Raw genomic sequence first — 144,179 nt, forward strand, 5'->3', positions numbered from 1 at the left:
CTGGGTGGGAGCACTTGTACCGCTACGAAAGGCTTAGGCCCGATGCCTCTCACATGTCCCCTTCGAGCACCTAACACCTTCTCAAATAAGGCTATTCAATTAATGGAGTTCGAATCACCACCGGAGTCGGCTACATGCTGAGTTTGTAAAGCAACCTCAGCAACTAAAGCATTCTGCATTTCATGAAGATTGTTAATCTACTTCAAAACAAACAAAAAAAACATTCTACTTCATTTTAAGTAATAATAACTTACATATTGTTCTTCAACTAACAGGTCAACGAATTCCTCTTGTTTATTGACATGTACACAGTGAAATACTTCAAGTTTATTCAAATTCTGTTTAACATTAAAAATATGTTATACATAAATAACCATTACAAAATATGTTATAATTGAATAAACATTAATGTAACTTACACTTTTGAAAAAATCACTACCGTGACTGGATGTCCCTCCACGATTCTTAACTACTTGCTTATTCTGGCATTCTTTGGTTACACTGGATCGTTTACAATGCGTATCATTTAAGAAGTGGTCAATAGTAGCACTCCAACGCGCTGAATCCATACCCGCAGGGGGTCGAGCATATCTATAAATTTACCTTTTGCAATATTTTTGCGGCCTCTATACCGCTGACATATTCGATGGTTCAGTGATGCCCATAAACTTCTAGCATCGGGATCATTTGAAATGGCTTGAAAATCAAAATATGTCTACAAAAAATATAGAAGTTAAAAATAAATCAAAATTAAACATGTTAAATATGACTTTATAAATAATAAATAATTTACCAAAAGATATGTAAACATGCCATTCTGATCGGCTTTAGGAACTTCTTTCCAAGTGTTCTTATCCAAAGCTATGTCACGCCATATATAACTTTCAACCTCCCGAATGAAACATTCATATATATCCCCAAGTGGCACAAAAGTATTTATGTCAAATATTAGTTTTAGAGGTTGTCTGCCGTTTGCTTCATATAGCCAATGCATTTTCTTGTTTACTGTCATACATCTTCGTCTAGGAGGTATTGCTGCAAAAGAAAAAAATAGTAGTAAAAGATAGTTTTTTATATACATACAATATGAAATACAATGAATTAGAATAAATCTTAATTACCATCAATCTGGTGAACACCAAAATCTCCATCGAACGGATGTGGTGGTTCATCACCACCATCACCTCCATGGCTCATCACAACAGCCATGAAATGAACCAATGCAACCCAAAAAAATTACATCCTGAAAAATTATAACACTATATATATATATATATATATATATATATATATATATATTGTATATATATATAACATAATAAGAAAAATTATAACACAAGTGGGAGTAGTTTTTCATGTGTTTTCCATATCTTCATTTTTAATATAAACTTATTTTTATTTTTAGTTTTAGTTTTCTATTACGACATTGTACAATTTCATATTTTTCTATTTTTTTTCAATTATACAATCATATACATTTCACATTATAACATCAAATACACATAAACATTTTTACATACATATACAAACATATACATACATTTTCACATACATATACAAACATATAAATACATTTTTACATACATATCCACACATATACATTTTTACATACATATACAAGGATATACATACATTTTTTCATACATATCCACACATATACATACATATTTATATAAATATACACATATACATATACATTTCACATACAAATACATACATTAACATAGATTTTTTCATATATTTACACCCATATATATAGATTTTTCACATATACATACATTTCACATACAAATAGTCTTATACACATATTTTTTCATACATACACATGAATTTCATATATAAATACAAATATACATTTATATTTCACGTGCAAATACTCTTATACACACATTTTTTCATACATAGTCATGCATTTCATATACAAATATACATATACATATACATTTCACAAACAAATACCAACATTTCTTATACCTATATTAAAAACCGAAATAAATAACCTGGAAATCGTTTAGGTGGTGGTGCTATGGTCGAAGTCGCCGGAGTAAATGTGGTATCACCAAAAAAGAGATTGTGTCACCGGAGATGTTGCTGTGAAACCACCAAAATCACTCCAAAATCCACAATTAACACACAAATTCATTCTAGAAAAGAAACTGAAAGAGAAATGAGGGAAGGGAGCACCTACCGTTGTTACAGATGCCGGAAAATTGGAGTTTGTCTCTGGAAAACGTATCATAGTGTCGGCCAAATGTAGGGAAGAGGAGGAGTGAAGAGGAAAGGAGAAATTAGAGGCTTTGTGGTGGTGGTCGCCGATCAAATCAAGAGGATCGGGGTTTTTTTGGCCGAAAAATTGTCGGAAATCGTGTAAGAGAATTTGGAGTGAAGCTGTAACCTCTTTCGAGAGACGATGGGGAGGTAAAGCGGACGAACCCTTTAGCGGCGACCCTATTTGCGGCAACAGGGAACTAATTAGGGTGACAAGTTGGAGGGAAGATATCCCGCGTCTTTTTTGGTGACTAATAGCGACGACGTCAAAACGCGTCTTGTCACCTGTCGTCCCTAATACTACCTGTCGTCTCTAATGGCGTCGCCCCTAATACCTATATTTCTTGTTGTGGTTGTCAACATAAAATACTAAATATAATTCAATATTTATGATATTTTATATATTCATCTTCTCCCCAATTTAAACACAATGTTATAGGGAAAAATAAAAGGAAACAATCCAATAACAGAAAGAAAAAAACTACACTACAATAAATCAAGGCTTTAGCGGCGCCATTTTCTTTTAGCGGTGACACAAGACTTTGTCGCCGCTAAGGTCTTGTTGCCCGAATCTGCGTTATCCCCTTCTGGTAGACGTCAGTCGTCCCATCCAACGATTGGGGCCTCTTTTCGCACAAAACCTATACCGGCGACAATTTGTCGCGCGCTAAAGGTCGAAATCATCACTACTAATTGTGGATAATAAAAGACGCATTACCCTTCCCTGCAGATAATCGTCGTTGTTGTTGGTTGTCGCCAGTAAAGCCTTAAGTGTCGCCACTAAAGGCCTGCGTGCAGATAAAAAGAAAAAAACAACGCAGACTTCAATTTTCCTCTCTGTTTTCGATTCATGTCGTTGTGTCGTTTGTTCTTCCCCCATTTTCTGTGAGTTATCATCGATTCTGACAAAGAGTCTCTGAACATTGTAAGATTACGGATCAAAGGGGTTTAGGGCTTCAATTAAATGGGTTCAACTCATGAAAACAGTGCATCTCGGGTAAAAGGTAACTTCAACTTCTAATTTTTGTTTGTCTTTCTCTTATAACATCGATTTTTAGCTCCATTTGATGATTAATTGCAAAATACTTTTCAATTTTAGTTTTTTTGGTTATTTTGTCTTTGTCACCATCGTGGGTTTACTGTACCGGCAGGTGAGAGTATTTTCCAGTGAGGATCAATTTTTCCGGCGACATTGAGTAATTTCCGCCACCACAAGTTCTATTTACTTCTATTTATTGTGAAATTTGAATTTAATTCCAAACTATGTGTAATTGTATAAATTATGTGAAAATTGGCATATATTTGATATATTTATGTGAATTTATGTAAATTTGGTGTATATATGCCAATGTATGTATGTTTGGTGTATATGTGGTATATGAATGTGAAATATGTGTATTTGGTATAAGTAGGATGTTATTATGTATGTATGTGTATTATGTGTGTTTGGTGTATATGTGATATATGAATGTGAAATTTGTGTATTTGGTATAAGTAGGATGTTATTATATATATATATATATATATATATATATATATATATATATATATATATATATAAGTATATGTGTATTTTGTGTAAGTAGGATGGTATTATGTATGTATGTGTATTTGGTGTATATGTGGGATATGTATGTGAAAGTATATGTATTTGATGCTCAAAGGCATCGGCCGAAAACTTTCTGCTATCTTGCCGATTTCACAACCATCACAACCACCACCACAGTCATCATAACCGTCACAGGTAAAACAAGATTATTTAATATCAATAAATGCATGTTGATTTGGTAATTTTTGTTTGTGGTGATTATTTTCTAAAAGCTTTGGTAATTGGTATCATAAATGCATGTTGATTTGCTAATTGTGCTTTTGTCCCAAGTGCAAGAAATAGCAATGTACTTTGGTTTTCTGTCTCTAATTTAAAAATAGCAATGTACTTTGGAATCATAAAATGCATGTTGATTTGGTAATTTTGGTTTGTGGTGATTATTTGCTAAAAGCTTTGTTAATTGTGCTTTTGTCCCAAATGCAAGAAATAACAATGTACTTTGGTTTGTTTTCTTTAGTTTAAAAATAGCAATATACTTCGACATCATAAAATGCATGTGGATTTGGTAATTTTGGTTTGTGGTGATTATTTGCTAAAAGCTTTGTTAATTTGGTTTTTGTCTTAAGTGCAAGAAAAGGCAATGTACTTTGGTTTTTTATCTCTAGTTTAAAAATACCAATGTACTTTGGCATCATAAAATTCATGTTGATTAGGTAATTTTGGTTTGTGGTGATTATTTGCTAAAGGCTTTGTTAATTGTGCTTTTGTCCCAAATGCAAGAAATAACAATGTACTTTGGTTTCTTGTCTCTAGTTTAAAAATAGCAATGTACTTTAGCATCAAAAAATGCATGTTGATTTGGTAATTTTGGTTTGTGGTGATTATTTTTTAAAAGCTTTGTTAATTGGGTTTTCGTCTCAAGTGCAAGAACTAGCAATGTACTTTAGTTTTTTGTCTCTAGTTTAAAAATAGCAATGTACTTTGGCATCATAATATGCATGTTGATTAGGTAATTTTGTTTTGTGGTGATTATTTGCTAAAAGCTTTGTTAATTGTGCTTTTGTCCCAAATGCAAGAAATAACAATGTACTTTGGTTTTTTGTCTCTAGTTTTAAAATAGTAATGTACTTCGGCATCATAAAATGCATGTTGATTTGGTAATTTTGGTTTGTGGTGATTATTTGCTAAAAGATTTGTTAATTGGGTTTTTGTCTCAAGTGCAAGAAATAGCAATGTACTTTGGTTTTTTGGTCTCTAGTTTAAAAATAGCAATATACTTTGGCATTATAAAATGCATGTTGATTTGGTAATTGTGTTTTTGTCCCAAGTGCAGGAAATAGCAATTTACTTTTGATATATCTTGTATTTAAGTGCAAGAAGTAGAAATATACTTTGTAAGTTTTTGTTTAGGTTTGATACTACAACTTATAAAATTATATATGTTATTATTTATTATGTAGTTGGAAAATCTTTGATCAATGCTCAACGACCTGACATGTGGGGAGAAGATTTATTCGGTTTTTCAGTCACAGAATAATCAAGGAGGAAACGATAGGAACAGAGATAATGGTATGTAGGGAGCAGCTTTATTTGTATGTTATACTTGTTGTTGTTGGATATAGTGTCTAAGCCCATAACTATATTTGGTATGTACTTGACCCGACCCGGCATGGTCCATTTGGGTTGCACTTCACCCGAAAAATTTATGGATAATATTTGAGAATAGTACAAGTTATGATTTATTAATATATTATAAGTTCTAATATATTAATATAAGATCATATTATTTAATTAGTAGTGATCTATAATTAATATAGGATAAATTTAGTGATCAAAGATATTACTAATTAAATATGGGCTTCTATATTTATATAGTGTGGGCTTATGCTCATTTGGAATGGTCTAGGCTTGCATGGGGAGGTCCATGGATACTCCATGGAGCTTTAACCCATGGATCTCATGGAAATGAAGAGACATGGGTATTAGGGTTTACATGGATGTAACCCTAATCAACCACACTATATAAAGGAGGTCTTGGTTCTTGAAATCATACTAGTTGACACTTGTTGAGGTGAGGGCAATTTCAAGATAGTAGTGACTATTCTCTCAAAGTTCCAAGTTTGTGGTGATTTGTGACTTTCATTTGAGGCATCCACACTATTGGTGCTAGGCTCTAAAACTCCAATCAATCAACATCAACTACAAGGTAAGTATGTCTTCTAGCTTTATTTGATTCATGTTCCCCATGCCATGCTAGTTAGGATATAAACCTTGGAAAATTAATTATTTGCATGTATCTTAGACAAACATAGATCCAAGGTTTATTAGGGTTGCATGTACACTTAGGAAGTGTTAGAATGCTCAAAACCCATCAGTGGTATTAGAGACTGGTTTTTTTGTTTGATACTTGTTGCAATATGCTTGAAAATGTCGGAAAACTTGTTGTCTGACTGCTGGACTCGCCGAGTTCACTTGTATCTTCAACCTACTCGCCGAGTAGGTTCATGCACTCGGCGAGTAGGGTCGACAGAGTGTAGATTTTCGACTTTAGTTGCTGGAAATGGATTAGAAACATTACCCTAAACTGTTTTGGTACTTGAAAACTTGTTTTAGATGGTGTAATGTCTTTTCTAACTCATTTACAACAACTAGTTATCAAAATTACAAAGATTAAGTGTGATTTTGATATATGAAAGTGTTCATGTTCATGATCTTGTTCTTATGATGTTTAGATGATCATAGGAATTATTTGTAACCTATGTGGTAGATTAATTCTTGATCATAATGTGATTTAATGGAGTCCATAACTTGTCCTCAAGTTATGGAAAACCAAAAGTCTCTTGGATTGAAAACCATTAAAAGAACACAAGAGTTACAAAAATGAAGAGTCTTCATTTTATTACTCTATTAAACTCATAAGTTACAAGAAATGAAAAGTTTTTGAAAGTTTACAAAACTTGCCCTCAAGTTTTGGAACAAGTAAAGTCAAGTTAAAACTTTAGTTCCAACCCTTAGAACTTTAAAAGTTAAAATTCAACCCTTATACTTATATTATTATGATTTAATAATTATATATATATATATATATATATATATATATATATATATATATATATATATGTATAAGAACAAAGTTGTCTTACCGCTAGTACGCCTCATTCACGAAGCCGGTCTATAAAGTGGGTATAAGGTTGTTGCCTATAAAATGGCAACTTAATGGGTGTCCACTCTCACCCACCGCTTGCTTGACTGGTGGAGGGTCGTTAGCCGAACAGGTAAGACAAGGACTTACAAATTCTCATTAAAACTATGATGAATATTATAAAGTAACTAAATGTTTTATTAAATTCCCAATCTTAGTTACTTTAGGAAAAATGTGAATAAGGGGCTAATCCATGAAATTACACTTTACACTTTGTTTAAGTCGTTGGTGGAGCGTGTGTGGTTAACCGGCACACTAACTTGGACTTAACAAGGTAGGTAAAGGGTGACTTAAGGTTTATTATAGTATCGATGGAGCGTGTGTGGTTTACCGGCACATCGATTGAGTGATAAACTTTAAGGGTACCAAGTGATTTGCATAGTTACTTCACACCTCGTTTTGTGATCCTCGGCATCCCAGTCACAAAATTTGGAGGGCACACTAGAGATTGAAACATGCCTTTGAAAATTCATTGAATCTCAAAGAATCTAGGAATTTCTAAGAACCAATCAAAAACCTAATATTTAAAATATTTCGGTTTTCGTGGTGGAAATTGGTGAATCATCATTCACCTACCTTTCAAATATGGTATAGCTTAGATTACGGCATACCTTTTCTAAGTTATATTATATTGTGATTGGATCCTAGCCTTAATATTACATTTGGGTGTTTTATTAAGGACTCTCTTATATCTAAACTAATCTTGTTCTCTTCTTTTCAGATGTCTTCAAGCAATGCTGCTTCTAGCTCGAATCCTCATGGGTCCTTTACTCTTATGAGCTTGTGTGGGAAAGTTACCTTTGATGGATCCAACTTCAATGAGTGGATCAGAAACATCAGGATGATTACCCGCTACGAGGACAAAGAATATGTCCTTGACAAGGATCTTAAGGAGATTGATGAGACCACTGCAACTCCTCAGGAGATCGCTGACTTTCGGGCACATGAAAGGGATGCTACGAAAGTGGCTTGCATCATGATGGCCACGATGACAGCGGAACTCCAAAAGTCTTATGAGGATTTCTACCCTTATGAAATGCACCAAGATTTGATGGAAAGATACCATCAAAGTGCACGACAAGAGAGGTATGAAATCATCTGCTCCATGATAACAGCCATGATGAAGGACGGGGAATCCGTCACGAGCCACATGCAGAAAATGCAAAGGTATGTGGATCGTTTGTTGAAGCTTAATGTGAACTTCCCTGAGGATCTTTCAATAGATATCATTTTGCACTCCTTACCATCGTGCTATGATCAATTCCGCATGACATATCACATGAATAAGGAAGAGGTCACACTCAGCAAACTTCAGGGACTTCTCAAGACCGCAGAAACAGGTCTTAAGGGGAATTCGGTTGCTATCACTCCTACTCCAAACTCAACTCCGGTTTTGGCAATTGGGAAAAGTCGAGGGAGGAAGAGAAAGAGATCCTCGAAGGGTACCAAGGCTCGGACCCTTGATGGCTCTTCTTCAAGTGGAACCAAGAAAGGTTTCATCACTCCTTCTTCTGACCCAAAAGAGGCTGAATGCTTCTATTGCCATGAAAAGGCACATTGGAAGCGGAACTGCCCAAAGTACCAACAAGATGTGAAGGATGGAAAAGTCAAACCCAACCATGCAGGTATTTACACTATAATTTCTAATAACTCACCCCATTCTAAATCTTGGGTCCTTGATACCGGGTGTGGTATTCATATTTGTTGTGACTTGCAGGGACTAAGAAGAAGTGAGGATGTGGAGCAAGGAAGAATAAACTTGATCATGGGGAATAGGAAAGCTTCACCTGTCACCAAGATTGGAGTTTATACTTTATCGCTAAGCGGTGGGTTTAGCTTAGATTTGAATAAATGTTGTTACTCGCCAGGAATGGCAAGAAATATTATTTCCTTTCATGCTTTGTACAAACAAGGGTTTACCTTTTCGTTTAATAATGAAGTTGGTTCTATTGATGCTTTCTTTAATAATGTTCAGTATTTCAAAGCATTACCTTGTGATGGTGTGTATGAAGCTGTATCTGTTGTAGATAAATTAGGAGATAATGTTTTGTGTATTGATTCTATTAATAATAATAACTTGGATAAAGCATCATTATGGCATTGTCGCCTTGGACATATAAGCAAGAAACGCATAGGCCAACTCCAAAAAGATGGAGTCTTGGAGTCATTTGACCTAAAGTCAGATGATAGTTGCGAATCATGCTTACTTGGAAAAATGACAAAGTCACCCTTCACAGGCTCGTGTGAGAGGGGTGAAGGTTTGTTGGATCTTGTACACACGGATGTGTGTGGACCATTCAAACATGCCACAAGGGATGCTAATCGTTATTATTTGACTTTTACTGATGATTACAGTAGATATGGATATGTCTACTTAATCAAGCATAAGTCAGAGACTTTCGAGAGGTTTAAGGAATTTAAACAGGAAGTCGAGAATCAATTGGGCAGGAACATTAAGATGCTTCGATCCGATCGAGGAGGTGAGTATCTTAGTTCAGAGTTCCTCGACTATCTTAGGGAATGTGGGATTGTCTCACAATTGACACCTCCCAGGACACCACAATTGAATGGTGTGGCTGAGAGGCGTAATCGAACCTTGTTAGATATGGTTCGTTCCATGATCAGTCGAGCTACGCTACCAATCTCATTCTGGGGGTATGCCTTAGAGACTGCCGCCCATATTCTTAATCTGGTCCCTACAAAGAAAGTTGCCAAAACTCCTCACGAGATGTGGACTGGTAAAGTACCTAAGCTAGACCACATCAAGATTTGGGGTTGTGAGGCTTTCGTGAGACACGAGACTCATGATAAGCTCGAACCTCGAAGCGAGAGGTGTATTTTCATCGGCTACCCACAACAATCCTTTGGTTATCTCTTCTACAGACCTAGTGATAATGTGGTCTTTGTAGCAAGAAGAGGAGTCTTTCGAGAGAGAGAATTTATAAGCCAAAGAGACAGTGGGAGGCAAATTGATCTTGAAGAAATTCAGGAGTCAAGTGGTGAAGGAACTTCGAACCCTAGCCCTCAACTTGAGGAGGAAACTCCTGTTGAGCCAGATGATGTGCCTGTACCTCTGAGGCGTTCCACGAGAGTTAGGAATGCACCTGAGCATTATTATGGCTTCCATATTACTGCGGAAGGTGAGACACTTATTAGTGATGAGACACTAGTAGGTCTGCATGAACCTAACAGCTACACGGAAGCCATGGCAGGCCCTAAGGCTGCTAAATGGAAAGAGGCTATGGATAGCGAGATACAATCCATGTATGACAATCAAGTTTGGAACTTGGTTGAGAATGTACCTGGTTGTAAGACTGTAGGGTGCAAATGGATCTTCAAGAAGAAGACCGACATGGATGGTAATGTACACACTTATAAGGCACGACTGGTTGCAAAAGGTTATTCTCAAACTCCGGGAGTTGATTATGATGAAACCTTTTCACCAGTGGCCAAGATAAAGTCTATTAGGGTTCTGTTATCCATTGCTGCATTTCATGACTATGAAATATGGCAAATGGATGTCAAAACCGCTTTTCTTAATGGAAAGTTGGCTGAGGATGTTTACATGGTTCAGCCAGAGGGTTTTGTCAGTACCGAGTACCCCAATAGAGTGTGTAAACTCGAGAAATCCATTTATGGATTGAAACAGGCACCTCGCAGGTGGAATCTTTGCTTTGATGAGAAAGTCAAGGAATTTGGCTTTTCAAGGAGTGAAGATGAATCTTGTGTCTATATCAAGGCTAGTGGGAGCATAGTTAGTTTCTTGGTACTGTATGTGGACGACATACTACTCATAGGAAATGACATCCCAACCCTACAGGAAGTAAAGTCCTGGCTTGGGAAGTGTTTCACTATGAAGGACCTTGGTGAAGCTGCCTGTACCCTAGGGATAAAGATTTTGAGAAACAGGAGTAAAAGGCTAATTGGACTTAGTCAGAGTACCTACTTGGACAAAGTGTTGAAAAGATTCAACATGCATAACTCCAAGAAAGGTGAGTTACCCATTCAGAGTAACGCCAGATTGAGTAAGACACAAAGCCCTAGTACTGAGGCTGAGATAGCAGAAATGAGTCGACTTCCTTATGCTTCAGCCGTAGGATCGATCATGTATGCTATGACGTGTACTCGACCTGATGTAGCCTTTGCTTTGAGCATGGTTAGCAGGTATCAGGGGAACCCTGGCAAGGAACACTGGACTGTGTTAAAGAATATCCTCAAGTACCTGCGAAGGACTAAGGACTGGGTACTTACCTTCGGTGGGAGTGATGACTTGAGAGTTGTAGGGATAATTTCTGCTCTCAGTCAGGCTGGGTCTTTACCTTAAACGGAGGAGCAATCACTTGGAAGAGTTCCAAGCAGGAGACAGTGGCTGATTCCACTTGTGAATCAGAGTATATAGCAGCAAGTGAGGCAGCAAAGGAGGCTATATGGCTGAAGAACTTCATCGAAGACCTTGGAGTTGTACCAGCTATAAAAGAACCAATGGAGATTTTCTGTGACAGCAATAGTGCGGTTGCCTTAGCCAAGGAACCAAGAGATCATGGGAGATCCAGACACATTGACAGAAAATATCACTTCATCAGACATCGAATAGAAGAAGGAATCCTCGTGGCTAAGAGGGTATCATCGGATGAGAACCCAGCAGATCCCCTCACGAAGGGACTGAGTAGGGTTAAGCATCTCCAACATGCTTGGAGCATAGGACTGAAGGATGATATAAGTTTTAGTAGTTAGATAAATTATGAAATTTGTAAAGTGTAATTGACATTTGATGATGAATAAAAGGTGTTTTATTTATGAGTAAAGTGTTGCTATCTCTTGTCGATCTTTTACTATATTTCTTTTGCATGTTTTGACTTCCAGAATAATTTTGTTTGGTATAACACATTATTCAAACCTCCACAGTCGGTCATATGTCGGAAGTAGATATGAATCAAGACTGTCATGATGGGTTGTAGAGGTCTAAGGTGTTGGACAAGGCTACAACAATCATGAGTGCTCATAAGTTCTGAGTATTGGACTCAACCCACGCTCACTGGAATCACTTCATGGAATTTTATCTCGAGTGATCGTGAGACGGTAATATCATATAAGTCTTCAAACCTAGAGATATGATTTGTTACTTACGAGTTGGTTGTGCATTGATTGTACGAAAACGCATTGGTAACTCGATGTTATAAAACGTGCTTTTGTGTGTAATTTAATGAGTAGTAGAACAAACATATGAGTCGAAGTTTATCTGTTCCTTCTTGGATTAGAAGCTGATATCTGGGCCCCTCGATGATTTTGTTTTGACCTATGTACCGGGCCCGGTCAGAACTAAATTGATGTGTTCGGTTGAGTTCTATGTCAAACAAATCGGAAATCGGGAAACAAATGTTGGACAATAAGCAAGACCATGTTCCATGTATTTGTCTGGCTGATATCTAGAACAGAGGATTATATGATCACTTATCTTAAATGGCACATTCTAGTTCAACAGTGTTTAAAGAGCTACGATTGCTGATCGGTTCCTGAAGTCATACTTGCAACTATAGTTATTAGACTTATCCAAGTGGGAGACTGTTGGATATAGTGTCTAAGCCCATAACTATATTTGGTATGTACTTGACCCGACCCGGCATGGTCCATTTGGGTTGCACTTCACCCGAACAATTTATGGATAATATTTGAGAATAGTACAAGTTATGATTTATTAATATATTATAAGTTCTAATATATTAATATAAGATCATATTATATAATTAGTAGTGATCTATAATTAATCTAGGATTAATTTAGTGATCAAAGATATTACTAATTAAATATGGGCTTCTATATTTATATAGTGTGGGCTTATGCTCATTTGGAATGGGCTAGGCTTGCATGGGGAGGTCCATGGATACTCCATGGAGCTTTAACCCATGGATCTCATGGAAATAAAGAGACATGGGTATTAGGGTTTACATGGATGTAACCCTAATCCACCACACTATATAAAGGAGGTCTTGGTTCTTGAAATCATACTAGTTGACACTTGTTGAGGTGAGGGCAATTTCAAGATAGTAGTGACTATTCTCTCTAAGTTCCAAGTTTGTGGTGATTTGTGACTTTCATTTGAGGCATCCACACTATTGGTGCTAGGCTCTAAAACTCCAATCAATCAACATCAACTACAAGGTAAGTATGTCTTCTAGCTTTATTTGATTCATGTTCCCCATGCCATGCTAGTTAGGATATAAACCTTGGAAAATTAATTATTTGCATGTATCTTAGACAAACATAGATCCAAGGTTTATTAGGGTTGCATGTACACTTAGGAAGTGTTAGAATGCTCAAAACCCATCAGTTGTCACGCTTTGCTACTTGTTAGAATTGTAAAACTTTCATACACCCGAACTAGACGGCGGAAACGTCCGAGGGCTCGCGTGACTTAAATTAAATATCATCACAATGAATATACATAAATCATAACATAAACATCACCATGCATCAATATATTACAACTGGAATTGTTCACATGAAGTACACTGTTTTAACATTACAAATCCATACATAAATTGTTTGATAGATTTCATAGGCAAAACACCCTAACATACTTAGTACTTATTCCTCGGCTTACCTATTACCTGAGAATACAAGTTATTTTGAAAAACGGTCAACATATGGAACGTTGGTGTGTTCATAAGTATGTTGTGATAAAAATGATTTGTGTAGTTTGTAAAACCCAGAAAATCCGATATTTTCTGAAAAGGCCATTGTTTATAAAAAGGTGTGAAGATCCGTACAATATGCATGATGATTCAAAACATGTACAATTGAAGAACTTAGTATTAAACGTCCAAGTGAAAATGTTGAACTTCCCCGGAAAACCCGATGTTTTCCAAAAACATAAAATACAGTGATTTCTCAAATTGTTATACCTCCACAATAAATGATTTTGTTTACTCTTCCTTGATTACTCGGGTGGTGTTGGATTAATTAAGGTTTATGAGTTGTTATAATCATGCATTAGTAATGACTAGTTTATAACTACAATTTACGAACGATCCTTAGAGGCGGCGCCCGTTATAACTCACTTAATCCAACCACCTTGATTACTCTCGATTATCGCCCTGAATCTGTTTACGTTGATTACTCATAAGCCTAGCAAACGAGGAAAAGAGGAGTACAAATACTGCTACTTCTGTGAGTTTACTTTAGGTCGTCGGGGATGCGAAAGACTCGTTGGCCCATCTCGCATTTGATTACTTTGACCTTACTGGAAATACTATTGGATCACTAGGGCCCAATAGCACATAAAAGCTATTGAAAGTCCTTTTATATGGAATTGGGTCATAGGAGGCCCAGTAACATATAAGCGTTATCCCTTTAGGCCCAAATGATCATGTTAATGGACTTGCAAGGTCCAACAAGCATGATTTGAAACATCTAAGCCCAAGTTTGAATAATTACTCATCTTAGGTTTCACATATCTATTGGAGGGTTCGATTTTACGGTTGTTGTAATACTATTGATTCGAGACCGATCGATTCGTTTGTAACGATATTTGGAGTTAAACGTGTATTCGTCTTTTGATTTTTCGGCAGTCGTTATTTTTGTATTTTGACTCAATGAAACAATTTGTTTAAAAGTAGAAGTTTGACCCTTTTCACACCTTTCTTTTTATAAAAATAACAAATTTAGTCCTTTATATAAAAGAAAAGACATTTTTAGCCCTTAAAACATTTTCTTGACACCTTTGTATCATCAATTTGTTGAAATGATGGTTTTAACTCAAAATTTATTTTGTTAACTGTTTTAGTCCTTTTAGAATAGTAATTTTCGGTTAAAACCCAACTTTTCACAATTTTTACAGTTTTGGCCCGAAATCCAAAAACTTTACATTTTTTATCCTTTTTGGAAATAAAAAGCATTTTTACCCTTGAAATAGTTTTATTACCCTTTTTATCCCCTGTTTTGAAGAAAGTTTCATTTCAGCCCCTTTAGTTGTCACTTTTTGCAATTTTGGGCTTATTGGGCTAAAAGGCCCAAAATTAGCCCATTAAGCTAAAAATTTACATTTCAAGTCCTTTGAAAATATTAATATTCAGAAAAATAATTATGGAAACTGTTTTGACTCTTTTGGCCCTTAAGAAACCGTGACTTGTCAATTTTTAACCCAAGTATTGTATTTTTGACAATTTAAGCCCAAAAATGGGTTTTATGTTGGAAATATGTTCATCATAATCTTATAAGTTATTATTCTTGACTAGTTTAGTGTAAAATAAATTAGATCATCTTTATGTCCTTTCTCATGCCATAGATCTCGAGTATTACCCCTTTTTGGTTACATTTTCATCATAAAAACACACATACATGCATAAAATCACACATGGCATACACATACACATAGATCTACACATTTTCTTGTATTCTCCCCCATAAAACACATAAAATCCGAAAAGAAAGGGGTATGAAGCTCACCTTGAGTTGTGGTTTCGGTTTTGAAGAGAGAAATGAAGAAAGTTTCGATCCTAGCAAGTCTTCTTAGAAGATCTCGAATTTAAAGGCTTCTAAGATGCAAGATCACAAGTTTGAATAGATTTAGAAGAGATTTTTGATGAAATGAAGTAGCTAGATCATGGATCCAAGTAAGATCTTACCTTAGATGATGTATTTGTGGAATAATCTCCTTTAAAGCTTCCTAAATCTCGAAAATTTGGTGGAGAGTGGAGAGATTTTCCTTGAGAGAATTTAAGTGAATTGTGTGTGTGTTTGTGTTGTGTTCGTGTAACGCCGTAGATCCGGGCTAGTCAATTTAGAGATGATAAGCATCAAAAATGACTTTTTATGGAAGATTATTTAGAAGGATTAATATTAACCAAGTTGTAGTATATGTCACAAGGTTTCCGTGCATATAAAGAATGCCAAAATCCGATTCATAACGAAGAAGTTATGACATGTCGAAGTTTCGCGACAGAACCGGCATGACCCAGCGCGACCCAGCGCGACGTAAATAGTTAATTTAAGGTAGATAGATATCTATCCTTAGTGATCTAAATGAGAGTCGAATATTTCTTCGATAGTAGTCCAACGATAAAAAGACAGACGAAAACGGAGTTCAGATGAAGGAGTTATGAATTTCGAACGGAGTTTTCCTGTCGCGGCCTACTAAAGATAATATATAAGTAATATACTTATAATATATTAAAAATAAAGTCAAAATTATCCAATGGAGTCTAAACAAAAGTTGTAGAGCATAATCTCACTACGCGTCGATATAAAGAACGTCGAAAACGGAGTTCTTATGCGAAAGTTATGAATTTCTGAAGTTCGGGATGCGAAACCCTAAAACTGTCAGATACCACGACGTGGCAAGTCTTCTGACACCTCCGGGAGTCCCCCAGATGCAACTTGCAATGACGCATGCAGCGACGACCAAGCCTACGACGTGGAAAAAGGTGTTACGACGTGGCAAGGGCAGATTTTGCCCTATAAATAGATTTGAAGGGCCAGCCAAGTTTGGTTGCTCATTCTCTGATCTCTTACCCATATTACATCATTTTATGTGCAATTTTAACCCCACCGAAGCCCCGGTATCAACCCTGAGACCCGAAGCAAGTCCCGAAGCCCGAAGATCCCGAGAAGAAAAGAGTTTCCAAACCGAAGCTCTGCCCGCGAGAAGTCAGGTGTGTGAAGAGATCACAGTTTCACTAAAGGATACTACTTCTACAAGCCATAGTGCTGCCCGATCATCTTCTGATCAAGTGAGTGTGTGGTCACTTTCTTCTAATACATAAATATTAAGTATTTGCTATGAAATACGTGCTATGTGTATAATATATTGTTGTTTATTTGAGATGATTGTGGAATGGATGAATTATATAAGTTTTAATGAGTTAAACTATATATGTATTTTGTATCTAAAAATATGTTGGGTAGAACATGAGTAGATGAGGTTGTTGGTAGGTGATAAAAGGTGGGTTGGACAATGAGATAAAAGGATAAAGAGATAAACTTGTTTTAGATCCGAGAGTATGGATCAGAGCAGGAGGTTAGTTTTAGATCCAAGGGTATGGATCAGATCAAGAGGTTAGTTTTAGGTCCGAGAATATGGATTAGGTAATGAGGAAAATTTAAGATCCGGGAGTACGGATTATGTATTTTAGAACTACGTATTCATTCGATAAGGTATCATGTGTATAGTTCCTTTTAGGAACGTGATTTTAAATACGAGTATTGATTATAATATGAAATACACATATGTATGTGAAGTATTTGTCATTGTCCGAAATACGTGTTAGATATATTTGATATTATTACTTAAAACCTTGTGTTAAGTATACTGTCACACCCCAAAACCAAGATGTGTATATATGATACTATTACTTAAAACCTTGTGTTAAGTATACTGTCACACCCCAAAACCAAGAACGGCGGAAACGTTCTGGGGCGCAGGACGTCATGTAAAGTATCACAACACAGTATAACAGTAAATAAGCAAACAAGATCATCCATTGCATTAAATATATAATTTTAATACAAGTGTGTTCCGTACAATTATAGACACCAAAAAGTAAATCAAAATAATAAGATGAGTCGTGAATGCGCTCCATCTTCTCAAAAGCTGGCCTCGGTACCTGTCTACTGACGACCTGAGAATACAAGTTATTTTGAAAGAGTTTATCAGCATTAAGCTGGTGAGTTCATAAGTAATTTAGTGTCGGTGTTTGTATCAAAACGTTTGAACATGGTTTTAAACATGCGTTTGTAAACATTGGTGATAAAAGTATGTGAACGTTTGTAAGTGTTTGTAAAAGTTTGAATCTCTCAGAAAAACCTATATTTTCTATTGAAAGTAGCCTTCTACCAAGGCGTAACTGTTTTGTATGTTCGTTTTGATGGGGTTTGAGCATTCTAACACTTCCTAAGTGTTCATGCAACCCTAATAACCTTGAATCTATGTTTTCTCTATATACATGCAAATTTCTTTTTCAAGGTTATTTCCTAACTAGCATGGCATGGGGATTACACAAAACATAAAAACTAGTAGAAATACATACCTTGTTGTTGCTTGGATTCCTTCAAGACTTTGTGAGCCTAGAACCCCAAATGTTGTGCCTCAAATGCTTCACACAACACCACAAAACTTGGAATAACTTGAGAGAATACTTCTAGCACTCAAAATCGGTTATGCCCTCTCTAGAAACACTAGGTCACGATTTTGCTAGCCAAAGGGTCTCTTTTATAGTGGTGTCATAATTAGGATTTCATCATGAAGACCCATAATTGCCATGACTCTTCATTTCTCATGATCTATGGGTTTGTAACTCCTACGGACTATCCATGGAGCTCCAAATGGTTACATCCATAACCCATAAACCATGGATCATTAATCCACCATAAAAGAATTGATGATTGTCATAATCAACCCTTATATATTTAATTAGTCTCACTTTGATCACCAAATTAATACTAGATTAATACTTGATCAATACTAATTAAATAATACTATTATTAATATATTAGAACTTATAATATATTAATAATCATAAGTTCCTTATTCTCTCATTTAGTCTATCCAAGTATTGCAATTCCATGCAACCCAAATGGACCATGTCGGGTCGGGTCAAGTACATACCAAATAAAGTTATGGACTTACACACTATATCCAACAGTCTCCCACTTGGATAAGTCTAATAACTATATTTGCAAATATGAGTTCAAAATCCGACTAGCAATCGTAGCTCTTTCAAAGTCTCTCGGAACTGAGATGGTGATGATACGCCATTTAAGATAAGTGATCATATAATCCTCTGTTCTCATGATATCAGCCGGACAAACACATGGAACACGATCTTACTTATTGTTCAACATTTGTTTCTCGATCTTCGATTTGTTTTGACATAGAACTAAATTGAACACATCAATTAGGTTCTGACCGGGCCTGGTACATGGGTCAAAACCAAATCATCGAGGGGCCCAAATATCGCTTCTATTTCTAGAAGGAACAGATAAACTTCAACTGATATGCTTGTACTAACTACTTGCTGAATTACTCACAAAGGCACGTTTTATAACATCGAGTTACCAACGCATTTTCATACAATCAATGAATAACCAACTCATAGTCAACAACTCATATCTCTAGGTTTGAAGATTTATATGATATTACCGTCTCACGATCACTCGAGATATATTCCATGAAGTGATGCAAGTGAGCATGGGTTGAATCCAATACTCAGCCCTTATGAGTACTCATGAATGTTGTAGCAACCATTGCATTGTCTAAAGCACTTTAGACAAATCATACAAGCCAAATTCATGCAAGTCTTAAATCAATACTTACTTCCAAAGTTTGACTGACTGTGGATGGTTTGAATAATAACTTAATTATTCTAGAAGTAAAAACATGCAAAATTGAAACATAGTAAACAATCAACACAAGATAGTAACACCTTACTCATAAATAAATAAAAACTTTTATTTATCATCAAATGTCAATTACATTTTAGAAGTTTCATGAATCTAATTATTGAAACTAATATCATCCTTCAGCCCAATGCGCCTCACATGCTGTAAATGCTTAACCCTGCTCAATCCCTTCGTGAGGGGATCTGCCAGGTTCTCATCTGATGATACTCTCTTTGCCACGAGGAGTCCTTCTTCTATTCTATGTCTAATGAAATGGTATTTTCTGTCAATGTGCCTAGATCTCCCGTGATCTCTTGGCTCTTTAGCCAAAGCAACCGCACTTTCACTGTCACAGAAAATTTCCATTGGATCCTTTATAGATGGTACAACCCCAAGGTCTCCGATGAAGTTCTTTATCCATATCGCCTCTTTTGCTGCCTCGCTTGCTGCTATGTATTCTGATTCACAAGTTGAATCAGCTACTGTTTCCTGCTTGGAACTTTTCCAAGTAATCGCTCCTCCATTTAGGATAAAGACCCAGCCTGACTGAGAGCGGAAATTATCCCTATCAGTTTGAAAGCTAGCATCACTATATCTTTCCACTCTTAAGTCCTCACTGCCTCCGAGGGTAAGGACCCAGTCCTTAGTCCTCTGCAAATACTTGAGAATGTTCTTTACTGTTGTCCAGTGTGCCTTGCCAGGGTTCCCTTGGTATCTACTGACCATGCTCAAAGCAAAGGTCACATCAGGGCGAGTACAAGTCATAGCATACATGATCGAGCCCACAGCGGAAGCATATGGTATCTGACTCATCTCAGCTATCTCAGCCTTTGTACTCGGACTCTGAGTTTTACTTAGCTTGGCATTACTCTGGATTGGTAATTCTCCTTTCTTGGAATCTTGCATACTGAACCTCTTCAGTACCTTATCCACATAAGTACTTTGAGTAAGTCCAATTAGTCTCTTACTCCTATCTCTTAATATCCTTATCCCTCGGATATAGGCGGCTTCCCCAAGGTCCTTCATAGCAAAACACTTCCCAAGCCATGCCTTAACCTCCTGCAAGGTTGGGACGTCGTTTCCTATGAGAAGTATGTCATCCACATACAACACCAAGAAGCTAACTATGTTCCCACTAGCCCTGACATACACACAAGACTCATCCTCACTCCTAGAAAAGCAAAACTCTTTGACTTTCTCATCAAAGCAAAGATTCCACCTGCGAGATGCTTGTTTCAATCCATAAATGGACTTTTCAAGCTTACACACTCTATTAGGGTATTTTGGATCGACAAAACCCTCTGGCTGAGCCATGTAAACATCCTCAGCCAACTTCCCATTAAGGAAAGCGGTTTTGACATCCATTTGCCATATTTCATAATCATGAAATGAAGCTATGGCTAACAACACTCTAATAGACTTAATCTTAGCTACTGGTGAGAAGGTCTCAACAAAGTCAACTCCCGGAGTTTGAGTAAACCCCTTCGCAACCAGTTGCGCTTTATAAGTGTGTACTTTCCCATCCATGTCGTTCTTCTTCTTGAAGATCCATATGCACCCAACTGTCTTACGACCTGGTACATTGTCAACCAAGTTCCAAACTTGATTGTCATACATGGACTGAATCTCGTTGTCGATAGCCTCCTTCCATTTCGCAGACTCAGGGCCTGCCATGGCTTCCTTATAATTATTAGGTTCATCCAAATCTATCAGTGTACTATCACTGATAAATGTATCACCTTCAGTGGTGATGTGATAACCATAATAAAAATCAGGTGTGTTCCTCATCCTAGTGGAACGTCTTGGAGGTACAGACTCATCTATCGGCTCAACAGGAGTTTCCTCCTCAGGTTGGCTGACAGCATTTGAGGTTCCTTCACCACTTGATTCTTGAAGCTCTTCAAGGTCAATTTGCCTCCCACTGTCCTGTTGGCTTATGAATTCTCTCTCACGAAAGACTCCTCTTCTTGCTACAAAGACCACATTATCACTGGGTCTGTAGAAGAGGTAACCAAAGTACTCTGTGGGTAGCCGATGAAAATACACCACTCGCTTCGGGGTTCAAGCTTGGCATGATTCTCACGCCTCACAAAAGCTTCACAACCCAAACCTTGATGTGGTCCAAATTAGGCACTTTCCCAGTCCACATCTCATGAGGTGTTTTGGCAACCTTTTTATTAGGGACTAGATTAAGGATATGGGCGGCAGTCTCTATGGCGTACCCCCAGAAGGAGATTGGTAACGAAGCTCGACTCATCATGGAACGAACCATATCCAACAAGGTTCGATTGTGCCTCTCGGCCACACCATTCAACTGTGGTGTCCTGGGAGGTGTCAATTGTGAGACAATCCCACATTCCTTAAGATAGTCAAGGAACTCAATGCTAAGATACTCTCCTCCCCGATCGGATCGGAGCATCTTGATGTTCCTGCCCAATTGATTCTCAACTTCCTGCTTAAACTCTTTGAACTTTTCAAAGGTTTCTGACTTATGCTTGATTAAATAAATATATCCATATCTACTGTAATCATCAGTAAAAGTCACATAATAACGATTAACATCCCTTGTAGCAACTCTGAAGGGCCCACACACATCCATGTGTACAAGGTTCAACAAACCTTCACCCCTATCACAAGTACCTGTGAAGGGTGACTTTGTCATTTTTCCAAGTAAACAAGATTTGCAACTATCATCTGACTTGAGGTCAAATGATTCCAAGACTCCAGCCTTTTGGAGTTGGCCTATGCGCTTCTTGTTAACATGTCCAAGACGACAATGACACAAGGACGCTTTATCCAAGTTATCTGAAGAATCAATATACAACACATTATTTCCTAAATTGTCTACAACATTCACAGCTTCATATACACCATCACAAGGTATTGCTTTAAAGTAAAATACATCATTGTAATAAACATTAATAGCACCATTTTTATTATCAAATGAAAATGAAAAACCTTGTTTGTACAAGCCATGAAAAGAAATAATATTTCTCGCCATTTCGGGCGAGTAACAACACTTATTCAAATCTAACATTAACCCATTATTTAGCAATAAAGAATAAACTCCTATCTTGGTAACAGGTGATGCTTTCCTGTTGCCCATGACTAAGTTTATCTTCCCGTGCTCCACTTGCTCACTTCTTCTTGGTGCCTGCAAATCAGTACAAATGTGAATACAACACCCTGTATCAAGCACCCAAGAATTAGCATTCGATGAGTTGTTAGACAATATTGTGTAAATACCTGCATGGGTGGGTTTAACCATCCCATCCTTTAGATCTTGCAGATATTTGGCGCAGCTTCGCTTGAAGTGTCCCTTATCCTGGCAATAGAAGCACTGTGTTTCCTTTGGGTTTGAAGAAGGAGTAATGGGACCTTTCTTTGTCCCACTTGAAGAGGAACCATCAAGAGTCTTACCCTTGGTACCCTTTGAAGGGCTTTTCCTCTTCTTACCCTTTCCCTGCCCAATGGCCAGAACAGGGGTTGTTGTAGGAGTAGAAGTAGCAACCACTTTACCCTTAAGGCCACTTTCAGCTGTCCTTAAGAGTCCTTGAAGTTTGCTAAGTGTGACTTCCTCCTTATTCATATGATAAGTCTTACGAAACTGATCATAAATTGGAGGTAAGGAATGGAGAATGATGTCAATCGCCAAATCATCAGGGAAGTCAACATTGAGCTTTAGCAACCGGTCAACGAACCTCTGCATCTTTTGCAAGTGACCGGTGATGGGTTCACCATCCTTCATCCTTGCGGTTATCATGGAGAAACGATTTCATACCTCTCTTGACGTGCGCTCTGATGGTACCTTTCCATCAGATCTAGGTGCATCTCATAGGGGTAGAAATCTTCATAAGATTTTTGGAGTTCCGGAGTCATTGTGGCCATCATGATGCAGGACACCTTGGTGGCATCCTTCTCATGTGCAATGAACTCCGCAAGCTCTTCTAGAGTAGCAGTGGCTGCATTAACAACCTTAAGCTCCCTATCAAGGACATATTCTTTGTCCTCATAGCAGGTAATCATCCTGATGTTTATGATCCACTCATTGAAGTTGGATCCATCAAAGATGACCTTACCACACAAGTTCATTAGGGAAAAGGAGACTGTAGGGTTTGAGCCAGCAGCGTTATTGGAAGACATCTGGAATAAAAGGAAGATAAGTTTCATTAGATTAAGAATCCTTAATAAGTCACCCAAATGAAATATTAAGGCTAGGATCCAACAAACTATTTATAGGTGGAAGAGGGATGCCGTAATCCACACTATAAAATATTTGAAGGTAGGTAAATGACGATTTACCAATTTCCACCATAAGAACGAAATATTTAATTATTAGGTTTTATTGGTTTCGAAACTCCTAGATCTTTTGAGATACATTGAACTTTTCAATGACATGTTTGAATCTCGATTGTACCCTCTCAAGTTTGTGACTGGGATGTCGAGGATCACAAACAAGGTGTGAATAACCATACAAATTAACATGGTACCCTTAACAATATTACCTAATCGATGTGTCGGTTAACCACACACGCTACACCGATCTATAATAAGGTTAAGTTACCCTTTGCCACTCTTACTAGTCCATGTTAGTGTGCCGGTTAACCACATACACTCCACTAACGACTTGGTAAGGTACAAAGTGTAATTTCATGGGCTAGCACCAATTTCACATTTTCCTAAAGTAACTAAGATTGGGAATTTATAATGTATAACTACTTTATAATTCATTATACTTTTAATGAGAATTTAAAGTCGTATCCTACCCGTTCGGCTAACGACCCTCCACCGATCAAGGTAGCGGTGGGTGAGAGTGGACACCCATTAAGTCACCATTTTATAGGCAACAACCTTATACCCCCCCTTATAGACCGGCTACGTGAATGAGGCCTACTAACGGTAAGAATGACATATTCTTATACATAACTATATAATAAAATTATAATAATAGTATAAGTGTTGATTTTTAAACTTTTCAAAAAACTAAGGTTTAATTTGGAATTAAAGTATTAGAGTGTAAGGCTTTTCAAATTCCAAAACTTGAGGGCAAGAATTGAAACTATTCCAAGTCTCTTCAATTTGTAACTTATGAGTTTTAATGGTTCATAAAAATGAAGACTCTTCATTTTATGAAACCTCTTTAGTTCTTTAATCACAATTTAAAGAAGTGACTTTTGGTTATCCATAACTTGAGGACAAGTTATGGACACCATCATTGCAATTAAGATCATAAATTAAACACACATGGAGGTTACACATAATTCCTATGATCTTCTAAAAACTCATAAGAACACAAATTCATGTCAAGCAATTTCAAGAAATCATATAACTATATACAATACTTGAAAATTGATAAAGGTCATGTAAAAATGGGTTAACATAATCATTATCATTTTGAAAAACAGATTTTACAAGTCCGAAACAGATTGGGATAATGATTTTAATCCATTTCTAGCAACAAAACACGAAAAATCTGCCCAGCACGCTCCTACTCGTCGAGTGCATTATCCTACTCGGTGAGTAGGATGAATTTATTCATGGACTCGGCGAGTCCTCCCCATGAACTCGGCGAGTCTAGTCGACAGTGAGCAGAATTTTCGACTTTCAAGTAGTTTTGCATCTAGTATACAGAAAACAATCCTAGGATCTGATACCACTGATGGGTTTTGAGCATTCTAACACTTCCTAAGTGTACATGCAACCCTAATAACCTTGAATCTATGTTTTCTCTATATACATGAATTTTTTTTTTCAAGGTTATTTCCTAACTAGCATGGAATGGGGATTACACAAAAAATAAAAACTAGTAGAAATACATACCTTGTTGTTGCTTGGATTCCTTCAAGACTTTGTGAGCCTAACACCCCAAATGTTGTGCCTCAAATGCTTCACACAACACCACAAAACTTGGAATAACTTGAGAGAATACTTTTAGCACTCAAAATCGGTTATGCCTTCTCTAGAAACACTAGGTCACGATTTTGCTAGCCAAAGGGTCCCTTTTATAGTGGTGTCACAATTTGGGTTTCATCATGAAGACCCATAATTGCCATGACTCTTCATTTCTCATGACCCATGGGTTTGTAACTCCCATGGACTATCCATGGAGCTCCAAATGGTTACACCCATTGTGACAACCCAAGTTGTCCCGTTACATTTCCCCGTTACCGTTAACGGAATATTCCACTTTATAAAAGTTTCGTTAATTAGAGGGCATCAATTTAATAAACATTCCATTTGATTACCTTTAACATGCCGTTAAGTCATGATAAAAGGAAATAAAAACACAGGACACACATTTTCATTCATTTGGAAAATGTCAAGTTTTATTATTACGACCACTAAATCGGGTGAGACCAAAAGCCCCGTTTAACGGCAGTATCGGGTAAAATTTCACTGAGCCCCGACTGTGAAACCTATATATGGGTGAGTGGAGTCCATTGGAGACTTTTTACACTCTCTCTCTATACTCTCTCTCTAGACCCGTTTTCGCCCCGAATTTGCAACCAAATGCTTCCAAATTGTAAGTCCGCCAACCCTAGCTTATCCTAAACATAGTGATTCATGTTTATAGCCCAAAAATCATCCAAGAAGGTATGGTATAAGGAGTTTACGGCCCAAGAACATTCTAGGGCCGTAAACCCCAAAAATGGTGCCAAACATGCCTCTAAACTTGTCCATAAGCTTGGAAATAAATAGGGGATATAACCTAGGGGTGTTTAAACATTAAAATGCATGATTTTAGGACTCAAACAAGAGTTTACGGCCCAAGCACAAGCTTAGGCTGTAAACTCCTCAAAATCGTGTCAAAAGTGCCCCAAAACACTCCCAAACGCATCCTAGGGCTTATTACATAATTTAGGGACTTATCCTCTTGAGTTTAGACCCTTGAAACACTCCAAAATGAATTAAAGAAAGGAGTTTACGGCCCAGACATGGTCAAGGCCGTAAACACCCTAAATCATGCCCAAAATTGTAGTTTTTGCCCCCCAAATGACCATAGGCTATTTCTATAAAATGCTAGAATGGAATTAAGGGCTTAAACACAAGAAAAATGAGGGATTTCTTGGAGTTTACGGCCCAAGCATTATCTAGGCCGTAAACTCCCCAAAACCCCCCTCAAATGTTGGTTTTAATCACCCAAAATGGCATCACACTTCATTAGAAATCACTAGAAAGGCATTAGGGGCTTAAAACTTCACTAAACTCAAAGATTGAGAGTTTACGGCCGTAAACTCCCTTGGGAGAGTTCCTAGGCCGTAAAATCCTATAAAGTACCCTTAGAAGCCTCAAATCCAATCATGCCTTTGAGGAAAAGTGCTTAGAATAATTCTATGAACAAGCTAGAAGCATCAAACACCCAAGAAATTGACCTTGGGAGTTTACGGCCGTAAACTCCCTTAGGTTGGGCCATAAACTCCTTGTTTGGTCCATATTGATGCTTTAAACCCCTTTACACACTAGATATGTGAGTATAGCAAAGTCCCACAGCTGATAGGAGACCCTTAGCACCCTTAAACGCTACCTGGGACCCCAAACACTCAACCGGGAGTGTTTTCCACTCCTTTGAGTGTGTATAATTGTTTAATTAGTATATTATATGCTAATTGTATGTGAACATATGTTATCATATGTTAAAATAGGTCCTTGTGTGTGTTCAAGTCCTTGCGTGACCCCGAACGCCTAAACGGCACTACCGTCGGACCTACTTACACCAGGTGAGTTCATACCCCTGAATGAACCTTTTAAATGCTTTTAAATGTTTTATAGGGGGGGGATTACAAGTTAAACATGCCAGATATCATATCCATCACATGTGTTTGATAACCCGCATGCACAAGATTTTACCACCATACACTGTTTTACCGAGTAGGACACTGTAAATGGCTTTCAAAAAGGGTTTTTAAATTGTTCAAGTTCTTACTTTCATAGCTTACCAAAGATTCATTTTCAAACTGATTTATAAAAGATTTCTAAAGGTTTTCACACCTATTTTGTCAAAGAATACAAATGCGATGTTTCCTGAGTAATAAAGTCTTCAAGGGTTTTCATGAATACTTTTAATTATTAGATACCGCTGCTTCGCTTATACTTATTCTATACTCCTACTCTGTAATGCTTTCGCTTATACCTGAAGTCACTTATACCTGATAACGCTTATACTTATTCATCCTCTTACTTAGTGATACGATCCTTCTTCGCTTATACTTGATAACAACTCTATTTCACTTATACTTGATACGCTTTCGCTTCACTTATTGTCGCCTCTACTTCATGATACGCTTATACTTGTGCGACACTTCTACTTCACTTGCGAACGCTTTTACTTCACTTATTAGGCGCTACTACTTCACAAGGATCACTTCTACTTAAAACGCACTTAGTCATAATTAGATGTATGTCCGTGCTTATATAGGTATATATAAGTAATGATTGAAAGACTTAGGAAGGCTCGTCGGCCCTATTTCCTTTTCTTCGTTGAGATATGGTCTGGTGGGATCGGGTAGCCGTCCGAAGGTCGTTTGGTTCATTAGTTAAATACTATGTATATGAGTATGGACATACCGGAAAAATTTCTAGTCAAGTCAGTTAAGAATCTCTACCTCCATTCTACACTTACTATAGAAACACACTACCCACTGTTTGAAAGTCTTTACCTCTAGAATATCACTTACATTAGAAACCCACTCCCCTCTAGAAAAACACTATCCTCTATTTGGGATGCATCTTCGGGACGCGGCCTTCTCCGTCGTCTAGTTGGTAACCAGAGTCTCCTGTAGGGAGAGCGGACATTATGTGTATAGGCCTATACGGGATTGACACCCCCGCACCCTGACTGCTAGCTACAGTCCACGGCTCACCAAGCCAAGGGGTGACAAATGTCACATTATATAGATGCTTGTAGGGCGTCTGGAACTCTAGTCAGTATGGTTACGAGTATCCTGGGTTACCTTATAATTCATGGCTTTAAGGTAACGGTATGTTCGTCAGCAATTTACACTGTATGCTGATGTCACTTTTCAGGGTCACACTGTTTCGACCTTGCTAGCTGTATCTTTCATTTGATACTGTCTGGGGTCTATAGTCTCTGTTTCGACCTTGCTAGCTGTATCTTTCATTTGATACTGTCTGGGGTCTATGGTCTCTGTTTCGACCTTGCTAGCTGTATCTTTCATTTGATATTGTCTGGGGTCTATAGTCTCTGTTTCGACCTTGCTAGCTGTATCTTTCATTTGATACTGTCTGGGGTCTATAGTCTCTGTTTCGACCTTGCTAGCTGTATCTTTCATTTGATACTGTCTGGGGGCTGTAGTCTTTGTTCTGACCTTGTGAGAGATACCTTTCATTTGGTATCGTCTTCGGTCTATATTTACTGTTTTAGACCTTACCAGCTGTACCTTTCATTTGGTACCTTCTGGGGTCTATGTCTCCCCTTTGTTAGACTGAACCAGGCGTGTCGTCAGTTCGATACCCTCCTGGAGTCTATGATTCTTTGCCTTAGTCAGCAGTCCTCACTGCTGAGGCATATGTTATTCCCTGATGTCTCCTGCTTTCTTTAATAATCAAATTCAGTATTTTGATAACAATAGCAATTAAGGGAAAACTACCACTTACCACAATGCACTGAAACAGTCTTGGTAGAAGGCTGCTTTATTTAAAGAAAATATAGGATTTTCTGGAAAGGACACTGAAGCACTGAAAACACTTAAACTACTACTTATTAAAGTTATTTGACTAAATGACACTAAATACTTATGAACTCACCTGCATTTGTAAAAATGCTGATACTCGCTTTTCAAATAACTTGTAATCTCAAGTAAGCAATTAGACAGGTACATCCCCGGAGCTGCTGATGAAGATGGCCTAAGTACCTTGCTGCAATTTATATATGTTGCTTGTATTACTTTGATACTATGTAATGTAACCATGTAAAATTATTACTATTAATGCAATGTTTTGTTGTACTTTGATTACTATATGCATGTGTTGTGATACTTGACATGACGTCATCCACCCCAGAACGTTTCCGCCGTTCCGGTTTTGGGGTGTGACAGATTGGTATCAGAGCATTGTTTATAGTGAGCTAAGTATATCAATTCATAGAAGATATACAGCCTATAAATATAATGGGATAAAACACTCTGACCAAGAATTATACTTAAAAATATAACCATATTTTACCAAAGTATAATAACATCCAGAATCTAAACACTTGAACAAAAGTATCACAAGAAAAACAAGAATAAAAGTCTTCGGATGTTGAGCACTACAGTCAAACCTGGGCAGTTATGTAATCGTAAGCTGGGATAAATGTAACCTGATCAACTACATTTATCCGAGATGCGATGAACGTGTGCTCGGGAGTGATAGTGGTGTGCAGCAGATCTGAAACTTACCAAATAGGAATTCTAGAGCCAAACATAAAGTTAAAATACTATAGGAGTATTTTAGAACGCTAAAAGATCCACACTAATCCCAGAATCATAATAAGAAGATAAGACTCAAACAAGAATTAAAATACCATAGGGGTATTTTAGAATACATAAGCAACCTTGCGTGAATAACTAAAAAGATCCTTATTGATATACCTACAACTACAGAGGGTGTACTCCCAAGGTTATATATAATAAGGACCCCATAGGCTGAGAATGTGTGGTTTCGCTCTATTTCCTTTTCCTCGTTGGGATGTGGTTCTGGAGTAGTATCACATATTCGAAGGCCTATCGGATCTAAGCTATATATGATTTGTATACCCTGTGTGATCGTAGCAGGACTTGATATGGATCATACAGTGAAATGTTAATAATCCCTTAGGATTCTTTAGACATTTCCATTCTCGCGCGAACCCTGTAGAAAACCCTACCCACTTCAGTGCTTGACAGAAGAGTTGATTCCGACCCCGAGGAGATTCATTGAGAAGATTTCTTGTTCGGAAATGAATGAACTGGGTCAAGACTATTGAATGCACCCAGTGCCCATATTCTCTTAGGGACAGTGGTGGGAGATTCGCCTAAACTTCGGAGATTCCCAGTCATCCATCATGTAGTGATGACACCCACAGTTGGAATCAGAAGGAAGGCGGAGTAGAAATTCGATATGTCCATACAAGAAGAGAACCCTAGGAAACTACCCGAAGGAAGCCAACGCCGATTCCAGTCAAAGATACGAGGCAGACCGGGGGAGCTAGTACATGGAACCCGGGAATTGTCTCTTCCTCGTATTCGTCATGATAATTCACCCTTAAAATAATGCAATTTAGTGAGTTAGTGGTTACACTACTCACGCTATGTGTTAGGTAAATCGTCGTTTCCCGTTGCCAGATACACGATTAGGGCGGATCCCCGCATCTCTAATTGATAAAATTTTAGCTATCTGCCCTTGTGAGCCTCTCTTTCCACGATTTCGTTCCGAACCGTTCTCAAATCTCTCCAGGTCGGAGAGTGAAACCTTTCCCAGTATAAAGGTAACTTAGTAGGAACGACTCGCATCTTATGACCTTTTTCGATACTTATACACCTACCTTGATTACCAGGACTGCATCATAGGGATGTAGGTCGACACTCAGACAACCAGTACCAGTGGCACGGGAAAAATCTACGCCTAATGCGTTCAGGATAGAAATGTCCAGGGTTATTCGTCGTCTCTCATTTCTTTGAATTCCTTTCCGTGTAGGAAAACCATGCCACCGAAGAAGCGTAACCAATCCGCAAGCAAGAAACCTACTCTCTTATTCGATGAAGCTACGTTCCAAGCTGCAGTCTCAGCAGCCGTAGCAGCTGTCATGGCTCACCTGAATGCTAACAACGCCAATGTTAGCAAGGGCCCTGTCGGGATTTCCAATCCTGGCAATGGACAGCAACAACCAACACTTCCACTCTTAGCCACCCGAGAACCCCCACTGAACCCACTAAAGAGAAAACTCAAGATAGAGGAGGGAAGTACCTCGGCTCCAAGACCTTCCGAAGGGCAACAAGCTGAGGCAGTCGATACCCCTGTCAATCCTTCCCTCCCGACCTCAAGAAGACCATACCTAGGAGACCTTCCCCACTGCAGCAAGTGCAGTTACCATCATCATGGTGCCTGCCGGGAACTCTATTGTGCTAGGTGCCACATGCTGGGGCATACTGCTCGCGTCTGCAGAACCCCGGTTGAGCTCATTACATCAACCACCAATGTGGCGACCCGTACAGTTTGCCACCTATGTGGTAAAATGGGACACTTTAAGAGGGACTGCCCAACCGAAGAGAAAGATAAAGACACAGAAGGAGCCTGACACTACTGCTTAGGGAGAAGAAGCAAGGAAACTCGTTAGATTTTGGTACGTCTCTCGATCTCGGATAACTAAGCTAAGAACAATAAAAGACTAATTCAAATATAAATTCTTTCCAGTAAGGCGAAAGTCGCAACACTGTTGTAAAATTTAAAATTCATTAGGTAAAACTATAGTGGCTAAACATATACGTTACGGCCATGTATATCTAAGATGGACAGACCTAGAGTGAGCGAATGCCGCCTCATTTCCTGTTCCTCGTTTGGTTGTGGATTTAGGGCGGGGTCGCTCAGTCAACAGTCCTCCCCACCTTAAATATACATGACTTGTATATGTGAGGCGATTATAGAAATGCCTCGTGAGAATCCATTCAAGAAAAGATACTCTATTCGGAAGCACTTAGAACTCTCTATAGTTCCGCGTCGACTCTAATCGGTCCAAGTATCCGCGTTAGCAATACAGAGGACGAAACTTGAGACGCCTAGAACTTGTGTGCCTATTCGGCAGATGACTCTATCGATCTTCACTTTATATCCTGTCGAAGTGTGCCAACTTCGACGACTCTATTGAGCACGGTTTGACTTCGTGCAACCATGTGTACATTCTTAGTGTTGTGAGCTTTATCCATAGCCATATTGGCAACTAAAGGTTCTTCCGAACCCGAACCTAACACAAATAATCACACCTAATGCGATCCGTCAACCGTCTCTCTTATTTCAAACCTCCCGAAGTACCCAAGTGAGGGTACCCCGCGCCGTCGACCGACCCCTCGTAGTCAAATGAGCACCGAAGTGAAAGGCACTGCAGATACCTCAGAAAACGGCAACCATCCGAGGCATACTCCGTAGAGTCCCCTGGGAGACCCTTCTCACCTCGCACATCAGGTTCGTGAACCCAGAGAATAGAACTCATGAGGCTGGCCACTATGACCAGGTATACTGTTGGCATCCATCAAGTATTGACGGTTAAGCCAAGCATGAGTTCTACCATGAACCTCTTCGCAAAACACTTTCACCCTATTTCATAACATAGGAGCCGAAGTCAAGAGAACCACTGCGGGATGAACTAGTAAAGTTCCGAGTGAAGAGACCTTATACCCACTAGATTTGGCTTAGACCGAGAAAACTCAGAACCTTCGGGAGAGTAGTTGCAGTGGATGCTCGCATTACTCAGGCACCTTGCCCACCCAGTTATAGGCAGGTAGTGCCTATCATCCTCCACCCTCTCGCAAGGAGAAAATCGTCGTCACCCCGTAGACGATAGACTTCATTCTCTGAAGTGAATACTAGGATATCGAGAACCATAGGGTAACCTTCGCAGCCAAGAATACTTGGTCAAGTGCGAAGGTAGTTGCGTTAAATCTCATGACCCGGATCCCGATGAGATTATAGACTCGACACCAGCTTTGGTGTTAGTCGAAGGATTATGCAGGAACACGCACTTTCCACGCTAGAATAAACCACCTCCTTAGAGATTCCTTGGACTAATAGGTGTTTCTCGAATACTATCTCAAGCAGAGATAGTAGAACCACCTCGCGAGATAGTCCAACACTCGTCTGGTGAAACCCTATCTCCCCGATTCTCAGGGTTTCTGTATCTCAAGCGTCGTTAGTGCAGGTCCATTTTGCACAAGCTTGAGATAGACACTCTATAGCAAACCAATGACCATAGTCACGCAACCCACTTGACGATCTAGAAAGCCTCTATCAGCCAGATGGCAGGAAACACGAAACCAAAGACCCCTTGAGATTCCTAAGAACCCGCCCGAAGGACTACACTACCAGTACGAGAGAGAACGTTAGGAACTTCGGAACGGCGATCACGCCAGTGATGATCTTGCCATAGAAGTGCACTATGTTCTAAGTACTGAAAGGCTCTACCCTTCCGAGAGCGTAGGACCATCCGAGAATACTCATGGAGGATTGGTCCAACCCTTTCCAGGCTGCCACTACCTTCAGATATGCCACCAGATTCACACCCGATCGATCCACTTCTTAGACTTGATACGTGATTTCCCGACAACACTTTTCGTACCTCACTCATCTTGATAGAATCCATCGAGAACCCTGACTTCATAGATACACCAGTCGGAAACCGCTAGCTACACTAGACGGAATGCGCACCCCGTATGTGAAGATCTGTGAGAATGACAAACACAGACTAGAAATCACTTGGGAATGCGAGGGCAACCGTATAGGAAGTACTCCCTCATCTCTACTTGGCCCTTCATACCTACTTCCTTGTCTAGACTTGAATTTCGGGACGAAATTCCCTCTAACGGGGGGATGATGTGACAACCCAAGTTGTCCCGTTACATTTCCCCGTTACCGTTAACGGAATATTCCATTGTATAAAAGTTCCATTAATTAGAGGGCATCAATTTAATAAACATTCCATTTGATTACCTTTAACATGCCGTTAAGTTGTGATAAAAGGAAATAAAAACACAGGACACACATTTTCATTCATTTGGAAAATGTCAAGTTTTATTATTACGACCACTAAATCGGGTGAGACCAAAAGCCCCGTTTAACGGCAGTATCGGGTAAAATTTCACTGAGCCCCGACTGTGAAACCTATATATGGGTGAGTGGAGTCCATTGGAGACTTTTTACACTCTCTCTCTATACTTTCTCTCTAGACCCGTTTTCGCCCCGAATTCGCGACCAAACGCTTCCAAATTGTAAGTCCTCCTACCCTAGCTTATCCTAAACATAGTGATTCATGTTTATAGCCCAAAAATCATCCAATAAGGCATGGTATAAGGATTTTACGGCCCAAGAACATTCTAGGGCCGTAAACCCCTAAAATGGTGCCAAACATGCCTCTAAACTTGTCCATAAGCTTGGAAATAATTAGGGGATATAACCTAGGGGTGTTTAAACATTAAAATGCATGATTTTAGGACTCAAACAAGAGTTTACGGCCCAAGCACAAGCTTAGGCCGTAAACTCCTCAAAATCGTGTCAAAAGTGCCCCAAAACACTCCCAAACTCATCCTAGGTCTTATTACATAATTTAGGGACTTATCCTCTTGAGTTTAGACCCTTGAAACACTCCAAAATGAATTAAAGAAAGGAGTTTACGGCCCAGACATGGTCAAGGCCGTAAACACCCTAATTCATGCCCAAAATTGTAGTTTTTGCCCCCCAAATGACCATAGGCTATTTCTATAAAATGCTAGAATGGAATTAAGGGCTTAAACACAAGAAAAATGAGGGATTTCTTGGAGTTTACGGCCCAAGCATTATCTAGGCCGTAAACTCCCCAAAACCCCCCTCAAATGTTGGTTTTAATCACCCAAAATGGCATCACACTTCATTAGAAATCACTAGAAAGGCATTAGGGGCTTAAAACTTCACTAAACCCAAAGATTGAGAGTTTACGGCCGTAAACTCCCTTGGGAGAGTTCCTAGGCCGTAAACTCCTATAAAGTACCCTTAGAAGCCTCAAATCCGATCATTCCTTTGAGGAAAAGTGCTTAGAATAATTCTATGAACAAGCTAGAAGCATCAAACACCCAAGAAATTGACCTTGGGAGTTTACGGCCGTAAACTCCCTTAGGTTGGGCTGTAAGCTCCTTTTTTGTTCCATATTGATGCTTTAAACCCCTTTACACACTAGATATGTGAGTATAGCAAAGTCCCACAGCTGATAGGAGACCCTTAGCACCCTTAAACGCTACCCGGGACCCCAAACACTCAACCGGGAGTGTTTTCCACTCCTTTGAGTGTGTATAATTGTTTAATTAGTATATTATATGCTAATTATATGTGAACATATGTTATCATATGTTAAAATAGGTCCTTGTGTGTGTTCAAGTCCTTGCGTGACCCCGAACGCCTAAACGACACTACCGTCGGACCTACTTACACCAGGTGAGTTCATACCCCTGAATGAACCTTTTAAATGCTTTTAAACGTTTTATAGGGGGGGATTACAAGTTAAACATGCCAGTTATCATATCCATCACATGTGTTTAATAACCCGCATGCACAAGATTTTACCACCATACACTGTTTTACCGAGTAGGACACTGTAAATGGCTTTCAAAAAGGGTTTTTAAATTATTCAAGTTCTTACTTTCATAGCTTACCAAAGATTCATTTTCAAACTGATTTATAAAAGATTTCTAAAGGTTTTCACACCTATTTTGTCAAAGAATACAAATGAGATGTTTCCTGAGTAATAAAGTCTTCAAGGGTTTTCATGAATACTTTTAATTATTAGATACCGCTGCTTCACTTATACTTATTCTATACTCCTACTCTGTAATGCTTTCGCTTATACCTGAAGTCACTTATACCTGATAACGCTTATACTTATTCATCCTCTTACTTAGTGATACGATCCTTCTTCGCTTATACTTGATAACAACTCTATTTCACTTATACTTGATACGCTTTCGCTTCACTTATTGTCGCCTCTACTTCATGATACGCTTATACTTGTGCGACACTTCTACTTCACTTGCGAACGCTTTTACTTCACTTATTAGGCGCTACTACTTCACAAGGATCACTTCTACGTAAAACGCACTTAGTCATAATTAGATGTATGTCCGTGCTTATATAGGTATATATAAGTAATGATTGAAAGACTTAGGAAGGCTCGTCGGCCCTATTTCCTTTTCTTCGTTGAGATGTGGTCTGGTGGGATCGGGTAGCCGTCCGAAGGTCGTTTGGTTCATTAGTTAAATACTATGTATATGAGTATGGACATACCGGAAAATTTTCTAGTCAAGTCAGTTAAGAATCTCTACCTCCATTCTACACTTACTATAGAAACACACTACCCACTGTTTGAAAGTCTTTACCTCTAGAATATCACTTACATTAGAAACCCACTCCCCTCTAGAAAAACACTATCCTCTATTTGGGATGCATCTTTGGGACGCGGCCTTCTCCGTCGTCTAGTTGGTAACCAGAGTCTCCTGTAGGGAGAGCGGACATTATGTGTATAGGCCTATACGGGATTGACACCCCCGCACCCCGACTGCTAGCTACAGTCACGGCTCACCAACCCAAGGGGTGACAAATGTCACATTATATAGATGCTTGTAGGGCGTCTGGAACTCTAGTCAGTATGGTTACGAGTATCCTGGGTTACCTTATAATTCATGGCTTTAAGGTAACGGTATGTTCGTCAGCAATTTACACTGTATGCTGATGTCACTTTTCAGGGTCACACTGTTTCGACCTTGCTAGCTGTATCTTTCATTTGATACTGTCTGGGGTCTATAGTCTCTGTTTCGACCTTGCTAGCTGTATCTTTCATTTGATACTGTCTGGGGTCTATGGTCTCTGTTTCGACCTTGCTAGCTGTATCTTTCATTTGATACTGTCTGGGGTCTATAGTCTCTGTTTCGACCTTGCTAGCTGTATCTTTCATTTGATACTGTCTGGGGTCTATAGTCTCTGTTTCGACCTTGCTAGCTGTATCTTTCATTTGATACTGTCTGGGGGCTATAGTCTTTGTTCTGACCTTGTGAGAGATACCTTTCATTTGGTATCGTCTTCGGTCTATATTTACTGTTTTAGACCTTACCAGCTGTACCTTTCATTTGGTACCTTCTGGGGTCTATGTCTCCCCTTTGTTAGACTGAACCAGGCGTGTCGTCAGTTCGATACCCTCCTGGAGTCAATGATTCTTTGCCTTAGTCAGCAGTCCTCACTGCTGAGGCATATGTTATTCCCTGATGTCTCCTGCTTTCTTTAATAATCAAATTCAGTATTTTGATAACAATAGCAATTAAGGGAAAACTACCTCTTACCACAATGCACTGAAACAGTCTTGGTAGAAGGCTGCTTTATTTAAAGAAAATATAGGATTTTCTGGAAAGGACACTGAAGCACTGAAAAAACTTAAACTACTACTTATTAAAGTTATTTGACTAAATGACACTAAATACTTATGAACTCACCAGCATTTGTAAAAATGTTGATACTCGCTTTTCAAATAACTTGTAATCTTAGGTAAGCAATTAGACAGGTACATCCCCGGAGTTGCTGATGAAGATGGCCTAAGTACCTTGCTGCACTTTATATATGTTGCTTGTATTACTTTGATACTATGTAATGTAACCATGTAAAATTATTACTATTAATGCAATGTTTTGTTGTACTTTGATTACTATATGCATGTGTTGTGATACTTGACATGACGTCATCCACCCCAGAACGTTTCCGCCGTTCCGGTTTTGGAGTGTGACATCCATAACCCATAAACCATGGATCATTAATCCACCATAAAAGAATTGATGATTGTCATAATCAACCCTTATATATTTAATTAGTCTCACTTTGATCACCAAATTAATACTAAATTAATACTTGATCAATACTAATTAAATAATACTATTATTAATATATTAGAACTTATAATATATTAATAATCATAAGTGCCTTATTCTCTCATTGAGTCTATCCAAGTATTGCAATGCCATGAAACCCAAATGGACCATGTCAGGTTGGGTCAAGTACATACCAAATAAAGTTATGGACTTAGACACTATATCCAACACGTTTATCGTAAAAGTGTGTAATTTTCCCAAGTGTAACTATCATTAACAAAATATAGTTTGTACATTAATGTTTAAGTGAAATGATCACTAAATGTATATAAAAGGTAAATTATTGTAGTACTATAGTGTTGTATTATAGGAACTACTGTTGTACTAACTACCTTAAACCGGATTTATATTAAGGTATCATGTGATTAATTGTACCATACTATCGATTAGGTAACAACGACAAATGTAGGTCGTAAAAAGGTATGACGTTTGGCACCTACAGACCTGTAGGTCCGGCTGTAGCTAGCAGCAAGGTGTAGGATACTCAATCCAGTATAGATCTATACGTAAACTCACGCTCTCCCTCCAAGAGACTCTGGCTACAACTCGGGCCATGACATTTAAGGCATGCTCCGATACAGTGGATCACAATTTTGTCAACGTATTCATGTATATGTAATGTATTGTTACTCGTTCTAGTATCGTTGTATATGTTCTCTCTCTAGTATAGTTGTCTATGTTCTTCCTCTAGTATAGTTGTATATGTTCTTCTTCTAGTATAGTAGTATATGTTCTTATTCTAGTATAGTTGTATATGTTCTCATAGTAATTTAATGTATATGTTCTCATAGTAATAAATACTGACTCATGAATGAACTGACTCATTGATCTAGCAATAGTAGAAGTATGATCCTGTGCTACCCCGATGGTAACTTACTAATGATGTAACTAGTACGCATGAATATGGAAGAAGTTTTATGACTATATATGTAGACATGATATATTATTAATATTGAAATGACCTTCGGACGGCTACCCGATATCCCACCAGACCACATCTCAAGCGCGAAAAGGAAATAGGGCGGACGGCCTTCCTAAGCCTTTTAAACATTGCTTATATAACTATACATATACGGGTATGCAATTTATAATAAGTATAACAAAGTTTAAGTAAAACTATTTGATAAGTAAAAGAGTTTGTAAAGCAGTTTGAAGTAAAAACAGTTTGAAGTAAAACAACTTGAGTAGTAATAAAAACATTCGTTTTGTAGTTATTAATCACATGTGATTAATGTAATATCTATAAGTATTCAACTTGTATCCCCCCCACCATTAAAGCATTTAAAACATTTAAAAGTATTTCAAAGGTTAGTTAAGGGGTATGAACTCACTTGTAGTGAGTGGATTGGATTGAAGTGTCGGGTACGGTGCTAGGTGACAAATGAAGATTTGTACACACGCACGAGCCTAGTTATTATATAATGAACATATATATAACTAATTAGCCAAATTATAACTAATAAAATAAGTTGGGACACTCTAGAACATGAAAACACTTTGTTTCAAGTGTTAAAGCTCACAAGGATTGCATCCAAGTGTTGGTAGGGCAAAGCTAGGGTGTTTGGAGTTCAAGGGTAAACTCCCTTGGAGTTTACGGTTTTGATAGTCATAACTGAAGGAGTTTACTGTAGTAAACTCTAGAGTTTATGGTCATAAACTCTAGTGCTATTGACTATGTGTTGTTTTGTGGTTTAACAAGCCTTTTGAAGCATTTCTACTAGGTGGTTTGGCCTTTTGAAGGGACTAGGGCAACAAAAACACTCCTTAGAGGAGTTTACGGCCTCATGGTCATTTCCCTTTGGGTTTACTACCATAAACCCTTATGGAAAAGGGTATTGCCATGTTTTCAAGTCCTTAACACAACTAGGTAATTGTCTAAGTTAGCTTTTAGGCCTAAGGAAGGAAAATGACTCATTTAAACACACTTTAGGGTGTTTACAGTTTTGGGAGATCCCCAAACCGTAAACACCTATAAATGTTGGTATTTGGTGTTTTTCAAGGCTTAAACACATCAATGGAAGGTTTAAACATGTCAAGGTATGTCTTAAACATCAACTAGGGCTAAACAAGGGACTTAGGCACACTTTGGTGCCATTTATGGTGTTTACGGCCCAAGAACCTTCTTGGACCGTGAACACCTCTATCCTTGTGTTCTTGGCATAATTTCTTGATGTTTAAATGTAATAATAGCTTAATAACACTCAAGGATGGAAGTACTTACTATTAGGAGGCTTGATTTGAGCTAAAAGGCCAAGAACACTTAGTGTGTGTTCTTGGTGTTTTGGAAATCTAGACAAAATACATAAATGAATTGATGATACTTGAAAGAGTTTTTGGAGTTTACTCTTTTGTGAAATTGGTGAGTAAACACAAATGGCTTAGACTTGGGGATTAAACTCATACATAGGTATGAGTTCATGGTTTTTAGGTGATTTTTCAACCCAAACATAAAAGTTTGGTCGGGAATTTCTAAGACGTGAAGTGTTTGCGGTTTTTAAAATTCAAAACCCGAGACGGCACTTTCTTTCACCCGTTCGTTTAAAAATAATATTAAAATAATCAAACGAACTTTATATTTCTTAAAAATAAGAAATAATGACATTGACTTATGATACAAAGTGGTTGACTTTTAGGGTTTGACCGAATGGAAATTTCGGGTTATCACATCCTACCCCTGTTAAAGGGAATTTCGTCCCGAAATTAAAGTCTAAACAATTAAAGTAGTTACAAATAACTAAGCAAAAAGATGAGGGTATTTCAGTTTCATCTGATCCTCACGCTCCCATGTGAATTCCGGTCCTCGCTTGGTGTTCCAGCGAACCTTCACAATCGGGATACGGCTTTGCTTCGTCTGCTTGACTTCTCGGTCCATGATCTCTACTGGTTCTTCCACGAAGTTGAGGCTCTCGTTGATCTCGATCTCATCGAGTAGGATTACAAGAGTCTCGTCGTACAGACACTTTTTCATGTTAGATACGTGGAATGTAGAATGTACGTTACGAAGTTCGTCGGGTAGATTGAGTTTGTAAGCTACAGGGCCGATTCTTGCGAGAATCTCAAAGGGTCCTATATATCTCGGATTAAGCTTCCCACGCTTACCGAAGCGTATCAAGCCTTTCCAGGTTGAGACTTTAAGAAGGACTCGGTCTCCCACCTGGAACTCCAAAGGTTTCCTTCGCTTATCAACGTAGCTCTGCTGTCGGTCTCTATAGGCTTTCAATCGTTCACAGATCTGAACGATCTTCTTTGTCGTTTCCCGAATGATTTCTAGGCCTGTGAGAGTACTGTAAGAAACTTGCCCCCTGGCTAATTGGGTATCACCCACTTCAGCCCAGCATAGAGGGGATCTGTACTTTCGTCCATAGAGGGCTTCAAATGGAGCAGCCTTGATGCTCGTGTGATAACTGTTATTGTAGGAAAACTCGACAAGGGGTAAATGAGTATCCCATGCCTTCCCAAAGTCAATCACACAGGATCTCAACATATCTTCCAGTGTTTGGATGGTCCTCTCACTTTGTCCGTCAGTCTGTGGATGGTAGGCTGTGCTCATGTCCAGCCTTGTTCCTAGGGAATGTTGTAGCGATTTCCAGAATCTTAAGGTAAACCTACTATCTCTATCGGAGATAATGGATATAGGTACACCATGTAGTCGTACGATTTCACTTATGTATGTTCTCATAAGCTTCTCCATCTTGTTAGTTTCTTTGATAGGCAGGAAGTGCGCAGACTTGGTCAACCTATCGATGATGACCCATATGGTATCAAGTCCACCCGTTGTCTTGGGCAACTTGGTTATGAAATCCAAAGTGATCCGCTCCCACTTCCATTCTGGAATCTCTGGTTGTTGTAGTAAACCGGAGGGCTTCTGGTACTTGACTTTAACCTTTGCGCAAGTAAGGCATTTACTTACGAAGGTAGCAATCTCTGCTTTCATATTAGGCCACCAATATTGCTTTTTGAGATCCAGATACATCTTATCTGAACCTGGGTGGACGGAATACCGAGTGTTGTGCGCCTCGGTCATGACCAAGTCTCGGAAACCATGGTGCTTCGGTGTCCAGATCTGGTTCATGAAATATAAGGCTCCGCCACCCTTGGCTTCTAAATTTTTATCCATTCCTCTAAGGGATTCACTCGTCATGTTTTCAGGTTTCATGGCTTCAAGCTGGGCCGCCTGAATTTTCTTAGACAAGTGTGAATGGATAGTCATTGTCAACGACTTGACTCTTCAACCAGAATATTCCTTCCGACTTAGGGCGTCTGCTACTATGTTGGCTTTACCCGGATGATAACGAATTTCGCATTCGTAGTCACTGAGTAGCTCGACCATGTTGAGCTCCTTCTAATCGAATATGTGTTGCAAACTCTTCTGGTCGGTAAAGATAGTGTTTTTCGTTCCGTACAAGTAATGTCTCCAGATCTTCAGAGCAAACACAACTGCTCCTAGCTCAAGATCGTGGGTCGTGTAGTTAACTTCGTGTGTCTTCAGCTGTCTCAAGGCATAAGCGATGACCTTACCTCGCTGCATCAGAACACACCCGAGCCCTTGATTCGATGCATCGCAATAGACTACGAAGTCTTCTATCCCTTCGGGGAGGGATAGTATTGGTGCGGTGCACAAATCTCGCTTGAGCGTTTGGAACGCTCTCTCCTGTTTCCCTTCCTAGTCAAAGGCTACGCCTTTCTAGGTTAGTGTTGTAAGAGGTTTCGCAATTTGGGAGAAGTTCTGTATGAACCTACGGTAGTAGCCAGCGAGGACTAGAAATTGACGAATTTTTGTAGGTGTCTTCGGTGCTGACCAGTTCTCAATGGCCTTAATTTTGGATGGGTTCACGTGGATCCCCTCTTCGCTTACCACGTGTCCTATGAATTCGACTCTTCGGATCCAAAATTCACATTTAGAGAACTTCGCATAGAGCTTCTCCGCTCGTAAAGTTTCTACAACTTGTCGCAGATGATCGCCATGCTCTTCCTTACTTCGGGAGTAGATTAGGATGTCATCGATGAAGACAATGACGAACTGATCTAAGTAAGGTCGAGATACTCTATTCATCAGATCCATGAAAACTACGGGCGCATTGGTCAATCTGAATGGCATCACCACGAACTCGTAGTGTCCGTAACGAGTTCGGAAGGCTGTCTTTGGAACGTCCTCCTCTAGCACTCGTAACTGGTGATATCTGGATCTTAGATCAATTTTGGAAAAGTAGTTCGCCCCTTGCAGTTGGTCAAAAAGATCGTCTATGCGAGGCAGAGGGTATCGATTTTTGACCGTTAGTTTGTTGAGTTCTCTATAGTCGATACACATACAGAATGATCCGTCTTTCTTCTTAACGAACAAGACCGGTGCTCCCTAAGGCGAGAAACTTGGTCTTATAAAGCCCTTGCTGAGCAGTTCGTTCAGTTGACCAGATAGTTCCTGCATCTCTGCTGGTGCTAATCGGTAGGGCGACTTGGCTACTGGGGTAGCTCCTGGGACTAAGTCGATTCTGAACTCGACCTGTCGCTGCGGAGGTAATCCTGGTAGCTCTTCCGGGAAGATGTCGGGAAAGTCGCTCACTACTGGGATGTTCTTTAGTTCTTTCGTTTCAAGGCTTGCATCGACGACGTGAGCAAGGAATGCATGGTATTCTTTACGTAGATACTTCTGTGCTTGAATACTTGATATAACACGAAGACTCGCACCGGGTTTGTCGTCGTAGACGATAAGAGTTTCGTTAGACGGGAGGTTTAGACGGACTGCTTTCTCGTAGCACATGATGTCGGCGTGATGAAGAATCAACCAATCCATGTCGATGATAACGTCGAAGCTTTTAATCGAGACCGACATAAGGTCGATTGGGAATGAATGGTTATCTAGAGTTAGGGTACAACCTAAGTATATGCTATTTGTGCTTTTAGTTTTTCCATTATCCATTTCTACTGTGAATTGTTCTTTAAGTGTGTGAGGTTGTTGTTTAAGCATGCGAGCAAATTTGTGGTTCACGAAGCTTCGCTCCGCTCCACTATCGAACAGAAAGCATGCATAGGAGTTATCGAGGAGGAACGTACCAGTCACCACTGTCGGGTCAGCAACTGCTTCCCCATGGCCTATTGCTAGTACCCTCCCTGCTCCGCCAGCATTCTTCGCTTTAAGGCAGTCCCTCTTATAGTGGCCTGCTTCACCACATCCATAGCAGGTCGGGCTCACGCCAGAGCCGGGGACTTGGGCGATCGGCCTCGCCGGAGATTTACAGAAACAGATTGTGTGTCCTTTCCCGTTTTAGTTAGAGCACTGCATTTCACGGTAGGGGCCGTTGTGGTGGTAGTTGCATTTGTTGCACTTAGGCAAACTTCCAGCGTACTGCCCCACCGGAGTAGTAGCAGTAGCAGGGGTTATTGCGGCATGCACTGCCACAATTTGCTACTTTTTGGCAGCTCGCTATTTCTTCTTCTCCTCCCAGAACTTCCGCTTAGTGTCAACAGATTTGGAGGGTTCCGAGATGGCTAGGGTTGTTGTTGCTGCTGGGGCTTTGACCCCATGGTCAATGAGTCTTTGTGCCAGTTGCTTGGCACTGTCGAAGGTAGTAGGGTTTGATGATAGGATATTCCCCTGATACAGAGGCACTAGCCCCTATATGTACCTCTTGATCTTTTTCCCTTCAGTGGGAACCATATTGAGGCAGAAGGACACCAGTTCACTGAATATGGCAGTATATGCGACTATGTTGGAGCCCTTCATGGTTAGGCTCCACAGATCATGCTCCAATTTCTGGATTTCGCCCCTCGGGCAGTTTTCCTCTATCATGAGGTCCTTCATGGTTTCCCAACCCATGTCATTCGCCACTACGAGAGTTAGTGCTTTAACGTGGCCGTTCCACCACGTCAGGGCTTTTCCTTCAAAGGTGCATGCAGCATATTTGACTTTGCTCGCAGCAGGGCACGAACAAATTTCGAAGACTAATTCAGTCTTCTCGACCCATTGCGAGAGGGAAATGACTCTGCCGGTTCCCTGAAAGGACTTCGGCTTGTAGTTGGTGAAATCCTTGTAGGAGCACTCTCTCGAGCGCACAAGGATTTCAGCAGGAATAGAGTCAACAGGGGTTCCACCTTTGCTGGCATCAGTAGAGTGATACTGAGCCATGGCAGTTTCCACTACTGCAGCTACGGCAGCATTCAGGGCTGCAATATCGATGACCAGAGGGGGAGGAGGTGGAGGTGCAGGGTTATTCCTGGGAGATTTGCGAGGAGTCATCTTTTAACTATAAGTTTATAAAGATAAACACAATGGTAAGAATCAATTGTAAGTGGGGTGAGAGTGACACATGGACTAACTAACCATAGCCCAAAAGTTGAATGAGTGTTTGAGATCACAACAAAGAAGATTAGTAGGAAAACACAAGTGTACAGATTTTTCTCACATATTAGGTGGTTGTCAATAATACTGGTATTACTGATGTAATAAGTTCAGGGAAAATCGACCTAACAGTAGGTCTTACATCATATCATACGGAAAGTTTGATAGTTCCTAGATTCCTAGTTAGAGTACTGAAAGTTAGGAATATTTTACAGACAAGTGCTACTTAGAGCACTAAAGGCTATTCCTTAACCAAAAGATAAAGATGTACTAGACATCTTCTAATGGCGATGGGAATTCCTCGGGCGAACCCTGATGTCTTCCACTTGACGAACCACTTCTTGAAGGTGTCGTTCATGAGCCCTCTGACGGGCTCGAAGTTCCATGACTTCCGCTCAGGAGGCAGCCAGCTGTTGCTGCAGGGTCTCATTGGTTCTCCTGGTCCTTTCCACTTCTTCTTCAAGACGGCGGATACGGACTGTGTTGGCACCAGAGTTGGCATCAATCTCCATGACCCGATCGATGGCTGCTCAACCTTGCTCAACATTACGAGCTATTCTGCGGACAATGACGGGCATATCTCGATCCGTAGAGCCACCTTCGCTGAGGTTGTAAAAGCTTCAGTCCCCAAAATAAGGTAAGGGTTGACCCTGTTCGTCGCTCCAGCGATTCAAGTTGGTTGCCCACAAGGGTGTAGGACCTGGGAAAGCTGGTTGAGGGTTGTTGTTTGGGGCTTGACCTACTGGCGGTAGGTTGTTGACTTCAGGCTCAGAGTCAGATCCATCAGAAAAGCCTTCTGCGAGGTGATCATCCAAAGGGATTGGATGCTCATCTTTGGGCTCTTCTTCGATTCACCCAGCATTGCCTTCATTTGGGAAGTACGGGTCGCCATGATGGAATCCATACATTTAAATCTACGCGAGAAGAGAGGTATAAGAATATAGTATATAAGTAGCTTGTAGTATCACAAAATACCCCTATAGTATTTTAAGTTTAGGTTCTACTGATCTCCTTGTGGTATTGTTGGTAAGTTTTTAGACTTGTTAACATATCACAACCATTGTAGGGCATATGCTAATCACTCATCGGACCAGCATAGTTGATCAGGCTATGCCATTCCCAGTACTGACCATACATCCCTGAGCTCATTTGTGATTTTTAACAATCGTAATACTTTTGTTCTTGTCATTGTGACACTGATTTTAGTATGAATGCAGACTACTATACTTAATTAAATATTTTAATATTTAAAGTATAGACTCTTGGTCAAAGTGTTTTAATCCCAAATGGGTTTATAGTTAGTATATCTTTTATGTGTTAAGATGTGTATATATGATACTATTACTTAAAACCTTGTGTTAAGTATACTGTCACACCCCAAAACCAAGAACGGCGGAAACGTTCTAGGGCGGAGGACGTCATGTAAAGTATCACAACACAGTATAACAATAAATAAGCAAACAACATCATCCATTGCATTAAATATATAATTTTAATACAAGTGTGTTATGTACAGTTATAGACACCAAAAAGTAAATCAAAATAATAAGATGAGTCTTGAATGCGCTCTATCTTCTCAAAAGCTGGCCTCGGTACATGTCTACTGACGACCTGAGAATACAAGTTATTTTGAAAGAGTTTATCAGCATTAAGCTGGTGAGTTCATAAGTAATTTAGTTTCGGTGTTTGTGTCAAAACGTTTGAACGTGGTTTTAAACATGAGTTTGTAAACATTGGTGATAAAAGTATGTGAATGTTTGTAAGTCTTTGTAAAAGTTTGAATCTCTCAGAAAAACCTATATTTTCTATTAAAAGTAGCCTTCTACCAAGGCGTAACTGTTTTGTATGTTCGTTTATCGTAAAAGTGTGTAATTTTCCCAAGTGTAACTATCATTAACAAAATATAGTTTGTACATTGATGTTTAAGTGAAATGATCACTAAATGTATATAAAAGGTAAATTATTGTAGTACTGTAGTGTTGTATTATAGGAACTACTGTTGTACTAACTACCTTAAATCGGATTTATATTAAGGTATCATGTGATTAATTGTACCATCCTATCGACTAGGTAACAACGACAAATGTAGGTCGTAAAAAGGTATGACGTTTGGTACCCGCAGACCTGCAGGTCCAGCTGTAGCTAGCAGCAAGGTGTAGGATAGTCAATCCAGTATAGATATATACGCAAACTCACGCTCTCCCTCCAAGAGACTCTGGCTACAACTCGGGCCATGACATTTAAGGCATGCTCCGATACAGTGGATCACAATTTTGTCAACGTATTCATGTACATGTAATGTATTGTTACTCGTTCTAGTATCGTTGTATATGTTCTCTCTCTAGTATAGTTGTCTATGTTCTTCCTCTAGTATAGTTGTATATGTTCTTCTTCTAGTATAGTTGTATATGTTCTTATTCTAGTATAGTTGTATATGTTCTCATAGTAATTTAATGTATATGTTCTCATAGTAATAAATACTGACTCATGAATGAACTGACTCATTGATCTAGCAATAGTAGAAGTATGATCCTGTGCTACCCCGATGGTAACTTACTAATGATGTAACTAGTACGCATGAATATGGAAGAAGTTTTATGACTATATATGTAGACATGATATATTATTAATATTGAAACGACCTTTAGACGGCTAACCGATATCCCACCAGACCACATCTCAAGCGCGAAAAGGAAATAGGGCGGACGGCCTTCCTAAGCCTTTTAAACATTGCTTATATAAGTATACATATACGGGTATGCAATTTATAATAAGTATAACAAAGTTTAAGTAAAAGTATTTGATAAGTAAAAGAGTTTGTAAAGCAGTTTGAAGTAAAAACAGTTTGAAGTAAAACAATTTGATAAACAGTTTGAATAGTAATAAAATCATTGGTTTTGTAGTTATTAATCACATGTGATTGATGTAATAACTATAAGTATTCAACTTGTATCTCCCCCCCCCCCCCAATTAAAGCATTTAAAACATTTAAAAGTATTTCAAAGGTTAGTTAAGGGGTATGAACTCACTTGTGGTGAGTGGATTGGATTGAAGTGTCGGGTACGGTGCTAGGTGACAAATGAAGACTTGTACACACACACGAGCCTAGTTATCATATAATGAACATATATATAACTAATTAGCCAAATTATAACTAATAAAATAAGTTGGGATACTCTAGAACATGAAAACACTTTGTTTCGAGTGTTAAAGATCACAAGGTTGCATCTAAGTGTTGGTAGGGCAAAGCTAGGGTGTTTGGAGTTCAAGGGTAAACTCCCTTGGAGTTTACGGTTTTGATGGTCATAACTCAAGAAGTTTACGGCAGTAAACTCTAGAGTTTATGGTTGTAAACTCTAGTCCTATTGACCATGTGTTGTTTTGTGGTTTAACAAGCCTTTTGAAGCATTTCTACTAGGTGGTTTGGCCTTTGGAAGGGACTAGGGCAACAAAAACACTCCTTAGAGGATTTTACGGCCTCATGGTCATTTCCCTTTGGGTTTACTACCGTAAACCCTTATGGAAAAGGGTATTGCCATGTTTTCAAGTCCTTAACACAACTAGGTAATTGTCTAAGTTAGTTTTTAGGCCTAAGGAAGGAAAATGACTCATTTAAACACACTTTAGGGTGTTTACGGTTTTGGGAGATCCCCAAACCATAAAAACCTATAAATGTTTGTATTTGGTGTTTTTCAAGGCTTAAACACATCAATGGCAGGTTTAAACATGTCAAGGTAAGTCTTAAACATCAACTAGGGCTAAACAAGGGACTTAGGCACACTTTGGTGCCATTTATGGTGTTTACCGCCAAAGAACCTTCTTGGACCGTGAACACCTCTAACCTTGTGTTCTTGGCATAATTTCTTGATGTTTAAATGTAATACTAGCTTAATAACACTCAAGGATGGAAGTACTTACTATTAGGAGGCTTGATTTGAGGTAAAAGGCCAAGAACACTTAGTGTGTGTTCTTGGTGTTATTGGTGTTTTGGAAATCTAGAAAAAATACATAAATGAATGGATGAATAGATGTACAAACACTAGATTAAGTGTTTTTCTAACTTGAAATGGTTAGAACACTTACAACTTTGAAGATTTGGAATCAAATCTAGGATGATACTTGAAAGAGTTTTTGGAGTTTACTCTTTTCTGAAATTAGGGAGTAAACACAAATGGCTTAGACTTGGGGAGTAAACTCATACATAGGTATGAGTTCGCAGTTTTTGGGTGATTTTGCAACCCAAACATAAAAGTTTGGTCGAGAATTTCTAAGACGCGAAGTGTTTGCGGTTTCTAAAATTCAAAACCCGATACGGAACTTTCTTTCACCCGTTCGTTTAAAAATAATATTAAAATAATCAAACGAACTTTATATTTCTTAAAACTAAGAAATAATGACATTGACTTATGATACAAAGTGGTTGACTTTTAGGGTTTGACCGAATGGAAATTTCGGGTTGTCACATATACACTAGTTAGCGTTTCCTAAACGGAGATAGTATCAAAAATTGATTATAAACATTGTAGGTTTGCCTAGTGATTTGTTAAGACTTAAATGGGATGTTTAGTTCAATTAAGATTGGAGTTTGGGTAGTCTCTTATTAATAGTACGTGTGGGGTGAGACTGATGATCGGTGGAGTACGTCCTACGTACAGAAGTACATTTTATGTACAAAGTATTTTTCAAAGCTCTGTGTCTTGGGTGTTGCTTGTGCCAGGGTACTATTATGTTCTCGGGTACGATTCTTTCACATACCAGAGTACTATAATGTGCCAGAAGTACTATCTTGTACAAAGTCTTTTTGAAAATTTTGTGTGTCAGTTACGGGAGCGTACGGGAGTACTCTAGTAGTATTTCCCAATACTTTTATTTTGAGAGAGCTTTGGAGTCAGCGTTTCTTTTATGAGGTGATCGACCGAGCTTCATTGTAACAGCCCGAAATCCAGGTATTCTTCTTTTGGCCTTGCATCTTAGTTAAGTTGATAATTTAGGGTTTTCATGGTAGGCGAGTACGCTGGGCGTACAAGGTGTACGCTGCGCATACACGCGCGCCTCATTTGGACGCGTTCCCCCTCAGGTACGCGGGGCGTACCCAAGGTTACGCCCAACGTAACTCATTCAGATCCAAACCCTAATTTCCTTTGGAGGGGCTATAAAAGGAATGTGTGGCTGGACTTCTCAGCCACCATCCCTCAGAGTGAAACCCTAAAAAGAGTGTACCTTCGTTCTTTGGCCATTGTGTGTGTATTCTAAGCTTGGTGGTGCCATTCCAAGGTTGCAAAGGAGAAGAAGAGATTGTTGGAGAGGCTAGAAGTGGTGCTCAAGTGTAGATCTGAGCTTTGTAAGGGTTAAAGCTTCATTTTCAGGTAAAAAGTTCGGATCTTGTCACTTGGTTCATGTTGTATGCTTAAGATGTCATTTTCTAGGGTTTAAGTCCCAAAGGTGGAGACTATTTGTGCAAATGGCCTCCATAAGCTTAGATACTTCATATTTCTGACCTATTGAAGTTGTAGACTCATAAAAATGGCATCTTAGACGTGGGTATTGCACCATGCATGAGATCTAGGTCCTTGAGTTTGAATAAAAGGTTGTTATGTGATGTTGGAGCCTTTACAGCCAAGCCAAGGCTTAAAGGTCTCGACTTTATTGGTTTAGACACACTAATAGAGTCGGATCTAGAAGTTGTAGTAATGGCTTAACCGATTAAGACCAGAAATGGAGGGTGGCTGATTCTGGTGGTTACGCTGGGCGTAACTTCCAGTACGCGCAACGTACTGGGTGGAGACCCCGATCCAAGGGGGGGTTGGCGATGTATGCCCCGCGTACATCTAGCAGTACGCCCAGCGTACTCTCAGGGTTTACTTTTGTTGACTTTTAGGGTTTTGGTCAACATAAGGACTTTAGGTCAAGGAAGGGTAAATTGGTCTTTTACCCCCTGAGGAATGATGATAAGGGTAAAGTTTTAGTGGTGGAAGTCTTTGTGTAATAAATGATATTTTTATGTTTAGGCGAGGCTGAGCCGTCGTTTGGATTCAGTCCTAGCGAGGACACGAGATCTTAGACTTTCCACAAGGTGAGTCTTCTCACTATACTGTACCCGGAAGGGTTTGACTGTGTGACCGGAAGGTTGGATATACTATGAGATATATGTGTTATGTGCGATAAGTTATTCGTTATATGTGCCATGTATGATATGCTTGATATGGGCCGGAAGGCGAATATGTTATGGGCCGGAAGGCATTGCGATGTGGACCGTAAGGTTGACGTGGGTAGGACCGGAAGGTTTACCTAGTCGGGACGGAAGTCCCCTGAGACACATGGACCGAAAGGTCAGGGCCTGGAAAGGCGTATGTGCGTAGGTTGTATTTTAGGGAACTTACTAAGCAATTATGCTTACAGTTGTTGTGTTATATGTTTCAGGTACTAGCGAGGACCGTGGGAAGGCACCGGCGTGATTGTACACACTCACGGAGAAACTGTTTTTATGATCATAGGATGTATTTCGTTATGATAATATTGTTCACAACTGAATTTGGAATATTAAACGATGGTTTTTGATGTTTACAAAAATTTTAAAAATTGGTTTTAAAATTTACGTTGTTACAAGTTGGTATCAGAGCTAGGGCACGGGTCGATGTGTTCGACGGGGACGTCGAACCCTATAACGGGGGGTGAAAGTGAGTTAGATTTTATCCCACATCGGTTGGGAAGGAGAACTAAGCATTCCTTATAAGGGGTGTGGATACCTTCCCTATCACAATGCGTTTTAAAGCCGTGAGGGCAGCAGATCCCATAAGAACTCTGCAGTTGAGCGTGCTCGAGCGGGAGTAGTACCAGGATGGGTGACCCCTGGGAAGTTCTCGTGCCGAGTGGCCCAAAGCGAACAATATTGTGATACGTGTCAGAGGCAGATGTTACAAATGGTATCAGAGCCTTGGTTTGAGGGATTCGGATACACCTTCGGGCGTAACTGAACTCAAACCGGGGATTTGAGGAAAATTTTAATAAAAATTTCATAAAAGATTTCAGAAACAACCAAAGGAGAAGCAGTGTGTACGGTCAGCCAGCGCTCGAACGGTAAAAACCCCAAAATACCCTTACAATATGTGATATGATATATTTGAGGAAAATTTTAATAAAAATTTGATAAAAGATTTTAGAAACAACCAAAGGAGAAGCAGTGTGTACGGTCAGCCAGCGCCCGAACGGTAAAATCCCCAAAATACCCTTACAATATGTGATATGAAATATGTTATGATATGATACGCATGCTAGTTGACTAGGTATTCATATTAGGACTAGAGTGGCCTGATTTGTGATGCCTTAGTCTAGGGGAACCAGCTGCTATGAGATGCTTTGAGAGTGAGTGGGTAGCTAGTGCATAACAAGAATAGAGTACTCATGATCCGGGGTTCGGGGAGGAGGACTTGGGGTGAATGCTGATGCGGTGTAGTCGGTAGTATTCGGCCCGTACTACTGAAGACACCGGGTCAGTGGGCAACCCAAGTAAGAATCCTTGGGTATCGGAGACCGAGTAGGGTTGCGTTATCGAGTGCAAGTATGCTCGAGGGAGTCTCTGATAATTTTTCTGTTGTATTTCAGAGGCATCATGGTTGGGACGCGTCTCAGACCTGAGACGAGCGGTGTGAGTGACGAGGAGCTTCGCCAGATGATTCACGATGAGGTAGCTGCGGCAATCCGGGCCGATATTCCGGAGATGTTCGGGTCTATCAAGACCACGCTGTTGGAGACTTTCGATGAGCGGTACGCCGCGGTGACTGAGGCCGCAGCCGCTGCAGCTACCACAGCTGTGGCCATTGCCAGACCACAGGGAGGTGACTCGTTGCTGTTCCGGGAGTTCAGCAACACGAAGCTACCTGAGTTTGACGGGACGCAGGATCCGATCGCTGCGATGAGATGGATTGCTGATATCGAGGGATGCTTCTACACTTGTTCATGTCCGGAGCATCTGAGGGTACGGTTCGCCTTGAACCAGCTCCACGTGGGAGCAAAGGATTGGTGGAAGTTCGTGATGGCGAACTTCACTCTGGCAGAGGTTTCAGCTGTGACTTGGGAGAGGTTTACTACTATGTTTAGAGACGAGTACGTTCCCCCGGTGGAGAGAGAGAGAGGTTGGTTCAGGAATTCTTGACCCTCAAGCAGGGTAATGATTCTGTCACGGTGATCACACGGAAGTATCATGAGAGGGTGATGTTTTGCCCTGAGCAGGTGTCCACGAAGCAGGCTCGGATGAGCCGGTATTTGGGTGTGCTGAGGAGGGATATCTGGGAGCTCGTATCGAACTCGTCATACCAGACTTTTGCTGAGCTTCAGGCGAATGCCAGGAAGCGTGAGATCGAGTTGGAGACCCAAGCCAGGGAGGAGGCCGAGTCTCAACGGGTGGATCGGCGGCCGACTCAGTCTCAGCCGGCAGCCAAGCGGACCAAGTCCGCCAATTCGAGATCGGGAGGTCAGAAGGGCCGCACTTGCGGGAAGTGCGGCAAGGGTCACGGGGGGGGGGGGGGGCATGTTGATCGGGTGCTTGCTACAAGTGTGGCAAGGAGGGGCACATTGCTAGGGATTGCCCCAAGGGATTTATGGTTTGCTTTCATTGCAACCAGACCGGCCACCGGAAGGCCGAGTGCCCCCAGCTTCGCCAGGGTTCTACGCCTGCTGCCAGGGTTACCGAGACTCGTCCAGTGAAGGCCGAGGCTTCGAAGGCTCGTGGAAGAGCTTTTCAGTTGACTGCGGAGGAGGTCCGCGCGGCGCCTGATGTCGTAGCTGGTATGTATTCTTTTGCGTATTTACTTTTATGATAAGGTATTGTGCTTATATTATGATATGTGTAGGTACTTTTCTTGTGAATTCTGTACCTGCTTTGGTATTTTTTGGCAGAAAATATTTCTATTCTCGTAATGGATTCTAATGACCTAGAGTAATGGAATTACAGTGTTGCACAAAATCCTAGTGCATCCACTCTCCTAATAACTCCTTAGGTGTAAAACCCTAAAACTGCCAAACTTATTCCATAAGCCTGAATTTTCACTGTAACTGCTCTACCTCTATTGGATTGAAATGGTTTGATTTAGAATAGAAATTTCGGGTTGTCACATCAACCTCCTGTTAAAGGGAATTTCGTCCCGGAATTAGAATTTAGGCAAGGAAGTATGCACGAATGATCGAGACGTGAGGAGGAACTTCCTAATCGATTGGTTCTAGCGCACCTAAGTGAAATCGGGCTCTCGGTTGGTATCCCAACGAAGCTTCACTAACTGGCGACGGTGTTGCTTCGTCCGTTTGACCTCTCGGTCGAGGGTCATTGCGGTTCTGATACGAAGGCAAGGATCTTGACGAGTGGACTTGTAAGAGTCCTAACGGAAAGGTATGGTTTCACGATCGAGATGCGAAGAGTAGAAAGTACGTTACTGAGTTCGCGGAGTAGGTCTAGTTTGTGCGAGGCACAGGACAGATTCTGATAAGAATCTCGGAGGTCCTGTCTAACTTGGATTTAGCTTTCCACGCTTTACGAAGCGTATCAAGCCATTCTCAGAGTGCGTTATCCTTTTCTTGCGTAACTTCCCAGTCAAAGGCCACCCCTTGTTGGGTCAAAGTCGTACGAGTTTCTGTAGCTTGCGAGGAGTTCTGAATGAACTAAGGCGGTAGGTCGGTAAGACCTAGAATTTGGCGAAAGCTGTCGGCTTCTCTGGTGTCGATGAATGCTCAATTGTTTTGGCAAATTGAAAGAGTACTCAAAATTTCCCACATTACTAACAGTGTGTCCTAGAAATTTGACTCTTCAATTTCCAAATCTCGTGCCTAGAGAACTTTGCTAAAAGTTCCTCTGTGGGAATTGTTTTCATGGGTTTTCTTCTTACTACGAGGGTAGATAAGTAAGTCATTTCATGGAGAAATGATGAATCGATCCAAGTAAGAAAGACATAACCCTAATCATTTATCTCATGAAAACCATGGGCGTATTGGTCCTATCCGAAGTGTATCAATACGGACTCGAAGCGTCCGCATCGAATTCGGAAGATAGTCTCCCAGACATCCTTCCCTAACACATCGAACTGGTGATATTCGGATCTCAGGTCCATTCCTGAAAGTAGTTTCTTTCCTTACGTGTGATCAATCATTTTGTCTATGCGAGGCAGAGATAATGATTTCTATGAAAATCTTGACGGAATCCTCGATATCCGAGGCACATACGATGCGATCCATCGATCTCTGGAAGAATCTGACTGGGGTTCTCGAGGGTGAGAAACCTAGTCTTCTAATTCTATTTCTGTGTAGTTCGCTAAGTTGTTCGTACTGTTCTTGCATCTCCATGGGTGTTTAAACTATAGGGTGATCTGTTTTCGGGAGTTGTACTGGGTTCTAAGTTTGTTCACATGACGATGTGATTACTCGTATACTTAGGCAGTTTCTCCGTCTTGAAGTCCATTTTAGAATTCATACAGGGCTTCACGATCACAATTTCGTGTATACGAGTCGTATATAATTAAGATTGAAAAGGTAGTCGAATAACTGACTCTTCCTTACCCTCACATCCCAAGGAGGAAAAGAGTTAAGGCGGAATCATTAATTCTAAACCTGTAGAACCTTGATTATATAACACTCTTATGTATACTTTCCTCAGTGATAGATCATCCGCATGAATTCCTGGATTGAACTTGACATACTGCACGAGTGGTACTTCGGGGATTTCTTCGGAAAGAAAATATCTAAGAGGTACTCCTGGAATGAGTACTTCGGGGATTTCTTCGGAAAGAAAATATCTAAGAGGTACTCCTGGAATGAGTACTTCGGGGATTTCTTCGGAAAGAAATTATCTAAGAGGTACTCCTGGAATGAGTACTTCAGGGATTTCTTCGGAAAGAAATTATCTAAGAGGTACTCCTGGAATGAGTACTTCGGGGATTTCTTCGGAAAGAAATTAACTAGGAGGTACTCCTGGAATGAGTACTTCGGCGTTCTGATATGACGGCTTCGCTGGAAAAGTGATCTAGAAGATAGGGATGTACGTATGAAGCTATTTTCGCGAGGATCAAATTTAATCGAGTCGTATGATAATGTCGGGATCATACTGAAATTTAAAGACATTAGGTTTGAACATAAGACGTTTACAGACAAGAGACAACCGTGCAACTATGAACAGAGTTACAGTACTTTAGATTTACCACAAGACTATTGTTGCGAATAAGATAGATTACAAAAGACAAGTATACGCAGCACGAGACTCCCTATACAGACAGGATCTCGCAAAAGGTAAGACTCTAGTTGCACTAGTTCTAGATAGTTTATAAGTCTGTTACAACGAAACGCCTTAAATACATTAATGTGGTCCCTGAGCAGGCTCTCCTGCAGCTGTGATCCTGAGAATCCTCCCATCTATGCCAGAGTTCTTTGTTATCGGGCAATCTTTCTTGAAGTGCCCCGTCTCACCACATTGGTGGCATGACTGGCTAGTACTAGCTTTGGTGACGGGATTACGGTGCTTAGCTAGTGTTATGTGGACACGAGTGCCTTCCTCGTTACTCCACCTTGAAAATTGCTTCTTAAATCGTTCTGCGTTATAACTCATCTTGTACGCAGGGTTAGTCTCGATGAAAGGGACTTGAGTGACGGGTCGTTTCGGTGCTCCACAGTCACGAGCATGATGCCCTATGTTTAGGCAATTGCAACATTGCATCTCATGGCAAGCCCCATGATGATGGAAACTACACTTATCACACTTCGGGAGTTTTCCCTCATATGACCTGCGTGGTATGGGAACGGCAGGGGATTCCACTTGCTGCTGTTGTATAGCCAGCTTTTGAGCTCTCTTGCGTTCTTTCCGGGCTTGGCGCTTTCGTTTCTTGTTCTCTGTTTTCTGGCTTTGCGAGCTTGTGACTGTTACTGTTTGGTGACTCCCTGGATGGATATCACGATTGGGAACTTCATTCCCATCAGCAGTATCGACTGTGTTGATAGTGCTACGGTGCGCAATGACCGCGGTTACGGCAGCCACTACGGCAGCTGTAAATGCCGTTTGAAAGGTAGCGGCGTCCATGGGAAAAATAGAGGTCTCGTTGCTTAGCTGGTTGTTTCCGGATGACAACATGATTCTGTAACACGAAAGAGTAAAGATTTGTGAGCGATTTTGGTTGACCCTGATGTACTCAGATTGTTCATGTAAAGAGTAAGAGTATGATCTCGAAAGTTTGACCTACATCTCTATGATGCAGTCCTGGTAAAGTATGAAAGTATGTTCGCTAAGGTTTGACCTACATCCCTATGATGCAATCTTAGTAGGGAATGGAAGTATGTTCGTAGAATGGTCTCAAGACGTTTGTCGTTCGGGCTGAGGTATCGTGGGTTGGTGAATAACAAGATCCAACCACTGAAAGAGACTTGGAAATGTCTCTGGAGATAAATCACCATAGTCCAATGACTTGACTAAAGTATGATTCAGATAGACTCCAATGAAAGTAAGGTAAAAGTACTTGGATGAAGAGTGACACAGAAGTTAGCCGGCTGTCAATATCTTTGATATTCACGATGTAACAATTCTGGAAAATGACCTTTTAAAGGTCTCACATCATATCCACAGAAGATAGTTCCTGACAGCATAAAGACCTAACTAAAGTACTTACGGTACAAGATAATTTCATAGAAAATACCACATCGGGCATAGACAGAAAACGATTCCTTTTTATAAGGGAAATAAAGTAACGCGTCTACTACTGGCGACGGTCATACCTCTGGTGAACTCTCAGTTCAGCCAATTGACGTTCCATGTCAAACGGGTGTCTTTCGAACGCCATTTGGCGTACTCGGAGTTCTAAGGCTTCGGCTCGTGATTCAGCCAGTGCTTGCAGCAAGGTTTCGTGGTTTCTCTCTGATCTCTCGTGAGCATCCTCTAGATGAATGGTGTGGAGGGTATGCATTCTAGCATAGGCGACTATTTCTGAAATCTGATGTAGGGCTGTCCTGTCTTGAATCTCAATTCAGGCCACTCTGCGGACCAAGATTGGCAAGACTATATCTACTGAGCCCCCATTGCTCAAGTTGTAAAAGCTTCGGTCGCCATCAAATAGCATAAGCCGATCTTGTCCTTGGCTCCCTGTTTCCAAGCATTCCACTCACTCAGGGTCGGGCCATGAAAAGCCGGAAGAGGGTTAGGAATTGAAACGGGAGCTGCTCGGGGTAGGTTCTCAACCTCTGGTTCGAGGTTAGTATCATACGAAAGGTCTTCATCACGGTGATCATCCAAGGGGATAGGATGATCATTCTCTGGTTCTTCTCCAAACCAACCAGCTATGACTTCATTCGGAAGATACTGGTTGTCAAGGGGATGGAGTCCAGCTATGATTTCTATGCGAGAATTTAGGGTAAGAGGATAATTATTAGACGAACTATCTAGATAATTATTTAGAAAACCTTCACTAGTTACATCGCTACTTGTGAAGTGCATACCAGCTATGTGTAATCTAAACGGGATAGACCTTTGAATAAGTGACCTTATTTCCAAATTCACACAGAATAGGGGTAAGGCAAAATTATCACAGATTCTGAGTCTATAACATCCTAATTACATGTAGCCTCAGTGTATCCACTTAGCAACTATTCAACTTAATAATGAAGATCCCGTTTTAATTCTCAAGTATAAAGTACTTATAGTAACACCAAAATACACCTATAGTATTTTAAATTTATTGTTATGTTCTATTGTTCTCATTGTGGTAGGGTTGGTAAGATTTTAGCATTGTTGCAACCACACACTTAAACTTAGGCACATGCTAGTCAACCCTCGGATAATATAGGTGATCAGGCTATATCTTCCCAGTTTTGACCATATGTCTCTAAGCCCACTTGTGTTGCCCAACAATCGTAATTCTTTTGTACTGTCCTAATGACATTGATTTTAGTATGAATGCAGCACGTATACTTTATTAAATATTTTATTATTTAAAGTATAAACTCTTGGTCAGTGTATTTTAAATCCCTTATGTATTTATAGTTAGTATATCTTTTATGGGTTGATATACTTAATTCACTATAAACAATGCTCTGATACCAATCTGTCACACCCCAATACTAAGAACGGCGGAAATGTTCTGGGGCGGAGGACGTCATGTATAATATCAACAACAATGTAAAGTAGTAAACAAGCAACAACATCATCCATTGCATTAATAAAATAATTATTATACAATTGTATTCTGTCAAATTTTGATAAACACTAAAGCATAAATCAAAATGAAAGATAAGTCTTGAATAAGCTCCATCTTCCTTTCTCCTTGCATCGGTACCTGTCTATGATGACCTGAGGATACAAGTAATTTTGAAAGCGAGTATCAGCTATAAAGCTGGTGAGATCATAAGTATTAATGTGTCTTAATTTGTAAAAACTTATAATTTTTAAGACTTGACATTGCTTTGAAAGAAAGCTCGTATAAGTATGAAAATGTTTGTAGATCAACTGTAAATGTTTGAAAATCCCTAGAAATCCCTATGATTCCTATTAGTAACAAAAGGAGTCTTCTACCAAGACTTAACTTTTCTCTTTGTAATCTTCTACCAAGATCTAATTGTGTTACTATTATTATCATTATAAGAAATTGTATCCTTTGGTACTAGGACACCTAAATATAATTTACCTCATTGGTTATGTGAATGAGTCATAACATATGGGTAATAATATAACTAATCTGAATACTACCCTTTGGTACTAGGGTAACTATCATCGTTAACTTTAAGCCATCCGTAGACGTACTCTTACCTCTGTTGCTAACAGCTGGGTATAGGAATAGTTAATCCCTTAATCGTATACCTGTAATGGTACCAACCGTTTGACATCTGTAGATGTGCTTTTACCTCTGTAGCTAACAGAGATTCTAGGAATGGTCAATCCCCCAATTCGTATCCTCTGGCACTAGGATAATAAATCCATTCTATCTCGTCGAATATGTGATTGTATCACAAGTTAAAGGTAAGAATGAGGATTTGATAACAGAGTCGATACATATAAAATGTAATAGGACTCCTACTGATATATCTATGCACAAGTACTCCTATAAGTATAATAATGTAAATATTATAGTAGAGTACGGTAAGGTTCTACGTGTGCTAGTTGTAATGCGTGTTCTCCCTATCTAGCAAGTATAGTAATTGTAAACGTTCTAGTATAGATGTATGTGTTCTCGTCCTAGTATAGTTGTACATGCAATGTACAATAATGTTCTAGTAAGTATTGACTCATGAATGAACTGACTTATTGTATGATATCTCGTTCTAGTAATGGTTCTAGTATCTTCCTGAACTACCCATATGGTAGCTTACTAGTAATCTAAGTGGTACGTATGGACGTGGATGTATACCCTTGCTACCCAAGGGCATAGGATGAAACTGGAAAGACCTTTTATGACTATATATGTACATATGATATATAACTAATCTTTAAACGACTTTCGGACGAATACCCAATATCCCACCAGACCACATCTCAAGGCGCGAAAAGTAAATAGGGTGGATAGTCTTCCTAAGTCTTTTAAACATTTCTTATATAACTATACATATAGAGGCATGCAATTTATAATATAAATGCATAAATAAATTTTGTAAGACATTTGAAATATAAGTATTATTTTTAAGAAAAGATCGACTTGATGTCAATCTATAAAACAATTTAAAGGCATACGTATGATAAAACAGTTTTGAGTATAAGGAAAACATCGTTTGAAACACAGTTGTAAATAAGTTTGAAAGGCAATGTACAGAGTAAGATGTACAGTGTAATAAGTAGTTTAAAACATATAAAATGTTTATAAAAATCATTTGAAGGAAACTATTTGGTAAAACGGCTAATGAGTAGCCAAATCTTTTGAATGTTGTATATTAATCACATGTGATTGATGTAATAAGTAATATAATCCTACTTACTAATCACATGAGCTTGACATAAAAAGTAGCATGATTCTACTTGTATCCCCCCCATAAAACATTTAAAATAGTTTAAAACATTAGTTAAGGGGTATGAACTCACCTGCAGTAAGTGACTGGAATTGAACGGGCTGTTATCGTACGGAAGGATCGGACAAGTGCTTGGTGTCAAGTGGAGACTTAGACACACACAATGATCCTAATTACATATGAAGACATATGTATATAAATAATTAGAGATTTAATCACTAACTATACAAGTATAAACATTTAAGCGCGAGGACAACACTTTTGGTTAAGTGCTAGGAGGCTAATGGGTTGCAACAAAGGAGTGCAATGCCCCTAATGTAAGTTTAAGGTCAAAAGACCATATTCATTGGAGTTTACGGCCCAGGAAAGTAAGCTCCTGGCCGTAAACTCTCAGCCAAGTCATGAAATGGAGTTTAGAAGTACTACAACCTTAGAGGGGAATTGTTTCTAGGCTTAACAAGAGTTTAAGGTACCATATTGACTCCTAAGGGGAGTTTACAGCCCAAAGACCCTTTTCCCTTGGAGTTTACGGCCGTAAACTCCCTTGGGGGGGGGGTTCTTATTGTTCTTTCAAGTCTCCAACAATTCTAGGAACAAGTCTAGGCTTCAACACTTGGCTTAAGGAAGGTTTAAGGCACTAAATGGAACCATTTGATGGAGTTTACGGCCATAGAACTCTTTGGGCCGTAAACTCCCTCACACATGAGGTTCTAAGAATTTTAACTAGTCCAAAACTCATCTAGGTAATTGCCCTAAAAGTCTCTTGGCCTAAGGAAGTGTCTAGGGTGTCCTTTGACCCCTTAATAGGAGTTTACGGCCCAAGAAATACTCTTGGTCGTAAACTCTTCAACACTTGAGCTTTTCATGAGTTTTCTAGGTCCTAAACACTTTAAGGTATTTGCCTAAAATGAAGACTAAGGCTTAGGAAGAGTTTGAAAGGATTTTGGCACTTAATCTTGGAGTTTACGGCCTAAGGAGCATCTTGGCCGTAAACTCCCTTCCAAAGTTGGTTTCTAATTGTTTTGTGGGTCTAAATCATGAGTTTAAGGCTTCTAGGTTCTTGTTCTAAGGCTAAAGGAACATTAGGCACTCATTTGTGCCCTTTACTTGGAGTTTACGGCCCAAGAGGTGGTTCCTTGGCCGTAAACTCCTCAAACTAAGTGGTCTTAATTTGTTTCTAGCCTCTAATGTTCATACTTAAGGTCCTTAGCTAGATGCCTAACACGGAAATGGGACTAGGCGGCCTTTAGGCTTGATTTTTGGAGTTTACTCCCCAAGAACGTTCTTGGGCGGTAAACTCTCGGATCTTGTACTTTGGACATGTAAATAATGTTATTAAGCATATAACAAGTATTAAAACACATCTATGAAAGTAGACTCACAATCTGGGATGAAAACCCGAAGATCCGTGAGAGAGAAATTGACTTTTCTCTATTTGGAATTTAACTAATGAACCAATTTGGTTCAGAATTCTATTTATAGTCCTGAGATTTTTGGCAGAAAATATTTCTATTCTCATAATGGATTCTAATGACCTAGAGTAATGGAATTACAGTGTTGCACAAAATCCTAGTGCATCCACTCTCCTAATAACTCCTTAGGTGTAAAACCCTAAAACTGCCAAACTTATTCCATAAGCCTGAATTTTCACTGTAACTGCTCTACCTCTATTGGATTGAAATGGTTTGATTTAGAATAGAAATTTCAGGTTGTCACAGTATTCTAAGCTTGGTGGTGCCATTCCAAGGTTGCAAAGGAGAAGAAGAGATTGTTGGAGAGGCTAGAAGTGGTGCTCAAGTGTAGATCTGAGCTTTGTAAGGGTTAAAGCTTCATTTTCAGCTAAAAAGTTCGGATCTTGTCACTTGGTTCATGTTGACTTTTAGGGTTTTGGTCAACATAAGGACTTTAGGTCAAGGAAGGGTAAATTGGTCTTTTACCCCCTGAGGAATGATGATAAGGGTAAAGTTTTAGTGGTGGAAGTCTTTGTGTAATAAATGATATTTTTATGTTTAGGCGAGGATGAGCCGTCGTTTGGATTCAGTGATAGCGAGGACACGAGATCTTAGACTTTCCACAAGGTGAGTCTTCTCACTATACTGTACCCGGAAGGGTTTGACTGTGTGACCGGAAGGTCGGATATACTATGAGATATATGTGTTATGTGCGATAAGTTATTCGTTATATGTGCCATGTATGATATGATTGATATGGGCCGGAAGGCATTATATTATGGGCCGTAAGGCGAATATGTTATGGGCCGGATGGCGTTGCGATGTGGACCGTAAGGTTGACATGGGTAGGACCGGAAGGTTTACCTAGTCGGGACGGAAGTCCCCTGAGACACATGGACCGGAAGGTCAGGGCCTGGAAAGGCGTATGTGCGTAGGTTGTATTTTGGGGAACTCACTAAGCAATTATGCTTACAGTTGTTGTGTTATATGTTTCAGGTACTAGCGAGGACCGTGGGAAGGCGCCGGCGTGATTGTACACACTCACGGAGAAACTGTTTTTATGATCATGGGATGTATTTCGTTATGATAATATTGTTCACAATTGAATTTGGAATATTAAACGATGGTTTTTGATGTTTACAAAAATTTTAAAAATTGGTTTTAAAATTTACGTTGTTACATTCATATGTCAGCGTTTTCTTTCACAAAGTAATTAAGGGAACTTCGTAGACTGCCTAATAAAGTGTGTCGGTAACAGACCACTACTAGGTATGTCTAGTGTTATATTGCTGGATAGGGTGCGTCTGGGGGTGAAATACTTCATGTATTCAGGCCACTGCTAGGCAAAGTTCGATGCTGGGATAGGTAGAGTCTGGGGGTATAATATCTCATGATAGTCGGACCACGCCTAGGCATTGTTTTCTAGATAACTACCCCTGACTTAAAATGTCTTGTGGTTCTTTCTTCTACGAACAAAGGTTCGTGGTGAAACTTATTCCATTCCCCTCATTTGATGTCTTTATTGATCCTCGTTTGTTGCCAGGGAATTTCCGAAGCAGCTTCATCAGTTTTTGTTCATATCGATTCCTTAGGATAGATCTCGTAAGATCATTGTATCGGGTCAGTATGTGGGGATCGACGGGATGGGATATGTTGTTTTAGAAATATAATATGTGTTTATAATATCAGTGGTTTTGCAGGATCGAGATATACTTTATTATCACGTAGTTTGAATTAAGAGCTTTCATACTCTGTGTTCCTTAGATAATTAGGTTCATTGGGTAATATTGGAACTAAATGTTCTTTAGGTGTTCTTGAACTAGGTGTCCATTAATTATTGTGAATTGCATGTTCACCAGAGGTGATCTAAGAACCATGGCAGCACTAGACTTTGTGCCAATTCCTTAGGGCAATCCTTAGGAATTAATGGGAGAAGGGTAATCGTGTGACAACCCGAAATTTCCATTATGTACAAACAGTATCAATTCAATAGAAGTTATAATAGTCACAGTTAATTTTCAGAATTTTTCGTTTAAGTTTGAATACGTCAGGGTTTACACTTCAGGAGATATCAAGAGAGTGGATGCACTAGGGTTTAGTGCAACTCTATTATTCCATCACTCAATCATATTAGAGGTCATTTCAGGAATAAAATTATTTTCTGCCAAAAATATCTCAGGACTATAAATAGAATTCTGAACCAAATTCATTCATTATTCGCATTTCCAACTAGAGAAAAGTCGTTTGTCTCTCACAGATCTTCGGGTTTTTATACCAAAACGTGAGTAACTCTTTCTAATAGTGTTAGAAAGCTTTAAGTGTGTTCATAACATAGATTACATAGCTAAATCATTAGATTTAGGAGTTTACTCCCCAAGGTGTTCTTGGGTGGTAAACTTCCGAAAACGAGCCTAGACTGTCCCCCATGATATACTACTGCCTTGGACTTGTATAGGAGTGTATTAGGGACATGAAATCAAGCAAGGATCACCCAAGTTTGGGAGTTCACGGCCCAAGAGTATCTTAGGTCGTAAACTTCAAAGTTCATGCTCAAAATGGTGCTTTTAATGCACCTAAGGCCTTAGACTTTTACCTAGACTTGTTCCCATTAAATCAAGGGACTTAAACACAACAAAATCACCTTACAAAGTGAGTTTACAGCCATGACATGGTTCATGGGCCGTAAACTCATTAAAGGGGCACCAAAGTGTGTCAACAGTCTTCATATGTTTGGATTAAAAGCCTAGAACTTATACCACTTATGCATGAGGCTTGAAAACAACAAGAACACCATTCCAAGGGAGTTTACAACCGTAAACTCCTCTAAGGAGTGTTTTTAGGCCTTAAACCCTTCCAAGAATTTAACCACCAAGTTGGAATAATTCTAGGAATCATTTGGAACTTCAAAACACACAATACACCCATGGTTGGGAGTTTACGGCTGTAAACTCAAGAGTTTACAAACGTAAACTCCATGTGTGATGATATATGGAGAGTAAACTCATATATAGGGTCCTTTGGAACCCTAAACCCAAGTACCTTGTCCCACAATAGCTTAAATGCAATCCTTAGGGCTTAAAGCGCTTATATAAAGTGTTTATTATGTTCTAGGATGTTTTAACATTATCAATTAGTAATTTAAGTCTAATTGAGTGCATATATGTGTGATTATATGTTCATTAGGATCGTAGTGTGTGTACAAGTCCTCACTTGACACCTAACAATCCTACACCGTCCAGTTCATCTAAACTACCAACTATAGGTGAGTTCATACCCCTAATCAATGTTTAAATGATTTTAAACGCTTTAATGGGGGGGGGGGAATACAATTAGAAAACAACATGTTATTAAATCATCTATATGTATTTTATAACTGAGTTTTCATTCAACGGATTTCACATACTACAAAATGTGATGCATGAAATGGTTTTCTATCTTTAAAATACTTTGTTTTCAAATGTATTACTTTTGAAATGTTTATCAAAATGACATCAAGTCACTTTTATGTGTTCAAAACTCTTGCATGTCTTACAAAACCATTTTGCATTCTTGAACTAAACTATGCATATACACTTATATTCTTATATATGTATTGATGTTATAGTTTACATCTTTCATTTAGTTTCTCACACCCGTGAGTAGTAAGAGTGTATATACCTACTTGAACAACTAATTACCATTCAGTAAATTATCATAGGGATAATAAGAAGATATCAAACATTATTCCTCTTACAAGGAATCACACAAGAGTTAGTTCATTCATGAGTCTGTACTAGTACATTACCTGATACGTGATTACATATACATATGCTTACCTGATACATGAATATGTTTACATATACTTACCTGTTACATGAACACACTTACATGAATACCATATAGGAACACTTTTACATAGGTGCATTATCTTGTATTCACTTACCTGGATACTTGTACTTAGAACTACGAGGCTGATTTATTAGTACTTTCTGTGTAACTTATCTTTCCTATCCCGGTTCAATGGGATATCTCGGCGGGACTTACCATTCCGAGCCGCACTGATTAGCACCAGTGGTCGATGACCATCTACAGAGGTCTAAGGTTACTACTTATACTAGGTAGATCGATAACCGGGGCTAACCCCTCCACCCACCTGCTGCTGCTACAGAGGACAAGTAGATAATCTTCGAATGTTTATAAGGCTATACCTTTCGCTTATTGCGATGTTGTGTTACTCCTAGTACCCAGCGATGACACTTACATTAATACTTTTTCTGGACAATCTTCGGATGTTCATTAGGTTACATATTTCGCTTAATGCGATGTTGTGTTGGTCCTAGTACCCAGTGACAACACTTACAGTAGTACATTTTCCTGTTTACTTTATTTTGTGATACTTTCACATAAACGATGAGTTCGACTAAGTACTTTAGTACTAAACAATTGAAGGAAAAACTATCATTTTACTTACAAAACATTCGGGTCTTAGTAGAAGACTACATCTCAAACTGATAAAAAATAAGGGATTTTCTAGGGCTTTTCATACTTATATCAACATTTTCATTTAAAGGTTTGCATGACTTTTAAAACAGCTTTTCAAAGCAAGACAATGACGCTTAAATACTTATGAATTCACCAGCTTTAAAGTTGATACTCTCTTTCAAAATAACCTGTATTCTCAGGTCAACAGTAGACAGGTACGATGGCCAGGTTTTGAGAAGATGGAGCAGACAAGTCTCGTCTTTTATTTTGATTGTATATTTTTGGTGTCTTACTACAATGAAAGAACACACATATATTAAAACTCTACTTATAATGCAATGGATGATGTTGTTGCTTGTTTATTATATTACACTGTTGTGATACTGTACATGACGTCCTCCACCCCTGAAGGTTTCCGTCGTTCGTGGTTTTGGGGTGTGACAGATTGGTATCAAAGCATTGTTTATAGTGAATTAAGTATATCAACCCATAAAAGATATACTAACTATAAACACATTGGGATTAAAGCATTTTGTCTAAGAGTTTATACTTTTAGATAATCACACATTTAACAAAGTATACGTGCCTGCATTCATACTAAAATGAGTGTCACAATGACAAGAACAAAAGTATTACGATTGTTGAATATCACGAGTAAGCCTGGGGATGTATGGTTAGTCTTGGGAGTGGCATAGCCTGATCAACTATGATGTTCCGAGGAGTGATTAGTACATGCCCAAGAATGGTTGTGATATGGAAACAAATCTAAAAACTTACCAACATTACCACAATGAGAACATTATAACAGAACCTAAGTCTAAAATACCATAGGGGTGTTTTGTGTTACTATAAGTACTTTATACTTGAGAACTAAAATGGAATCTTCATTCCTAAGTTGATAATTGCTAAGTGGATATGCTAAAGTTATATGTAACTAGGATGTTATAGACTTAGAATCGGTGAAATTTTGCTTTACCCTTATTCCTTGTGAATTTGGAGTTGAGGTCACTTATTCGAAGGCCTATCATGTGTTGATTACATATAACTGGTATGCACTTTACAAATAGCGATGGAACTAATGAAGATTTCCTAAATAATTATCTAGATAGTTCGTCTAATAATTATTTTCTTACCCCAAATTCTCGCGTAGATAACATGGTTGGATTCCATCCCCACGACAACCTGTTCCTTCCGAACGCGGTTATTGCTGGATGGTTTGGAGAAGAACCAGATAATGATCATCCAATCCCTCTGAATGATCACCATGCTGACGACCTTTCAGACGATTCCATCTCTGAACCTGAGGTTGAGAACCTACCCCAGGCAGCCCCCTTTCCAATTCCTAACCCTCGTCCGGCTTTTCATGGCCCGACGCCTGAGTGGGTGGAATGTTTGGAAACATGGAGCCAAGGAAAAGATCGGCCCATTCCATTTAATGGTGACCGAAGCTTCTATGACCTGAGCAATGGGGGCTCATCAGACAGAATCATGCCAATTCTGATCCGAAGAGTTGCCCGAAACGAAATTCAGGGCTGGACAGCTCTACAACGTATCGCAGAAGTTGATACAAATGGAGGAATGCATATGCTTCGCACCAGTCGCCTTGAACATGCTCGTGAGGGGTCTGAGAGAGAGCATGAAACCCTGCTACAAGCACTGGCTGAATCACGAGCCGAAGTCATGGAACTTCGGGTACGCCAGAAAGTGTACGAAAGACACCTACTTAATGTGGAACGCCAACTGGCTGAACTGAGAGTTCACAAGAGGGATGACCGTCGCTAGTAGTAGATACTGTACTTTATTTTTCCTTGTTAGAAAGGAATCTTCTTTCTGTCTATGCCCGATGTGGTATTTCTATGAAACTATCTTGTACTGTAAGTACTTTAGTTAGGCCCTTTACGCTGTCAAGAACTATCTTCTCTGGATACGATGTAAGACCTTTTACAAGGTCATTTTCCCGAACCTGTACGTCATGAATATCAAAGATATTGATAGTCGGCTAACTTCTGAGTCATTCTTTATTCAAATACTCTTATCATACTTTCATTAGAGTCTATTTGAAACATGCTCTAGTCAAGTCATTGGACTATAGCCATTTAACTCCGGAGACATGTCCAAGTCTCTGGTAATGGTTGGATCATGTTATTCACCAACCAACAATACCTCGGCTCGAACAACAAACATCTTGAGACCGTTTTAAGAAATTACTTCCGATCTTTACTAGGACTGCATCATAGGGATGTAGGTCGAACTTTCCTAAACATACTTCCATTCCATACTAGGACTGCATCATAGGGATGTAGGTCGAACTTTAGAGAACATACTTCTATTCTTTACATGAGCAATTGGAATACGTCTAGGTTCAACCATTTTCGCTCAGAAATTCATTTTCTTTCGGTGTAACAGAATCATGTATCCCAAGAAAAACGATCAGCCCATCGACCCAACACCAACTCTTCAGATTGATGCAGCTACCTTTCAAGCTGTAGTCTCGGCTGCCGTGTCAGCTGCTTTGAACCACCTGAACGCTAACAACACAAGTGTTAGCGGGATTGTTAACAACCATTCCAATCCAAGTAACAATCAAGCACCGCAACTAGCAACAAATTACCACGATACCCCGAGTGTCGAGACCAAGAGTAACAGCTAGAAGTTTTGGGCCAAAAGGAAGAACAAATCGCTTCAAGGGGCGAATAAGAACACAGCTATGACATATGCACCTCCTACTACCATTCCTTATGGTGCCCCAATTGTCCCTACACCAGCCAAACAATATGCCGGAAACCTACCGAAATGCTATGAGTGTAGCTTTCATCATCTGGGTAGTTCCCAACCGTTACACTGTTATAAGTGCAACATGAATGGACATACTGCTAGTTACTGCAAGATCCAGATCCAACACATTTCTTCAACCACCAATGTCCAAACCTCTCAGATATGCCATCTATGTGGCGTCATGGGACACTTCAAGAGGGACTGTCCATCGGAGAAGGACAACGACAAATCTGGAGGAGTTTGACCTCAGAATGCAAAGACGCAGTTAAGGACCCTAATATAGTATAGGTTCCCTCCAAATCATTAGTATTTAGTATGTTCAAAAACATGTTTAAAACTAGTGCAACCAGAGTCTTATCTTTTGCAAGATTCCGTCCGTTAAGGGACTCTCGTGCTGCGTATACTTGTCTTTTGTAGTATACCTTGTTCGCAGCAATAGTCTTGTAATAAATCCTAAGTACAGTAACTTTGTTAATGTTTGCACTGTTGTGTTTTGTATGTAACGCCTTATATTCAAAATCTAATGTCTTTAGTTTCCATACGATTCCGATTTTATCATGTGACTCGAGTAAATTCGATCCTCGCAATACCAGCTTCATAAATACATCTCTTTCTTAGAAATCATCTTTTAGCGAAGCCGTCATATCAGAACACCGAAGTACTCATACAAGGAGTACCTTATAGTTCTTTTCCTTTCCGAAGGAATCCCCACAATATTACTTGTGCAGTACATCAAGTTCGATTCCAGGATTCATACGGTTGATCTATCACTGAAGAAGGTATACAAGAGAGTGATATATAATCAATGTTCTACAGGTTTAGAATTGATGATTCCACTTTAACTTCTTTTCCCTCAATGGGATGTGAGATTAAGGAAGAATCAGTTATTCGACTACCTTTTCAGTCTTAATTATATACGACTCGTATACACGAAATTGTGATCATTGAATCACGTATGAATTCTAATATGAACTTCAGGACGGAGACTGTCCAGGAGTACAAGTAAGTGCATTGGCATAGAAACAAACTTAGAACCCGGTATGGCTCTTATAACTAGATCGCCTTCAGTCTAAACACCTACAGAAGATACAAGAATAGCCCGGACAACACAACAAACTACTCAAAAACAGAATTAGAAGACCAGGCTTCTCACCCTTGAGAGCTCCGGTCTTATTATTACCAGAAGTCGATGAAGTGCATCTTATGTACCTCGACGACCGGAGACTTCATTAAGATTTCCTTTAGAAATCGTTGTCTCTACCTCGCATAAACGAACTAATTGAACAACCACAGGGAAAGTATTACTTTCAGAAATGGACCTGAGATCTGAATATCACCAGTTCGAGTGTTAGGGAAGGATGTCCTAAAGACTACCCTCCGAACTCGATACAGACACTTCGAGTCCGTAGTGATACCCCTCGGATAGGACCAATACGTCCATAGTATTCATGAGCTAAATGAGTGGAGTACGCCTTTCATACTGGGATCAGTTCGTCATTTCTCCATGTAATGGCTTACTTATTTACCCTCGTAGTAAGAAAGAACCCATAGAAACATTACCCTCGGAGATACTTTTCGCAAAGTGCTCTAATCAAGAGTTTTGGAATTTAGAGTCAAATTTCCTGAGACACACTATTAGTATTGTGGAAATTCTTGAGTACTCTGTCAAATTATCCAAAACCATTGGGAATTTGTCGGCACCGTAGTCACCGACGGAAAATTCGCCAAATTCTAGGTCTTACAGACCTACTATCATAGTCTATTCGGAACTCCCCACAAATTTCAGAAACCCTTTCGACTTTGACCCAACAAGGGATGGCCCTTGACTGGGAAGTAAGCGAGAGAAAGAACCTTTGGAATTCCAAGTGAGAGACCAAATTCTTTAGGAAACCTCACTCTGGGAACGACTTAATACGCTTCGTAAAGCGTGGAAAGCTAAAATCCAATATAGTTAGGACCTCCGAGATTCTTACCAGAATCGGTCCTCCATTTCACAAACTAGACCTACTCCGCGAACTCAGTAATGTACATTTTCCCCTTCGCGTCTCGAACTTGAAACAATATCCTTCCATTAGGACTTTCGTAATCCCTCTCGATGAGATCGAGATTTACGAGATCCTTGACTTCGTATTAGAACCATAGTGACCCTCTACCGAGAGGTCAAGCGGACGAAGCAACGTCATCGCCCGTTAGTGATGCTTCGTTGGGATACCAACTGAGAACCCGATTTCACTTAGGAGTGCGAGAAACAATCGATTAGGAAGTTCACATAACGACTTGATCATTCGTACATACCTACTTGCTTAAATTCTAATTTCGGGACGAAATTCCTTCTAACGGGGGGATGATGTGACAACCCGAAATTTCCATTCTGTACAAATAGTATCAATTCAATAGAAGTTATAACAGTCACAGTTAATTTTCAGACTTTTTCGTTTAAGTTTGAATACGTCATGGTTTACACTTCAGGAGATATCAGGAGAGTGGATGCACTAGGGTTTAGTGCAACTCTATTATTCCATCACTCTATTATATTAGAGGTCATTTCAGGAATAAAATTATTTTCTGCCAAAAATATCTCAGGACTATAAATAGAATTCTGAACCAAATTCATTCATTATTCGCATTTCCAACTAGAGAAAAGCCGTTTTCTCTCTCACGGATCTTCGGGTTTTTATACCAAAACGTGAGTAACTCTTTCTAGTAGTGTTAGAAAGCTTTAAATGTGTTCATAACATAGATTACATAGCTAAATCATTAGATTTAGGAGTTTACTCCCCAAGGTGTTCTTGGGTGGTAAACTTCCGAAAACGAGCCTAGACTGTCCCCCATGATATACTACTGCCTTGGACTTGTATAGGAGTGTATTAGGGACATGAAATCAAGCAAGGATCACCCAAGTTTGGGAGTTCACGGCCCAAGAGTATCTTAGGTCGTAAACTTCAAAGTTCATGCTCAAAATGGTGCTTTTAATGCACCTAAGGCCTTAGACTTTTACCTAGACTTGTTCTCATTAAATCAAGGGCCTTAAACACAACAAAATCACCTTACAAAGTGAGTTTACCACCATGACATGGTTCATGGGCCGTAAACTCATTAAAGGGGCACCAAAGTGTGTCAACAGTCTTCATATGTTTGGATTAAAAGCCTAGAACTTATACCACTTATGCATGAGGCTTGAAAACAACAAGAACACCATTCCAAGGGAGTTTACAACCGTAAACTCCTCTAAGGAGTGTTTCTAGGCCTTAAACCCTTCCACGAATTTAACCACCAAGTTGGAATAATTCTAGGAATCATTTGGAACTTCAAAACACACAATACACCCATGGTTGGGAGTTTACGGCCGTAAACTCAAGAGTTTACAACCGTAAACACCATGTGTGATGATATATGGAGAGTAAACTCATATATAGGGTCCTTTGGAACCCTAAACCCATGTACATTGTCCCACAATAGCTTAAATGCAATCCGTAGGGCTTAAAGCACTTATATAAAGTGTCTATTATGTTCTAGGATGTCTTAACATTATCAATTAGTAATTTAAGTCTAATTGAGTGCATATATGTGTGATTATATGTTCATTAGGATCGTAGTGTGTGTACAAGTCCTCACTTGACACCTAACAATCCTACACCGTCCAGTTCATCTACACTACCAACTACAGGTGAGTTCATACCCCTAATCAATGTTTAAATGATTTTAAATGCTTTAATGGGGGGGAATACAAGTAGAAAACAACATGTTATTAAATCATCTATATGTATTTTATAACTGTGTTTTCATTCAACGGATTTCACATACTACAAAATGTGATGCATGAAATGGTTTTCTATCTTTAAAATACTTTGTTATCAAATGTATTACTTTTGAAATGTTTATCAAAATGACATCAAGTCACTTTTATGTGTTCAAAACCCTTTCATGTCTTACAAAACCATTTTATATTCTTGAACAAAACTATGCATATACACTTATATTCTTATATATGTATTGATGTTATAGTTTACATCTTTCATTTAGTTTCTCACACCCTTGAGTAGTAAGAGTGTATAAACCTACTTGAACAACTAATTACCATTCAGTAAATTATCATAGGGATAATAAGAAGATATCAAACATTATTCCTATTACAAGGAATCACACAAGAGTCAGTTCATTCATGAGTCTATACTAGTACATTACCTGATACGTGATTACATATACATATGCTTACCTGATACATGAATATGTTTACATATACTTACCTATTACATGAACACACTTACATGAATACCATACAGGAACACTTTTACATAGGTGCATTATCCTGTATTCACTTACCTGGATACTTGTACTTAGAACTACGAGGCTGGTTTATTAGTACTTTCTGTGTAAATTATCTTTCCTATCCCGGTTCAATGGGATATCTCGGTGGGACTTACCATTCTGAACCCCACTGATTAGCACCAGTGGTCGATGACCATCTACGGAGGTCTAACGTTACTAATTTTACTAGGTAGATCGATAACCGGGGCTAACCCCTCCACCCACCTGCTGCTGCTACAGAGGACAAGTGGACAATCTTCGATTGTTCATAAGGTTATGCCTTTCGCTTATTGCGATGTTTTGTTATTCCTAGTACCCAGCGATGACACTTACATTAATACTTTTTCTGGACAATCTTCGGATGTTCATTAGGTTACATATTTCGCTTAATGCGATGTTGTGTTAGTCCTAGTACCAGTGACAACACTTACAGTAGTACATTTTCCTGTTTACTTTATTTTGTGATACTTTCACATAAACGATGAGTTAGACTAAGTACTTTAGTACTAAACAATTGAAGGAAAAACTATCATTTTAATTACAAAACATTCGGGTCTTAGTAGAAGACTACATCTCAAACTGATAGAAAATAAGGGATTTTCTAGGGCTTTTCATACTTATATCAACATTTTCATTTAAAGGTTTGCATGAATTTTAAAACAACTTTTCAAAGCAAGACAATGACACTTAAATACTTATGAATTCACTAGCTTTAAAGCTGATACTCTCTTTCAAAATAACTTGTATTCTCAAGTCAACAGTAGACAGGTATGATGGCCAGGTTTTGAGAAGACGGAGCAGACAAGTCTCGTCTTTTATTTTGATTGTATATTTTTGGTGTCTTACTACAATGAAATAACACACATGTATTAAAACTCTACTTATAATGCAATGGATGATGTTGTTGCTTGTTTATTATATTACACTGTTGTGATACTGTACATGACGTCCTCCACCCCTGAACGTTTCCGTCGTTCGTGGTTTTGGGGTGTGACAAATAGGTTCTTAGGGTAAATCTTTATGAAATAAAGGAAGATAATGGGGGTGGGTAATTGGATTGATTGTTTGATAATTAAATATAATAATTATATTATTATGGGTTGAAAACCCTATATGCTCACCAGGCTCCCAAGCCCGACCCTCTCAGTTTTCTTTATATTATAGGTTATGGCACGAGAGCATAAGTTGGCTAACATAACGAGAGATTTTCGATTATAGGCCAGTAGTTATGAATAACTGTTGAAAGGTCTATTTTGTTTTGTTTATGCTTTTGGTCTGTATTGAACATGACATCTTGAGATTTTGTTATTTAATGAAAATACATTCTCTTTGAGAAATGTTTTGATAAATATTATCATATTTTGTTTTGGGAACAAATTCCGCAACTCTTTTAATCAAAGGAGTACTTTGATTTTATAAAACAAAGCATAAACAGATCGGTCTTTTATGGCCGTGAAATTGGGGATGTCACAGTTCGTCCAAGAGAAGAAGAGAGAGGAAGTGAGAGATATTTGATGGGATAGTTGCATGGAAATATGAGACGAATGCATGGAAATCCAAGAGATAATGGTGAGGTGGCTATCCTAAAGTCCACTCCTTCCTTTCTTTTGTGATTTGGGCCGATAATGGAGAGGGGAAGGAAAAATAATTGGGCCATGTATGCTTAAAGACCATATCATGACTTAATTAGATGATTTTTGGTCCAACATAAATCAAAGAATGATTTTTATGACCTATTAGGGCTAAATTAAATTAGTTGTGACCCAATAAGGCCCATTAAAGTTAACCTAGTTTATTTTAGGCTTATAAGGCCCAATATATTAAGTTTCATGTATATGGGTCCAATTTGGGCCCATTTGAGAGTTCTAGGTTCAAGATAGTTAAATTATAAACTTATTGGTCCATTAGGTCCAATAAGGAAATCCTAGTCCAAAATGGACTTAAACCGGGATTTCAAGGGTTTTCCAATTCTTTGTTGACTATTTGTATGAAGTATTTGATAAAGTTTTGTTGTTATTGGATAAGCTTCATACATGCTTTCACATTGTTGATTCATAATTGATATAAGTGTTGTAGTTACATGGCATCAAAATTCCTAGTTGTGACAAAAACTTACTTTGCTATCTGTTAGAATTATAAAACTTTTAGTTGTTTTATTTTGGTATGGAATTAATTATAACAGTATTTGGTATTTAATTGGATGTTGTCATGTATTTTTTTTCTTTTTTTAACGTTGTTATATATCGGTTTTTTATACCCAAAATCATTGATTAAAAAAAATAATGAAAAATGTTATTACCGGCGACGAAATTATTAGCGGTAACACGAAGTATTACCAGCGACAGGAGCATTAGCGGCGATAATTCTTTGTAGCGGCGACAATCTGATCAACAGTGACAGAGTAGTAGCGGCGACTTTTTACCGGCAACGTGTCGCCACTCTTGCCTTTACCGGCGATTATCTTACTCTTTACCGGCGACTATTGTCGCCGCTATAGCCCGAAATTCTTGTAGTGCTACAAGGAAATACAAGATATGGAAGAATCACATATTTAGCTTTATAGGAAGTTCTTGACAACACTCCCCCTCAAATTGGAGAATGGATGTCTATCATTCCCAGCTTGCTAAGAGAGCTTTGAAAAACTCTCCTACACACGGCTATAGTAAGCATGTTAACAAGTTGGTGTTTTGAGGAAACAAGAGGGAGGCCAATTGTTTTATTTTCCAGGTGATCCTTGATGAAGTGGCGATCAAGTTCAACATGCTTTGTTATGTCATGTTGAATCGGATTATTTTCTATTTTTACTGCAGCTTCATTGTCATAGTATAGAACCATTGGGTCACTTTGAACAATTCTAATATCTCTCAAAATTCGTTTAATCCATAGTAGTGCACACACTCCATGAACCATCCCTTTGTAGTAAGCTTCAGTACTTGATCGGGCAACCCTTTTTCTTTCTTACTTCTCTAGGTGACCATATTTCCCCTTACAAATGTGAAGTAGCATGATGTAGACTTCTCATTTGTTCTATCTTCGGACTAGTCTGCATCTATATAACCACTTATTCCTTGACCTTGATTTTTCTTGAACCATAGACCTTTTCCTAGGGAGCCTTTTAGATATTGTAATATTCTAAAAATTGCATTCTTATGATCTTCTCTAGGAGAATGCATGTACCGAGTCACAACACTAACAACATAAGCAATATGAGGTTGAGTATGAGAGAGAGAGAGAGAGAGAGATTTCAGTTTCCCACTAACCTTTAATATCATTCCTTGTTTGTTGTTGTTTGGTTAGATACATATTTAGTTTGTGGTTAATATCAATAGAAGTATCTGATGGGCGACAATCCAACAATCCAGTTTCTGTTAATAGGTCTAGAACATATTTCCTTTGACAGATAGAAATCCCTTATTTTTCTAGAGCTACCTTAATACCTAAAAAATACTTTAGGTATCCAAGATCTTTCAATTCAAATTCTGCTTCAAGGATCTTTTGGAGGTTTGTTATTTCGTCTGAATTGTTTCTTGTGACTACCATATCATCAACATACACAATAAGGGCAGTTACATTGTTACCATTGTGTTTAATAAACAAAGTGTGGTCAATATCACTTTGTTTATAGCCATTTTTCATAAAGGTTGAGAATCTTTTGAACCATGCCCGAGGAGATTGTTTTAGGTTATATAATTTCTTCTTTAACTTACACACTTTATCATTCATTCCAGCCCTGGGGGGGGGGGGGGGGTGATCCATGAACATTTTTTATTTCAAATGCCCATTTAAGAAAGCATTTTTCAAATCAAATTATTTTAAAGGCCAATCTTGAGTTACAGGTATAGAGACGAGAATATGAATGGTGTTTATTTTTTATATGGGGGCAAAGGTGTCTCCATAATCGATCCCATATTTCTGAGTGTATACTTTCGCCATGAGTCTAGCCTTATACATGTCTATGTTTCCTTATACATCGATTTAGATGGAGTATATCCACCTGCATCCTACACTTTTCTTTCCTTGGGAAAGAGTCACAAGATCCCAAGTTTCATTCTTTTGCAAGGCCTTCATTTCTTCATTCATAGCATTCTTCCACTTTTCGTCTATTAAAGCTTCTTGGACATTAGATGGCATGGGAACGGAAGCTAGTTGTCATATTGTGAAAGCATGAGATTCAGACAACCGGTGTGATGATACATAGTTGCAGATAGGATATTTAGTTTTCATGTTGAGATTAGCTTGGTACTGTTTTTTCAAAATTCTCGTGTTCTGGCTCTTCGGCTATCTAGGTGCATTTTCTTGTAACACAGAGGGGTTAGGAGTATTACAAGGAATAGGCATTACCTCATGAGACTCTTGTGGGTTGTCCTCAAGTAAGGTGGAGTTTAGTGAGCCCATATCTCTGTCAGTTCTGTAAATGGCTCGTCTTCACTTGAGTTATTTGCTTACTCGAAGTGGTCATGAGTGTTTTTGTAACACTCATAAAAATCATGATAAATTTAAAATTTTCAAAAACAACCAATTTCACAAATTGTTTACAAACATAGTTTCCAAAACATGTTCATCATCAGAGTCTCCCAAAATCATAAGTCATAACATGAGGATGTTTATGGTCACGCCTTCGCCTTATTGGGTATCCCTAAAATACCAACACGTAACCAAATAACATAAATATAAAATAACAACATGCAATGGCTCCACAACTAAAAGTTTGGATTAGCCCTAAGCCCATAGCATAAGTCTGGCTCGCCCTTGGGGCCTACAACTTATGTCTGTCTTGCTCCCTGACCCGATCAGTCTTTGGACTGAATACCATCAAGCCCTCATTACAAGTCTAGCATGCCCTACCCGGCCCTCAGCTCATATCTAGAATGCTCATGATCCCTTAGTATGAGTCTGGCGTGCCCTACTCGGCCTTCATCTCATATCTGGAATGCTCCAGGGTTTGTTGTCTATCGCACAGAGCAGTACAACCTCAACCCAACCCAACACAATATGTCAACATATACCAAAAAATAAACATAAACTGATAATAATGCAACAGAGTCACATGTAGTCCTGTAGATCTACCAGTATAGCATATCAATAACTAACATAAATGTGCATATCTATCCTATACTCAGCATATCAGTGAATATCAACCAATGAGTTGGCCTTAGTGTCTTCGACCCGAAAGTATAATGAGGAAACTCACCTAAAAAACTAAATAGAAGTTGATGGGGTCCCTGATACCGAAACTCAGCTCTCTAACCGGCACCTAATCCCACCAAAGACCAATTCCATCAAAATCCCAAAATACTCAAAATATCCTCCATGGTCAAACTTGGTCAAAGTCAACTGGTCAAACCCACTAAGTCAACTTATTCAACCCAATCGAGCTGAACCGGTACGGGTACGCGGGGCGTACTACGGAGGTACGTTGGACGTACTTGTAGCACCCGGTTCTTGGTACGTAAATGTTATTTGAGTATTTCCTTTCTTTTAGCCTTGGACTCGCGAGTCATAGGTCCGACTCGTCGAGTGGATGCGGGACCCGGGACACGTTTAAGTTGGCGACTCGGCGAGTCCATATCCTGGACTCGGCAAGTCATAGCTATTGGATGAAACCCTAAGTTTCAGGGGTTTGCACCCTATTTAAGCGACTTATCCGCCCCAGGCCAGCCCCCATTCTCTCCCCAGAGCTCCCAACCCTCGTTTATGCTTGTTCTTTGAAGAATTGAAGCTTTGTTGTGTGCTTTTGAAAGTTTTGAAGGAGGAAGGAAGTAGATCCAGAAGAAGGGAAGCCATCCAGGCATTATTGTGTTCTTCCAGCAGTTCCTTTGAGGTATAACCCGTTTTCCCCATGATTCTATGCATAGTACTTCATTTAGGTCTTTATTGGACAAATCCCCAAGCTTGTATGTGCATTATATGTCATAATAAGATGTTTGGCCTCTGGATCTAGGCAAGATTGAGCTCCAGGAGCTTAGATCTGTTAGCTTTATGTCCCCCATGTTGCTTGTTCACCCTAGATCTACCCCTTTTGAGACATTTTGAGCCCTAAAATCCATATTGGTGAATATCCACACGTAAAGTTGGAAACTTTACGTGTGATTCGTGTCCTAGAAGTCCAGATCTATGAATGGCATGGACTGGAATCGAGCAAATATGTGTATTTAGTGGGTGCATGGCAACGACTCGGTGAGTCGTTCATATGACTCGGCGAGTCTGTTCGCGAGTCTCCGAGTTTGTCCCCTTTTCGTAGTGTCGAGTGAGCAGTGAGTCACGGGGTGTGACTCAGTGAGTCGGAAGCTGAACTCATCTATGGAGGTACTCGGCGGGTCAATTCCCTGACTCGGTGAGTTCAAGGCGATCTCCTTAGATCAAGAACAGACTCAGCGAGTTGTTCATACAACTCGGCGAGTCGCAGCATAAGTGTTCTTCAGATGAAGATGGACTCGGCGAGTTGTTCATACAACTCGGCGAGTCTTAGCATAAGTGTCTGTCAGATGAAGATGAACTCGACGAGTTGTTCATACAACTCGGCGAGTAGGATGAAGGACTTGAATATCGGTTTAGAAGGTGAACTCGTCGAGTCGTCGCTTAACTCGACGAGTAGGATCGGGATTCAGGGCAATCGTTTGGGTTGGGACTCGGCGAGTTGGAAAGCAAACTCGGCGAGTCAGGTCAACTGAAAGTTGACTCTGACTTTGACTTAGGGCATGGTCAGGGGTAAAATGGTCATTTTACCCAAAGGTCAGTGAGCAGTGTTTGATTGAGTATGTTGTGGGAACTGCAGCCGGAGGATTTCCGGAGCAGCAGCAGGCAGTCAGTTCCCGATCAGATCAGCAGCTACTTCGAGGTGAGTTACCTTCCAGTAGCGGTGGGTCTACGGCCACAATGTCGGCCCACCAGTAGGAGTTATTTGTAGATGTTTGTCTCTATGATATTCATCTAGGTATTACCACTACCTGTGTTATGTTATGTGCTAGTATGATATGATGCTATGTGCTAGTGACAGTAGGGGGAGATAGTCCCCGAAGTATCCGGTCGGTAGGACCGAAGGGGAGGCCAGCACCCAGATATGCTAGGCAGTATCCGGTCGGTAGGACCGAAGGGGAGGCCAGCACCCAGATATGCTAGGCGGTATCCGGTCGAAAGGACCAAAGGGGAGGCCAGCACCCAGATATGCTAGGCAATGTCCGGTCGAGAGGGCCGAAGGGGTAGGTCGGGCACCCAGATATGCCTGACGATATATGTATGTTATGAGATTATTTAGTATGTGGTACGGTGGGGGAACTCACTAAGCTTTGTGCTTACAGTTTTCAGTTTTGGTTTCAGGTACTTCCTCAGCTAGGGGAAAGGAGCCGGCGCGGTAGCAGCATGTCACACACACACACTCTCTGGTTTCCGCATTTACGAGATTCTCTGGGATTTATACTCTGATATTTTGATTGGTTGTATGATTTGACTTTTAGACACAGTTTACGTTGTATCATGGTTTGATCAAAGAATGTTTTAATTATTAATGTCTTCTAAAGTAATGTTTTAAAACGAAATTTTTGGACGTGAAAATTGGGTCGTTACAGTACTCCAATCCTCGCAGTTGATTACCATCATGGTGGTTGCCCAAGTACATGGGGCATACCCTCGCATCCTTCAAAATCCACTAAGTGCTTAATGGCTTAAGCACTTAAGTCCATATTTCAAACCCAAGGCTCAAATACACTCTAGATTTATAAAGTTTCCAAATTTATGACTTTACATACCTATTAAGTGCTTAACATGATGCATGGAGCAAAACTAACCATTAGGACTTCATTTTTATGGCTTAAGACCCCTCCTAGGGTCTGAAAGGACAACTCAAAATGTCAAGAACATGTTGTGTTAAAGATGAGACATATGGGACCAAAAAGCACATGAAATCAACACATAAGCAAGATCTAGAAAACTAGCCATCAAGGTGTGAACTTTATACCTTGAAATGATGGATAAAGGTGCAAAACATCCAGATCCAAGCCTTGCTTCAAGCGTCCAAACTATGTCACCATCTGCTTCTTCTTTTGGAGCACTCAGAAACTCACACTCAACCTTCCAAGGACTCAAATGAGGCTAGGGTTTCAAGGGAACACGTTTTCAACTAATGGAGGCTGAAAAGTAGGGAAGCATGTGTAACAGCCGAAATTCAGGTACAACCGATTAGCCCTTCATCCTTATTTATTTGTCATTTTGGACCTTTGTATTGGGCGAGTACGCTGGGCGTACAAGGAGTACGCTGCATGTACTCGCGCGCCACATTTAAACACGTCATCGTCGGGTACGCTGGGCGTACCCAAGGATACACCGGGCATAATCGGTCTAGACCCAAAACCCTAATTTGAGTTGTTGGCTATAAAAGGAATGAGATGGCTTGGTTCCTCAGCCACCATCTTTCAGAAAGAAACCCTAAGAGAGTTGTTCCTTCGTTCATAGCTTGTTTGTGTGTGTTCTAAGCTTTGAGGTGTCATTTCAAGGTAGCAAAAGGAAAGAGGAATCCATTGTGGAGGCTAGAAGTTGGTGTGCAAGTGTAGATCCGTGAAAAGCAAAGGTTGGAGTTTCTTCCTAAGGTAAAAAGTTCAGATCTTGCCTTGTAGTTCTTATGGTATGCTTCATGGACCAATTTCTAGGGTTTTGGTCCCAAAGATGGAGACTTTATGAGCAAGTAGTCTCCATTGGCTTAGATCTACCATATTCCAGGTCCATTTGAGTTGTATGTTCATAAAAATGTGATCTTGGACGTATATATTTAGCCATGCATGAGATCTAGATCTTTGGAGTTGAAAAGGAAGGTATTAGAGAGTGTAGGAGCCTTTATAGCCATGCCAACGCTTAAAGGTTCCGACTTTATGGATTAGGAGGCTTAATGAGAGCCAGATCTAGAAGTTGAAGGAGTGTCTTAACCATTTAAGACAAGAAATATGGTATAGCTGAATCTGGGATTTACGCTAGGCGTAACTCCCAGTACGCACAGCGTAAGGGGTTGCGACCCCCGATTGTGACTCATCGATGTACGCCCTGCGTACTATGGTCAGTTGACTTTTGTTGACTTTTAGGCTTTGGTCAACATGAGTCAAGGAAGGGTAAAATGGTCTTTTACCCCTCTATGGGATAATCATAAGGGTGTAGCCTAGTCTTGAAAGTCTATATTAATTAGAATGATATTTCATTATGATTAGGCGGGGTTGGGTCTTTGTTTCGAGATTCAGAGATAGCAAGCACGTGAGATTCTAGACTTCCTGCGAGGTGAGTCTTCTCAATATACTATACCCGGAAGGGTATTTATGTGTGACCGAGAGGTCGGATATGTTATGAGTTGTATGCATTGAATATGATAAGTTAACCGTTTGTATGTGCTATGTATGCTATGCTTGATTTGGGCCGGAATGCATTATGTTATGGGCCGGAAGGCATTTTATGTTACGGGCCGGAAGGGATTGTGATGTGGACCGGAAGGTCGACGCGGGTAGGACCGGAAGGTTTACCTGGTCGCGATGAAAGTCCCCTGAGAGACATGGACCGGAAGGTCATGGCCTAGAAAGGCGTATGTGCGTAAGTAGTATTTTGGGGAAACTCACTAAGCATTTATGCTTACAGTTGTTGTGTTATGTTTTTCAGGTACTAGCGAGGACCGTGGGAAGGCGCCGACGTGATCTGTACACACTGATGGAGGATTTATGATCTTGGGATTTATATGATTTGTATTATGATATGATACATTGGATCTTTATGAATTGTTTTGGATGAAAACATGTTTTTAAGAAATGAAAATTTTGTTTTGAAAATTTACGTTGTTACAAGTTGGTATCAGAGCCTTGGTTTGAGGGATTCGGGTGCACCTTCGGGCGTAACTGAACTCAAACCGAGGATTTGAGAAAAAATTTCAAAAATAAAAGCATAAAATTTATAAGGGATTTTGCAATAACCAAGGATGAAGCAGTGTGTACGGTCAGCCAGCGCCCGAATGGTAAAATCCCCAAAATACCCTTACAATATGTGTTATGAGATATGTTGCGATATGTTATGCATGCTAGAGTAGACTAGGTATTCATATTAGAACTAGAGTGGCCTGATTTGTGACGCCTTAGTCTAGGGGAAATCTGCTGCTATGAGATGCTTTGAGAGAGAGTAGGTAACCAGTGCATAGCAAGAATAGACTACTCGTGATCCGGGGTCCAAGGAGGAGGACTTGGGGTGAACGCTGATGCGGTGTAGTCAGTAGTATAGGGCCCGTACTACTAAAGACACCGGATCAGTGGGTAGTCCAAGTAAGAATCCTTTGGGTATCGGAGGTCGAGTAGGGTTGCGTTATTGAGTGCGAGTTTGCTCGATTGGGTCTCTAATATTTTTATGTTGTATTTTAGAGGCATCATGGTTGGGACACGCCACAGACCTGAGATGAGCAGTGTGAGTGACAAGGAGCTTCGTCAGATGATCCACGATGAGGTGGTTGCGGCAATCCGGGCCGAGATTCCAGAGATGTTTGGGTCTATCAAGACCATGCTGTTGGAGACTTTTGATGAGCGGTACGCTGCGGTGACTGAGGCTGCGGCCGCTGCAGCTACAACAGTTGTGGCTGCTGCCAGACCTCAGGGAGGTGACTCGCTGTTGTTCCAAGAGTTCAACAACACGAAGCCACCCGAGTTTGATGGGACACAGGACCCGATCGCTACGATGCGATGGATTGCTGACATTGAGGGATGCTTCTACACGTTTTCATGTCTGGAGCATCTGAGGGTGCGGTTCGCTTTGAACCAGCTCCGCCTGGGAGCAAAGGATTGGTGGAAGTTCATGACGGCGAACTTCACTCTTGAGGAGATTTCAGCAGTGACTTGGGAGAAATTCACCACCATGTTCAGAGATGAGTATGTTCCCCCGGTGGAGAGGGAACGATTGGTTCAGGAGTTCTTGACCCTCAAGCAGGGTAATGATTCAGTTGCTATGGTCACCCGGAAGTTTCATGAGAGGGCGATGTTCTGCCCTGAGCAGGTGTCTACTGAGCAGGCACGGATGAGCCGATATTTGGGTATACTGAGGAGGGACATTCGGGAGTTCGTATCGAACTTGACATACCGGACATTTGCTGAGCTCCAGGCAAATGCCTGGAATAGGGAGATCGAGTTGGAGACCCAGGCCATGGAGGAGGCCGAGTCTCAGCGAGTGGATCGGCGGCCGGCTCAGTCCCAGCCGGCAGCCAAGCAGACCAAGTCCTCCGATTCGAGGACAGGAGGTCAGAAGGGCCGCACTTGCGGAAAGTGCGGCAAGGGTCATGATGGGGCCTGTCGATCAGGTGCTTGCTACAAATGTGGCAAGGAGGGGCACATTGCTAGGGATTGCGCCAAGGGATTTGTGGTTTGCTTCCATTGCAACCAGACCGTCCATCGGAAGGCCGAGTGTCCTCAGCTTCTCCAGGGATCTGCGCCTGCTGCTAGGGCTACTGAGACTCGACCAGTGAAGGCCGAGGCCCCGAGGACTCATGGGAGAGCTTTTCAATTGACTGCAGAGGAGGTCTGTGCGGCGCCCGATGTCGTGGCTGGTATGTATTCTTTCGTGTATTTATTTTTTATGCTGAGATGTTGTGCTTATTTTATGATATGCGTAGGTACTTTTCTTGTGAATTCTGTACCTGCCTTGGTATTATTTGACTCGGGTGTGAGTCGGTCTTTTGTATCTCTGGCTTTTAGTCAGCACCTCGGTATTGATCGAGAGGTGATGAGTCGACTTCTGAGGGTTTCCATAGCTGATGAGAAAGTGGTATATGCCACCGGCGTGATTCGAGGATGTGTGCTCGATATTTTTGGTGTCAATTTCCCTAAGATCTAGTTCCTATCGATATGGGTGATGTCTGTGTCATCGTGGGCATGGACTGGTTGAGTAAGTTTGGAGCGATCATTGACTGCGAGAGACAGCTGGTGACTATGCGAGACCCTAGTGGGGGAGTGCTTACTGTGTATGGCGAGGGGACCCGGTGTGGGTCAGCATTTTGTTCGGCTGCCAGGGCGAGGCAGAGTTTGCAGCAGGGCTGCAGTGGATTCATAGCCTATGTGATGGATGCACGAGTGACCACTAGGAGGCCAATTTCGGTTGACGAGGTTCCGGTAGTGCACGAGTTCCCGGATGTTTTTCCCGAGGAACTGTCGGGCGTGCCTCCAGAAAGACAAGTGGAGTTCCGTATTGACTTGATTCCGGGAGCAGCACCTATCGCCAAGGCGCCTTATCACCTCACGCCGCCGGAGATGCAGGAGTTATCCTCGCAGCTTCAGGAGCTGTTGGGGAAGGGTTTTATTCGACCGAGTTGCTCGCCTTGGGGAGCACCGATCCATTTTGTCAAGAAGAAAGATGGTTCACACCGGATGTGTATCGATTACCGGGAGTTGAACAAGTTGACGGTCAAGAACCGGTATCCATTACCTAGGATCGATGATATGTTCGATTAGTTGCAGGGGGCATCTTGGTTCTCCAAGATAGACTTGAGGTCGGGTTATCATCGGATGAGGGTTCGGGATGAAGATATCCAGAAGACTGCATTCAAAACTCGTTATGGACATTACGAGTTTGTGGTGATGCCTTTTGGGCTCACCAGTGCCCCAGCTGTGTTCATGGATCTCATGAACAGGGTGTGTAGGCCGATGTTGGATCGGTCGGTGATCGTATTCATTGATGATATTTTGGTATATTCGAGGTCTAGAGATCAGCATGAGGAGCATTTGAGGGAGATCCTTGGAGTTCTGAGATCAGAGAGGCTGTATGCCAAATTCTCCAAGTGTGAGTTCTGGTTACGAGTGGTCCAGTTCCTAGGACACCTTCTTAACCAGAAAGGGATATTGGTCGATCTGGCCAAGATTGAGGCAGTGATGAGATGGGAAGTGCCGAGATCACCCACTGAGATCAGGAGCTTTCTGGGATTGGCCGGCTATTATCGGAGGTTTATTAGGGATTTCTCCAAGATCGTCGTGCCACTTACCAAGATGACCCAGAAGGGTGTTGCATTTTCTTGGGGTCCGGAGCAGCAGTCCTCATTTGAGACCCTTCGTCAGAAGTTATTCGAGGCCCCACTGCTCGCACTCCTGGAAGGGATGGAGGATTTTGTGGTATATTGTGATGCATCCATATCTGGGTTAGGGGCAGTGCTTATGCAGAGGGGGCACGTTATAGCGTATGCATCGAGGCAGTTGAAGCCTCATGAGTCGAGATATCCCACCCATGATCTGGAGTTGGGGGCTGTGGTGTTTGCCCTCAAGATCTGGCGGCACTATCTATATGGGGTTCAGTGTACCATATACATGGACCGCAAGATTCTGAAGTACTTGATGGGTCAGCCAAACCTGAATATGCGCCAGAGGAGATGGTTGGATGTGGTGAAGGATTATGATTGCGAGATCTTGTACCACCCAGGCAAGGCTAATGTCATAGCCGATGCGTTGAGTCGTAGGTCGGAGAGCGCCCCGATCCGAGACATTTGTATGAGGTTGACGGTGATGACTCCGGTATTGGACACCATCCGAGGGGCCCAGGCTGAGGCTACAAGACCAGAGAACCGAATGCGGGAGCGGGTTGTTGGGCAGGTGTCGGAGTTCGTTACCGATAGTCGGGGACTTATGACATTTCAGGGTCGGATTTGGGTACCATTTGTGGGCGGGACGCGTACCATTTTGATGGAGGAGGCACATCGATCGAAGTTTTTGATCCATCCCGGGGCTACTAAGATGTATTTGGACCTAGAGAAGGAGTATTTGTGGCCCTGTATGAACAGGGATGTTGCATGGTTCGTCGAGAGGTGCCTAACTTGTCGCCAAGTTAAGGCCGAGCACCAGCGTCCGCATGGTAAGCTGCAACTGGAGGAGATTCCCGAGTGGAAGTGGGAACAGATTACCATGGATTTTATCACCAAATTGCCAAGGACTGCGATAGGAGTCGATGCAATTTGGGTGATTGTGGACAGGTTGACGAAGAGCGTTCATTTTCTTGCTATCAGTGAGAGCTCTTCTGCTGAGAGGTTGGCAGAGTTGTATGTGAGGGAGGTGGTATCGCGGCATGGGGTTCCGATGTCGATTGTTTCAGATCGAGACGTGCAATTTACTTCCAGATTTTGGAAGAAGTTTCACGAGGAGTTGGGTACAAGGCTGCATTTCAGTACCGCATACCACCCACACACGGACAGGCAGAGTGAGCGGACGATTCAGACGCTCGAGGATATGCTCCGAGCGTGTGTTTTGGATTTTGGAGGGAGTTGGGACACCTATTTAACCTTGGCAGAGTTTTCGTACAACAACAGCCATCATTCGATCATTGGTATGCCACCCTTTGAGTTGTTGTATGGGAGGAGGTGTCGGACCCCCATCTGTTGGGGAGAGATGGCGCATCGGGTAATGGGTAGTACGGAGATTGTGCTTCAGACGACAGAGCATATACAGCAGGTCAGGCAGAGATTGTTGACCGCTCAGAGTCGCTAGTAGAGCTATGCGGACAGGCGTCAGTCCGAACTCGAGTTTCAGGTTGGTGACCTGGTACTCTTAAAAGTCTCTCCTTGGGAAGGAGTGATTCGATTCAGGAAGAGGGGCAAGTTGGGACCTCGATACATTGGACCTTTCAGGATAATTGCGAGAGTAGGAAGGGTAGCCTACCGTTTGGATCTACCTGCGGAGCTGGGTCAGATTTACGACACCTTTCATGTGTCGCAGTTGAGGAAGTGTATTGCCGACGAGTCGGTTGTGGTTCCATTAGAGGATATTCAGGTGGATGCGGGTCTGAAATATGTTGTGAGACCAGTGGTAATTAGGGATCGAAAGGTTAAGGTTCTGAGGAACAAGGAAGTGCCCTTGGTGCAAGTGCAGTGGCAGCATCAGAAGGGGTCCGAGCTGACGTGGGAGTCTGAGTCGGAGATGTGGAAGCCGCATCCAGAATTGTTTTTGGTATAAGACTTCGGGGATGAAGTCTGGGTCTAGTGGGGGAGAATTGTAACAGCCGAAATTCAGGTACAACCGATTAGCCCTTCATCTTTATTTATTTGTCATTTTGAGCCTTTGTGTTGGGCGAGTACGCTGGGCGTACAAGGAGTACACTGCGCGTACTCACGCGCCTCATTTAAACATGTCATCGTCGGGTACGCTGGGCATACCCAAGGTTACGCCGGGCGTAATCGGTCCAGACCCAAAACCCTAATTTGAGTTGTTGGCTATAAAAGGAATGAGATGGCTTGGTTCCTCAGCCACCATCTTTCAGAAAGAAACCCTAAGAGAGTTGTTCCTTCGTTCATAGCTTGTTTGTGAGTGTTCTAAGCTTTGAGGTGTCATTTCAAGGTAGAAAAAGGAAAGAGGAGTCCATCATGGAGGCTAGAAGTTGGTGTGCAAGTGTAGATCCATGAAAAGCAAAGGTTGGAGTTTCTTCCTAAGGTAAAAAGTTCAGATCTTGCCTTGTAGTTCTTATGGTATGCTTCATGGACCAATTTCTTGGGTTTTGGTCCCAAAGATGGAGACTTTATGAGCAAGTAGTCTCCATTGGCTTAGATCTACCATATTCCAGGTCCATTTGAGTTGTATGTTCATAAAAATGTGATCTTGGACGTATATATTTAGCCATGCATGAGATCTAGATCTTTGGAGTTGAAAAGGAAGGTATTAGAGAGTGTAGGAGCCTTTATAGCCATGCCAAGGCTTAAAGGTTCCGACTTTATGGATTAGGAGGCTTAATGAGAGCCAGATCTAGAAGTTGAAGGAGTGTCTTAACCATTTAAGACAAGAAATATGGTATAGCTGAATCTGGGATTTACGCTAGGCGTAACTCCCAGTACGCACAGCGTAAGGGGTTGCGACCCCCGATTGTGACTCATCGATGTACGCCCCGCATACAGAAGCTGGTACGCCCCGCGTACTGTGGTCAGTTGACTTTCGTTGACTTTTAGGGTTTGGTCAACATGAGTCAAGGAAGGGTAAAATGGTCTTTTACCCCTCTGTGGGATAATTATAAGGGTGTAGCCTAGTCTTGAAAGTCTATATTATTTAGAATGATATTTCATTATGATTAGGCAGGGTTGGGTCTTCGTTTCGAGATTCAGAGATAGCGAGCACGTGAGATTCTAGACTTCATGCGAGGTGAGTCTTCTCACTATACTGTACCCGGAAGGGTATTTATGTGTGACCGAGAGGTCGGGTATGTTATGAGTTGTATGCATTGAATATGATAAGTTAACCGTTTGTATGTGCTATGCATGTTATGCTTGATATGGGCCAGAAGGCATTATGTTATGGGCCGGAATGCATTTTCTGTTACGGGCCTGAAGGCATTGTGATGTGGACCGGAAGGTCGACGCGGTTAGGACCGGAAGGTTTACCAGGTCGGGACGAAAGTCCCCTGAGACACATGGACCAGAAGGTCATGGCCTGGAAAGGCGTATGTGCGTAAGTAGTATTTTGGGGAAACTCACTAAGCATTTATGCTTACAGTTGTTGTGTTATGTGTTTCAGGTACTAGCGAGGACCGTGGGAAGACGTCGGCGTGATCTGTACACACTGATGGAGGATTTATGATCGTGGGATTTATATGATTTGTATTATGATATGATACATTGGATCTTTATGACTTGTTTTAGATGAAAACATGTTTTTAAGAAATGAAAATTTTGTTTTGAAAATTTTCGTTGTTACAGCATGACTTAAGGATGTTCAAATACTTGCCAAACCCTAAATATTAGGGTTTCCCCATTTAATGAATACGCCCAGTATACTAGGGCGTGACCTAGTATGCTTAGCGTACACCACGTACGCATGGCATACCCAGAAGCCATATTTACCAAAATGCCATTAAGGCCCATATGCACATAATCCTTGAACTTTGAGACCAATTGTGTGACAACCCGAAATTTCTGTTCTAAATCAAACCATTTCAATCCAATAGAAGTAGAGCAGTTACAGTGAAAATTCAGACTTATGGAATAAGTTTGGCAGTTTTAGGGTTTTACACCTAAGGAGTTATTTGGAGAGTGGGTGCACTAGGATTTTGTGCAACACTGTAATTCCATTACTCTAGGTCATTAGAATCCATTCCGAGAATAGAAATATTTTCTGCCAAAAATCTCAGGACTATAAATAGAATTCTAAACCAAATTGGTTCATTATTTGATTTCCAATTAGAGAAAAGCCAAATACTCTCTCACGGATCTTCGGGTTTTTATCCCAGATTGTGAGTCTACTTCCCTAAATGTGTTTTAATACTTGTTATATGCTTTATAACATTGTTTACATGTCCAAAACACAAGATCCGGGAGTTTACCACCCAAGAACGTTCTTGGGGAGTAAACTCCAAAATCAAGCCTAAAGGCCACCTAGTCCTATTTCCGTGTTAGGCATCTAACTAAGGACTTAGTGTATGATCATTAGAGGCTAGAAAGAAATCAAAACCAAGTAGTTTGAGGAGTTTACGGCCAAGGAACCACCTCTTGGGCTGTAAACTCCAAGTAAAGGGCACAAATGAGTGCCTAGTGTTCCTTTAACCTTGGAACAAGAACCTAGAAGCCTTAAACTCATGATTTAGACCCACAAAACAATTAGAAACCAACTTTGGAAGGGAGTTTACGGCCAAGATGCTCCTTAGGCCGTAAACTCCAAGTTTTAGGTTCCAAAATGCCTTCAAACTCTTCTTAAGGCTTAGTCTTCATTTTTGGCTAGTACCTGAATGTGTTTAGGACCTAGAAAAATCATGAAAAGCTCAAGTGTTGAAGAGTTTACGGCCAAGAGTATTTCTTGGGCCGTAAACTCCTTTAAAGGGGTCAAAGGACACCCTAGACACTTCCTTAGGCCAAGAGACTTTTAGGGCAAGTACCTAGATGAGTTTTGGGCTAGTTAAAATTCTTAGAACCTCATGTGTGAGGGAGTTTACGGCCCAAAGAGTTCTATGGCCGTAAACTCCATCAAATGGTTCCATTTAGTGTCTTAAACCTTCCTTGATCCAAGTATTGAAGCCTAGACTTGTTCCTAGAAATGTTAGAGACTTGAAAGGACAATAAGAACCCTCCCAAGGGAGTTTACGGCCGTAAACTCCAAGGGAAAAGGGTCTTTGGGTCGTAAACTCCCCAAAGGAGTCAATGTGGTGCCCAAACACTTGTATAGCCTTGAAACAATTCCCCTCTAAGGTTGTAGTACTTCTAAACTCCATTTCATGACTTGTTTGAGAGTTTACGGCCAGGAGCTTACTCCCCTGGGCCGTAAACTCTAATGAATATGGTCTTTTGACCTTAAACTTCCATTAGGGGCATTGCACTTCTTTGTTGCAACCCATTAGCCTCCTAGCACTTGACCAAAAGTGTTGTCCTCGCGCTTAAATGTTTATACTTGTATGATTAGTGATTAAATCTCTAATTATTTATATACATATGTCTTCATATGTAATTAGGATCATTGTGTGTGTCTAAGTCTTCACTTGACACCAAGCACTTGTCCGATCCTTCCGTACGATAACAGCCCGTTCAATTCCAGTCACATACTGCAGGTGAGTTCATACCCCTTAACTAATGTTTTAAACTATTTTAAATGTTTTATGGGGGGGATACAAGTAGAATCATGCTTCTTATTATGTCAATCACATGTGATTAGTAAGTAGGACTATATTACTTATTACATCAATCACATGTGATTAATATACAGCATTCAAATGATTTGGCTACTCATTAGCCGTTTTACCAAACAGTTTCCTTCAAAAGATTTTTATAAACATTTTATATGTTTTCAAACTACTTATTACACTGTACTTCTTACTCTGTACATTGCCTTTCAAACTTATTTACAACTGTGTTTCAAACAAATGTTCCTTGTACTTATATTGTTTTATCAAACTTATGTCTTCAAATTGTTTTATAGATCGACATCAAGTCGATCTTTCCTTAAACTAATATTTCTGTTTCAAATGTTTTACCAAACTTATTTATGCTTTTATATTATAAATTGCATGCCTCTATATGTATAGTTATATAAGAAATGTTTAAAAGACTTAGGAAGACTATCCACCCTATTTCCTTTTCGCGCCTTGAGATGTGGTCTGGTGGGACATTGGGTATTCGTCCAAAAGTCATTTAAAGATTTGTTATATATCATGTGTACATATATAGTCATAAAAGGTCCTTCCAATTCATCCTATGCCCTTGGGTAGCAAGGGTATACATCCATGTCCATACGTACCACTTAGATTACTAGTAAGCTACCATAGGGGTAGTTCAGGATGATACTAGAACCATTACTAGAATGCGATATCATACAATGAGTCAGTTCATTCATGAGTCAATACTTTCTAGAACATTACTGTACATTACATATACATCTATACTAGGACGAGAACATATACAATTATACTAGAACGCTTACATTACTATACTTGCTAGATAGAGAGAACACACATTACAGCTAGCACACATAGAACATTACAGCTCATTACATTGCTATACTTGGTAGAATAGTCCATTACATTATAGCTAGAACAGTACATTACATTTACATATACGAGAATACGTCGATTACTGTGATTTAAATCGGAGCATGACTTAAAACCTCATGACTTGAGTTGCGGCCAGAGTCTCTTGAAGGGGGAGCGTTGAGTTTGCGTATAGATTCTATAATGGATTGACTATCCTACACCTTGCTGCTAGCTACAGCCGGACCTGCAGGTCTGCGGGTGCCAAACATCATACATTGATTTCGACCATCCTTATGTCGATATAATCAGTCCATAGTATGAGTTTGTGTATAGATCTATGCTGGATTGACAATCCTACACCTTGCTGCTAGCTACAGCCGGACCTGCAAGTCTGCGGGTGCCAAACGTCATTCCGTTTATTACGACCATTCGTATGTCGTTGTTACAGTCGATAGTATGGCGCAATTTATCACGTAATGCCTTTGCCCAAGATCCGGCCTGAGGTAGTTAGTACAGTAGTAGTCCTTTTAGAGCTACGTTTAGTACTACGTAAATTTTTCCAGTACATATTTTAGTGATAACCTCACTTAAACAAAGTTGTACAAACTATATTTTTGGTTAATGATAGTTATACTTTGGAAAAATACTTACTCTTACAAGAGACACACACACACAGAACAGTTAAGTCTTGGTAGAAGACTCCTTTTGTTACTAATAGGAATCATAGGGATTTCTAGGGATTTTCAAACATTTACAGTTGAGCTACAAACATTTTCATACTTATACTAGCTTTCTTTCAGAGTAATGTCAAGTCTTAGAAATTATAAGTTTTCACAAATTAAGACACATTAATACTTATGATCTCACCAGCTTTATAGCTGATACTCGCTTTCAAAATTACTTGTATCCTCAGGTCATCATAGACAGGTACCGATGCAAGGAGAAAGGAAGATGGAGCTTATTCAAGACTTATCTTTCATTTTGATTTATGCTTTAGTGTTTATCAAAATTTGACAGAATACAATTGTATAATAATTATTTTATTAATGCAATGGATGATGTTGTTGCTTGTTTACTGCTTTACATTGTTGTTGATATTATACATGACATCCTCCGCCCCAGAACGTTTCCGCCGTTCTTGGTTTTGGGGTGTGACAGATTGGTATCAGAGCATTGTTTATAGTGAATTAAGTATATCAACCCATAAAAGATATACTAACTATAAATACATAAGGGATTAAAAATACTCTGACCAAGAGTTTATACTTTAAATAGTAAAATATTTAATAAAGTATACGTGCTGCATTCATACTAAAATCAATGTCATTAGGACAGTACAAAAGAATTACGATTGTTGGGCAACACAAGTGGGCTTAGAGACATATGGTCAACACTGGGAAGATATAGCCTGATCACCTATATTATCCGAGGGTTGACTAGCATGTGCCTAAGTTTAAGTGTGTGGTTGCAACAATGCTAAAATCTTACCAACCCCACCACAATGAGAACAATAGAACATAACAATAAATTTAAAATACTATAGGAGTATTTGGTGTTACTATAAGTACTATATACTTGAGAATTAAAATGGGATCTTCATTATTAAGTTGAATAGTTGCTAAGTGGATACACTGAGGCTACATGTAATTAGGATGTTATAGACTCAGAATCTGTGATAATTTTGCCTTACCCCTATTCTGTGTGAATAAGGAATTAAGGTCACTTATTCGAAGGTCTATCCTGTTTAGATTACACATAGCTGGTATGCACTTCACAAATAGGGATGTAACTAATGAAGGTTTCCTAAATAATTATCTAGATAGTTCGTCTAATAATTATCCTTTTACCCTAAATTCTCGCATAGAAATCATAGCTGGACTCCATCCCCTTGACAACCAGTATCTTCTGAATGAAGTCATAGCTGGTTGGTTTGGAGAAGAACCAGAGAATGATCATCCTATTCCCTGGATGATCACCATGACGAAGACCTTTCGTATGATGCTAACCCAGAACCAGAGGTTGAGAACCTACCCCGAGCAGCTCCCGTTTCAATTCCTAACCCTCTTCTGGCTTTTCATGGCCCGACCCTGAGTGAGTGGAATGCTTTGAAACAGGGAGCCAAGGACAAGATCAGTTTATGCTAGTTGATGGCGACCGAAGCTTTTACGACTTGAGCAATGGGGGCTCAGTAGATAGAGTCTTGCCAATCTTGGTCCGCAGAAGGGCCCAAAATGAGATTCAGGGCAAGACAGCCCTACATCAGATTTCAGAAGTAGTCGCCTATGCTAGAATGCATACCCTCTACACCATTCATCTAGCATATACTCATGAGAGATCAGAGAGAAACCATGAAACCCTGTTGCAAGCACTGGCTGAGTCACGAGCCGAAGTCATAGAGCTCCGAGCACGCCAGATGGTGTGCGAAAGACACCTACTTGACAATGGAACGTCAATTGGTTGAACTAAGAGTTCACCAGAAGGATGACCGTCGCCCATAGTACACGCTTTACTTTAATTCCCTTATAAAAAGAAATCGTGTTTTTCTGTCTATGCCCGATGTGGTATTTTCTATGAAATTATCTTGTTCCGTAAGTACTTTAGTTAGGTCTTTATGCTGTCAGGAACTATCTTCTGTGGATATGATGTAAGACCTTTACAAGGTCATTTTCCCGAATCTTTACATCGTGAATATCAAAGATATTGACAGCCGACTAACTTCTGTGTCATTCTTCATCCAAGTACTTTTATCTTACTTTCGTTGGAGTCTATCTGAATCATACTTTAGTCAAGTCATTGGACTATAGTGATTTATCTCCAGAGACACTTCCAAGTCTCTTTCAGTGGTTGGATCTTGTTATTCACCAACCCACGATACCTCAGCTCGAACGACAAACGTCTTGAGACCATTCTACGAACATACTCCCATTCCATACTAGGACTGCATCATAGGGATGTAGGTCAAACCTTAGCGAACATACTTTCATTCTTTACCAGGACTGCATCATAGGGATGTAGGTCAAACTTTCAAATCATACTCTTACTCTTTTCATGAACAATCTAAGTACATCAGGGTCAACTAGAATCGCTCACAAATCTTTACTCTTTCGTGTTACAGAATCATGTCGTCATCCGGAAACGACCAGCCAAGCAACGAGACCTCTACTTTTCCGATGGACGCCGCCACCTTTCAAACGGCAGTTACAGCTGCCGTAGTGGCTGCCGTAACCGCGGTCATGGCGCACCAAAGCGCTAACAGCACAGTCAATGCTGCTGATGGGAATGAAGTTTCCAATCGCGATATCCCTCCAGGAAATCGTCCAACAGTAACAGCCACAGGCTCGCAAAGCCAAAACGCAGAGAACAAGAAAAGAAAACGTAAAGCCAAAATGGAACGCAAACGGTTTCAGAGAATTGCCAGGCGACAGTCACAAACCTCTGCCATCCCAGTACCGAGCAGACCATATAAGGGAACACTCCCGAAGTGCGACCGGTGCAATTACCACCACGAGGGAATGTGCCGAGTCTTGCAGTGCGTAAACTGCAACAAGAAAGGGCACATCGCCCGTTTCTGTAGAGCTACCTCCACCACTAGGGCAAGCCTAAATTGCTATAACTGTGGTGAGTTTGGGCACTATAAAAGAGATTACCCGAAGAAGGAAAACAAGGAAAGAACCCGTGTTCCCATAACTCCTACCCGACACTTCACTTCCTCCACTGATGTGGGTACTATCCATATATGTCACCAATGCGGTGAAATTGGACACCTCCACAAGGATTGCCCGATAACGCAGAACTCTGGCGCAGACGGGAGGATTCTCAGGATCACAGCTGCAGGAGAGCCTGCTCAGGAACCACGTTAATGTAATTAAGGCGTTTCGTTGTAATAGACTTATAAACTACCTAGAACTAGTGCAACTAGAGTCTTACCTTTTGCGAGATCCTGTCTGTATAGGGAGTCTAGTGCTGCGTATACTTGTCTTTTGTAGTATATCATATTCGCAGCAATAGTCTTGTGGTAAATCTGAAAGTACTGTAACTCTTGTTCATGGTTGCACAGTTGTGTTTTATCTATAAACGTCTTATGTTTAATTCTAATGTCTTTAAAGTTTCTGTATGATTCCGACATTATCATACAATCAGATTCCATTTGATCGACGCGAAAACAACTTCATACGTACGTCCCTATCTTCTAGATCACCTTTCAAGCGAAGACGTCATATCAGAACCCCGAAGTACTCATTCCAGGAGTACCTCGTAGATGTTTTCTTTCCGAAGAAATCCCCGAAGTGCTCATTCCAGGAGTACCTCTTAGTTATTTTCTTTCCAACGAAATCCCCGAAGTACCACTCGTGCAGTACGTCAAGTTCAATCCAGGAATTCATGCAGATGATCTATCACTGAGGGATGGTATACATAAGAGTGATATATAATCAAGCTTCTACAGGTTTAGAATTGATGATTCCACTTTAACTTCTTTCTCCCCGATGGAATGTGAGCTTAAAGAAGAATCAGTTATTCGACTACCTTTTCAACCTTAATTATATGCGACTCGTATACCCGAAATTGTGATGGTGAAACCATTTATGAATTCTAATATGAACTTCAGGACGGAGAACTGCTTAAGTATACGAGTAATCACATCGTCATGTGAACAAACTTAGAACCCAGTACAACTCCCGAAAACAGATCACCCTATAGTTTAAACACCCACGGAGATGCAAGAACAGTACGAACAACTTAACGATCTACACAGAAATAGAATTAGAAGACTAGTCTTCTCACCCTAGAGAACCCCGGTCAGATTCTTCCAGAGATCGATGGATCGCATCGTATGTGCCTCGGATATCGAAGAATCCGTCAAGATTTTCATAGAAATCGTTATCTCTGCCTCACATAGACAAAATAGTTGAGCACACGTAAGGAAAGAAACTACTTTCAGGAATGGACCTAAGATCCGAATATCATCAGCTCGATGTGTTAGGGAAGGATGTCTGGAAGACTATCTTCCGAATTCGATGCAGACGCTTCGAGTCCGTAGTGATACCTTTCGGATAGGACCAGTACGCCCATGGTTTTCATGAGCTAAATGAATAGGGTTACGTCTTTCTTACTTGGATCAATTCGTCATTTCTCCATGAAATGACTTAATTATCTACCCTCGTAGTAAGAAGAAAACCCATGAAAACATTTCCTACAGAGGAACTTTTAGCAAAGTTCTCTAGGCACGAGATTTGGAAATTGAAGAGTCAAATTTCTAGGACACACTGTTAGTAATGTGGGAAATTTTGAGTACTCTTTCAATTTGCCAAAACATTTGAGCATTCATCGACACCAGAGAAGCCGACAGCTTTCGCCAAATTCTAGGTCTTACCGACCTACCGCCTTAGTTCATTCAGAACTCCTCGCAAGCTACAGAAACTCGTACGACTTTGACCCAGCAAGGGGTGGCCTTTGACTGGGAGGTTACGCAAGAAAAGGAATCTTTGAAATCCCAAATTAGTGACCAAGTTCTTTAGAATAACTCACTCTGGGAATGGCTTAATACGCATCGTAAAGCGTGGAAGGCTAAATCCAAATTTGACAGGACCCCCGAGATTCTTATCAGAATCGGTCCTGTGTTTCGCGCAAACTAGACGTACTCTGCGAACTCAGTAACGTACTTTCTACTCTTCGCATCTCGATCGTGAAACCATACCTTTCCGGTTGGACTCTTACAAGTCCACTCGTCGAGATCCTTGCCTTCGTATCAGAACCGTAGTGACCCTCGACCGAGAGGTCAAGCGGACGAAGCAACGCCGTCGCCAGTTAGTGAAGGTTCGTTGGGATACCAACCGAGAGCCCGACTTCACTTAAGTGCACTAGAACCAATCGATTAGGAAGTTTCCTTCTCACGACTTGACCATTCGTGCATACTTCCTTGCCTAAATTCTAATTTCGGGACGAAATTCCCTTTAACAGGGGGATGATGTGACAACCCGAAATTTCTGTTCTAAATCAAACCATTTCAATCCAATAGAAGTGGAGCAGTTACAGTGAAAATTCAGAATTATGGAATAAGTTTGGCAGTTTTAGGGTTTTACACCTAAGGAGTTATTTGGAGAGTGGGTGCAATAGGATTTTGTGCAACACTGTAATTCCATTACTCTAGGTCATTAGAATCCATTCCGAGAATAGAAATATTTTCTGCCAAAAATCTCAGGACTATAAATAGAATTCTGAACCAAATTGGTTCCTTATTTGATTTCCAATTAGAGAAAAGCCAAATACTCTCTCACGGATCTTCGGGTTTTTATCCCAGATTGTGAGTCTACTTCCCTAAATGTGTTTTAATACTTGTTATATGCTTTATAACATTGTTTACATGTCCAAAACACAAGATCCGGGAGTTTACCGCCCAAGAACGTTCTTGGGGAGTAAACTCCAAAATCAAGCCTAAAGGCCACCTAGTCCCATTTCCGTGTTAGGCATCTAACTAAGGACTTAGTGTATGATCATTAGAGGCTAGAAACAAATCAAAACCAAGTAGTTTGAGGAGTTTACGGCCAAGGAACCACCTCTTGGGCCGTAAACTCCAAGTAAAGGGCACAAATGAGTGCCTAGTGTTCCTTTAGCCTTAAAACAAGAACCTAGAAGCCTTAAACTCATGATTTAGACCAACAAAACAATTAGAAACCAACTTTGGAAGGGAGTTTACGGCCAAGATGCTCCTTAGGCCGTAAACTCCAAGTTTTAGGTTCCAAAATGCCTTCAAACTCTTCTTAAGGCTTAGTCTTCATTTTTGGCTAGTACCTGAATGTGTTTAGGACCTAGAAAAATCATGAAAAGCTCAAGTGTTGAAGAGTTTACGGCCAAGAGTATTTCTTGGGCCGTAAACTCCTTTAAAGGGGTCAAAGGACACCCTAGACACTTCCTTAGGCCAAGAGACTTTTAGGGCAAGTACCTAGATGAGTTTTGGGCTAGTTAAAATTCTTAGAACCTCATGTGTGAGGGAGTTTACGGCCCAAAGAGTTCTATGGCCGTAAACTCCATCAAATGGTTCCATTTAGTGTCTTAAACCTTCCTTGATCCAAGTATTGAAGCCTAGACTTGTTCCTAGAAATGTTAGAGACTTGAAAGGACAATAAGAACCCTCCCAAGGGAGTTTACGGCCGTAAACTCCAAGGGAAAAGGGTCTTTGGGTCGTAAACTCCCCAAAGGAGTCAATGTGGTGCCCAAACACTTGTATAGCCTTGAAACAATTCCCCTCTAAGGTTGTAGTACTTCTAAACTCCATTTCATGACTTGTTTGAGAGTTTACGGCCAGGAGCTTACTCCCCTGGGCCGTAAACTCTAATGAATATGGTCTTTTGACCTTAAACTTCCATTAGGGGCATTGCACTTCTTTGTTGCAACCCATTAGCCTCCTAGCACTTGACCAAAAGTGTTGTCCTCGCGCTTAAATGTTTATACTTGTATGATTAGTGATTAAATCTCTAATTATTTATATACATATGTCTTCATATGTAATTAGGATCATTGTGTGTGTCTAAGTCTCCACTTGACACCAAGCACTTGTCCGATCCTTCCGTACGATAACAGCCCGTTCAATTCCAGTCACATACTGCAGGTGAGTTCATACCCCTTAACTAATGTTTTAAACTATTTTAAATGTTTTATGGGGGGGGATACAAGTAGAATTATGCTTCTTATTATGTCAATCACATGTGATTAGTAAGTAGGACTATATTACTTATTACATCAATCACATGTGATTAATATACAGCATTCAAATGATTTGGCTACTCATTAGCCGTTTTACCAAACAGTTTCCTTCAAAAGATTTTTATAAACATTTTATATGTTTTCAAACTACTTATTACACTGTACTTCTTACTCTGTACATTGCCTTTCAAACTTATTTACAACTGTGTTTCAAACAAATGTTCCTTGTACTTATATTGTTTTATCAAACTTATGTCTTCAAATTGTTTTATAGATCGACATCCACCCTATTTCCTTTTCGCGCCTTGAGATGTGGTCTGGTGGGACATTGGGTATTCATCCAAAAGTCGTTTAAAGATTTGTTATATATCATGTGTACATATATAGTCATAAAAGGTCCTTCCAATTCATCCTATGCCCTTGGGTAGCAAGGGTATACATCCATGTCCATACGTACCACTTAGATTACTAGTAAGCTACCATAGGGGTAGTTCAGGATGATACTAGAACCATTACTAGAACGCGATATCATACAATGAGTCAGTTCATTCATGAGTCAATACTTTCTAGAACATTACTGTACATTACATATACATCTATACTAGGACGAGAACATATACAATTATACTAGAACGCTTACATTACTATACTTGCTAGATAGAGAGAACACACATTACAGCTAGCACACATAGAACATTACAGCTCATTACATTGCTATACTTGGTAGAATAGTCCATTACATTATAGCTAGAACAGTACATTACATTTACATATACGAGAATACGTCGATTACTGTGATTTAAATCGGAGCATGACTTAAAACCTCATGACTTGAGTTGCGGCCAGAGTCTCTTGAAGGGGGAGCGTTGAGTTTGCGTATAGATTCTATAATGGATTGACTATCCTACACCTTGCTGCTAGCTACAGCCGGACCTGCAGGTCTGCGGGTGCCAAACGTCATACATTGATTTCGACCATCCTTATGTCGATATAATCAGTCCATAGTATGAGTTTGTGTATAGATCTATGCTGGATTGACAATCCTACACCTTGCTGCTAGCTACAGCCGGACCTGCAAGTCTGCGGGTGCCAAACGTCATTCCGTTTATTACGACCATTCGTATGTCGTTGTTACAGTCGATAGTATGGCGCAATTTATCACGTAATGCCTTTGCCCAAGATCCGGCCTGAGGTAGTTAGTACAGTAGTAGTCCTTTTAGAGCTACGTTTAGTACTACGTAAATTTTTCCAGTACATATTTTAGTGATAACCTCACTTAAACAAAGTTGTACAAACTATATTTTTGGTTAATGATAGTTATACTTTGGAAAAATACTTACTCTTACAAGAGACACACACACACAGAACAGTTAAGTCTTGGTAGAAGACTCCTTTTGTTACTAATAGGAATCATAGGGATTTCTAGGGATTTTCAAACATTTACAGTTGAGCTACAAACATTTTCATACTTATACTAGCTTTCTTTCAAAGTAATGTCAAGTCTTAGAAATTATAAGTTTTCACAAATTAAGACACATTAATACTTATGATCTCACTAGCTTTATAGCTGATACTCGCTTTCAAAATTACTTGTATCCTCAGGTCATCATAGACAGGTACCGATGCAAGGAGAAAGGAAGATGGAGCTTATTCAAGACTTATCTTTCATTTTGATTTATGCTTTAGTGTTTATCAAAATTTGACAGAATACAATTGTATAATAATTATTTTATTAATGCAATGGATGATGTTGTTGCTTGTTTACTACTTTACATTGTTGTTGATATTATACATGACGTCCTCCGCCCGAGAACGTTTCCGCCGTTCTTGGTTTTGGGGTGTGACAAATTGCTATATAATAAAATTAAAGGGCTGAATTTAGAAGTACCTTGACATCAGGATCTTACAATTCTCCCCCTCTTGACCTAGATTTCATCCTCAAAGTTATTGCGAATAGCTCAGGATAATGCTCCCGCATCGCTGCCTCCAGCTCCCAATTCCACTCGGAGCCCCTCCGATGTTGCCATAGTACCTTTACCAAAGGTATCTCCTTTTTGTGGAAGACCTTCATCTTTCTTTCCAAAATAACTACCGACCTCTCAACATAGTTTAGGCGCTCATCGATCTGAATATCGTCCAAGGAAACCACTGCATCCTATGCACTTTCGCAGCTACGAAACATTGAAAGTGTTGTGAATTTGACTGAGCTCCACATGCAGATCCAACCTATAAGCAACCTTGCCAACCCTAGAAACCACTCGAAAAGGCCCAATATACCGGGGACCCAACGTCCCCCTCTTCCTGAAGCGTATCGCGCATTTCCAAGGTGAGACCTTCAATACTACCATATCGCCGACCAGAAACTCTAACTCGGATAAGCATCAGTCAGCATAGCGCTTATGTCGATGCCTAATTTGTTGAATAAGCTTCATGTTTTGAAGGACTACTTCAGTTCTCCCCATAACCCTGTGACCAACCTCCTCCCAACAAACTGGGGTATGACATTTCCGACTATTCAAGAGATCCAAAGGCAGAGCACCAATGTTGGTGTGATAGTTGTTGTTGTAGGAGAACTCCGCAAGGGGAAGGTAGTAATCCCAACTCCCACCAAAATCAATGACACAGGCCCGCAACATATCCTCAAGAGTCTATATCGTCCGCTCACTCTAGTCGTCGATCTGCGGATGATAAGCAGTGCTGAAATACAACCTCATGGCCAGTTCCTCATGGAACTTCTGCCAGAAACGGGAAGTGAATCGAACATCACAGTCTAAAACAATGGAAACCGGAACCCCATGGCGAGCAACAATCTCGCAAACATACACATCATCTAACTTCTCGGCCGAAGAAATCTCCCAAATCGCCAAAAAGTGGGCACTCTTGGTCAATCGATCCACGATGACCCAAATAGCATCAAACCTCTTTGCCGTCTTTGTAAACTTTGTGATAAAATCCATAGAAATTTGCTCCCATTTCCACATGGGAACATCTAGAGGCTACAGCTTGCCATGCGACCTATGATGCTGAGCCTTGACCATCCTACAGGTCAAGCATATCTCTTCATACCAGGCTATATCCCTCTTCATACACGACCACCAATAACTCAATATCAAATCCTCATACATCTTAGTGGCCCTGGATGAATAGAAAATTGAGACTTATGAGCCTCCTCCAACATCTACCTAAACCCACCAAAAACTGGAACCCAAACCCGACCATAATGGGTCAACAACCATCGACTATCCATGAAAAATTTGTCAATCTCTCCCTGGATCCTCTCTTGCTTCCATTTCTCCTCCTGAACTCCCTCAACCTGAGCCTCCCTGATCAAAACCAACAGTGGAGAATCAACTGATATCCTCATATACATCACCCTATCTGAAGACCTATCTGACTTGTGACTCAAAGCATTCGCTACCACATTCCCTTACCTGGATGGTAAAGTATCTCGCAGTCATAATCCTTGGCTACATCCAGCTACCTACGTTGCCTCATGTTCAGGTTCAGGTTCAGCTAGTCCATCAGATATTTCAAACTCTAGTGATCCGTGTAGACCATGCTGATGGGTTTTGAGCATTCTAACACTTCCTAAGTGTACATGCAACCCTAATAACCTTGGATCTATGTTTGTCTAATTATCATGCAAAGTTGAATTCCAAGGTTATATTCCTATCTAGCATACATGGGGAGCATTTTTAACTTGAATGAAAGATAGAATAACATACCTTGTTGTTGCTTATGATCCTTATAACCTTGTGAGCCTAGCACCCCAAGTGTGATGCCTCAAATGCTTCACACAACACCAAATGCAAAGGAGTAAACTTTGAGAGAATCTTACACATGCAAAATCGGCTCTAGCCCTCTTGTTTCTTAGTGTAACCGATTTTGGGGAGAACACTTTTGCTTATATAGTGTGTTGCATTAGGTAAACCCTAATGTAACACGACTCTTCATTTCTTGATCCATGGGTTAACTCCATGGAGCATCCTATGGGTGGAACCCAACTTGATAATCCATGGAGCCTCTTAGCCCACTATATAAGATATGGAAGATTTACATAATCTACCCATATATTTAATTAGTTATCTTTTGATCACTTAATTAATTCTAAATTAATTCTTGATCAAACTAATTAAATAATATTATTAATATATTAGAACTTATAATATATTAATAAACCACAAGTGTTAATTCTCTCATTTAGTCTATCAAATTGCATGGTGCCATGCAACCCAAATGGACCATTTCGGGTCGGGTCAGGTACATACCAGAAATAGTTATGGACTTAGACACCTTATCCAATAGTCTCCCACTTGGATAAGTCTAATAACTATAACTGCAAGTATGACTTTAGGAACCGATCAGCAATCGTAGCTCTTTCAAGGTTTCTTAGAACTGAGAAGATGATGATACGCCATTTAAGATAAGTGATCATATAATCCTCTATTCTAGATATCAGCCAGACAAATACATGGAACAATGTCTTACTTATTGTACAACAGTTTGTTTCCCGATTTCCGATTTGTTTGACAAAGAACTTAATTGAACACATCAACTTAGTTCTGACCGGGCCCGGTACATAGGTCAAAACAAAATCATCGAGGGGCCCATATATCAGCTTCTAATCCAAGAAGGAACAGATAAACTTCAAATCATATGTTTGTTCTACCACTCATTGAGTTATACATAAGAGCATGTTTTATAACATCGAGTTACCAATGCGTTTTCGTACAATCAATGCATAACCAATTCATAAGTAACAAACCATATCTCTAGGTTTGAAGACTTATATGATATTACCGTCTCACGATCACTCAAGATAAATTCCATGAAGTGATTCCAGTGAGCGTGGGTTGAGTCCAATGCTCAGAACTTATGAACACTCATGATTGTTGTAGCCGTGTCCAACAACTTAGACCTCTGCAACCAATCATGACAGTCTTGATTCATACCTACTTCCAACATATGACCGACTGTGGAGGTTCGAATAATATGATATACCAAACATAATTATTCTAGAAGTCAAAACATGCAAAAGAAATATAGTAAACAATCGACAAGAGATAGCAACACTTTATTGATAAATAAAACACCTTTTATTCATTATCTAATGTCAATTACACTTTACAAATTTCAAGGTTATCTAACTACTAAATCTTATATCATCCTTCAGCCCTATTCTCCGACCATGTTGGAGATGCTTAACCCGAGTCAGTCCCTTCGTGAGGGGATCTGCTGGATTCTCATCCGATGATACCCTCTTTGCCACGAGAATTCCTTCTTCTATTCGATGTCTGATGAAATGGTATTTTATGTCGATGTGTCTGGATCTCCCGTGATCCCTTGGTTCCTTAGCTAAGGCAATAGCACTTTCACTATCACAAAAAATTTCCATTGGCTCCTTAATAGTTGGTACAACTCCAATGTCTCCAATGAAGTTCTTCAGCCATATCGCCTCCTTTGTTGCCTCGCTCGCTGCTATATAGTCTGATTTGCAAGTTGAATCAGCCACTGTCTCCTACTTGGAACTCTTCCAAGAAATTGCTCCTCCGTTTAAGGTAAAGACCTAGCATGACTGAGAGCGAAAATTATCCCAATCAGTCTGAAAGCTAGCATCACTATACCCTACAACTCTCAAGTCTTCACTCCCACCGAGGGTAAGGACCCAGTCCTTAGTCCTCCGTAGGTACTTGAGGATATTCTTTATCGCAGTCCAGTGTGCCTTGCCAGGGTTCCCCTGATATCTGCTAACCATGCTCAAGGCAAAGGCTACATCAGGTTGAGTACACGTCATAGCATACATGATTGATCCTACAGCCGAAGCATAAGGTATTCGACTCATTTCTACTATCTCAGCCTCAGTACTAGGGCTTTGTGTCTTACTCAATCTGGCATTACTCTGGATGGGTAACTCTCCTTTCTTGGAGTCCTGCATGTCAAATCTCTTCAGCACCTTATCCAATTAGGTACTCTGACTAAGTCCAATTAGTCTTTTACTCCGGTCTCTCAAGATCCTTATCCCTAGAATATAGGCAGCTTCTCCTAGGTCCTTCATAGAGAAACACTTCCCAAGCCAGGACTTAACTTCCTGCAGAGTTGGGATGTCATTTCCTATGAGTAGTATGTCATCCACATACAATACTAAAAATCTAACTATACTCCCACTAGCCTTGACATATACACAAGATTCATCTTCACTCCTAGAAAAGCCAAATTCTTTGACTTTCTCATCAAAGAAAAGAATCCATCTGCGAGGTGCTTGCTTTAATCCATAAATGGATTTCTCAAGCTTACACACTCTAGTAGGGTACTCAGTATTGATAAAACCCTCTATCTGACTCATGTACACAACCTCAGCCAACTTTCCATTAAGAAAAGCGGTTTTGACATCCATTTGCCAAATTTCATAGTCATGAAATCCAGCAATGGCTAACAGAACCCTAATAGACTTAATCTTGGCGACTGGAGAAAAGGTCTCATCATAATCAACTCCCGGAGTTTGTGAGAAACCCTTTGTAACCAGTCGTGCCTTATAAGTGTGTATATTACCATCCATGTCGGTCTTCTTCTTGAAGATCCATTTGCACTCTACAGTCTTACGACCTGGTACATTCTCAACCAAGTTCCAAACTTGATTGTCATACATGGACTGTATCTCGCTGTCCATTACCTCTTTCCACTTGGCTGACTCAGGGCCTGCCATGGCTTCCGCGTAACTGTTAGGTTCATCCATACCTATCATTGTCTCATCACTGATAAGTGTATCACCTTCCGCAGTAATACGGAATCCATAGTAATGCTCAGGTGCATTCCTAACCCTTATGGAACGCCTCAGAGGTACATACTTGTTAATTGGCTCAACAGGAGTTTCCTCCTCAAGTTGAGTGCTAGGGTTTGAAGTTCCTTCACCACTTGACTCTTGAATTTCTTCAAGGTCAACTTGCCTCCCACTGTTTCCTTGGCTAATGAACTCTCTCCCTCTCTCTCTCTATCTCTCTCTCTCTCACTTTCTCTCTCGGAAGACAGCCCTTCTTGCTACAAAGACCACATTTTCACTAGGTTTGTAGATGACGTAACCAAAGGATTGTTGTGGGTAGCCGATGAAAATACACCTCTCTCTTCGAGGTTCGAGCTTATCATGAGTCTCGCGTCTCACAAAAGCCTCGCAACCCCAAATCTTGATGTGGTCTAGTTTGGGTACTTTACCAGTCCACATCTCATGAGGAGTTTTGGCAACTTTCTTTGTAGGGACTAGATTAAGGATATGGGCGGCAGTCTCTAAGGCATACCCCCAAAATGAGATTGGTAGCGAAGCTCGACTCATCATGGAACGAACCATATCCAATAAGGTTTGATTATGCCTCTCAGCTACAGCATTTAACTGCGGTGTCCTGGGAGGTGTCAGTTGTGAGAAAATCCCACATTCCCTAAGATAGTCGAGGAACTCTGAACTAAGATACTCACCACCTCGATCGGATCAAAGCATCTTAATGTTCCTGCCCAGTTAATTCTCGACTTCCTGTTTAAACTCTTTAAACCTTTCGACAGTCTCTGACTTATGCTTGATTAAGTAGACATATCCATATCTACTGTAATCATTAGTAAAAGTCAAATAATAACGATTAGCATCCCTTGTGGCATGTTTGAAGGGTCCACACACATCCGTGTGTACAAGATCCAACAAACCTTCACCCCTCTCACAAGAACCTGTGAATGGTGACTTTGTCATTTTTCCAAGTGAGCATGATTTGCAACTATCATCTGACCTTAGGTCAAATGACTCCAAGACTCCATCCTTTTGGAGTTGGCCTATGTGTTTCTTGCTTATATGTCCAAGACGACAATGCCATAATGACGCTTTATCCAAGTTATTATCATTAACATAATCAATACACAATACATTATTTCCTAAGTTATCAACCACAGACACAGTTTCATACACACCATCACAAGGTAATGCTTTAAAATAAAGAACATTATTAAAGAAAGCATTAATCGAACCAACTTCATTATCAAATGAAAAGGTGAAACCTTGTTTATACAATGCATGAAAGGAAATAATATTTCTTGTGATTTCTGGCGAATAACAACATTTATTCAAATATAAACTAAACCCACTACTTAGCGATAAAGAATAAACTCCAATCTTGGTGACAGGTAGAGCTTTCCTATTCCCCATGATTAAGTTTATTCTTCCTTGCTCCACATTCTCACTTTTTCTTAGTCCCTGCAAATCAGAACAGATATGAATACCACAACCTGTATCAAGGACCCAAGACTTAGAATGGGGTGAGTTATTAGATAAGATAGTGTAAATACCTACATGGTTGGGTTTAACTTTCCCATCCTTTACATCTTGGTGGTACTTTGGGCAATTCCGCTTCCAATGAGACTTTTCATGACAATAGAAGCATTCAGCCTCCTTTAGGTTAGAAGAGGGAGTGACGAAACCTTTCTTGGTTCCACTTGAAGAAGAGCCATCAAGTGTCCTAGCCTTGGTACCCTTCAAAGAGCTCTTTCTCTTCTTCCCTCTACCTTTCCCGATTGCCAATACAGGGGTGGAGTTTGGAGTAGGAGTGTTAACAACCGACTTTCCTTTAAGACCTGTTTCTGCGGTCTTGAGGAGTCCCTGAAGTTTGCTGAGTGTGACCTCTTCCTTATTCATGTGATATTTCATGCAGAATTGATCATAGCACGATGGTAAAGAGTGCAAAATTATATCTATTTCAATCTCCTCAGGGAAGTTCACATTAAGCTTCAGCAACCGATCCACATACCTTTGCATTTTCTGCATGTGGTTCGTGACAGACTCTCCTACCTTCATCATGGTTGTTATCATGGAGCAGATGATTTCATACCTCTCTTGTCGTGCACTTTGATGGTATCTTTCCATCAGGTATTGGTGCATTTCAAAAGGGTAGAAGTCCTCATAGGACTTTTGGAGTTCCGCTGTCATGGTGGCCAACATGATGCATGCCACTTTTGTAGCATCCCTTTCATGTGCCTGGAAGTTAGCGATCTCCTAGGGAGTTGCAGTGGTCTCATCAATCTCCTTAAGCTCCTTATCGAGGACATATTCTTTGTCCTCGTATCGGGTAATCATTCTGATGTTTCTGATCCATTTACTGAAGTTTGATCCATCAAAAGTGACTCTCCCACATAAGTTCATAAGGATAAAGGAGCCATTAGGATTAGAGCCAGAAGCAGCATTGTTGGAAGCCATCTGAAAGAAAAGGACAAGATTAGTTTAGATATTAAGAGAGTCCTTAATAATACACCCAAATGTAATACTAAGGCTAGGATCCAATCACAATATATTATAACTTAGAAGAGGTATGTAGTAATCCAAGCTATAACATATTTGAAAGGTAGGTGAATGACGATTCACCAATTTCCACCATGAAAAACGAAATATAAATATTAGGTTTTTAATTGGTTCTTAGAAATTCCTAGATTCTTTTGAGATTCATTGAACTTTTCAAAGGCATATTTCAATCTTGAGTGTGCCCTCCAAGTTTTGTGACTGGGATACCGAGGATCACAAAACGAGGTGTGAAGTAACCATGCAAATCACCTGGTACCCTTAAAGTTTATCACTCAATCGATGTGCCGGTAAACCACAAACGCTCCACCGATACTATGATAAACCTTAAGTCACCCTTTACCTACCTTGTTAAGTCCAAATTAGTGTGCCGGTTAGCCACACATGCTCCACCAACGACTTAAACAAAGTGTAAAGTGTAATTTCATGGATTAGCACCTTATTCACATTTTTCCTAAAGTAACTAATATTGGGAATTTAATACAAAACATTTAGTTACTTTATAATATTCATCATACTTTTAATGAGAATTTATAAGTCCTTGTCCTACCCATTTGGCTAACGACCATCCACTGATCAAGTAAGTGGTGGGTGAGAGTGGAAACCCATTAACTTGCCATTTTATAGGCAACAACCTTATACACCCCTTATAGACCGGCTTCGTGAATGAGGCATACTAGCAGTAAGACGACTTGATCTTATACATATATATATTATTAACTTATAATATTATAAAGTATAAGGGTTGATTTTTAACTTTTAAATATCTAAGGGTTGGAACTAAAGTTTTAATCAAAACTTTACTTGTTCCAAAACCTGATGGCAAGTTTTGTAAACTTTCAAAACTTTTCATTTATTATAACTTATGAATTAATTGAGTAATAAAAATGAAGACTATTCATTTTTATAACTCTTGTGTTCTTTTAATGGCTTTAATAAAAGTGTGACTTTTGGTTTTCCATAACTTGAAGACAAGTTATTGACTCCATTAAAACACATTATGATCATGAATTAAACTACCATGATGGTTACAAGCAATTCCTATAATCATCTAATCTTCATAAGTTCAAGAACATGAATATGAACACTTTCAAGAATAAAACATTACACTTAAAATACTTGTAATTTTGATGATTGCCATTATAAATGGATTAGCATGAACATTACACCATCTAAAACAAGTATTAAAACACCAAAACAGTTTAGGGTAATGTTTCTAGTCCATTTCCAGCAACAAATGTCGAAATTCTGAAAATTACAGCCTCTACTCGTCGAGTGCAAGAACAAACTCAACGAGTAGCTTGCATTTGTTCATGGACTCGGTGATTTCATATGAGTAGAAAACAGAAAATTGATTTTTTTCAAGCAGTTTGCACAAAAATCAACAAACAAGCCTAGGCTCTGATACCACTAATGGGTTTTGAGCATTCTAACACTTCCTAAGTGTACATGCAACCCTAATAACCATGGATCTATGTTTGTATAATTATCATGCAAAGTTGAATTCCAAGGTTATATTCCTATCTAGAATACATGGGGAACATTTTTAACTTGAATGAAAGATAGAATAACATACCTTGTTGTTGCTTATGTTCCTTGAAACCTTGTGAGCCTAGCACTCCAAGTGTGATGCCTCAAATGCTTCACACAACACCAAATGCAAAGGAGTGAACTTTGAGAGAATCTTACACTTGCAAAATCGGCTCTAGCCCTCTTGTTTCTTAGTGTAACCGATGTTGGGGAGAACACCTTTGCTTATATAGTGTGTTGCATTAGGTAAACCCTAATGTAACATGACTCTTCATTTCTTGATCCATGGGTTAACTCCATGGAGCATCCTATGGGTGGAACCCAACTTGATAATCCATGGAGCCTCTTAGCCCAATATATAAGATATGGATGATTTACATAATCTACCCATATATTTAATTGGTTATCTTTTGATTACTTAATTAATTCTAAATTAATTCTTGATCAAACTAATTAAATAATATTATTAATATATTAGAACTTATAATATATTAATAAACCACAAGTGTTAATTCTCTCATTTAGTCTATCCAATTGCATGGTGCCATGCAACCCAAATGGACCATGTCGGGTCGGGTCAAGTACATACCAGAAATAGTTATGGACTTAGACACCTTATCCAACACATGCAACGGACCCCATGCAGATAGTGTCTCCAAATCTTGAGGGAGAACACATCGCGACTCATGCTTCTTCAGCTTCCGCAAGGCATTAGCAATCACCCATCTTCTCTACATGAGGACTACCCCTAAACCGATGATGGATGCATCACAGAACACCACAAAATCCTCAACTCCCTCCAGGAGGGTCAATACAGGGGCCTCACTTAACCTTTGTCTAAGAGTCTCAAATGTCGACTGTTGCTCAGGTCCCTATTGGAAATCCACTCATTCCTTGTCAGACAAGTGAAGGGTACTAGAATCTTGGAGAAGTCCTGAATGAATCTCCGATAGTACCCTGCCAAACCTAAGAAACTCCTAATCTTTGAAGGAGATTTCAAAACCTCCCACTGCATCACAGCCTCGATCTTCGCTGGATCGACCAAAATCTCATCCTGGTTAACAAGGTCCCAAGAACTTGACCTCTCATAACCAAAACTCACACTTAGAGTACTTGTATAAAGTCGTTCTTGCCCCCAGAATCTCTTTAAGATGCTCCTCATGCTACTCTCTGGTCTTCAAATACACCAAGATATCATCAATAAACACCACAACGGATCGATCGAGCATCAACCTGCATACCCGATTCATCAAATCCATGAACACAGCAGGGGCATTAGTTAGCCCAAATGGCATCACCACGAACTCGTAATTCCCATAACGAGTCTGGAACGCGGTGTTCTCTACGTCCTCCTCACTCACTCTCACCTGATGATACCCAGATCTCAGACCTATCTTGGAGAACCAAGATGCACCCTACAACTGATCAAAGATGTCATCAATTCGAGGAAGGGGATAACCATTCTTTACTGTTAACTTGTTAAACTACCGATAATCAATGCACATCCGATGCGAACCATCCTTCTTAGGAGGCACACTGGGTAACTCCTCCGGGAATACATCAGCAAACGTCGTGACCACTAAAACCTCAAAAATTGAAACCTGATCCTCAACTCGAGTGCCAACCACTTAGGCCAAATACCCTGCACAGTCATGGTGAATATACTGACGAGCCCTGGCTACCAAAAAAAACCTGAACCGACCCTGGTGCCCTCTCTATAAATAACAAGTTCTCCCCCACTTGGGGTTCGAACTACCACTCGCTGGACCTCACAATCAATCATGGCACCAAACATGCTCAACAAATCCATACCCACTATCACACACACATCCCCCAGTTTTTATTTTATGTATTAATTTGAAATTTAAACCAAAATTGTACAAGAGAAAATAAAAATAAATATTAGCATAAATTTATCAGTTTAAGACGGATGGGATAATGAGGCTTTGTGGTGATGGCTCTTTACACTCACTTTTGTATCTAAACAACTCGGTCAAGTTTAAATCCACTCCAAAATATCTTTAGCTAAATGCTTGATTTGATTTTGTCTCATAATTTTAATATTAAAATATTAACCATCCACTCACTTCCGAAACTACGGGAATCACCAAAGCTCAACAAAGAATGGATATGAATTGAATTTAAATGAAAGGGTGTTTTATTTATATAGTTTTATTTATAAATAAGGAACTAAATTGTAAATTTTTTCTGAGTCATTCAATATTTTTTTAACAATTGTCTTAAAATCCTTTAAATTTATCAAAAGCACAAGGCATATTGGATAACAGTATGGTGCAACTGATACATTCAAAATTTTAATTTTCCAGCAACTTTCTCCTTGAATTACTTTTGAAATTCCTTTTTTGTTGGGATTAAAACCCTAATTGAGATTTGATTAACAAGATGCGGAAAATAAGAACAAACACAAATATGAAGATTATGTCGAATGATCACTCGATTTATTGAATTGTGAGGAACAAATTACACTTAAGAAATAAGAACCTAACTCTACAAGAAACCTCACAATGTGGCGGCTACATTTTGCCTAACTCTTAACCCTAATTGTGAATAATGCATGACTATTTATAGGGAAAAGACAAGTCTTGGGCTTTTAACCTAGAATTCATCAAAGGGGCCCATTGCCATCATCCAAGGAGTGCTTTGAAACCCTACAATCTCCCCCTCAAAGTATTGAATGGATGACAATGCTTTAACTTCCAAAACAAACATCTAGCAAATAAAAAGATATGCAACGAGGAATATACGAAGCAATCCACGAATCTTGATTCTTCAATAGTCTTCAAACACGGGCTCTAGGATATATGAACCAAGCACTGAAGTAATGTCTTTAAACTTCATTTTCGAATGTAATCCTAAAAAAATCTTCATGAAAACCAAACCCGCCATAAAAACTCATTTCAGAACAAAGAAACTGAATCACTTCTTGTCTTTGAAGAGCTCCCCCTCCAAGTCACAATGATCTTCAAATAAGCTAATGATATAAGCCATCAAAAAATATCATGTAACAACCTAAACTTTAAGATTCGTAACACCACTTGATCGAGAATGTTAGGGTGCAAAGTCATGCTTGGATGTAATGTTTTAGGCTTTCCTCTTTGTATGTGTAAATGGGTTGAGTCTTTTCCTATAAATAGGAGGTGAGTGACTCCCATTATGAAAGAGTCCATATGGAGTGTTAGACTAGAGAGAGAATTTGTATACAAGACCCATTTTGTATAATCTTTCTAGATCTAATAAGAGCTTACAAACATTTATTTACTCCTTGTGTTCTTGAATTTGTATGATGAATTACTAGATCTTTCCTAATTCCGCACATGCCATCATAATCAACACCACTACAATTGGTATCAGAGCTTGGTTTTCACGATCAACGTGACTTTTGAAGAATGATTCTCGGTTTGGCAACATTTGTCGCAATTTGAGCAATTTTGGTGAGTCTCTCTCTATGATCTCTCGTAATATTTGATTCGTACGTTACGTTCTTGATTTTTGATCATTTTGATTCATTGGATCTAGTTCGTTTCAAATCTCATTGCTGATCCAATAAGTTTTCATTGATCAAAGCCCGATCCAATCATATTTGTTTGTTTGAATCGAGATTTAAGCCCAAAATTCTTTTATGATCTACAATTTTCAAATCTTGTACTGTTCATAAACATTTTAATTGCTACCAAAAGAAACTCGTTATTGTTTCATGTCCGATCATTGACCCCAAGAAATTTTCAAATCATTTAATATCCGATATACTTCCAGTTTGAGCCCAATTTCTATTCATTGTTCGCATATTCAAAGTTTAAGCCCAATCCATAATCTAAAGAGTTGTAATCGGATCATATCAAATCCATTCTCAAGTTCATTCTCATGTATATGGATCTGATACGCACAAGCTTTAGGTGGTTGTACATTCTGGTCGAACATCTATAATTTTTCCTCAGTTGATCATTTACGAATCGATTGTTCTGTGTGATCTGAAGGTATATCATCGTTTTTAACAATCATTTGTTGTTGATTGTTAATCTGAATTTAGAAATCGATTTCAGTCGATTTGTTGTATGATGATATCGGTTTTTGACTCAAAAATCGGTAAATGATTCATTGATTTTGATAAAATTGATCAAGAAATTTGAAATCGTTGGGAAGAAGAACAGATGAAGAGCAGTTGTTTGAACACCTTTTGATCTGAAATCGGACCTCAAAACCATTGATTTAGTGTTTATGATTCGTTGACTTTGAAAAGTCAAACTATGAAACACTCAAATCCGACATTCTGGAGCTGATTCAGTGGGTTGGAGATTGATTTTTCTCAATATAAGTTGATTTGGGGCTATAGGTCTTGAAATCAAGTCTAATTTGGAGATTAATTTTGAAATTTGTTGGATTTGTGATACTGTTGACGAACGATGGATGGGAACGAACCGAGAACAGATGGCTCGATTTATTCGATGTTCGAAGGGTATGCTTGGAATGGATAATCGATGCTTTACGATGAATCAATGGTTTTGATAGTCGAACTGGTGATGGTCGATACTTGTGGATTTGGAAGTCGATGTTTGGAGTCGATTTCTTGCCTGGATGTTGATCTGAGGTTCTTTGATTATTTCGATTTGAGTTGTTGTGGTTAATAGATGATTCGCATCTACAAGGAAGCAACAATTATGAATGTTTAATTGAAGGATTGGAGTCGTTATTGGAACGGGATATATGGGAGCAGTTCGCATATAAAAAAAGAAAAAAAGATCCGCATATTGATCTTGTTTAGGTTCGCATCTGCTATGTTTGTTCAATTTACATTTGTGTGAATCAAAATCAAAATGCGAAGGAGATAATGATTCGCATTTTATGACAAAATGAGAATGCGAAAAAGAAAATGTTCGCATTGGATAACAAAATAAAAATGCGAAGGAATTGACTGGAATATGCGAAGTGTTAACTGCATATGTTGATTTGGAGAAGAACACAAAAAGTTTCAGTTTGCACCCCTGATCTTTTCACGAAATGACAAAATTGACCCAACTTCGCAAATGGCAATAAAAGCTGAGAAATTACAGAATTTTCAGTTTTGGTCCCTGCAGTTTGTGCGAATTTACGCTTTATGTCCGGTTTCGCAAATGGGCTAGAGTTTCGCATATTTGACTGTTTTTTGCGCAACGGGTCCCTGCAAGTTTCAGAAAGTGACAATTTCTACCCGGATTTTGAAAAATCTTGCAACTTTCACTCAAAAAGTTAAAAAAAATTTCCTAAATTGGAAATTTTTTGTGGCTTTTTCGTGATTGTTTTTCCGTGCAAGATTTTTGGTGATTCATTTTTGGTACACATCAAGGGGGAGTATCGTGAAGATTATTCCTCGGGCGCTTCTCATCCTTAGTGGGTTTTATAATCATTTTTTTTATTATAATAAGGGGAGAATGATGGGTATTCGAAGCTTCTCGGGTTTTTCGAATATTCATTTGCGGATTTGAAGACCGGTGTTACTTCGAGGGGGAGTTTGGTCTTGATCGCGCTAGCTCGTTGGAGATTAAAGTTGGACATCCAATCCTAACTTTGAGGGGGAGAATGTTAGGGTGCAAAATCATGCTTGGATGTAATGTTTTAGGCTTTCCTCTTTGTATGTGTAAATGGGTTGAGTCTTTTCCTACAAATAGGAAGTGAGTGACTCCCATTATGAAAGAGTCCATATGGAGTGTTACACTAGAGAGAGAATTTGTATACAAGACCCATTTTGTATAATCTTTCTAGATCTAATAAGAGCTTATAAAGATTTATTTACTCCTTGTGTTCTTGAATTTGTATGATGAATTACTAGATCTTTCCTAATTCCGCACATGCCATCATAATCAACACCACTACAAAGAAAATACAAGAAGTCGGAGATATAACAAGTCCTTAGCAGAGCTCGATAAAGAACTTCCGCTGTAAAGGATACTTCTCTGTAAAAGCTTTAGCAGAGCTCGATGAAGAACTTCCGCTGTAAAAGCTACCTTCATAATTCTACCACAAGCTTTATCAAAAATCTTCAACTTTGAAAAGTCACAAATCCAATTTCGAATGACCATACCAAATTCTCCCCCGATTTATAATAAAAAAACATGATTATAAAGCCTTCAAATGGTCATGAGAATGATCTTGAATGGATAAAAAAATTTACTAAGCTCCCCCGTGACAAAATGATATACACAATGAAGTATAAGACCCGAAAAAGTCATGAAAAATTTGACGTTATCACGAAAAATGACTTTCCGAACCGCCAAGACTTGATGGAATCATTATTTTGCTGTTCACGAAAAAAATATGAGCGTTGAAAAATCCAAAACTGTTCACCGGCCCTCAAATTTTCAAACTTTTCGAAAAACGGGCTGAAACTGTCACTTTGCTGAAAGTTAGGGGATTAAAATAATAAATTTGCATCATATTAACAGATTCTGGAAATAGTCCATAACCGCCAAGCTGTGAAAACGACAAGGACCAAAAGTATCAATTCGCTGAAGTTGCAGGGACCAAAAATGTAACATTGTGTCTTCTTCCCCATTTAGACGCATGATTAAAAGAATACAACTGGAACGACAATTTCAAACAATCGTCCGCATATGAAACCACAAATCATGGATCAAAGCCTTTCGTTGCGAGAATAAAGATGTGAATCCGAGCCTTTCGTAGTCGATTGCAAGCCACATCACCACAAAGGACCTGAGCCAAATGGTTACAGACTCGGTGCGAAACCCCAAAAAAAACGAATCCTAACACAGGTTCGCTGCGAATCTAACAATCACAGTTCCGATTCCAAGTCTGTTCGTTTCGAACATCACACATGCAACTGCGAATCCAAATTAACAGGTTCTGTGAATCAATATCAACGATCGTCCGTGAAAAAGAAGTGCGAATCCAAATCGTTCGCAGGTAGAGAATCCGTTCGTAATTTTGACTTTTCGTTTGACTTTTGTTCTTCCCGATTGAGTACCGATTTCATTCATAGGTTGTATTAAGCTTTGATGATGCTAGACCCATATGGCGATTTGACAGTAACTCCAAAACATCAAATACTTCTTCATTGATTACAGCATCCCGATTTCAACTGATTTGAATTTTGACTTTTCTAGATTGACAAACCAAATCGAGATACAAGTTGTTCATCCATTCATCATCAGACTACGAGATTAGCATACCATGTTCATATGTTCTTCAACGGTTCATCCCGGGTGTCGAAATTTCCATTTAACAAACACCCAATTGCCACATCAAAAAAAGAAGAAGAAAAAAAATAAACGATTTCCAGATGATACGATCAATAATCACCATCGACTTCTTATTATTGATGATTGACACAGCCCACAAAATCAAAGATTCACAGAAATTTGTTCTTAATCAACTCGCTTTAAACAGATCACAGATCGGTTATTCAACCACAAACTCTATTATCGAGAAGATTAAATCAATTGAAAGGATTATAATCAAAACTATGAAAAACCCAAACGTAATTTTGAATCGATTAAAATACAGGAATACTCAATCGACATAAGATTGAACGAACAAGGGATTTTGACTTGCGACTAGAATGATCAATTGTTTGTTGGGTCAAATGATGAACAGACACTTCTTGGGCTCATTAACAATAGATCGAAAAAAAACGCGCTTAATCAAGTGAACAAAATTTCGGAAGAAATCGAATAACCTTGAATGGAACAATAGATCAGATCGGAACATAACATACCATGATAAACAGTGATGAATAGTAACATAATTCTCCATGAACAGTTCTGATTCCAAGACGCCAAAACACCAACAATCTTCAATAACTTGTGCAGAAAATCAATAAATCAAGAACCGATACTTCAAAAATCAATAGATCTTCAAAGACCCGCTCTGATACCACTTGTTGGGATTAAAACCCTAATTGAGATTTGATTAACAAGATGCGGAAAATAAGAACAAACACAAATATGAAGATTATGTCGAATGATCACTCGATTTATTGAATTGTGAGGAACAAATTACACTTAAGAAATAAGAACCTAACTCTATAAGAAACCTCACAACGTGGCGGCTACATTTTGCCTAACTCTTAACCCTAATTGTGAATAATACATGACTATTTATAGGGAAAAGACAAGTCTTGGGCTTTTAACCTAGAATTCATCAAAGGGGCCCATTGCCATCATCCATGGAGTGCTTTGAAACCCTACAATCTCCCCCTCAAAGTATTGAATGGATGACAATGCTTTAACTTCCAAAACAAACATCTAGCAAATAAAAAGATATGCAACGAGGAATATACGAAGCAATCCACGAATCTTGATTCTTCAATAGTCTTCAAACACGGGCTCTAGGATATATGAACCAAGCACTGAAGTAATGTCTTTAAACTTCATTTTCGAATGTAATCCTAAAAAAATCTTCATGAAAACCAAACCCGCCATAAAAACTCATTTCAGAACAAAGAAACTGAATCACTTCTTGTCTTTGAAGAGCTCCCCCTCCAAGTCATAATGATCTTCAAATAAGTTAATGATATAAGCCATCAAAAAATATCATGTAACAACCTAAACTTTAAGATTCGTAACACCACTTGATCGAGAATGTTAGGGTGCAAAGTCATGCTTGGATGTAATGTTTTAGGCTTTCCTCTTTGTATGTCTAATGGGTTGAGTCTTTTCATATAAATAGGAGGTGAGTGACTCCCATTATGAAAGAGTCCATATGGAGTGTTAGACTAGAGAGAGAATTTGTATACAAGACCCATTTTGTATAATCTTTCTAGATCTAATAAGAGCTTACAAACATTTATTTACTCCTTGTGTTCTTGAATTTGTATGATGAATTACTAGATCTTTCCTAATTCCGCACATGCCATCATAATCAACACCACTACAATTGGTATCAGAGCTTGGTTTTCACGATCAACGTGACTTTTGAAGAATGATTCTCGGTTTGGCAACATTTGTCGCAATTTGAGCAATTTTGGTGAGTCTCTCTCTATGATCTCTCGTAATATTTGATTCGTACGTTACGTTCTTGATTTTTGATCATTTTGATTCATTGGATCTAGTTCGTTTCAAATCTCATTGCTGATCCAATAAGTTTTCATTGATCAAAGCCCGATCCAATCATATTTGTTTGTTTGAATCGAGATTTAAGCCCAAAATTCTTTTATGATCTACAATTTTCAAATCTTGTACTGTTCATAAACATTTTAATTGCTACCAAAAGAAACTCGTTATTGTTTCATGTCCGATCATTGACCCCAAGAAATTTTCAAATCATTTAATATCCGATATACTTCCAATTTGAGCCCAATTTCTATTCATTGTTCGCATATTCAAAGTTTAAGCCCAATCCATAATCTAAAGAGTTGTAATCGGATCATATCAAATCCATTCTCAAGTTCATTCTCATGTATATGGATCTGATACGCACAAGCTTTAGGTGGTTGTACATTCTGGTCGAACATCTATAATTTTTCCTCAGTTGATCATTTACGAATCGATTGTTCTGTGTGATCTGAAGGTATATCATCGTTTTTAACAATCATTTGTTGTTGATTGTTAATCTGAATTTAGAAATCGATTTCAGTCGATTTGTTGTATGATGATATCGGTTTTTGACTCAAAAATCGGTAAATGATTCATTGATTTTGATAAAATTGATCAAGAAATTTGAAATCGTTGGGAAGAAGAACAGATGAAGAGCAGTTGTTTGAACACCTTTTGATCTGAAATCGGACCTCAAAACCATTGATTTAGTGTTTATGATTCGTTGACTTTGAAAAGTCAAACTATGAAACACTCAAATCCGACATTCTGGAGCTGATTCAGTGGGTTGGAGATTGATTTTGCTCAATATAAGTTGATTTGGGGCTATAGGTCTTGAAATCAAGTCTAATTTGGAGATTAATTTTGAAATTTGTTGGATTTGTGATACTGTTGACGAACGATGGATGGGAACGAACCGAGAACAGATGGCTCGATTTATTCGATGTTCGAAGGGTATGCTTGGAATGGATAATCGATGCTTTACGATGAATCAATGGTTTTGATAGTCGAACTGGTGATGGTCGATACTTGTGGATTTGGAAGTCGATGTTTGGAGTCGATTTCTTGCCTGGATGTTGATCTGAGGTTCTTTGATTATTTCGATTTGAGTTGTTGTGGTTAATAGATGATTCGCATCTACAAGGAAGCAACAATTATGAATGTTTAATTCAAGGATTGGAGTCGTTATTGGAACGGGATATATGGGAGCAGTTCGCATATAAAAAAAGAAAAAAAAAATCCGCATATTGATCTTGTTTAGGTTCGCATCTGCTATGTTTGTTCAATTTACATTTGTGTGAATCAAAATCAAAATGCGAAGGAGATAATGATTCGCATTTTATGACAAAATGAGAATGCGAAAAAGAAAATGTTCGCATTGGATAACAGAATAAAAATGCGAAGGAATTGACTGGAATATGCGAAGTGTTAACTGCATATGTTGATTTGGAGAAGAACACAAAAAGTTTCAGTTTGCACCCCTGATCTTTTCACGAAATGACAAAATTGACCCAACTTCGCAAATGGCAATAAAAGCTGAGAAATTACAGAATTTTTAGTTTTGGTCCCTGCAGTTTGTGCGAATTTACGCTTTATGTCCGGTTTCGTAAATGGGCTAGAGTTTCGCATATTTGACTGTTTTTGGCGCAACGGGTCCCTGCAAGTTTCAGAAAGTGACAATTTCTACCCGGATTTTGAAAAATCTTGCAACTTTCACTCAAAAAGTTAAAAAAAATTTCATAAATTGGAAATTTTTTATGGCTTTTTCGTGATTGTTTTTTCGTGCAAGATTTTTGGTGATTCATTTTTGGTACACATCAAGGGGGAGTATCGTGAAGATTATTCCTCGGGCGCTTCTCATCCTTAGTGGGTTTTATAATCATTTTTTTTATTATAATAAGGGGAGAATGATGGGTATTCGAAGCTTCTCGGGTTTTTCGAATATTCATTTGCGGATTTGAAGACCGGTGTTACTTTGAGGGGGAGTTTGGTCTTGATCGCGCTAGCTCGTTGGAGATTAAAGCTGGACATCCAATCCTAACTTTCAGGGGGAGAATGTTAGGGTGCAAAGTCATGCTTGGATGTAATGTTTTAGGCTTTCCTCTTTGTATGTGTAAATGGGTTGAGTCTTTTCCTACAAATAGGAAGTGAGTGACTCCCATTATGAAAGAGTCCATATGGAGTGTTAGACTAGAGAGAGAATTTGTATACAAGACCCATTTTGTATAATCTTTCTAGATCTAATAAGAGCTTACAAAGATTTATTTACTCCTTGTGTTCTTGAATTTGTATGATGAATTACTAGATCTTTCCTAATTCCGCACATGCCATCATAATCAACACCACTACAAAGAAAATACAAGAAGTCGGAGATATAACAAGTCCTTAGCAGAGCTCGATAAATAACTTCCGCTGTAAAGGATACTTCTCTGTAAAAGCTTTAGCAGAGCTCGATGAAGAACTTCCGCTGTAAAAGCTACCTTCATAATTCTACCACAAGCTTTATCAAAAATCTTCAACTTTGAAAAGTCACAAATCCAATTTCGAATGACCATACCAAATTCTCCCCCGATTTATAATAAAAAAAACATGATTATAAAGCCTTCAAATGGTCATGAGAATGATCTTGAATGGATAAAAAAATTTACTAAGCTCCCCCGTGACAAAATGATATACACAATGAAGTATAAGACCCGAAAAAGTCGTGAAAAATTTGACGTTATCACGAAAAATGACTTTCCGAACCGCCAAGACTTGATGGAATCATTATTTTGCTGTTCACGAAAAAAATATGAGCGTTGAAAAATCCAAAACTGTTCACCGGCCCTCAAATTTTCAAACTTTTCGAAAAACGTGCTGAAACTGTCACTTTGCTGAAAGTTAGGGGATTAAAATAATAAATTTGCATCATATTAACAGATTCTGGAAATAGTCCATAACCGCCAAGCTGTGAAAACGACAAGGACCAAAAGTATCAATTCACTGAAGTTGTAGGGACCAAAAATGTAACATTGTGTCTTCTTCCCCATTTAGACGCATGATTAAAAGAATACAACTAGAACGGCAATTTCAAACAATCGTCCGCATATGAAACCACAAATCATGGATCAAAGCCTTTCGTTGCGAGAATAAAGATGTGAATCCGAGCCTTTCGTAGTCGATTGCAAGCCACATCACCACAAAGGACCTGAGCCAAATGGTTACAGACTCGGTGCGAAACCCCAAAAAAAACGAATCCTAACACAGGTTCGCTGCGAATCTAACAATCACAGTTCCGATTCCAAGTCTGTTCGTTTCGAACATCACACATGCGACTGCGAATCCAAATTAACAGGTTCTGTGAATCAATATCAACGATCGTCCGTGAAAAAGAAGTGCGAATCCAAATCGTTTGCAGGTAGAGAATCCGTTCGTAATTTTGACTTTTCGTTTGACTTTTGTTCTTCCCGATTGAGTACCGATTTCATTCACAGGTTGTATTAAGCTTTGATGATGCTAGACCCATATGGCGATTTGACAGTAACTCCAAAACATCAAATACTTCTTCATTGATTACAGCATCCCGATTTCAACTGATTTGAATTTTGACTTTTCTAGATTGACAAACCAAATCGAGATACAAGTTGTTCATCCATTCATCATCAGACTACGAGATTAGCATACCATGTTCATATGTTCTTCAACGGTTCATCCCGGGTGTCGAAATTTCCGTTTAACAAACACCCAATTGCCACATCAAAAAAAGAAGAAGAAAAAAAATAAACGATTTCCAGATGATACGATCAATAATCACCATCGACTTCTTATTATTGATGATTGACACAGCCCACAAAATCAAAGATTCACAGAAATTTGTTCTTAATCAACTCGCTTTAAACAGATCACAGATCGGTTATTCAACCACAAACTCTATTATCGAGAAGATTAAATCAATTGAAAGGATTATAATCAAAACTATGAAAAACCCAAACGTAATTTTGAATCGATTAAAATACAGGAATACTCAATCGACATAAGATTGAACGAACAAGGGATTTTGACTTGCGACTAGAATGATCAATTGTTTGTTGGGTCAAATGATGAACAGACACTTCTTGGGCTCATTAACAATAGATCGGAAAAAAAAACGCGCTTAATCAAGTGAACAAAATTTGGGAAGAAATCGAATAACCTTGAATGGAACAATAGATCAGATCAGAACATAACATACCATGATAAACAGTGATGAATAGTAACATAATTCTCCATGAACAGTTCTGATTCCAAGACGCCAAAACACCAACAATCTTCAATAACTTGTGCAGAAAATCAATAAATCAAGAACCGATACTTCAAAAATCAATAGATCTTCAAAGACCTGCTCTGATACCACTTGTTGGGATTAAAACCCTAATTGAGATTTGATTAACAAGATGCAGAAAATAAGAACAAACACAAATATGAAGATTATGTCGAATGATCACTCGATTTATTGAATTGTGAGGAACAAATTACACTTAAGAAATAAGAACCTAACTCTACAAGAAACCTCACAACGTGGCGGCTACATTTTGCCTAACTCTTAACCCTAATTGTGAATAATACATGACTATTTATAAGGAAAAGACAAGTCTTGGGCTTTTAACCTAGAATTCATCAAAGGGGCCCATTGCCATCATCCATGGAGTGCTTTGAAACCCTACATTTTTATTTTATCATTTAACCTTTACATGAATTCAAATCGTAGTATTTTCAACTTTAATCGATGGTCAAATTAGTTTCGTCTAAGAAAAATATCTAAAAGTATGTGGTCGTTTCGTTTAATTTATCCTGGCTAATCAAACATTATTACAATATGTAATAGATAATTACTCATTTCATTCCATTCCTTTCATTCACTGTTTTGTTCCACTTGACTATAAAAACTAAATAATCGACTTTTTTTGCCGATTATAGCAATGCATTTATATTATCATACCGCTTTTAGAAGTGTACTATTTTGACTTATTATTCATCTTAATTTACACAACACATTGCAAAAGTTGCTGGAAATAAGACATTGTTGCATGTACCAGCATCTCACATAATAAGCTTTCAAAGCAGGAATTCATGAGTCTCCCCATTGGAGCCTCTTCTTTCAACGAAGCCATGAAACTGGTTGTTGAAATATATCTTCACTGAAAGTCTGTCATTAAAAAAATTCATAAATGATGATGATGAAGGTGCCCTTGCTCACACCATTTGGTTATGTTAATAAGAATCATTATAATTGTTATTATATTATGCATAAGTATTTGAAAATAAGTCGCACGTTTACCCTTTGTACCAGTTGGATTTTTTGAAAATATGGACTTACGTAGGATAACTCAATAAGTGGTGCTTACAGTGAAGTCGGAAGCTCACACCTCACAGGTCATCAGAATCATCAGGCTTTCCTTTATTTGTTTCCCGTTCCAACCTTGCATGTTTTTAGTGATACAGACTCATGCCTAATTCAATTTTTACTTTAAATAAAAATGGAAGTACGTTGGTATTTATTGCAAATAAATTTCATGGTTTCACTAAATAAATAAAATTTTCTCCTCTTTACCAAACTATCCCATATAATAACAGTAACTAACAATCTTAATCAACAACATGCTTTACAATGGAATGCCTACCAACCACACAATGTGGGGATCCTTTCCTAGTATCTACTTGTTTCTCATTTTATATAACAAACAATATTAAACCGATAATTAGCAATTATTGATTAATGTTTGGATTTGTTAGTTAATTAAAAACTACAATTCGTAAATAAGACTAACAATTCTTAATATATATATATATATATATATATATATATATATATATATATATATATATATATATATAATTAATATAGATTATGCAAACTCATGAAGGAATTATAGAACAAAATGGTTATAAATAAAAATACGGACTATAAAATTTTTGGACCAACATATATTATATTCATTGAACTTACAATTAATAAGACCATATGAGCAATAAGAAAAAAAATATCAACAAATATATTAGCTTATACAAATTAACATCTTTGAATACCATGATTACCTCATTCCGATTCTATACAAAAACAGGCATCCCAAAAATAGAGGTTTGTATATTTTTAGTCATATTTCTCTCCATATTATTCTTCAAACTCCAGAAATATTATCTAGATGTTAACTATATACAATAAGGACAAATAAGTACCATAAATAAGAAAACTCTTAATTTGTCGTAACAAATTAGTTGAAAGTTAATATATAACATAAAAACTCTTTTGTGGTGGTGGTTAATTAGTTGAACCATATTGATTTGGTGTAAGAAAAATAGTTATCTTAAACCATATTGATTTGGAATTATCTATTTTATAAGATATAAAAAAATATAAAGATAAAGATAAAGATGTTCCATATTCACAATACCTGCATATTTTAACATATATATATATATATATATATATATATATATATATATATATATATATATATACACACACATACACACATTAGGTTATAACATGTACAAAACCACGGTGGATATGTTTAAAATTGTTATATATAAATAATATTTAAAACCAAGTCCTGTTGAAAAATTAAAATAAAAAAGATAAAAAAAACATACATGTGTTAATTATTGATAGTTTAACTAATTTATCTTGTTAATTAAGTAATTATCATTCGAATATAATACCTTGTTCTCTAATGATTAACCAGCAAGCTAAACATTCTTAGCCTTTTGAAAATGAAGGTTCTTATTGTCAGTTTTGGATCAAAATACATGTTCTCCAAGAACCTAGTTCTTGTTTCATATGCATCCTGCTTAATGAGATAAACATGGTTGTCTTTTGGTTTTGAACAAAAGCATAAGGTTGTAAGGATTTTGTAGATTATTAAATACACAAAAATAGTGTAAAATGTTAAACGGAAACTCTTAACTCGTGTTATATTACCAAGTAGTGGTTGCCCATGCATAAATCTCATGTTGTGAAATCTAATTAAAATTCAAATCAATTCACAGAAATAATGAAAGAAAACTAATGTGCATGGAACAAATAACATATTTATGTATATATGGCACCCTTGTTTGAAATTGCAGATATAGTGTAAGTGTCAAGTAAAGAGCAAAGATGAAATTTGTCTTCTACAGATCACTTATAGATCTATAATGAGCAATAAAAATACAGAGAATCAGTGGGTAGCATTACATCGATCACCTGGTGTACAAAGTTTGTTAGGTTACTTTCACATACTCCAATCTTTATTCCGCTAATTATAAAACATCATAAAGAAATTCAATTTTAAAATAATAATTAAAAAAACCCATAAACCATTATGTGAAGATAAAAACAATATAATTGAGAAAAAAAAGTGTAGTGACTGTAATAGAAAAGAATCTTTCCATTGCACATATAAGTTATGGTTTAACAACTCCAATTCCATGGGAAAACCTTTAAGTCTAAGCACAGAGAACAAAAAAAAGTTTGGTTAAAATATATGGGTATCGAATGGCACAATATAAATAGCAAGATTAAGAATCTCACTAAAATTGAGGGAATATACAAAGATAATTTCACTGGCCTGATTTCATGGGATGTAATTGCTACTTTCCAGTTTTATGATAAAGTAAATGAGGGGAAGATAAGTTTGAATGCATCTCCTAATGGAATGGCACAACTAACCTCCTGATTTTTAGGAACGAAAATAAAAAGAAGGAATAACTGGGAAATTAAATTACTGTTTTATGAGAAATAGAGGAAGAACAAATGGAGCTTATGTAGCAAAAAAAACACGCACACTTAGAAAGACCGTAGAGAGAGACCACATTTATGTTTTGTGACTTTATTTTGAGCAAACTAAACCAAAAAAGTAAAAAATAATTAAAAAACTTTAAGAACCTTGAAATTCTTACCTTCTTAAATCAAGTTTCTGTGGGATTGAGGGTGACTTCAAAACCATCACAGGACCTATCACTACATATCCATCGGTTTCTTTAAAAACACAAATGACTGATGCAAAAGAATAAACCCAAAAAAATGAAAAAAAAAAACAAATGAGAAGTATGTTGGATTAGGTGTGTAAGCCCATAACTATTATTGGTATGTATTCGAACCGAGAGTAGCATGGTCCATTTGGGTTGCATATCATCAGGACAATTTGTTAGGATGGACTTTTGAGAGAAGAGGTTATATATGATTTATTAATATATTACAAGTTCTAATATATTAATATGAAATCATATGTTTTAATTATGGATCAAGAATTAATTTGGAATTAATTTAGTGATCAAAAGAGACTAATTAAAACTATGCGGACTAATTATGGTAATTAGTTATATTTATATGTGTTGGGCTTATGATCCATGTTGGACCAAGTTTATGTATAGATACATAAAGAGTTGAGCCACATGAACCATGGATCATAAACTCCATGGATATGGTTTTGGGTTATACCCATGACTCTTAGAATTCAACACATATAAATACATATGTTATGACCTAAAAACCGCCACTTTTAGAGGGTGTGCATGTTCTTGGAGTTCATGAAGGTTTTAGAGTGCATGGAGATTCTCTCTCAAGTCCTACATGTGTCCTTGATGTGTTGTGACTTCATTTGAGGCTTCCACACTATTGGGGCTAAGTTCTTAAGGCCAAATGCATCAAGACCTCCAGCCACACAAAAAGGTATGCTACACTATTTGGCATTTTATGTAGTTTGTATGACAATTGCATGCTAGCTATAGGTTCAATACCTTGGAAACCATTTGCATGTATAATTAATGAAAACATAGATCCAAGGTATTTAGGGTTATATGTGCACCATAGGATGTTGTATTATACCAAAACCCAACAGTGGTATCAAAGCCTAGGCTTGTTTTCAATTATACTTGATGCAAACTGATTTTTTGAAGCCAAGAATCTGTCAGGACCTGAAACTCGACGAGTTTTGGAGGAAAACTCGACGAGTTCATGTATTAGAGCATGAACTCGACGAGTTCAATGAAGAACTCGATGAGTTTGTCTCCCAGAATGCATATCTTTGTGCTTTTTGGTTGGAATTAGACTAGGAACATTACCAAAAGCTGTTTTTGGACTTGTAAACCTAATTTTGATGTGGTAATGTTCATACTAATCCAATTTCAAAGATAATTGTCAATAGATTCATGTTTTGTATTAGTTTAAAGTGTTATGCTAATTACATGAAAAGTTTGATTCCAATTATCTTGTTCATATGAGTTGGTTAGATTAATAGAAAAGGTTGATTGATTATGTGTCTTTGATCCATTTTAATCTAAGAATTGATTCTAAAATGTGTTTGTGTAACTTGTCCTCAAGTTACATGAAAAGTCACATTAAAGTTTCTTAAAACTCATAAAAGTTGGGAATAGTTACAAAATGAAGAGTCTTGTCCTCATTAAATGGTTTTATGACTCCATAACTTGTCTTCAAGTTATGGAGGCTCAAGATTCACTTCATTAAATCATTAAAATGTGTAACCTCAATTAGTTCCATAATTTACAAAGAAGAAGAGTTACATTCTTTAATAGTTTAAATTCTTCCATAACTTGTCCTCAAGTTATGGAACTTGAAGAGCTTTTTAATTAAAACTACTTTAAACACATAAGTTATGGAATTAATTAGTTTTGAATTGTTCAAAACTTGTCCTCAAGTTTTGGAGTTTGTAAATTTTCCCCCAATGAATACTTTAGTTCCAAGTTAGCCCTTAGAGTTTTAAAAGTTAAAAGTCAACCATTATATTATTATAATATTAATAGTTAATACTTATATATATATATATATATATATATATATATATATATATATGTATGTATGTATGTATAAGAACAAAGTCAGTCTTACCGTTAGTAGGCCTCATTCACGAAGCTAATCTATAAGGGGGTATAAGGTTACTGCCTATAAAATGGCAGTTTAATGGGTGTCCACTCTCACCCACCGCTTCCTTGACTGGTGGAGGGTCGTTAGCCGAACAGGTAGGAAAGGACTATAATTCTCCCTTCATTAAAAGTATAATGATAAATACTAAGTAACTAAACACTTATAAATTCTCAATCTTAGTTACTTAGGAAAATGTGAAATGGTGTTAACCCATGAAATTACACTTTGCACCTTTGTTAAGTCGTTAGTGGAGCGTGTGTGGTTAACCGGCACACTAACTTGGGACTGACAATGTGTGGCAAAGGGTGACTTAAGTTTTATCATAGATCGGTGGAGCATATGTGGTTAATCGGCACATCGATTAGGTGCTAAAATTAAGGGTACCAAGTCAATTTGCATGGTTATTTACACCTTGTTTGTGATCCTCGGCATCCTAGTCACAAACTTGAGAGGGCACAATCGAGATTCAAACATGCCATTGAAAGTTCAATGTATCTCAAAAGATCTAGGTGTTTCAAATCCACTTAAAACTTAATGAATATTTTCGTTTTTCATGGTGGAAATTGGTAAATCGTCATTTACCTACCTTCAAATATTCTATAGCTTGGATTACGGCATCCCTCTTCCAAGTTATAAAATAGTTTGTTGGGTCCTAGCCTTAATATTTCATATTGGGTGTTATGTTAAGGACTTTAAATCAACTAAACTTGAATTTCTCCCATTATAGATGTCTTGTTAAGACATCTATGCTCTTCCCAAATCCTTAGGAATTGTTTGACTAAGGAGAGGAATCATGAATTATTGAAATGGTTAAATCAAAAGATAAATCATACTTCGTTCCAAAATCAAATCTTAGAGTAATACTCCAAGAATGAGCCTTAAGTGACTTAATCTTTAGAAAGTTTTTAACACTTGTCAAATGTAGAGTAAGATGTTTCCTATTCTTGTACATTTGAGATTGGTAAGTTGTGATGTTTTGGATAAAACAAAGACCAACTAAGACCAATTGTCAGAAGTGTTTAACTTGATAAGAATCCACACTAACTCTTGAATATTTGTTTTGTCAAGGAATGGTTCTTGACAAGAGAATCTTATATGTCAAGAGGACAGTGGGAGTCTTAAAAGATCTTGAGGTAGTTTCAAGAACTAATCAAGAATATTGTTAATCACTAGCCCACGACTTGAGGGTTGTAACCTATCGTGCTGACATATTCTTATTTTTATGTCTATTCCAGTTAAAAGTTGACTATTCTTGTGAGTTCTATGAGTTCTCAATTGTTTGCATAACAACCTGGAAGCAATGGTAGGCCCTGTGCTACCAAGTAGCAAGAAATTAAGATTAAACAAGTTCGGTCCATATGAGTTTGGATATGTCACTAACCTTGTCTTGTGATTATGGTTATGACAAATTCACATGGATAGGAACACTTACACCACAAAATCTAAGTGTCATAACGTTTCTTTTCGATTCATGACAATGATGGTGAAGAAACTCTTTCACTAAGTAGATCATAAGTAGATAGAAATTGTGAGAATGACAAAAGGTCTAAACATTATGATTACGACATCCCTCTTCATAATTGTTTAGACACACAAGTGAGCTATCTAAGGAAAGGTGTATGATTTTGATAAAGTTTTATCAAAGCAATTGCGTATCAGAAATCTGAACTTTGGTAAGAAAGTCAATAAAGTATTGATTTCTAAAAGTCCAGCTGATCTCTGGATACATGTCAAAGCTAGTGGGAGCATAAGTGTTATGCTGGTAAGATAATAATCATTATGCTAGTGGGAGCATGATTATTGTGTTAAGTGTTGCAAGTTAGCAATATTAATTATAGAAAACAAAAGTTTCAATTCGCCTTGAAAAAGATGTTTTGCTATAATTAAGGGAGAGGATTTTATACTTCATTCCAATTCTACAAGCTTAGATTGAGATTTTAATCTACTTTAGTCAAGGATATATAAGAATGTTATGTTGGAATGGTTCAACATAAGGAAATTTGATTATGATTACGGCATACCTCTTCATAGTTCGAATTGTGATAATATGGCAATTAAAAATTTATAGCATAAATCGTGTCCTATATGCTTTGGGTATAGGTTCGATTACATGTGCTATAATCCGGTCTAAATTTTCCAAATGCCTAGGGCATTAAGATGGAAAAAGGAATTGAACTGGAAATGACTAAAATGATTAAGCAAATTGTCGAGGACAATCTGAGGTTTACCAAATATTGGTTGCTCATGGACAATTAGAAGTATAGAGTAAGGACCATATTGATATATTTTGTAAAAGAGGCAACTCTTGTTCAGAAGTGATGGTCAAAATGGTAATATGGAATTGTTTCCATAGGTGGAAGTTATTCTTTGAATCTGTGTAAGATTAAAGAACTTAATGCAAAGAAGGATGTTCAAAGCAATGTACTTTGAATCTGAGACTTCATTTCCGTGGAATTGATTTCCATTGGAATACCTTGTAATGTATGTTGCCAAGTCTTTGTGACTTATGTGCATATTCATTACAAGAGGATCATTGCATATAAGTTTAGAATCTAATAGATTACAGTAAATGGAAAGAGTTTGGTATTCTTACATTTACAAAAGGGATTGGGATTGTGAAATGAGCATCATTGAAATGCTGTCAATCGATATGTTTCACAAATAGAGGACCACATGTAAACATAGTGTGCATACTTGGAGTATGGCATAGCTATTGTTTTGATGAACATAGTGTGCATGCATGGAGCATGGCATGGCTATTGTTTCAATTCAAGTATTAAGTTGATTAATCGAAACATGAATAATGAGTAATCAATATGGTGCTTAGATAAAAGGGTTTTTAAATACACTCAAGAGTTTGGGGCCATATAGGATTAAGTATTATTCTTGTGTTTCACGTTGCATGTTTTCACTTCCAGAATAATTATTTTAATCAAACCATCCACATTCGGTCATATGTTGGAAGTAGATAAGAATCAAGACTGTCATGAATCTAGCTTGTAAGATTTGTCTAAGGTTCATTAGACATAGCAATGGTTGCTACAACATTCATGAGTGCTCATAAGTTATGAGTATTGGATTCAACTCACGCTCATTTGAATCACTTCATGGATTTTATCACGAGTGAATCATGAGACGATAATATCTTATATTCTTCAAACCTAGAGATATGAGTTGTTACTATGAGTTGGTTGTACATTGATTGCACGAAAACGCATTCGGTAACTCGATGTTATAAAACGTGCCTTTGTGTATAATTCAACAAGTAGTAGAACAAGCCATATGAGTCGAATTTTATCCATTCCTTTTACCTTCGGGATAGAAGCGATATCTGTGGGCCCCTTGATGATTTGGTGATGACAAAATGTAAGTGCTCGGCCGGGCTTGGACTAATTTGATTTGTTCAATTAGTCAGTCGTCATAAATCGGAAATCAGGAAACAACAAATGGACAGAGAGAATGATTACAATCCATGTCTTGGTCCATATGATATCTACAATGAAGGAATATATGATCCCTTATCTATTGGACATGTCATTGATTTGTTCAGAGTTCGACAGCGGCTTTAAGAGCTACGATTGCTAGTCGGGTTTTGGAGTCATACACAATAATAGTTTTAAACTTATCCAAGTGGGAAATTGTTGGATTAGGTGTCTAAGCCCATAACTAATATTGGTATGTATTCGACCCGAGAGTAGCATGGTCCATTTGGGTTGCATATCATCAGGACAATTTGTTAGAATGGACTTTTGAAAGAAGAGGTTATATATGATTTATTAATATATTATAAGTTCTAATATATTAATATGAAATCATATGTTTTAATTATTGATCAAGAATTAATTTGGAATTAATTTAGTGATCAAAAGAGACTAATTAAAACTATGGGGACTAATTATGGTAATTAGTTATATTTATATGTGTTGGGCTTATGATCCATGTTGGACCAAGTTTATGTATGGATACATAAAGAGTTGGGCCACATGAACCATGGATCATAAACTCCATGGATATGGGTTTGGGTTATACCCATGACTCTTAGAATTCAACACATATAAATACATATGTTATGACCTAAAAACTGCCACTTTTAGAGGGTGTGCATGTTCTTGGAGTTCATGAAGGTTTTAGAGTGCATGGAGATTCTCTCTCAAGTTCTACCTTTGTCCTTGATGTGTTGTGACTTCATTTGAGGCTTCCACACTATTGGGGCTAAGTTCTTAAGGCCAAATACATCAAGACCTCCAGCCACACAAAAAGGTATGTTACACTATTTAGCATATTATGTAGTTTGTATGACAATTGCATGCTAGCTATAGGTTTAATACCTTGGAAAGCATTTGCATGTATAATTAGTGAAAACATAGATCCATGGTATTTAGGGTTGTATGTGCACCATAGGATGTTGTATTATACCAAAACCCAAGAAAGTAATACAAAGCTTTTGATGAACCCTAAAATCAATCGACAATCAATCGATTGGGTGTTGTTTGAGCAACAGGTAACGAAGCGTGTAGGGTGCAAAAGGTAGATGCAAGGAAGGAGGAAGCGTGTGGAAGGATTAAAAATGAAACCAAAAACCCTTGGTTGGGGAGATATACAGAAATGGATGAGATAGATATTGAAGAGCGGAGGAAAACATTACTCTAGCTTTGTTTGAATTCGTTTGCACAGTCAACTTCATACACATTTGTGATAAGCGGAAAAATTAGAAATTAGGATTCCTGATTTTTTGCCAGCCTAACATAATTGAAATTCAAATTTCTTAGCTAATTTATCGTGATATCATATTATTGATCGGCGTCCAAATTGAGAGGGTGAAAATGAGCGGGAAATAGAAATTTAGGGAGCATATGAGAATGACATGTGGTAGTTAATGGGTTTAAAAAAATGACATGTGGCAGTTTAGGAGTCTTTTATTAGGATTAGGAGATATATATATATATATATATATATATATATATATATATATATATATATATATATATACACACACACACTAGGCGTAACGTCGCGCGTTGCGCAAGAATGCATTTAAGTGGTTAAAATAATTATGGGACAAATAGAAATATGTTGAAATTTACGTTTTTAGTCATGTTTTGGGCATTAACCAAATTATCAAATATCATAAAAATCCATCAATTTATATTTTGATACTATCTAATATAGTTCATACCTTATAAACTTTACTTTTACATTTATAATATCCAATATATATTATAAGTTTTTGTATAACATTAATATAATCTACTTTTCTTATGCCCGATAATAATTTTTGGATAAAATAAGAAATAGGTTGTTTTGTGTAACACCCCGAAGTTGTTCATCGCCGAAAACCCGTACTACCCGAATAACTCGTCAGAAATCGAAATGTCTCGATATCGTTTTTGGGCTTAGTTAACTAAAATTTTATGTTTATTATCATTCAATGAGGGTCCAAATCATTTAGGAACTCATGAATTTAGCCCAAAACATTTATTTCTTAAGTTTTAGAATTATCCTCGTCGGGTGACGGAAACTCAATCGGGTGCGACCCAAAGCATCATTTAAGGCCGGTATCGGGTAGAATTCCTCCGTGTCCAAGTTTTAGGAACTATATAAACATGTTTAAGCACTCATTTGAAGCTTTTTCCTTCTCTCTCTACTCTCTCTCTAACCTCTCTCCTAAATCCAAAGATTTAGTGTCCAAAACTCAAATTTAAGTCTTCAAATCCTTAAGGTACCTTCCTAGCCTTAATCTATAGCATGTTTAGCTTCCAAATTAGACACTTAAGCATGAAATTGGACAATATATGTGAGTTTACGGCCCAGGAGGCAGCCTAGGCCGTAAACACCATTTTGAAGGATTTTTAGCCCTTAAACTCCTTCCTAGACTCAATTGGACTTTAGATATGGCTAAGGGACTTCAAGATATGGACTTAGAACACCTAAAACTATAATTTTGTGGACTTTGAAGGAGTTTACGGCCAAGGCATAAGCTTGGGCCGTAAACTCATGAAAATGGTGTTTTTCATGTCTTTAAACCCTTCCAAATCACCCCTACAGCTTAGATATGAATTATAGGACTTTGATTCTTGCATTTGGACACTTGAAACATTAATTTTGAGGGACTTAGATGAGTTTACGGCCAAGGAGAGTTCTTGGGTTGTAAACTCCACAAAACTTGGCATAAATCTCATTCTAAGGTGTTAGAAAGCCATCCAACACCACCAAAAGCCTTGGAATAAATCAAGGGACCAACCAAAAATACTTTAAGGGCCTAAAACACATCTTTTATGGGATTTCTAAGAGTTTATGGCCAAGACATGTTCTTGGGCCGTAAACTCCAAAAATTTTGGTGTTAGAATGCAAACTAAACACCCCTACAGCCTTTAGATGAATTTTAGAAGTCCATTCATGCAAGTTTTAGACCTTGAAACACCTTGTAGCTCCCTATATTAGAGTTTACGTCCATGAAGGGGGTTTCATGGGCCGTAAACTCCATAAATCCCTCATATGTCACTTGTAAACTCATTTCTAGACTTGTGGGAATTTTTAGAATCACATGTGATTGGTTTTAACAACATTTAGCACCATTTTCATAAAGATTAAGGAGTTTACGGCCAGGAGCCTATACTAGGCCGTAAACTCCCATAAATTAATCATTTTGGTGATTTTAATCCATTCCATGCATTTAGATCAAAGCCTAAAATCATTTCCCATGTCCATGTAAGCCATTTAAGCCATTTAAACACCCAAAACCACACCCACATGAGTTTACGGCCGTAAACTCATGTATGCGTGTGTTTTGTGGTTGTAAACTCATTTAAAAGTTTACTCATAGGGAGTAAACTCAAGTCCCAAGTCCCTAGTGTCATTTCCCATCCCTAAACGCCACCCGGGTCCTTCCAAACACTCGTATCGGAGTGTTTTCGCGACTAGAAGCAATTTTCCCTATCCAACAATCAATCTAAGTCCTAATTAGATACAAATGTGTATCTTTTCATTATAATTAGGAACCTCGTGTATTTTCAAGCCCCGGATCAACTCTTAGCATCCAAATCGTCATACTTCTCGTCCGGTGAGTTCATACCCCTACGCCTTTTTCACTGTTTTTAACTGTTTTCAGGGGGGGAATACAAGAAAACCAAAACTATTTTCAAATCATAACATTTATGTGTTTCAAATAATATCTGGCAATCTTATAAACTCTTTTACTCCTTATGTATTATGTTGAGCATAAGGAAAGATTTATCAATTACAACTAAATGGATTTTAGTTAAGAAAATAACCAAACTAATCAAATTATTATGGGAATAATTTGGGGTTCTATGTTTCTCTTTATATCACTTACTGATATCTGTATTAAGTTATTAGGTAAACTATGTCTGATTCAGTTTATCTCCGTATCATTTGAATGTTTTGCCAGATAGTCTCATTGTATGTAACTATTTTCACTGTATCATGTCTTAAAACCTTTGTATGTTTGTTATCGTATGTGAATCCTGTGAATAGTTTAATACTAATTTGTGAGATTAGTCACTACCCTTTATGGATGATAAAGTAAATCCTCTCCGGAAGTGTAACCAGAGTCTCCTGGAGGGAGAGCGAAGAGTTTGTGAATAGATCTATTCGGGACTGACAATCCCACACCTTAACTGCTAGCTACAGTTAGGCGGGCACGCCTAGGGTGACAAATTCTGGATATCATTCGACGTCTGACTAACGTCAAGGAGGTCTCGTTGTCGTATCAGTATGGTTACCCGACTCACAATACGTATTAATATAAACTTATTCACAGTTAGGATCTGTTTAGAATCTATATCTTGTTTGGGATGGTAATCCCATGGTCTTGTAATCTATATCTCGTTCGGGATGGTAATCCCATGGTTTTATGTCTATACCTCGTTCGGGATGATAATCCCATGATCTTGTGTCTATATTTCGTTCGGGATGGCAATCCCATGGTTTTGAAACTAAATCTTATACGGGATGATAATCCCATGATTTTATCAATCTATCATATATCTAGTTTCGGGATAGTGATCCCATGGTCTATCGAACTAATTTATATCTACTTTCGGGATAGTAATCCCATGGTTTTTATCGAATTGTCTTATAACTGGTTCGGGATGTAGTCCCAAGGTTTTCAAAATGCTTTCTATTTATAGTTCGTCTAAATTATAGTTTTGTTTATTAAACTATACTATGTGTTATTCAATCAATCTTGCATTTAGGAAAATATGGGATTTTCCTGGGGTTAACTTATATCTTGTAACAGAACTGTAACGAGAGATAACTTAACTACTTTACATAAGAAAATATGGGATTTTCTTGGATATCAAATCTTTTCAGAAATCTAAAGGAAACTGAAACGTTTTCACAAAACAAAACCGCTTATGAACTCACCAGCTTTATGCTGATTTTCAAACTGCTTGTATTCTCAGGTCCAAGTTAGACAGGTACACGGCGATATCTTTTGGTGAAGACGGAGTGCTTTGAAGACTCATCTCTTTTTTTCATATGATATATGTATAACTTTGTATAATTTACTTTTGAACCAAATGTAAACTTTCATATATATGTAATGTAATGGTTGTTTACTGTGATTACTATGTACATTGGATTTGATACACAACATGGAGTCAACCCCGGGAACGTTTCCGCCTTTGGTTTTCGGGGTGTGACATTTTGAATGAGCTATTAATAAACAATATTGAACTAATAAACTTTGTATTACATTATTTATATTACACCAAAACATCCAATGTTTCATATATGAACTTTCAAATATTAAACATTCAAATTAAGAATGAAGTCATACAAAATATATCATTATACATAAATGTTATCAAGAGTTTTAAAATAAGTTGATTAGTAAATATGATATTTAATTTTAATTACGTATTTTGCAAGGCGTACGTTTGACTTTATGTTGGTGCGCCGAGAATCCTCTCCTTAATTTGTACCTAAAAAATTAAGGTGAATAGGAATACAAAATAGATATTACTAAGTATTAATATAAATAATTAAAAAGGGTTTGTGGATCTCCTACCACCGGTTAAAGACAATATGCATCTCTAGTGGTATCGATTCATATATTAAATTAAAGTGGTCATTCTATGTGCACCTTGTTTTTTGAATACATAAACAGATATGAGTAACCGAACATAAAAATGTAATCTTTATGTAGAAAAATATTTTAGTTAACTAACAAATTAAATAAGATAAGTTTAAGAGTTAGGAGTTTCAAAACATTAATATTTTTATTATCAATCAATTAAGTAACACATGTTGAAATTTTTACAATCATTATTAAAAAGCATTTGAAATATTAGATTTTAAATAAATTTTAGTTGAAGTGTTTTGACCACTTTTATAATATATATATATATATATATATATACACACACACACATAGAGAGAGAGAGAGAGAGAAAGAGAGAGAGAAAGAGAGAGAGAGAGAGAGAGAGAGAGAGAGAGAGAGAGAAAGAAAGAGAGAAAGAGAGAGAGAGAGAGAGAGAGAGAGAGATGAAAAGTATAACATATGTATAAGTTTTAATTAATTACCTTTTTGAAACGATACAATTACAAAACAAGAAAAACATATTTAAAATATTTAATTAAATATTTTCGACATCACCTTATATAACATATGATCAATATATTCACGATTAAACCACAATATACAATGACTGTATTACAATAATAAAAAAACGAACAAAATATAAAAACGAATTAGTATAACAAACTTACAAATTAAAAGCTCTAATATAATAACATATCTCCAAAAGTGGTCATAAGACCTCAACCCAACATAAAAACCTTTAATTTTGTTTTCTTTCTGAAATCTGTATATGATTTCTATGCATGATTTCCCAAATTATTGGTCTTTTTATAGTAAACTTTTCACTAAATGCTAATTAAACATAATATAAGTTATAAAACTTTTGAGTGTTAAATCATAATTAAGAAAACTTTTGATTTGCATTATTTAAAAAGAGGTTTCAAATGAATGTGGTTTGAGAAATTTAAAAAAAGGGGTTTCAAATGCATGAGATTCAAGAAAAAATGCTAGCTTTATAAGTATGTATGATATATATATATATATATATATATATATATATATATATATATATGTGTGTGTGTGTGTGTCTGTGTGTGTGTGTCTGTGTGTGTGTGTTCAAATGAGAATATTTTCTAAAATGAGAACATTTGAGAACATTCTTTTAGCTTAGGAGTTGTAAAACATGTGTGTTACTCTTTCAGGGGTATTTTTATAACTTTTCTCTTATGAACAAGATTTCATCTGGTTATTTTTTCGTCTTTCAACGTATCTATGGTCGACAACATACATTGAGAACATATTGATTTCTTACGATCTTTTGCGGAATTCCTTCTAAATCTCAGGTATTTCTCTTATTTTTGTTCCTAAATCCTCTGTGTTTTGTTCGTCAATTCTTATAGAAGAAGGAATTGCATCTATTCTACGAAGAAGTTAGGTCTAATAGTTCTTTCTATCAAAAGGTAAAAATCTTCAGTTTGCATATCTTTTTCCGGTGATTAAACACTCATATTTGTATTTATTTCATCTATTATAGTCATCGAATCAGCTTTTAGTGTTTTAGTTCGAAATTAGTTAGGTTTAAGATATTGTTCATCAAAGAAGTAAAAATAGTAAATTTGCAGAACTTATTTTGATCATTAAGTGTCAATTATTGCATTGTGACTGCATTTATGAAGTATAAATCGAAAGTTTTGAGTTTAAAAGGAGTTATGTTTAATATATGTTCATGAAACGCCGATTCTTCCCTTGTAGTTGCATTTATGTAGTTTAAATCGATATTATTGATTATGAAGCTAATAATCGTGACTTATTCTTGCAGAAAAGCCTAAAACATTCAAAAAACATGTGATTAGTATTTGTTTAAAAGCGTATTATTTCAATCACATGTGATTAAGATCTTTTTCCAGTAGTTCCTTTAGCCTTCAACATGTACACTATCCCTTTTTGTGTTGTTGTTGCATATGTATCAATTCAAAAGTAGAAAGTCGTGGTTAATTGAATTGATTATTGCCTTTAAAAGATTCACTTTTGGCCTTTAAAAGCTCCCCTCATTGAGCTAACAATCATGTTCTTCAAGTGACCCTATGATCATATATTTGTTATAAACTACAATATAATTCTTTAAATCGTATATGATTAATATATGTTATAATCATAAATGTTTTAAAATCACATATGATTGATTTATGTTATAATCATTAATGTTATGAACATTTACCTTTTATGTTATAGTTTTTAAATCATATATTATTAATATCTGTAATAATTGTTTAAATTGTTAATGATAGGTTCTATCGTTTGATAATGTTTTTTACAAGTGATAATGTGAATTTCTTTATAAATGAAGATCCAATTAGTATTGAAGATGTTAAACATTCAAGTCATCAAATCCAAAACTACATGGATGAAGATTTTGAATATTCAAGTCATCAAATCCAAAACTTTAGTGTTTCAGGTAAAAAATTTAAATACTTATTGAATCTGTTATGATTATATAAGTAAGTTATTATTATTTTTAATTATTGATGTATTTTAGAATTGAATATATATATATATATATATATATATATATATATATATATATATATATATATATCAATGTATGTAATGTACAATCACATGTGATTGATAATGAATTCTGTATATGATCATAAGTAATTAATAATGAATTCCTTATATAATCACATGTGATTATAAGTAATTCATTGTTTTTTAATTTAATATGTTTTGTTAATCTTATTTGATTATTCATTAGTTTGTTTAATAAGTATGTTTAATATAATGTTAATCATATGTGATTATCCATTTTTTGATATTTGAATAAATATTGACATATGTTTAGTTTATCTATGTTCAATTATTTCTTTTAATCACATATGATTATATAAGGAAAATTATTATTAATTATATGTGATTTTACATTGTATTCATTTATGAATATTTAATTTTTTCTTTTATAATTAATAAGATATTAAATAAACTTGATGATCGATTAGATCTTTGTAACAGGTAGTGCGAAGAACAGAAAACAGTAAACAAGACAAGATTGAATCACAATGTGTCGAATGATTAATTCAAACAATCCTCAGCAGAGCTCGACTAAGAACTTCCGCTGTAGAGGATTTAGGGTTACAAGAACGATAATAATAAACTTCTGAATAATGCTCTGATCTCTTGTTACTATCGTTAACCTAAGATGCATGCAAGCACCTATATTTATAATAAAACCCTACTATACTCACGGATGGACAGGCCCATACCGGAGATACAAAAACGGACTAACAACCGAGCCCAATAGACGCAACACTTAATACAAAACACGACCCAACAATCTCCCCCTTTGCGTCAAATTGGAGCAAGACTACTTCTTCTTCTTACTTGGGCCAGCAGCGGGAGTCTTCTTTATAGTATCAAACAGACGTGTGATAAGAGCGAGAATAGTTTGTCTGAACCGAATGTACCATTGTATCATGTCATCGAAGTACTTGACATCATCCGCTGAGTTTTGCTTGCATCTGTGGATGATCCCCAAAACATGCTCTAAGCAAGCAGTAGTGTACAGATGTTTGTCATCCAAGGCAAAAAGACATTTCTGTCCTTCGTTCCTGGTGAACATGACTGAATTCCTTCTTGAGTCAATTCTACCCATCTGCATTTGGTTCAGATCACTGGCAGAGCCAACAGGAGATATTTTTGGTTTCTTCTTAAATACGCTTGCTATCTCCTGATCCATCAACGCAACTTCCATGATGTAGCACACCAGCATCCTCTTGAGATGGTCAATGATCGGACCATATTCAGCTTCGTTGGTTAAAAGGATGTTGTGCAAGATTATCCAATCATGGGGATTGAGGTTCGGAAGATCTACAAGAGAAATGGCATGTTCGGTTTTGGCAGATCCCCGAAGTACCTTGAACCGAATGTTAATGAAGTTCCCTTTA

Source organism: Lactuca serriola, chromosome 3 (assembly GCF_051521515.1).
Source record: "Lactuca serriola cultivar US96UC23 chromosome 3, Lser_US96UC23_V15, whole genome shotgun sequence".
In the NCBI taxonomy this organism is placed as follows: Eukaryota; Viridiplantae; Streptophyta; class Magnoliopsida; order Asterales; family Asteraceae; genus Lactuca; species Lactuca serriola.